This window comes from Chrysoperla carnea, chromosome 1 (genome assembly GCF_905475395.1).
Source record: "Chrysoperla carnea chromosome 1, inChrCarn1.1, whole genome shotgun sequence".
Classification (NCBI taxonomy): Eukaryota; Metazoa; Arthropoda; class Insecta; order Neuroptera; family Chrysopidae; genus Chrysoperla; species Chrysoperla carnea.
Genome location: NC_058337.1, coordinates 98,405,492 through 98,549,670, shown reverse-complemented (window position 1 = coordinate 98,549,670; position 144,179 = coordinate 98,405,492). Strand labels below are relative to the sequence as shown.

General features: G+C 28.8%; 11 protein-coding genes across 16 annotated transcripts; 5 read left to right on the top strand and 6 right to left on the bottom strand.

Annotated features, from left to right (window-relative positions):
- Positions 1-2,328: 2,328 nt before the first annotated feature.
- Positions 2,329-5,978, bottom strand: LOC123305576. Its single transcript, XM_044887347.1, has 3 exons — positions 5,815-5,978; positions 4,509-4,702; positions 2,329-3,099 (listed from the first exon to the last, which is right to left on the bottom strand). Exons 1-3 carry the CDS (start codon positions 5,891-5,893, stop codon positions 2,764-2,766), a joined length of 609 nt encoding a protein of 202 aa, XP_044743282.1. The 5' UTR covers positions 5,894-5,978; the 3' UTR covers positions 2,329-2,763.
- A 34,823-nt stretch (positions 5,979-40,801) lies between these two features.
- LOC123290809 lies at positions 40,802-41,659 on the top strand. The gene is made up of 3 exons (XM_044871139.1): positions 40,802-40,948; positions 41,219-41,410; positions 41,535-41,659. Exons 1-3 carry the CDS (start codon positions 40,826-40,828, stop codon positions 41,601-41,603), a joined length of 384 nt encoding a protein of 127 aa, XP_044727074.1. The 5' UTR covers positions 40,802-40,825; the 3' UTR covers positions 41,604-41,659.
- A 44,992-nt stretch (positions 41,660-86,651) lies between these two features.
- On the top strand, positions 86,652-89,580 carry LOC123302659 (EGF domain-specific O-linked N-acetylglucosamine transferase). The gene is made up of 6 exons (XM_044885705.1): positions 86,652-87,100; positions 87,161-87,497; positions 87,811-88,094; positions 88,171-88,520; positions 88,756-88,858; positions 88,917-89,580. Exons 1-6 carry the CDS (start codon positions 86,741-86,743, stop codon positions 89,079-89,081), a joined length of 1,599 nt encoding a protein of 532 aa, XP_044741640.1. The 5' UTR covers positions 86,652-86,740; the 3' UTR covers positions 89,082-89,580.
- Positions 89,581-89,701: 121 nt separating this feature from the next.
- Positions 89,702-91,335, bottom strand: LOC123305642 (uncharacterized protein At4g17910-like). Its single transcript, XM_044887418.1, has one exon. The coding sequence runs from the start codon at positions 91,274-91,276 to the stop codon at positions 89,837-89,839; it is 1,440 nt and encodes a 479-aa protein (XP_044743353.1). The 5' UTR covers positions 91,277-91,335; the 3' UTR covers positions 89,702-89,836.
- Positions 91,336-93,810: 2,475 nt separating this feature from the next.
- Positions 93,811-95,297, bottom strand: LOC123292593 (phosphatidylinositol-glycan biosynthesis class W protein-like). Its single transcript, XM_044873310.1, has 2 exons — positions 93,874-95,297; positions 93,811-93,820 (listed from the first exon to the last, which is right to left on the bottom strand). Exons 1-2 carry the CDS (start codon positions 95,277-95,279, stop codon positions 93,811-93,813), a joined length of 1,416 nt encoding a protein of 471 aa, XP_044729245.1. The 5' UTR covers positions 95,280-95,297.
- Positions 95,298-97,541: 2,244 nt separating this feature from the next.
- Positions 97,542-103,366, top strand: LOC123304853 (TBC1 domain family member 20). Of its 2 annotated transcripts, none has more exons than XM_044886419.1 (6): positions 97,542-97,923; positions 98,267-98,386; positions 99,624-99,868; positions 100,132-100,325; positions 100,988-101,314; positions 103,098-103,366. In XM_044886419.1, exons 1-6 carry the CDS (start codon positions 97,653-97,655, stop codon positions 103,330-103,332), a joined length of 1,392 nt encoding a protein of 463 aa, XP_044742354.1. In that variant the 5' UTR covers positions 97,542-97,652; the 3' UTR covers positions 103,333-103,366. The 2 variants fall into 2 exon arrangements, with proteins under 2 accessions (XP_044742354.1, XP_044742359.1); XM_044886424.1 differs by lacking the exon at positions 103,098-103,366 and adding an exon at positions 102,714-102,846.
- A 6,207-nt stretch (positions 103,367-109,573) lies between these two features.
- On the bottom strand, positions 109,574-113,213 carry LOC123305180 (phospholipase A2 group XV-like). 2 transcript variants are annotated; one of them, XM_044886815.1, is made up of 5 exons: positions 112,695-113,213; positions 111,228-111,455; positions 110,994-111,165; positions 110,119-110,241; positions 109,574-110,057 (listed from the first exon to the last, which is right to left on the bottom strand). In XM_044886815.1, the coding sequence occupies exons 1-5, from the start codon at positions 113,149-113,151 to the stop codon at positions 109,781-109,783; spliced, it is 1,257 nt and encodes a 418-aa protein (XP_044742750.1). In that variant the 5' UTR covers positions 113,152-113,213; the 3' UTR covers positions 109,574-109,780. The 2 variants fall into 2 exon arrangements, with proteins under 2 accessions (XP_044742750.1, XP_044742751.1); XM_044886816.1 differs by having other exon boundaries at positions 109,574-110,012.
- A 3,799-nt stretch (positions 113,214-117,012) lies between these two features.
- LOC123305182 (heat shock factor-binding protein 1) lies at positions 117,013-118,292 on the top strand. 3 transcript variants are annotated; one of them, XM_044886818.1, is made up of 2 exons: positions 117,013-117,391; positions 117,478-118,292. In XM_044886818.1, exons 1-2 carry the CDS (start codon positions 117,283-117,285, stop codon positions 117,603-117,605), a joined length of 237 nt encoding a protein of 78 aa, XP_044742753.1. In that variant the 5' UTR covers positions 117,013-117,282; the 3' UTR covers positions 117,606-118,292. The 3 variants fall into 3 exon arrangements, with proteins under 3 accessions (XP_044742753.1, XP_044742754.1, XP_044742752.1); XM_044886819.1 differs by having other exon boundaries at positions 117,019-117,336; positions 117,450-118,292; XM_044886817.1 differs by having other exon boundaries at positions 117,064-117,384; positions 117,450-118,292.
- Positions 118,293-120,010: 1,718 nt separating this feature from the next.
- On the bottom strand, positions 120,011-122,341 carry LOC123305500 (protein FAM92A). 2 transcript variants are annotated; one of them, XM_044887229.1, is made up of 4 exons: positions 121,551-122,341; positions 121,253-121,477; positions 120,510-120,542; positions 120,011-120,320 (listed from the first exon to the last, which is right to left on the bottom strand). In XM_044887229.1, exons 1-4 carry the CDS (start codon positions 122,010-122,012, stop codon positions 120,045-120,047), a joined length of 996 nt encoding a protein of 331 aa, XP_044743164.1. In that variant the 5' UTR covers positions 122,013-122,341; the 3' UTR covers positions 120,011-120,044. The 2 variants fall into 2 exon arrangements, with proteins under 2 accessions (XP_044743164.1, XP_044743166.1); XM_044887231.1 differs by lacking the exon at positions 120,510-120,542.
- Positions 122,342-123,162: 821 nt separating this feature from the next.
- Positions 123,163-124,484, bottom strand: LOC123305558 (secretion-regulating guanine nucleotide exchange factor-like). Its single transcript, XM_044887313.1, has 2 exons — positions 124,347-124,484; positions 123,163-124,272 (listed from the first exon to the last, which is right to left on the bottom strand). Exons 1-2 carry the CDS (start codon positions 124,356-124,358, stop codon positions 123,187-123,189), a joined length of 1,098 nt encoding a protein of 365 aa, XP_044743248.1. The 5' UTR covers positions 124,359-124,484; the 3' UTR covers positions 123,163-123,186.
- A 50-nt stretch (positions 124,485-124,534) lies between these two features.
- LOC123304956 (cell division cycle protein 23 homolog) lies at positions 124,535-129,016 on the top strand. The gene is made up of 7 exons (XM_044886523.1): positions 124,535-125,116; positions 125,194-125,382; positions 125,445-125,624; positions 126,640-126,804; positions 127,278-127,524; positions 128,318-128,513; positions 128,826-129,016. Exons 1-7 carry the CDS (start codon positions 124,540-124,542, stop codon positions 128,994-128,996), a joined length of 1,725 nt encoding a protein of 574 aa, XP_044742458.1. The 5' UTR covers positions 124,535-124,539; the 3' UTR covers positions 128,997-129,016.
- The last annotated feature ends 15,163 nt before the right edge of the window (positions 129,017-144,179 follow it).

Genomic DNA, 144,179 nt, shown 5'->3' with positions numbered 1-144,179 from the left:
TTAACCAAACCTATCAGGTATGGTATCAAAATAAATGTAATTAAGGAAGGACTACAAAAATATATACAAGTTATAGTTTAAATTGAATTAGGAATAATAAATTGGTTTCAAAAATAAAAAACTCGCCTGTGATAAGTAAAATCTGAAAAGAAAGAATCAAGTTCAGTAGTTTACATAGCAACTTTTAACAGTCAGGACCCATGAATATCTAGATGGGTCCAAATCTTCATAATAATGGTCCCCGACTGTTTAAGCCACTATGTAAACTACTGAACTAGTTTCTTTCTTGAACTTGGTTTTTCTTTTCAGATTTTATTTTCCAGTCGGATTTTTTATTTTTTATTTTGATTTTTTTTATTTTAGACTTTTTAGACATGCCAACATACATTTAATTCGCAATGAATTCAAATGCTGCTGGGAAGTTTTGCTGAACCTAGCGGGAACACCCTATATATTAATGGAATAAACTCATCAAAATCATTCATGTAATGTCAGACATGACAAAGCCTAATTTAGCTAAATTCCAGCTTTCAGTTGAATCAGGGCGACGTACTTAATTTTTTTACTTTGTCACTTTATCGCTTAGCATTGACATTATATTGTTTTTTAAATAAAAGCCCATCACGCTACCGATAAATCCAACGACTCCATGTATGTTGAAATCCATTAGTTCGTTTTGAGAGGAAACATGTACAAACATATGGTGAAAACCACACAACTCTCTTTTTAGTTTCACGTGTTGCCAAATAAAAATACCATGAAATAATGTAGAAAAAGTTCCGAGCAAGTCCTTAATCAATCCTCTTTTTCGCCTAAGATTTCGTAACTCTATTCATTGGCAGTGGGGGATACAATAAAAATTATTTTGTGTTTTAAATCAAATAAAGTACATACCTTGTATAAATTTCTAAAAATAGTCTAAATTTTGTTTCCAAAAGTTAAACAGTTTTTAAAAATAATCACAATAATTGAACCGAATTCCCAATTTAGAATTAATTTTTATTTATTGCGTGTGTACCAAATTATGATTTGCATGTCCTAAACAATTTTGGAAGTTAGATAATCGGTAAGTATATTTTTAAGGCTAAATCATTTAAATCATTTAAATAAATATAAACGAATGTAAAATAAATAAAGAATATAGTATTTGTTCTTTGTTTCGTAATTATAAACAAAACATTAATATTAGTTGGAAAGTTCGTCAAGCATATACAAAATTTATGCTCGAATAGTTTTGCGACTTATTTAAAAATACAGGTAATTCCCAAAAGAAAAATTCAGTCTTCCTCCGAAAGTCACAAAAAAATTCACAAAAGTAGGGTAGCACAATAGTAGTAGTATCCTTAATCCTTAAACCTTACCCGAGCAAACCCGAAAATGGACATGTGATTAAAGTGAAGTAACATAAATTAATTGTAAATATTTAACCAAAATTTCACCGAATACGAATTCGTTATCAGCAAATCAAAAATAAAAAGGCGACGCGGGAAATTGTAAAAATCCGAAATTTTTTTATTCGAAAATAAAAATTAAAACCATTTAAAATTCAAATTTGTATTCAAGGAGTAGTTCAACTTCCTATAAGTTTTTTCCTGCATAAAAGCATTAATTTAAGGTGCTGTTAAATATAATTAAAACGATTGAGGGGTTTCCTCGCGAAAGGAAAGATTTTGGGAAATTTGTGCACTAGTTCCTGATTAATGAATAACGGGCCTGATAGAAATGGTTACATCTTAAAATGAGTCTGGTGACAAAATTCAGCAATCATTGTTGTAATTCACTTGACTTATATATATTTCTGATAGACAAAAAACTTCGACGAACAAAATTCGACTGGATTTAAAAGATTTCTTACATTCCAATTTCCTTCACTCGAGTTTTCTAATGAAATGAATATTTTATACAAGATAATGTATAGTAATAAAAAAGGTGTGGGCATGTCACTTTACACCCCTGCATGGGTATGCTTAACGCTCGCTTAACGATTAACCCCATTATCGAGTATATATTTTAAATATAAATCAAGCTAATAGCATTACGAACAGGACACTATCGAATGAAATTAAAGAGTAAAAGGAAGCAAATGTTACGAATGTCGCAATATGAAAATCAATAAGTAAGCAGAAATAGTTAGATATTCTTATCATATCTGAATCTTCAAAAATATAAACTGTAGTTGAATGTCTACGCTTTAAATACGCAATAGAAGAGAATCCTTTATTCGATGAAGCCGCCCATGTGTTTATTTTGTTATCGGAATAAATACGATAATTTTTTTTTTATTAATGTTTTATTTTTTACTGTTAAACTACATTTTTTTAAAAATATTTGTACAATTTTTTTGTTTCTTTTGGTTTGTGTCAAATGAAGCATCTACAAACTATAACAAAACCAATTTGAAAATTTTATTTTAGAGGTCATAAATAAAACTATTCGAAAGACAAAAAAAATTCGGATCATAAAATATCAATGAAGGAAAAGGTCACCAGACCGAAACAAGACAGCTTACCTTAAATGTCTCGCGTGTTTTCACAGAAAAATTTATATTTCTGAAATATTTATATAGTTATATGGAAAAACTAGTAAGTGTACGAATGCCATTGTACAGTGACAAGAGGCCAAAAGGTAATATAAGTATTTAATTTACAAATATAAGAAAATTAAATTATTTTCCTGTGAATTTTAAGCGGAACATTTTAAGTAACATGTCTTTTAGGAGCATTCAATAGAACCATTAATATAACTATATTTATTGGTTTTTTCTTAGTCAGTAATTTGTTCTGTTAATACATCAACAATTTCCTTGCAGGTTTTATTATCATTTTTCTTTTTATCAGCTGGACAACCCGATAATACTTCAACACTAATACAGGTAATGAAATCCATTAACATTGGATTACATTTTAAATCGCTGTACTGTTTTAAAACTTTTTCTTTATGCATTTTAGCTATTTCAACACATTTCTTAAAAGATTTCTTTGACGTTTCAATTACGTACGCATTCTCCATATCATCGTCATCAATCATTTCAAAGTATGCCTTTTCATCAATTTCACCATTGTCATTTAATAATTGACTATAATCGCATTCCATTAGACACTGAAAAAAATTTGTTTAATAACAATTGAGAAAATCTAATCATTTTGTCTCTTCGCCTTCCAAAAAATTCAAACGAGCTGTGATATACAGGGTGCACAGTTTGGTCTATTATGGCTAATAGCTCGTTTTGAAGTTCAACCAATGAAAAAATGACTTTAACAAAACTTTAACAGAATTTGATGGGGGACATGATTCATGGGAGATCATGTTCTGACATCATATTGGAACTACTTTTCCGCTTTAATAATCAATTTAGATCCTAAATAGTAAGAGATAGAATAATATTTTAAGTTAGACAGTTGATCCTCATTAAAAAATAAAAAATTTTTTTCGTTAGCTTTCGAAAATCGAAATCGAAATCGATTTATTCGAAAATAGTAAGCATTTGGAGAAAATTCGACTTAAAACTAAGTCATTATACATTTAATCGAAAGAAAATAAACTAGCGTTAGAAAAATTTTTTAGACAAAAGTTATCAAGGAGAAAAGGTCATTAGTTAATCAAGTGAATGTTAAGTCCAGGTAAATTTTCAAGAGCATTTGAAGATTCAATGACCTTGAAAATAGACTTTCAGATCATGGACAAAAGCGAATATTTTCTATTGCTTTTGATAATTTTTGTCTAAACATTTGCCTAGGGCTAGCGTATTTTCTATCCATGAATTGCTATAATGGCATAATTTTAAGAAGCATTTACCCTGTTTTTTTTTTAGGATTAACTTTTTGATTTTAGTTTTATTTAGGATTAACTTTTTAAGTTATATTCAACCCGGAGAAGTAGGTCCAATCTGATATTAGAACATAATGTCATCAATCTAACTCTGCAACTCTTGTTTATTTTTTTATTGTTTAGCTACAAAACGACCTATAAGCCGTAATAGATTAAAATGGTCCTACCTGTATGTTCATATATTTTACTCCCAACATTGAGCGCATACAAAGCTTTTGAAAGCCGTATGTCGGAGAATGTAGGGTGAAAGAAACAGAAAAATGCATGTTTCCGAATCGTCTGATATTAGGGAATTATTATTAGAAAGATAAGTCATGTACAAAGTGTCAGATTTTTTTATTGGGCGAGGACAAGTTTTTTCAATTTACTGAGTACGACTTATATAAAATTAACGAAAGTATACAAGCAGGCCCGAAAGTCAATAATTTTTGCTTGTAAAGGACTTTTTTTAAATATTTTTAACAGGGTAGACATGATAAAAAAAATCAGAAAATTCATAATCCGAAAATAAGACAAATTCCAACCACATAGGTATACCATTTGAAAAATAAAAGTTATTTATGTTTTAAATTGAGCGTGAGTTGCTCGCTCATGTGCTGACGAGTTAAGTAGCAAAAGCTTGTACTTATTTCATAAGCTTTAAAAATGGGCCCGTAAAAATGTTTTGCTATAAATCTTACATATAATTGCTTCACATCCAAATCTTCTTGATCGTTACTATCACCAAGTACTTTTTGTATACATTCTTCGTCTTCTCCACTTTGATCTTCAGCATCCATATCAATTCCACAACACATGGTCGAGGATTCACGTTTAAATCGCCCTCCAACATCAACGTATGTTAAACCAACATAATTTTTACGTGCAAAGGAGCCTGTAAAAATTTTAAAATACAATAATTGATTTTATAAAATTCATTGATTAGTTTCTAATATCTAAAGTAGGTACCAATTTGATTGGGATATGCATCGGAAAAATCCATGTAAGATGGCTGCGTCAAGAATTTAGTGTCTGTCCCGAAACACCCCCGATTCCTATCAAAGTGGAAATATAAACTTTCAAAATTTAAATATTCTCTGATAGGTTTTCGAGATGCTACTTGAATTCTACGTGCTATAGCCAAGTCTCCTCCTGATTTAGTCTACGAGATTCAGATTTGCTGTGGAATTGGAGATAGAATGCTTTGACTGATATTAAAATCTCATGCAGCCGTTTCATATTGATTTTTTTTATGAACACTTATTTTTTATTACATATCGTTATTCATTAATGAATCTTTTTAAAATTTAAACTCTAGAATTTGATCTATAGAACATAATTGATGATACTCAAAATTATTGAACAAATGTGTGCCAAAAAAAAATCATCTTTATGTACTTAGTTAAACATACATGACCTTCGCGTAGTTAATTTTATGTTTAATACCTCAAAACTATCGAGAATAATTGGGTTCGTACAACTTTGAATTTTACCCTAACTTTCCCAAAAGTCTGACTATAAATAATTTTTACTTTTCGGAAGCTTTCTGATTTCTCTCGTATTCAATTTCTATCGAAATACATCATATAAATTGTAAATCGTAGTAAGCACAAACCAAACCAATTCCCTTTTAAGAACAATTTTTTTTTTTTAAATCGTTGATAATTAAAGAAATTTGTTGATAAATGCTAAACATTAAATCTTATAATTACCGAACTGCCTCATTTAGGGAGCCTATGATCTAAAAATTATTTTAATATAAAGTTTTTCATAAATTATATTTCATCTGTCTTTTAAAATCTTTAGATGTCAAATTTTAAATTTTGTTCCCTATATTTGTAGTTGTTGTCTCGAGCATGCAACCATTTTATATTCACAAAAAATTTTGAGGAAATTTTTGATTAAAAAAAATTTTGAACCATCATTGAACCATCACAATTTATTTTTTTCATACCTTGCGCTTGAAAATTAGAATAATGAACAAACAAGATTTTAATCTATACTTACTGAGCGTATTAAATGAAAGCCCATTATTGGAAGACACAAACACTGATAAGCAAAATAAAAAAATTGATAAATTATACATGTTTTTTTACACTTGCACGAACGAAGTCACAACATAAACTAAATTAAAATATAATTAAATTATCCAAATATTTGCTTAAATATATAGATAGATTTATTCAGTAAATGAATTAGTTTCGGATTAAAACATGGAAAATATTATTAAATTTTAATAAATAATAAAAATAGGAAATGTATAATTGTATTGTTAATAGTTATAGTGTCATATATTATACAATGGTCTTTTTTTTTACATTTCTAATTAAGTATATATCTGTTTGTATACATATATAGGAATTTCAATGCATGATATTGTATGAATCTATCTAACATTCCCCTCCAACCTTCTGGTTAATGATATAATTATATATTTTTGAAGGTTATAAAATAACAATTTTTATTTAAAAAAAATTTGCATTTAATTTTAATTTTTAGTTAAATAATCGCATATAACTTTATGGATCTTCTCTGCATTTCATTTCATGGATGAACACTGAATATATTTAGTGTTATAATTTACTTCCATTATCGTAATTTCGTAAATTAAATGTGAGATATTATTACACAATATATTGTAATGAAAAATTAATCCAAAATTGATATTACGTATTTTAGTAAGTATATCTAAAATATGTACTATTTTAAGTTTTTATTCCGTTAAGAAATGGTCGCATCCCAGAGAATAAATATGCCAGGGACAGTGTTATGAGAAAAAACGAGTGTGCTTAAGACCACACGAATGAAGTAAAACTTCTTTAGCTCCATCTTTTGGTGTAAACACATATTACAACTAGAAATCTTATAATTATTCTTTGTAAGATTATTGAGTATAAAACAAAAATTTTTTTTTATAATACATGAGCTGATTCCGAAAGCTTGTCTCCGGTATCGCTGTCCAATGTTCTGCCACTATGCTACTGGGTCTCTGTGTAAATGTATAATATTTTATATACTTATAGTATGAAATGAACGGTGTAATGTTCTTGAAACGTAAATCTTTCTCTTTCTTTCTTCACTAACTCATATGTCCCTCTCAACTTGATCACGCATAACTCCAATCTGATGTCAAAGGATGGTGTCACCAATCAAACTCTGCAACTTTTTTCTAATTTTTTTTTATTGATTAAATACAAAACGAGCTTTTAGCCATATAGGATTAAAATGGTCCACCCTGTATTTATAACTTCTACATGTTCTCATAATATCATTGATATGAGTCTTGAAGAAATGATTTCTTTCTTTATGTAATAATATTGCCTATATTAAAAAATGAGGGCCTCAAAAATATAGGCAATATTATCACATATATGTTGAAATCGTTGCGAGAAAACTCAAATTAATGCTATAGCTAAACATACAGAATTGATATATCGACCTGTGGCGGTTAATTAAGTTCCATATTCAACGCTTACTCTTGTATACATAATTTTATATAACACCTGTCCCATTGTAAAATAAAAATAGGCCCTGTATGTACTTCCTCATTGGTATGGAAATACACCGTTTGATTAATTGTATCTTTTTGAATTATGCAGAATAGTTAAATAAATCAAAAGAACCTTGAATAAATTATTAAATGAATATTGACCGTTAATTTGGCAAAAATAATCTAATTTTTCGCTTTGCGTGGTGTATATATCCTTTGCAGCCAGAGCAATAAGTTTTCTATCAGTAAATTATTGATTGATATTAATAAATAAATTATTTTGAGAAACATGATTATAAGTCCTTAATATTTTTAACCAATAAATTTCAAATGCTGCCATCAAAAATAAGTATATTTCGGAAATATGCTCATAATATTAATCAAAGAAAAAATTAGTAAAAGGACATTATCGTCTTCAGAGGTATATTCAAAATGTTCTAGCATCTTTGAAAAATCTAACGACTGTTACAAGTAAATTTTTGTCCTTTTTGGAATTTCATCTAGATAAATAAAAGACCGAAGGCATTACTGTATCTAATATAACCATATCAGGAATTTAGAATAAACCGATATAATTTGCTCAGGTGAGGTCTGTTATACTGGATGCTTGGTGGCGGAAGAAAGTCGTCGATAGTGACTTTCATAATCGGGTAAACTTTTTCCATATTTATAACAGTTAATTTACAAGTATCCATCAATTCTAAAAGCTGCCTCCCTTTCCGTATTCTAGTTTCTTCTTGGTGCAAAGTCTTTGGAACTTTATTAATCGGAAAAAAGTTGGATTAACTAATATTAACTAAATATACCATATATAGTATTTTCGGTACATCTGAAAAATACTTTATGCTATAGTTTGAAATCGATCGAATAGTTTGTTTGCCTGCTATTTACTGAAAACATTCGAGGGCACACAATAGGTGCAGCGTATACATTTAAAAAATATTATTTTCACATTTGAGTTTTTAAATTTGGTTTTCAGGGTGAAAGATATAATTGCCTATCAGAGAGTTAAAACAATTGAAGGTTTTGGTAAATGTTTATAGGAACTGCGATGTTTTAAAATGTGATATTTTTATGCCTGAACACTCTGAAAGTAATTTAGATTAAAACTTTAGTGAGTCATAATTGTGACCAAATCAAATTTTAAAAAATAAAAAAAAAGCTATAATATGAATATTAAAAGTGAAGATAACAACTAACAGAGGTAATTGTTTAAATACACCTCACATACATGAGTATTAAAGCTCAAACTATTTCAAATACTGCTACACGGATAATAATATAATATGTAATACTGTGAAAATTACCAGTCTGAGAAAAAGTTCTATTCTTCCAACGTATATTATTTCTGAGACATTTATTCAACTAAATTTGAAGTTAGATGGGAGCATCAAGGCGGAGATTTTAATGATGATTTATCTTTTTTTCTGTAAGTACAGAGAGATAAATTTTATTTTTAAATAAAGGGCTCCTAAAAACTATCTTAGGATCCCAATAGTAAATGATTTAATTTATTAATATTTCATTAATTTAAAGAATATTTAAATAATGTATACTGGTCACACTTTATTGTTTTTACGGATGTAAAATAATATACGATCACCTATATACATAATATTCAAAATTAATATTTAAATTTTGTTTCATTTATGAATTAGATAATAATGTACCTTAGTTTTTACAATATTTTTTATATATTAATTGATTTTGAATATAAAAAATCTTTACAAATTTACAAGTATAAACAATTCAGAGAAAAACTAACCCACCAAAAACATTCCTTAAAAACCAGCCAAGTCTCAATGGAGCTGCTTGTTTATCTCTAAAAAGTAATGAAATTTAGACAAAGTCGTGCCAGGTCTAAGGTTCCTTAATGCGATTTCTTTATTATTATAGTTAATGTTGTGTGGCTAGTTTTTTACAGAAAGTTTTTGGTGGGATTTCACTTCTTTTTGTAGAAACGTGGGCATATTGATTTTTTTTCAGGGTAACCAGGTACTCCAGATCTTCGATTATCCTAGTTTTTATAGTTTTTCCTTTATGTGGTCATTAAACCCTAACTCTGTACCAAATTTCAGCTCTCTGAGCTTATGAGAAGTACTAGTTCTATTCTGATGATCGTGAGTGAGTGAGTTAGTGTCATAAATGCGAAACTTTGCTTTCGCTTAACGTGGGAGCTAAATGACCTACAGACTTGCAATTTTGGATTTTAAGTATGTGATTATAGTTTACTGGATGACGAGATTTCTGCGTTCTGGTCTTGTCCAGAGAGTCTCAAATGGAGGCCTGAAAATGCGATGAAATGGTTCCATTAAAGAATGGTACAACAGTGTTTGCTTCGCAAACAGTGTTTCCTTCGCGCTCGACTTGGCGGGAGCACTGCCGTGCCCCCAATTAAATATAAGATTTTTTGTACAGTATTTTTTAAATATTAATTAAGCCATTCAGTTCAGGCTTCCATAGGTGTAGATTACTTAGTTGCTAAATGAAATAATTTAATTTATTTTTTCGCTAGACTTTCTACCAACATACATTATTCATAAACGAAACTGAGTTATTTAACTAAAATAATTATAATTATTATTATTAGGTACTTTCTCATATACATAAGGTATGTATCACGAATGTTTTTACGCGATGAAACGTACAAAATGTCCAATCATACGTCCTTCTGTCGGTCAGGGGGATGTATATCATGGACCTACTTTTTCTTGAAAGTTTTCTTAGAAAAATTGAAACACATCGAAAATAAGCAAATTTTTTAACAATAATAATTGGTATAAATATTGTAATTACGAAATAAATATTTGTGACTAAACTGTAACAATATTAAATTTATACCTACTTGTAAATTGTTGTATAGGTAATATAAAATTTTATACATCGTGATCGAAATATTAATTTTAATTTATATAAAAAGTAGTTTGTTTGTATACCGTATGGTTTTGCTTCAATTAAATATCTGACGTGGACTTCACATAACTTCCTTGTAGGATTATATAAACAAACAAAATTTATTATAAATCCAAATCGTTATACGTAGATAGAAAATTGTTTACACTGTTACATACACGGAAGTATAAAAGGAGAGATACACAACTAGACAATATGCTTTTGAATGCTATGCATGTATAAGCACGGTAGTGGGGGCACAAATTTTATTAAAAAAATATATTTTCAATTTTGATGATAAATTATGTTATAACTTGACGATATAAGACGAAAAGTAAAAGTAAAATTTTTCGATATCTGGCGTAATTTTCAAATTATGCAAAATTTTGTTTAATTATTCAGCTTTCGATATTTCGAAAACCAAAGCACATATCGAAAAATTTTATTATTATTATTAAAATTCATCATCGAAGTTGAAAATAAGTAATAAAATAATTTCAACCCTAAATCTACCCTGCTCTTACATCCCTTATATGGACGGAGACACTTGGTTTTTTTCTTTTCTATGCCATTGCTTATGTTTACTTTCTATTAAAAAGTTTTTTTTTAATTTGTTTTCATTCATTCCAAGTAAAAATGATCAAAAACTTTCAAAATATGTCGTTTTTGGAGATTCCTCTTATCCAATGTATTTTATATCGATTTTCAATTACTTTTTTCTTAAAAATTTGCACGGATACCTATGCTGAAATTTTAACCGTATATTCTGAGTAAAAGTCTGCCCATAAAAAAATTTTGATCCTTTAAATCAAACATTGTTGTCATGCTCATATAAAGTTGTTGCTTAATGAGCTATCGAAAATTTTTGAGTATTCATACGGGGGTACAAATGTCAAGCTCGACAATAGATTCAAAGTTGGTCCACATTGAACCAGGTTTTAGTTAGCCCATTAGTTTAAGGATATCTAATGAGAGCTGGTTTTGCTAACTAGCCTGCGTCCAAGCCTTGATGGAGGCTAATTAATCAAGTTTTGGTTTACCAATTCTTGTCTAAAACCTTATCAAGGCGATGAGTTACATTGATCGAGGTATTATTTTTATTTCAAATTAATTTGTAAAAGTTTCAGTTATACGTACTTCCAAACATAAATCCAAAAAGCAATACTTTGAATTGAATTTGTGACAAATCTATAGAAAATGTTTTCAAGAAAAGTTTTGATTTCTGGATTCGGAAACCTGGTCATTGAAACAGACCCCATTGACCACAAAACCGTAAAAAATAAGGAATATTAAGAAGTAAAAATGTGAACAACAATAATAAGTAATAATAATAAATAAGGTGGATAAACAAAGTAAAAAATTCATTGAGTTGAAAAAATTGCATTCGTGTCTAGAACTCGAATAGCCTAATTGGTAGGGCGCTTGACATGAATCCAAGAAGTCCGGGTTCGAGTCCTGGTTCGAGTGTATTTTTTTCAATTCTCTTTAATTAATATTAAGAAGCTTTCTGAAAAATAATAATACTTTTTGTTACCAGGTTCATACAAAAATGAAAATATATCTTAATAATAAGGTCCGTGCTGTAATATTAAGGTAACGTAAATATGAATATTACATAAAATATCACGGACGTTGGTTGCTTGTTTATGTTTATTGATAAAATGATAACAATAATATTATTATAGCTATAGGTAGGTACTGAATATTAGTTATTAGGAAGACTAAACGAGCAAATACGATTATTCAGATCAAAACTGTCTGACAGAATCACTGCCATGAATGGCCTACGTATTCGATGCGCTTAAAACCGAATTCAGTACCACTAGCGGAAATATTTTTAATTTCTATATTGTTTCATCGTATTATTAATTTTTATTTTCACACAATGTTTGTATCATTAATTAGTTTATTATTAAATATTGCCTGTATTTTTAAATTATGATGTATACCGGTTGTACAATTTACATCTTTGCATAGTACATCTCTCTCCCACGAATATGAGAGAGGACGTATGTATACATTAAGAAATCCATACAAAAAAGATACGCGTTCAGTTGCACACAGCACACACATCAGCAGTAGAACCATCGTACAGGTTACAGGGAATTGAAGGTACAACACTTGCAAGAAACATATAACACCTCTTTCTTATACGCATTGCTTAACGCATGTACTGTGTCATACTCGGGGGAAATGCCTATGCCAAGATGTAAACTAAGCAAAGTGTATATTTATAAATATCAGTAATATTATTGCCATGTAACATTATGAAACTTGGTCAATTGGATCTCTACGCAACTTTGGGTGTCTACAATTGGGCATAGGTTTGATCACTATAACATATGGACCAAATAAGTTTGTTAATTTTACAATAAAAAATAATGTCCTCTATTGGGGTCATACGCAATCCAGACAATCATGGTGCTAATTCTTTATAAACGTGATTCATCAATATAACAGATACCCTGGAAATTTACACCCTTCTCTTAGTCTACAATAGGTTATGCCAAAACAAGCATTTTAGTTTAAAAAACATGTGTTTGGGAACGGCCCCCTTCGGAGCTTCAAAGCTTAAAATTTTGAGCATTTGAGTTCGAATATTCGATTTTTTAAGTAAATTTCATAGCCTACGAAACTTTTCACTGGGTGAGACATGTTTTTTTGTGAAAATTCCTGGCAGGTTGATGGTTAATGATAAGACAATACTTATATTTTCCCTGGGCTTGATTGGAAAACCCGATGTTTTTGAAATAATGGAACTTAGGATCGGTAAAAAATCTTCTAGCTGGGTGTTAGTTATAGTGTACGAGTTGAACGATTTTGTATTCTAAGTTTTTTATATAAAAATAGATATAGCTCCTTTACTATTAGGAGAAGAAGATAAAATTGTGTGTTTTATATTGTTGTAAGTTAACAAAAGACACAAAACAATGGTTTTATTTTCAACAGTGATATCCCATATATTAAACTCCACTACATTGATGAATAATAAAGTTTAAATAAACGATAAAAAAGAGAAAACAGTTGTTGCATGTGTGTTGTTGCCCTAAACAACAAAAACATTTTTGTGTTCCACTTATTAAAACTATCGTTAATCCTTTAACAGATAAATCAATTTACAGTGAAAACTATAACTAATATTTAAAAAATAACAATCATTGCGCTTTTAATGATTATTTATAACAATTCCGAGAATAAATATTACTTACAATAATCTTAAAAATGAGAACACACAATAATTGAGTCTTATTTTGAGGCCAGCAAAAATAGTATAGACTAGAGGCGCTATGACTATTATCTTCGTTTATGCTACCAAAATAAATTTTTGTTTTATAAATAAAATTTTGATTATATTGTATTTTATTTTGTTATCATTCAAAATGATACTCAGTAAAATAAAAATTAAATCGGTCGAAGAATTTTCGATATCGACAAAATCGGGGCTGATATGGCAAATATATTTTTATTCTATTAAATATTGTTACTCCAGTTACACCACTATGTAAATTATTTATTTTTTCAAATATCATCTGTTGTTAACTTATTTGAGGGGCACTAATGTGTTAAATTTCTACCTTTCGGTGGCTAAAGCAGTTTTAATATAATGTGCGTTTTTAAGTTAGGTTATTTTATTCTATAGTTTTAAACTAATGAACTTACTGTGCTTAGTTATAACCATCTATATGTCCAGGTTGGCATTTTTAACTTGTATGAAAGAAATTTGCCTAAATTCTCAATGATTTCATGTTTCAACAAAAAAAACTTCTTCACATTCTACAAATTTTCTTAAAATACAACAGTTCTCACATAAGAAATCAATGAAAGTATCAGTTATTTTTTGTTCAGATCACAAAGAATATGCAATAAAAAATTGTTTTTCAAATAAAAGCTATGTTTTTTCCATTACAAAATAGAATAACCTACAAAAAATATAGAGTTCCATTGGAAAAAAAATTAATTGGCCTCCATTTCATCTAGAACCTATCCACCTAAAAAAAAGGGAATAGTCATTTTGGACTGCCGATAGAAGTGAGTGCCGATGAAAGAAACTTGTGAATTGTATAAATACATATATATACACATTATAGAATACACATTAATATATTATTTATATGTGCTTCCACCATTTATTTCATGGGTTTTAATTTTTTGGTGCGGAAACCTCAAAAACATTTTAGGTTTTTTTATTTTTTAAGTTCTATTATAAAAACGCGATGACGGTGACGGTGACGACGACGCAAGTTCCATGATTTTTGTTCAGCCAAAAAGTGTTCAACCTGTCAACGAAGTTTTCACTTCAATAAATCTGCATTTGAAATTGATCGAGACTTTCAAATGATCAAACTTTTGTTGAAAGCAGTATCTTTTTTTTCCCAAATTTTCTAAAAAAGCACCCTGTATAATACTCCTACTATATGACCAGCCGAGAGAGAGGCACATGGTAATCGAATGTGAATGCCATTCGAGTATAGTACTATGAACTCAGTACTGAAGACATAAATATCCAAGGGCGTTGCGCAAAGCGGGCGAGTAGCAGCAAGTAATATATTTATAAATATTAGTTTATTAATCATTTCCACACTAATTAGTGGATTATTTCGCATATGTTTTACAACAGATGAAAGCATATAAGGTAATTTAAAAAAAAAAAAAGGTATATTTTGGCTAAAAACTTTGAAGCATGTTTTTTATTAGCTTCTGAATACCATATTTAGTCATTATCTGATATTCCAAGCTTCAAATGAGATTTTTATTCGATGTTACTAAAACACTGAACTAGTCTTGGTTTCCAAAGGCTCAACAATTTCCATCCAAACTTCAACCAATATTAACCTGATTGTCATTTCCTGTATAGGAAATAGACATCTTAGAAATTCTCAGGTAGGGATCTCAAGACAGTGAATTCATTTGCGTCGGTATGGCAGCTTTTGGATATTTCATTTCATTTTTAACTTTACAATAGTTACTATAAAAGGTTACAGTTACCAACAAAATACTTGCAATAAACTGGTATTGCCTTGCAATGCTATTGTAATATTCCGAGGAAAATATACTGTCAACTTTGATATCACAATACTATCACAATTCTCGCAATTTTACAAACAAAATTTCAAAATGTTATAAATGTTGATTTGGAATATCGTGTGCTCTATAATATACTCGAACGTATAGCACCTACCCTGGAAAATTAAACCTACTCTACTCACAAAAATAATTTTTAAAAACATATCATAATTATTTCGTAATATGACAAGATCATTATAAAAATTTGATTTGTGAAAATTTAAAAGTTCATAAGTAAAGGTAAAAATGAAATATTATTATATGATTTTAATTCTAAATATATTTACTTTTTTGGTAAGAAAATATTTCTAACATTTCTAGCAATTATTCAAAACCATTTTATTGATATGTTATTAAACTAAATTCAATTTAATCAGACTTCGTTAAGATATCTGCAAAAAAATGCACTGAAAACTAAAAAAGGATTTTAAAATATTTAAATCCCAAATAGACTTAAACGTACCTTTAACTAGCCCTTGGCTAAAAAAATTTTAGTTTCCCCTAACACATTTAAGCAAGACAAGATCATACTATATTACGTCCTTTTAACCAACAGTCGGGTAATGTAACGATACAGTGAATTGATTGAATTTTAATCCTCATTATTGCCTAATAAAATTGCGCCAGCGGAGACTTCACAATTTACTGCTGTCTATGATACGTGCCCAGAAGCTAGTTAATTCAAGTCCGTCATGACTCGAAGTCGAAAATTAATACACCTCACACTTTTGTAACTTGGTAACTTCGTAACCTATTAATACTGTATGACTGTATTGTCATCCTAATGATATTGACATGATTTCAACTGGCAGGTATTCATCATAATTTCTTTTGATGAGTACTAAAGTAAAATCGACTGTGATCGGTTAAAACGCAGAACGCAGTTGATAAAGGGTGGAACTTTTGCTCAAGGGATGGGTCTTGTATGGCGGGCAATGCAGCCGCCATAAATGTATTTGCACCTGCAGAAATTTGGAGGAAGTTAGGTTTAGAATTGTTGTGTCGAAACTTTGGACTCAACAATCCAGGAAGCAATAGCTGACGAGAAGCTGCGACCTTTTGTTAAGCGCCTTCATCTGCTTAATCTGCTTACCGCTTGCGAAAAATCAGTTCATAAATAGAGGGCTTTTGTATCGCCATTTGAATTGACTTTATGTATTTTGTGCCTCATACCTTTAGACCAATTAACCTTCCATTAATTATTCAATTCTCCTACTCATCTAGAACAAATATTTCCAACAAATTTTTTAAGATTTAACATTCTATCCAGTTTTGTAATGCTGAGTATGTATCCAAAAAGAAACATGTTTTGTTGAATCGGTTGGAGTTGATGAAAAATACCTTAAATAAAATTAGGAAAAATGATGTAATTTGTGATGTAAGTGATCCTCTGCTTGATTCTAAATGCGATTCTGATGAAGAAGATAACACAGAAGAATCAGAAGAAAAGTCGATTCAAAGCAATAAAGATCAAAAAAAAGAAACAAATGAAGATGTTGATTATGCAGGTGAAGAAGGTGGTGAATATGGTGAAGAAGCTGAAGATGATGAAGGTAATTATGAGGAATTAGAAGATGGAGGCGAAATCGATGATGATCAAGGCAACGATGAAGACAATGATGGCGAAATCAATTTAGAAGGTATCAAGAAGGTGCCTGATATAAGCGACGCACAGCTGGAGAATGAATTACAAAACAAATCACCTGATAAGTTGGTCCCTGAAGGATATGAAAGTGTATCATTTGTAAGTATAATTATATGTATTTAGTTGAGAAGATAAGACTTTTGAGGTGCGAATTTAAAAGTACATCTCCGATTTTTACGGGACCGAGCATAAACTTAACGTATGAGAATGTATAAAAGTCAGAAAATATGGTCTTTAAATTTAGGCGCGAGCGTGCTTACAAGTTCAAAATAACCAATAGTGCTGAAAAATCATGAAAATAGGAAACTTATGTATGTATTTTAACAGGAAACTTATGGATGTATTAAAATAAGAAATTTAAGGATGTGCACTTATTTTTTGAACTATTCTAAGCGTTTTTGTTCTTTAATATTTTTTATTAATTGTTAAATTGATATTGACAGAATTAACTATATTGTTGACAATTTTAAACGCTTTTTTTTTTTAAATGATTTAACTGAATAAAACAGGAATTAAAAAATTAATCAAATAAATTAATCAGTTACAGAGTATTTTTGACTTTTTGAAGACAATTCTGGGGTGGTTTGCATCAATTTTCAATTATACAGAGGAGAAAAAAGGAAGATCTTCATACATTCAATAAAAAATATGTTTAAATAAGTTTTCTAAAAGTTAAAGTTTTAGAAATAGATTTTTATAAATATATTTGTTTAAAAAATTGTACATTTACCAGCATATTAGCAAACAAAAGTTTAGTTAAATTACTAATTTCAATTTACTATTTATTTTTGGTAATTTTAATGTTCTACTTCTTTATTTTAAAACAATTAAATTTGCATAGGTACCAACTTTAAGTAATAACAAGTATAGTAATATATTTTCTATTATTATAAAATATAGTTACTCGCGCAAGCAATGTTTAAGTTTCCAACTGATGAATTTTACAAAAGTAGCATGAATTCACTTTCATAAAAACTAAAAAATGATCCAAAATGGAAACCAATTTTAATTATGTCGCTCATAATGAAGTTAGGTAGCTTCAGTGCCCCATAGGAGACCAAATTTTACAATTGGAACTTCGTGTCCATGGATATTTTTCTTTAGGGTAGAAAAGCCAATTTCCATGAGTTATTTATGAAATCCTTTTCAAGTATTTTAAGCTATAGAATCTTCAAAAAAAAAAATTTTGTGAAGAAATTTTTCTAAAAGTTATGTTAAAATAATAAATATTTTGTAAAAAGTCCGAATGTAAACTCATAAAAACAATTTACGTGAATTTGAAAACGAATGTTTTGAAAATAATTCTTCAATACCTAGTTTTAGCGAGTGTTGTATTCGCTGTATTGTTGTTTTAGAATTAATAAAAATAATATAGAATCTAGAAGAAAAAATATTTTCATGTCACTTTGAGATAATTTTAGTTTATTTCAGTTTTTAATTACCCAAATATAATATACTCAAAAAGTCATATAGAAATTTATTTCAATTATTTCGCAATTGTTTTCGTTTTGCAAAAAATACATTTTTTGTTTTTATAACAATATTAAATTTTGAAAGTTCATTAAATTTAGTATAAAAATGAAACAGCTTTATGTGATTTTAATTATTATTATTATTCATATTTTTGGGGTAAGAAATGTTACAAGATAAAAAAATTCAACAAAGTTTTTTTTTTCTTTTCGCTTCCTAGTAAGTGATCCACATTATGATCGTTTTTAAAATATAAAAAAAATCCCATTTGTTTTGAAAATGCTTTTACTCACTTAATACACTTTTTTCGTAAGTTAATTGAAAATGAGTGCTCGGGAATAATAGGTAACTCGTCCCTTCTATTTTTCAATGACAGGTTTTTCAGGTGTGCAATGCTGATTATGTATCTAATCGTTTGGACTTGAAAAAGATTTTTGTAAACCAGACTACCTTAAATAAAAAAACAAAGAGGGGTGCTACGGGCAGTGCTTACCTTTGTAAACTTCTCAGCGATAAGGAGTGTGAGAATTTAGGTAAAGATGTAGCGAAATCAGAGGACAAGTCGCAAAGTACTAAAGAATCAGGAGATGTCAATGATGGTTCTTACGATTGTAATCCTCTTACCGATGAGCAGTGTGGAAATTCAAGTGAAGATGTAGGAGAATCAGGAGGCACAAAGTCGCAAAGTACTAAAGAATTAGGAGGGGAAGAAGATTCAAAGAAGAAGGTTCATGACGAAGAAGGCTTCGACAGTATCGGTATACATAAAATAGAACAAATACCTGACTTTAACTCTGCTATGGTTAGGGGAATGCTTGATGAGGATGGTATTCCTACATCGTTGATTCCAAAAAATTTGAAAGAATCTGGATTTGTAAGTATTACAGAATGTTTCATTTTAGTCTATAATTCTATCATCGCTACTGTTTTGTCTTGGAACGCATAAATCAACAAATTCCCCGAAACAAACATTATTTCGAATAAAGTACCAGACTTTACAAGAAATTAGTACTAGTTCTGAACAACTCTAAGATTTATTGTCATTATGAACAAAAGTATGTCTACCCTCGAGTATAAATTTTTTTCAAAGGAAATATTCAGTTTGATTAATATTATTTATTTTAATTTTTCTTTTAACTTTTATAGTTAATTTATCGCTTAATTAATATTATTTATTTTAATTTTTCTTTTAACTTTTATAGTTAATTACTAGTTTCTTATATTAAGAATGTAATCAGACTTTAGAAAATCAATGAAATATTTACTTCGATTCAAATATTTAAAATACTATAAATTTCCATCATTTATGAATGAACGTTGCCTATATTTAATAATACAGCGTTTAAAAATTCTAATAAAACGTAAATTGATTAGTTTCAGACTATTTTCGACTTTCTAAGCACAATCATAAGGTGGTTCGTATCTATTTTTGATTACACAGAAAAGATAAAAAAATCCAGTTCTTTATATATAGAATAAATTATGTTTTTAAAAAAATGCTCTAGATTATCGAGGGTTCATGCCGGAGGAGGTATCTGCCAAAAGGAGGTATTTTTAAATTGTACATGTTAAACACCCATATATTTAATAAAACTTTAAAGACTTTTTTTTATTGCATTAGATGTTTGGTATTCAGATTTCATCAAACTTCTGTCTAATAGGTGTCAGGCAGGCAAAAAAAATGCATTGTCCAAATTTCTAGGCATAGACAACCAAAGTTTTTTGTGACTCAAAGTATACATTATAATACAGGATAACTCGATACAAAAATGAAGCAGGTTATACTAGGACTTATTTACAACAAATTTTACCAACTGAACTAGGGGGCTAGAATGTACGATGTTCGAGTTAGCGCAATTTCAAACTTTTATAGGTTTACTATATGAGAATTGAAAACGCTACACTTATATACCAGGAAATTATTTTTTCACCGCCTCATTTGGGAATATAAACTAATAACAACAATTTGAGTTTTCACAGGAGAAAAACCACTTTTTTTGATATTTTTAAGCTTTACTCATTTCTACAGCTCCTTGAGTTGAAACCAGTTCCAAATTTGTTTGTTATTTTAATTTAGTTTAGGTTACAGAAGTGCCTTTTCAAGAGTCAAATTTGCAATTCTCCTTTTTGCAATTTCTTTATGTAATGATTTAATTTGTGCAAAAACCTGAAAATACAAAAATTTTAATAAAAAAGCATCTAATAAAAAGAAGTGTTGGATCTCTGCTGCTCATTTTTTTTCCCGACTGTCAAGGAGTGGTTATGTTTTTCTCGCTTATCTTGTTTGTATATATGTATGTATGTATGTATGTATGTATGTTTTTTTTTAAAGGGGGGAAATGCGTTTACGCATTCTACAAGCTTAGATGTTTCGCTTGGATATGTCGGACTCGAACATTGACTGATGACTTGTCGATGCTAATACCGATTAAAACCTTCCCTTTTCTCTAGCATCTGATCTCCACGGAAACCGCCGTTAAGCATTACTTCGCAGAGGGAGGAATTAGCTGTCGCTCTTCCTTCTTGTGGCTAAGGTGTTATTTTATCTCCCTTCTAGTTCCTGTCTTTCGCTCTCCTTCTTTCAATGGAACGCAGCTCTGTAAGGACTTCTGTGGCAAAAGTGCTTGTGGCGTTCCAGGTAGCATTGCTTCTACTATCGTCTCTGGTTGGATTCTCTGGTTCAGGATCCTCTCTAACTCATCACGCAGTGGATTGAAACGAGGATACACAAAGAAAACGTGCTCCGCATCTTCAGTGACTCTTGGACAGGACGGGCACTCAGGAGAATCATCGTGCTTGAAGCGGTGAAGGTACTCCCGGAAACATCCGTGTCCTGATAACATCTGCGTTAGATAATAGTTGACCTCGCCGTAACTCCGGTTCAGCCAAGCGTCAATCCTTGATATAAGGCGGTGCGTCCATCTGCCCTTCACTGCAGCGTCCCACTGGAGCTGCCATCGACTTATGCTCTTCTGCCGCTCTTCTATTCTAAGCTCCTCCGCGCTCAGTGTGGCTGACCTCTTTCGATAGTAAAGGTTCCGTCTTTCCTCAGCTAGGACTCTGCGAGGCAGAGTTCCGGAAATGACACACACTGCTCCTTCTGATATTGTGCGAAAGGCGCTGGCTACTTTTAAGGCACTCAGACGGTATACTGGTCCAGCCTTTCTCCACGATCCTCGAGTCTCTAGTGCATCAGCCCAAATGGATATTCCGTATATATTTTACCTGCTGTATCCAACATGCAAAGTGGACGGTAAGATGACGGTTCTTCCGGGGGTTTTTTCCCTTTGGGAAGAAGTACTAGACGTTGTCGTTTCCACTTCCGCGGGAAAGTTCCTTCCTTGAGGCATGCGTTGTAAGCGTCTAAGAATAATGTATGTATGTATGTATATATGTATGTATGTTTTTATGCATGTATTATGTATGTACGCATATAAGTTATATGTTTCAATTTAATTAGGAATAATAAAGTGGTTTGAATATAGTATAAAAATAGATTTTAATGAGCCCCGACTGTCAAAATCGCTATCTATAGACTACTGGCTTGTTTCTTTTCATATTTCATTTAACGCAGTCGGGTTTTTAATTTTCGATTATTTTTTTTATTTAAGTTATTGTTTATTAGTTAAATTATGAGAATTATAATATGATTCGTTGAAAATCGACAATTTTATTTTAATTTATTCTTAACTTCTGAAATAGTCTTTATAAAAATTTAATCAGCATTAAAATTTGTACAATAATAAAAATGAAACATCTTTCTGTGGTTTCATTTTTCATAGTTTTCATTTTTATGGTAAGAAAATGTTTCCAAATTTTTGTATATGTTTTTTTTTTTAATCTTCTCAATAATTGTTATTCACCCTATATGTATTGCACTTGAGTGGAACAGAATCTGCACAACTTACAGACACCATTTTGTCACAAATACGGGAGTATTTCTATGATTGTGAAATTTTTGTGACAAATAGCTTGGCTTTTAATTAATAAAAATTTAAAACAAAATAGAAAAAAAGCTAATATCACACAAAAAAAGTTCGAAAAGAGAGTATAAAAGTTATTCCATTTGATTTGAAAAAAGTGTCATTCTTTCTATTTTTTAACAGGGACATTATATGGGTAATGCTCGAGCAAGTAAAAAACAAACAGGTTCGAATAAGTTATGGTTGAGGAATATGACTTATGATTCTGGAATTACACCTTTACCGTCACTGCGTCTCATAAATAGGCACAAAAAACATACTAGAGAATTAGCCAAAATTGCAGATATTTATACCAGTGGTGTTGATTCTTTGCCTGATGTGAGAGAATCAAAGAGACGCGAAACAACAGCAAAAAAAGAAAGACTAGCAGAAGGAAAATTAACGAAAGAACAAAAGGCATTAAAGATGATGATGAATGATATGGACGATTTACACGTTGCAAGCCAAAAAGTCGCTAAAAGCGGTGGTATTTTTGCAAAACAACAGTGAGAATTTTATATTAACATTAGATGCATAGCTTTGATTAGTTACGAGTAATGGTTGGCTTTGATTTGACGATTAATGGCTTAAAAGGACTATTATTTAGCATAGAAGACAAAATAATATTGTAAATCACCAAGCTGCCGTTCCCTTCATTGCCAGCATAGGCCACTTGACTCTACTGTTCCGAAAGTGAAAAATACAATAGCTTGGAAACCGCACCTTTTCCTTTCCCGGTTTTTTGTTGATTAAATTTTTTACAAATAAGTCATACTATCAAAGATTGCACCCATTTAACAAACTAATTCTATTTATAATAGTATTTCGACTTTGCAGGAATGAAGATAAAGAAGACAAAGAAGGTGGACAAAAAGTGAAGGAAAAAGGACCGGTAAATATATTCGTTTTATTTAAAAGATCAGAGGTATTTTCTATATTAAGTATTTGCCTTTCGCGTTTAAAAGTCAGACTTTCAGCCACTATGTTATTAATTTTGTGATGATGTAGAACCGATATATTTAGCGTTTTAAAGTAGGTAAACCCCCCTCCATCCTTACCATTACGGATAATCTCACATTGATGTTTTTTTTTAATATTTGTCAAAAACTGGTACAATCCTTTCTACAATCAGTTCAAAATTGAGACAGATGCTACATCTTTGGCACTCTTTTGAGACTAAACTGGGAACAGCAATACGAAATAGAGATTAAAAGATTAATATCTGGAAAATGGCCTCTCTGCTATATATATGTCCTATAAGAGAATATTTTCCACATCGACTCAAGAGCTTATTTACTACCCGGCAGAAAGTTAGGGTTTATGGATTTTTTTACGTTCCATATTCTTGAATATAATATTTTAAGGAGGAATAGATACACTAACAAAACTCTAATTTTATAAACATACTCATAAATACATTAATAAATTTAGATCCAGACATTTTTCAAATTTTTGGAGAATACATTCCTCGGATGGCTACAGTCAATTTGGTCCTTTTTCGCGTCTTTTATGTCAAAGAAAAAACTGAAAGCAAAAGGTTTAGAAGAGGAACAATAGTATAATAGAGAAAAATAGAGAAAGAAACTTAGTTAGTGTCTATGGAAATCTAGAGAACAAAGCGGAATTATTTTCGGTGATATGTTATTATAAAGTAGAAAATTTTCAACTTAACGGCTGGTCATATATAAAATTTATTATAAATACTTAAATTAGTATTGTATTTCAAAAGTAATTAAATAATTTATTATTATTAATATACAATATTTCTTATTTTTACTTTCATACGGAGTGACCAAAAATGGTTGTGTTTTCAAATATCACTAAAATACGAGGGCATGTAATACTGTATCAAAAATTTACTAAAATTCCGGTCTTTGTCTATATGTACACTTCGCGATACCCGTCATTTTCTAATCCTATCCAATTAGCAAGTTGCGATTCAAAATAAGTGTTTGCGCACTTGATGGAATTTTCATTTAATGAAAATTTTTAACATTCAAGCTTAACTTTGATGTTGAAAACCAGAAAAAAAGTCGTTGAAGGGTAGATCTATAAATAGATTTTCCGTTTATAGTGGGTGATAATACATTTTTATAAATTACTTTACGATTTTCGTTTTAATTTACAATGACGATCAACTGCTTTATCAATTTGAACAGACACAACTAACTGCATTATGGAACACTCAATATAGCGTCTATCCAATTTTAAACTCAACAGAAATATCTACTAATATATTGCCTAACGCCTGTTACTTAGTTTATAAATGTTTATACAAATATTCTGTACTATAAAAAATTATAGTGAAATCTTATCAGATTTTGAAATTAATTGGAAAATTTGTTGACCATGAAACATTTTTGTGTAATTTTATTTTTCACCATATGTCTTTTAAAGGTAAGAAAATGAGATAATAAATAATACGAATAAGAAGGAAATTAAGTACTATTCGTATTCAAGTTCCTAGTTTACCATATCAAGATTGTAAAAATTGCAAAAGATTCTATCTAAGTTGAGATTTCTAAATCCAATATCTCAATCAATTTCGTTTCATTAATATTAAATTATCATCATTATAATTGATAGTCTACGAATGGAATTGTATTGTCTTAATTTATATAAACTACTTACTTGACACTCTACGAATTTTCTTTGATTTGTATATTCACCGCTATTTTACTACTTATTTTTGGGTTTTTAAGTTAATTGATTCGACTATTTTATGTTACCATTAGATAGCATTGGCACATCACACTAAGCCAAGCCACCATGCACAAAGTTTATCTATGAAATACGCCAATTCCAAACTAAAAAGCCACTCACCATCAATCCACAGGCAAAAGATCAAGAAACAAAATAAACCAAATGGACACATGCCAAAGACACAAAAGAAACAAAGGCTAAAGAAACAAACGGTAAAAAAAACAAAGAAGTGGTTTGAAAAAAGTGACGGAGTTTTACAAATATTTAATTTTGTAAGTAATATTTAATTCTTAATGCTTTAGTTATATCTATTTTTGACCTATCTTTCAAGGTCAAGTTCATGCTTTAAATTTGTTGAAAAATATACCATGTGTATGAGACAATGCGGTCAATATTTCAAGAGCTAATAGGGTAGAGCATTTTTTGAAAATAAAGAAGTTATGGATCTCAGATCTTTGAGAAACTTTTTAGATTATTACCGAATATGTTCTGTTTTCGAAAGATATGTTTAGTGTTATTATTAGAAACATCTTTGTAATACAGTGCTTTGCTCTATCTCTAACTGTTTCTCATTAAACCAACAGCTTTTGTTCGAAACATATTTTCGGAAACTAATGTCTGGCCACAAACACGAAACGATGTGCAAAGTTTCTGATTCAGGTAGCTCCAAATAGAGACGTTTTCGAACAATAATAAGCTTCGCTTTTCATTTTTACATTTAGTTTGCCGACGTTTGGAGCAGTTAGTTTGCCGACCTCCTCTCAGAATGGTACTAAAAAACAGACAATTTTTTTGCCAGCATTTTCTACTGAACTTACTATTATTAATTTTTAATCGATTAAATCTAATAGACTTAAGGCATAAATTGAATCGAAATTTTTGTTACCTTAGCTAAATTGAAATAGTAATTTCAGTTAAATGTACAATCATTATTCAATATTTCATTGTGTAATATAATTTTTAATTTATGATTTTAGTTTAACGAAGCAGGAGTTTTTCTTAAACGTCTCCAAGACACAATTGTTCACAACCCAAACAGCAAGTATTGAAAAACCGCAACAAGATGAAATGATAATTATGATTGCCAATCAATTCCTTATAACCAAATATTTTTGTAACGTACGTAAAAAGTGAGGACTAAGGGAGCGGTTACTTTTCTGTATAATTTCAAATGTTCAGAAACAGAGATCTTTTGTGTCCGCTCCCATAATCCTGAGTGCTTTACACACACTTCAAGGAACATAGCTAAAACGATATTACAAGTACCAATCTATCAACGTTATTCTGAACGATTAAAATAAATCACAAAAAAATATTATTTGATTGTTTTCATTATTTACCTAGCTTTACAGGTGGAAAGATATTAGAAAGTTATCGAAGAAGGAAATTCTGCCTGGATATAAGGAATGTTTTTACATATCTACTCAACGCCTTGAAACAAAATTTTAACCGGTTATCGTATTTCTGTTTTAATTCCCTAGCAGTCGCATAGCAAAATAATTTTCCCGATAATGATGTTTATAAGAAAAATAGGAAAAAAAGAAAGAAACGATTAGACTTTTTTTTTAGTTTTTTGGTTTTTAAACTTTTTGGCTCACGTTATGTGAAAAAAGATATGTTGTCATTATTTGTAAAGTTCGTCGTTGTCAAATTAAATAATGGAACAACCGTTTTTAAACCTGAAAAACAATACTTAAAAATGAACTTTTTCAGTTTGGTAAAATTGGTAGATAATCTTTGAAAATATTTTAACAAATGCCTAAAGAATAATTACAGCACAAGCAAATCGCTGAAAATTTGGTTATAAGTTTTTGAAAGGATATAAAATAACATGTTAAAGTTATTGTAACGTAGAGGCTTTTGAAAATTAACAAATGGCTGATATAAGCTACTTCTTAAGATAAGCATTGTTTTCATGGTAAGTATTCTACTAGCTGGCATGTCAGCCAGTTTTTGTAGATAACTAAAAAGCAATCATTCAATCATCAATCACATATAATTATAAAGCACACAAAAAAAAGAGATTCGGTTGAAGTTCGCTCCTGTAAAACTTAATAGCTTTAAAAGTATGACTCATTGAATGTCGTATTTTATTTAAAATCGAATAATTCAACGAAAAAGACGATCACGTTCGCATTTATGCTAACGCAGACATGCGGAAAACAATAATATAAGCTTACAGAACATGTAGCAAAACAAAAGAGCGACCGCTTAAGCTTTGTGTGGCTGCATAAAAGTTAACGCAATGACAAAGGCCTTATTCAACAGAAATAGGCGGTCGCACAAAAATGATTGGGTGCTCTTTTATTTTGCGTAGCTGAATTATTATTTTGCACACAAGTGCGGTTGCATAAAACCAAATGCACTACTGTAAATCATGATTAATCTAATTGATACATTCTTAATCTAACATTTTTAATCTTACTGATACCTTCTTATACCGTTTTGTTTTAAGTTCATATTAAAACAAGTGAAAACAAACAATTGACTGATTTAATTGTTGAAATACCACGTATAGACAGTGTTGATTAAGTAATCGTTGGTTTTTTACGTCATGTTAGTAAAAAAGATAGCCACTCTTAGATAGCCACACATGCATAACTGATATTCCCATATAACACGTGATATTTAAGAAAAAAATGTTTCAACAAAAGTTGTTAATTTTTTTATATGAAACATTTTTTGCATTTAAACTTGTATTCTATCTCTAAAGATTTACAAGATGGGTCCGACGGACCCAAGATCCAATTGACCTATGACCTATGTTGCTCATTTACTAACTCGACCTCACTTTTTGCGTTCTAAGCACGCTATAAAAATTTCAGATTGATATATCTTTTCGTTTTCGAGCTATCGTGGTAACGGGCGAACAGACGGACAACCGAAAATGGATTAATTAAGTGATTTTATGAACACCTATAGCAAAATTTTGTTTGTACTTTCAATTTTAAAAGCCTTACAAAATTGGTACTAAACTTAGTATACCTTGATATATTTAATATATACATGGTATAAAAATGCATATCGAAAAACATAAACGTAGACCTTCTTTAAAAAAAAGAACAATTTTCAAGGTAATTTTTAAATTAAATTCTTTCATTTGTGATAAGTTCCGGAAAATTCTCTTGAATTAAAGATTTTCCGGGATCAAATTTACAAAAAAAAAAATTACTTAAATACAAAAAGGAATTTTTTTCTAATTATAGAAATAATCCTCAAAACAAAATAATAAGAAAAAAATCTTTGATAGATTTTAATTCAAATCTATTTATTATCTTTTTGTATACTTTTGGGCAAAGAAAATGGGACCATTAATCCGTCAAGATGATCAAAGATTTGCTCACGCGTTTTAAAAATGTTTCAAATATTTGTTAATCATAGCCTCTACATATTTTTATATAAAGTTATTTTTTTAACTCACTAGCATAAAAATAAAGAAATAAATAAATAATTAAATGCATTTCTTAAAATATTATTTGATATTTATTTTGATAAAAACAAGTGTAAACAAACAATTGACTGAGTTAATTGTTGAAATACCATGCATAGACAGTTGCTAATTGCGTTTACATTTTACCCAGAATTGCTTTAATCTAAGATCCCACTTTCCCAAATGAAAGCTTACCCTGATAAAAAATAGAAAGAGTATTAAGTCTGTTTGAGTCTTGAATCACTTTTGTAAGATACTTGAACTATGTGAGGCGTGCCATTGAATTACACAAGAAAAATTTAATTAAGATAAAAATCAAAGTATCAAAATATTTGGAATAAATAAGAAAGATATCTAGGACATATCGACAAAGAAACTGAATTTGAAAGAAAACAAATAAAAAAAGAGTCTAGTAATCAGATTAAAGTAATTATCTTGTAATAAAATTAAAAAATTGTTTAACTGTTGAAAACAATACGTATTACACCGCCAGTATGCCTCTGCCCCGTAGAACAGTCATGCACAATGCCAACGGTGGTCGATCGACGTGCTATGAGTGAAAGTAAATAATTTTGGTGTTGATGCCGGCTCAGCTCGACTCGGCTCCTATTTATAAATTCATGATATTCATAATTACATATTTTGTTTCAAGTATTAAATAATGCCCTTAATTTATTACATGTACTGCAACTCTGCAAGTCATTTTATTTAATATCAAGTATTTTATAACGCAATTTTACTGTAATTACCTGTGAATGACATCGGTAAAGATCGATTTAACACGATCTTAAGAATTCAGTGCAAATTTTAAATAAAAAAATAATAAAAAGTTTAAAGCTTGTTTCTTTCTTGACAATCGAAGATACAAATAAGGTTTTTTATTTCGCATTTTATACTATTTTACGCATATAGGGACTGATTAATCTAGTTGGGAAAAATGTTCTGGGAACATGAATTCTGGATATACAGGGTAGAACATTTTAATCTATTATGGCTAAAATAGTTCGTTCAGATTGAATCTAGTTTTTGGGGTTGCTTTATTAATCAATTTTAATCCTAAAATGTAAGAGATAGCATAACACATTAAATTAGGAAATTGCTTGAAAATATTCTTTCGAAAATTGTAAGATTTCGGAGGAAATACGACGAAATACGAAAAATATATCATTGTTGCATTGAATCGAAAGAATAAAAAACGCAAGATACAGAAAAATGCTTAAGCAAAAGTTGTCCAAATGTTAAAATAATAAAATAATATTTGCAACTAATTTAACAGCACTTAGAATCGATATCCTAAGCCAATATTTATTTTCTAGTGATCAATTAATAAATTATTAATTTATAAAGAAATAAAAAGCACAAATTTTATTACAAATTTTATATTTTCCGGCATTGAAACTTTATGATACCTTCAAATATAATTTATATGAAACAAAATATTGAATCACGAAAACCATTGAATCTTGTTGAGTTGGATAAATGTTGTTTTGGATGACTTATTTACAAGAAACATAAAACAAATACTCACGTGTGCTGTTAAGTCTGTTGTTTGTTTAAATGTTTGTTGATATTATTTATATTCGATGGATATACTTGAAATTTTGGCAGATCGTTGCATTTTTAGCCAAGATTGTCATTTGTAACCCAAAATTCTCACTGTAAAAAAAAATCATTATAAAAGAAATTTGTATCCGTTTCCACACTACCATTGAGGTAGGATACATCAGCGCGTTTTTTTTTGCGTGGTATCCCCTATAGGCCTAATCCACGATATTTTCCTTCTATTTAAGTGCATCCGGTTACATTTAAACAGAAGAAAAAGATAAATAATCATCCAATTTGTCGTGACCGGAACATGACAAATTGGATAACATTATCGCAATTCCTAAAAAAAAAAAATTCACAATCCCCAAATAGCCTAAATTTGACATCACTTAATATAATTACAGGACAGGTATTCCTAAAATATAAGAAAGAGATAAAAGAACATAAATATCCCTGGAAAAAAATTCAATTATTTCAAAACGAAAAGGGATAAATAAAAATTGCTTAATTTACAATAATCTTTATGCATAAATATTTCTGAAGGTCCATTTGAATTAACCATATCAACCTAGTTATAAGTAGACTTACCCCAGAATGAAACCAATCCAAAATATCACAGGCTATAACACAGGCGAAAAATCCATGTAATCAAGATCATTTTTTCCGTACATTATCTGTCTAGATATACCTAACTCACTTTAAGTGATGACTGCGCTTTTTTGCATGTCCCGTCTCACCGTCATCATGAGTTGATACAATCCCCTATCGAGGCGCTTGGCTTATAGACAGACATAACGAGAAAAAATTGATTTTTGACTACACAATTTCTCATAGTGTTATAACACATGCAACAAATCGAACGAGTTTTTCCTGAGAAACATCATACTAACCTTAGTTAGTCAACGTCGCTTCTCAGGATATAGGGCAGACCGATTTTACAAATTTAAATTAATGAACTGATATTTAGAGTAAAATAAATTGAAAAAAACAAAAATATCTCTGGGCATAAAAGTTAAAAATTGCTTAATTTGCAATAATATTTATGCATAAACAATTAAAGAAAGTTCTAGGATAGGATATGATAAAAAAAGATAATTCTAGGATAGGATATGAATTTTACAAGTCACAAACACAGAATATACAAATGACAATGTCGGAGATGAAAAAGCATAAATATCTCTGGAAAAAAATTCAATTATTTTAAAAAGAAAAGGAATAAATAAAAATTGCTTAATTTACAATAACCTTTATGCATAAATATTTCTGAAGGTCCATTTGAATTAACCCTATCAACCTAGTTATAAGTAGACTTACCCCAGAATAAAACCAATCCAAAATATCACAGGCTATAACACAGGCGAAAAATCCATGTAATCAAGATCATTTTTTCCGTACATTATCTGTCTAGATATACCTAACTCACTTTAAGCGATGACTGCGCTTTTTTGCATGTCCCGTCTCACCGTCATCATGAGTTGATACAATCCCCTATCGAGGCGCTTGGCTTATAGGCAGACATAACGAGAAAAAATTGATTTTTGACTACACAATTTCTCATAGTGTTATAACACATGCAACAAATCGAACGAGTTTTTCCTGAGAAACATCATACTAACCTTAGTTAGTCAACGTCGCTTCTCAGAATTTAGGGCAGACCGAATTTACAAATTTAAAATAATATATTTAAAAAAGAAAATAAAAAAAATTAAAAATGAAAAATTAGGCAATTTTTCAACCCAGTTATAAGTAGACTTACCCCAGAATGAAACCAATCCAATATATCACAGGCTATAACACAGGCGAAAAATCCATGTAATCAAGATCATTTTTTCCGTACATTATCTGTCTAGATATACCTAACTCACTTTAAGTGATGACTGCGCTTTTTTGCATGTCCCGTCTCACCGTCATCATGAGTTGATACAATCCCCTATCGAGGCGCTTGGCTTATAGACAGACATAACGAGAAAAAATTGATTTTTGACTACACAATTTCTCATAGTGTTATAACACATGCAACAAATCGAACGAGTTTTTCCTGAGAAACATCATACTAACCTTAGTTAGTCAACGTCGCTTCTCAGAATTTAGGGCAGACCGAATTTACAAATTTAAAATAATATATTTAAAAAAGAAAATAAAAAAAATTAAAAATGAAAAATTAGGCAATTTTTCAACCCAGTTATAAGTAGACTTACCCCAGAATGAAACCAATCCAATATATCACAGGCTATAACACAGGCGAAAAATCCATGTAATCAAGATCATTTTTTCCGTACATTATCTGTCTAGATATACCTAACTCACTTTAAGTGATGACTGCGCTTTTTTGCATGTCCCGTCTCACCGTCATCATGAGTTGATACAATCCCCTATCGAGGCGCTTGGCTTATAGACAGACATAACGAGAAAAAATTGATTTTTGACTACACAATTTCTCATAGTGTTATAACACATGCAACAAATCGAACGAGTTTTTCCTGAGAAACATCATACTAACCTTAGTTAGTCAACGTCGCTTCTCAGGATATAGGGCAGACCGATTTTACAAATTTAAATTAATGAACTGATATTTAGAGTAAAATAAATTGAAAAAAACAAAAATATCTCTGGGCATAAAAGTTAAAAATTGCTTAATTTGCAATAATATTTATGCATAAACAATTAAAGATGGCTTCATTTAATCTTAATTTACCTTTATTAACATAAACTTACTTAGAAACAAACCCGAAAATGAAATTTAAGATTTGGAATTCAAATGAAGGGAATAGATAAATGTCAAATAAATAAGCTATTCATAGTGAATAGTAAAACACACACTCAAATTAATTATATTACTAAGAATAAATTATCACATGAGATTTAGAAAATAAAAATAAAAATTTTACTTACCTGGATTTTGAACTCCATACCTGTGTAAGAGGAGTAGGACTCGCTATACTCTCTGCCACACGACTTGATGCTTGTTACAATTTAAACGGCCATAATCGGTGGTAAAACTGGACCAACCTAATGAATAAATATATTTTAGTGATAAATAATTAAAATAATTAAAAATAATTTTATTATTAGTGTATGTACAAATATCAGCCAATATTCTGTTTTTTAGATTTTCAAAATATATTATTTCCAAATAATTGAAGGGCGTACATGCGTCAACGATAATAGTAGACAATAAAAAACAATATGGTAATGCGATAGTTTAAATGATTTTCTATGATTTAAGACAAGAAAAATATCCTGTTATCGAATTATTTTCATTGAATTTTAAGTTTAAAAAATTGACTAAAAGTAAGATTTAATATGGGACTAAATGGAAAATATAAATACGATATTTTTCTAAAATTATATCGATACCAATACTTTTTTTTTACAAGCTTTTACCAGGTAATAATTATTTAAACTTTTAATAGAATTTCAAAAAAATTTCTATTAATTTAAAATTCTTTAAAATTTACATACTGTTTCCCTATGAACGCACGTAGCAAAACAGGTTCACGCATGTACGTGAACTTAAATAACATTTCATTCGATCAGAGTTTAAAAAAAAATTGATTATATACCTACAAAAAATGAACTGGCTGATATTTGTACCAAAGGTTTATCAAATCAAAAATTTCACAAACTTGCTAAGTCCATAGGAATATGTTTTGTTTGAATTGAGCGGAGTGTTGAAATCAATTGAATACAAATTTAGTTTTATTTATTATTTTGATAGAATTTTTTTCGATATTTAGTAACGGAGTTGTTGATTAAAACAATAATATTAAAACATTTCATTAATATTATGAATGTAGTGATTGTAGAGTTATTTAGTTATTCATTTAAGGACGTACATTCATGAGACTTGTAAGTAGACAAATAAAAATAATTATGATAATAAAAAAGTTTAAATGATTTAAGAAAGAAAAAATATACAATTATATAAATTAATCGAAACGTAATAAATTTTAAATTCAAAAAGTGACAAAAATTAATCTTTAACATAGGTTTAAATGGAAAATATAAATCGATATTTCTCAAAAATTATATCGATAACTATACTTGAAACTTTTATCAGTTAGTAATTATTAAAAATTTTAATAAAATTTCAAAAAAAATTTCAAAATTATTTCAAATTTAAATACTGTTTCCATATAAAAAAGTACATAGCAAAACAGGTTGATGAATGAACGTCTTTAAATAAAAATTATAATTATTAATATTAAAACTGTGTGTTTATTAGTAAACTCTACATCTAAAATAACACTAACGTCAAAAAATTTTATCGAACCATAGTACATATTCATTTTGTTATATTTATTATAAATAAATTTTGTATAAATGAGATTGAATCTCTTGGGAATAAACGCAAGCTCGAAAAATTTTGAAATCAAATAAAAATACTTGTAGTCAATCACTAATAATAAAACAACTAATTCTAGAATGTGATTTCAATTGGAAAAAATAAACAAATGATTCAAACATAATTTTTTTTAATTAATATTAAAAGTTTTGTGTAAAAAAGTATTTGGACAAAATGTGAAACAAATTAAATATAATATAGAATTTTACAATGTACAAAAAAAGAATTAGAAAAATGTAAATTAAAACAAAAACTTACTCAGAAACAAATTCGAAAATTAAATTTGACGTTTGGAAGTCAAATGAAGGTGAAACACAAAGCACAAATGTAACCAACTGTCCACTATGAACGATGAAACACTACTGACCTAATGAATAATTTTGATTGACCACACCCGAAAAAAGCGCGGAAATTTAACACGCATTTAAATTAATGAAATTAATTTGAATAAATCAGAACATGAAATGTAGAGAAAAAATTTAAAATTTTTATTTGCCCGAGCTTTGAACCATAGATCTTCGATCTACGAGTCGCACCCGCTTAACACCGAGCTGCGACACCTCTTATATGATGAAACAATATCAAGAGACATTATCGGTGATAAAGCTGTACAAACCTAATGAAAAACTTTGAGTGACTAAAACACCTGTGGGATTGTTACACAAACTTAAATTAATAACGTAGGGAAAAAAAATTTTTTTTACCTTGGTGGGTTTCGAACCCACGATCTTAGTACTAAGAGTCGGACTCGCTCACCACATCGCCATATGAGCCGACATATATACATACAATTTAAACAGCCAATATCAGTGAGAAAATTATATTAACCTAATGAATAAATAAATTTAACTTATTCCAAAATAAATGCGTATTCAAATTAATTTAATTGATTTGCAAAAAATCATATTAATAAATTCATTAAAAAAAAAAAATTAAAGTTTATACTTATCCGAGATTTGAGTGAGAAAACCGAATAAGTATAAACCGAAAACACATGCTTCTAAACCGAAACACATTAAGTCATTCGGATACAGTGTAGTAATAACTATTCATAGACCCTATTTATTAAGAATTTTTGGCTTCTATTATAAAATGTTCAATTACAAATATCAGGTTTTTCCTCGGTTTTTTTACTACATTTATGTTGTAGTTAATCTCTTATACGAAAAGTTTTTTTTACAGATTTCACATGATTAATGCTTTTTTTTCCACTGTAAATGATTAACATAATGATTATCATTAAAATTTTTCGATATGTGGAGTAATTTTTAAAATATCGATAATTGAAAATTTTGTTTAATTATTTAGCTTTCGATATTTCGATAACCAAGACAAATAACGAAAAATTTCGTATTTTCATGATCAAAGTTGAAAATAAAGAACAAATAATTTCAACCACGAATCTCAACTTGATATTACTATGAGCCATTTTAGGAACCGGACTCTCTTAGGTCAAGGAAAATCCCAAATCGTTAGAAATATTTTCTAAATCGATATTAATGTATTATTTATGTATTTTTATTTATTCATATTCCAAAGTATTTTTCTTATTTTAAATACACAGTTCGTTAAAAACTTTTCCTTCATTCAATTTTTTTTTCTTGATACAATTAGAAAGAAAACCAATTATTTGTGCACTTCATTAAAAGGGATGACTTTCTCCAGATTACGTACCTACACTAAGATCAAAGTAATCAAAAACAATATAAAAGAAAAAAACTCAATTTTCAATTACTGTTATTAAAATTATTATGAACAAAGAAATATAATCACAGTTTGAATTTGATTTTATAAATTTTATAAATTCTATTTCTAACGGTTTACAAGATGAGTCCTACGGACCTAAGACCCAATTGACCAATGTTAATATTTTTAAGCGTTACAAACTTGGGACTAAACTTGGTATATTTCATATACATGTTATAAAAGGTTTTTTGTTTTTTACTTGCAACCATTTTACTTGATGTTGATGATTTTATAATAAAAAAAAGAGTGTGTGTACTTATGTACACGCGTTAGAAGTTATACTTCTTTCATTCAAAATTAATTATTCATATGAATACTATATTACACAACCATCGACTTGAACTGGCTCAGGGATATAAGTACTATGTAGTGTATAGTATGAACACTCAGTACTGTAACTATATTCAGTGTTGAAAATATATTTTTTTATTATTTCAATTCTGTGGCTAACTTCATCATGTCGTTCGTGCGCGCGCAGCTCACAAATTCACTCTCATCCAAACGCGCCAAAAGAAGTATAACTTCAAAAAAACAAGTGAAAACAAACACTGAGTTAATTATATTAATACATACTATAAAATGTGCACCTAATTAACGCCCTCGTGGGTAAACAGTGATGTTTACAAAAAAATGTTTCAAACAAAAGTTTTTTATTTTTTTATAAGGAACATTTTTTACTTAAACTTTTGTTCTATCTCTAACGGTTTACAAGATGGGTTCTACGGACCCAAGGCCCAATTGACCCATGATGCTCATTTACGAGCTTGACCTCACTTTTTACGTCCTGAGTACGCTGTAAAAATTTCAGCTCGATATTTTTTTTCTTTTTTGAGTTATCGTGTCCACAGACGGACGGACGGACGGACGGACAACCGGAAATGGATTAATTAGGTGATTCTATGAACACCTATACCAAAATTTTTTTCCTAGCATCATTATTTTTAAGCGTTACAAACTTGGGACGAAACTTAATATACTATGTATATTTCATATGTACATGGTATAAATATATAGACCCCTCATTCGATCACCCGTTATTTGAGTATTTGCAATAAATAATAATTTAAGTAATTAGCGCGATTTAGATGTAAATAAAAGTTAATTAAAAACTCCTATATTTCAACTATAATTAAATAAATATATGTATACAGGTTGTATAAGAACAGAAGTCCATAACTTTACGAATGTATTTTTGATATATTTCCTACTTGGTTAGATTACTTTTTTCCCTTTCTTTATCCATTATAGTAAACTTTTTCTAAAGACTCTATTAGGGACCATCCTAAATAGGGGTATTCAATTAAAAATCAAATACAGTCATTCTGGTTAAATTGAATACCAACAGCTATTGTGATATTTTGCGGTAAATGAAATTTATATTAAAAGTAAATAGATTACATGAAATTCCTGATATTTAGGCAACAATAGCAGTGATCCAACGGTATTGAGTTTCGGGTAACATTAAACCGTCGTTTTTTTCACCTTAAAGCCCATTTTATCTCATTTTTTACAATGTTGATACATTTTAGAATAAATAACTGATTGGCCGACATATCAATAGTAAAAAAATACTTTCTTGAATAACGACTACATATAATAAAACGATTTATTCTAAAAATTTCACGTTTCTATCTTTAACTGTAACGCCTGGGCAGGTATTCTATGTCGGGACGTTATTATTTATATATGTTTACCTAAGGCTTTTACTATATTTTTGTCTGTTTATGAATTTGAAAAAAGTTAAAAGTGTTTGTCAATGAATGGTCTAATGCAACCCAGAATGGCTCTACTATCAATCGGTTAATTTATTATGGAAATTATTTATTTCATAATTATAAAAACTTAAGTTGATTATCAAATTTTAAACAAATTAGACCTGATTGTTGATTTTGAACATGAAGTATTTTCGTGTAATTTTATTTCTCCTCATTTTTCTTTTAAAGGTAAGAAAATATTTCTTAAAAAAAGTTCTTAACAAATGTTCAAATGGTGACAACTCTCTAAAACGCTTTGTTTTGTCTCACTCATGATACAAGTTTGTAATGCTTTGACATATTGATGCCACAAACAAAATTTTATTAGATACGGTTTTTCATAAAACCACCTAATAAGTCCATTCACGTTTTCCCGTTTGTCTCTTTTCGTTTTGAATTATCCTCCTCACGGATAGCTAGACAGCCAGATAGTTTTGCTTCAAGTTTTTGCTCGTTTAATTTCATACTAGCTCCATGAGATAATATTAAGGAAGTGAAAGCCTTCTAACGTTCAATGAATGTCATGTTCGCTGGACAATTTCAACTTTAATGAAAACAAAGACTACCGTAATGTATCCTTCACTTCCCCTGCCCTCGCTTGTCTTCCCTATTGTTCACAATTTCATGGGTTTTCATTTTTTGGTGTGAACCCTAACGTATTAGAAAATAAAATAAAATGACGGATTTTCAGACAAACCCTCTTAGTCGGTGTAGGGATAGAAGAGTTAAAATACTTAACAACTTTTTTCATACTTACCAAATATACAAAAAAAAAAAAACCATTTTATTTGGTCGAGCCGTTTCTGAAAAGTGCGACCACAAAGACCGTTACCCAAGATTTTTATATATTAAAAGATTGTCTTAAGGTAGTACCAGCATGAAATCACTTTTCGACAGATTTGGCCGAATTTTTTTTCTCGGGTTTATAATAGCTTTATTTATGAATTCCTAAAATTTCATAATTTTTGACCGTTTAGATCGCGAGATATTTAAAGACAAAGTTCGCGATTTTGAGGGTCATGTCCCATTTAAAGCATGTAAAATGTCCGGTCTCTCCAACTATTTTTTATGATATTATTATATATTGAAGAAAAAGTAGAAAAAAATGTTTAGGGGAGCGGAGGGTAATGCCGTACACCTAACTTTAAACGTGTATTTCTTCGAACCTACTTAATAGAATACAATGCTTTATGTATCAAGCCATCATAAATTTAGTCTAGTTTTATATAAATAATCCATAATTGACAGTGTCCAATATGACAGTGTCAAAATCAAATTATTCTATAAAGTTATTTGTACGGAATTACCCGAGACTTGCGTCTAATTCCGTACATAATTTTAAGAACCTAAAAAGCCTGAAAAAAGGTATTTTTTCTCAAATAAAAAAAATAATTTTAATTAACTGTGGGTAATCTTTTATTTATTCACAAAATACACAGATATAATCGTCCACAGAATGCCCATTTGTCACATGACACACATCTGTACCATAATTCTATATCCTTACCAAATTCATTACATATTACACACAATTAATGACTCCTCATATTTCTGATTCTAAATTTACTGCTTCTACTGGTGAAATAAGTTCATGTGATATCTCTGATTCTGCATTTTCTGCTGCTTCTGGAGAAATAATTTCATGCAATGCTTCATTGCGGGTAATACCGTACAGTGTACGGAAATTCCCGAAACCGAATTCAAATTTCAAGAATGAGTATTTACCTAAAAAAAAATTCAATAAAGGGATTCTTTGATCAAAATCTTATTATAAAGATATTAATAGTCGAAATATAATAATTTCATTATAAAATTTAATAAAAATAGGTACTTACACTTATTTTTTGATGTTTAAAAGTTGTAAAAACGAGCGCCAAATCACATAACATCTATTTATACCAAAATTATTACCCTTAATAGCACAGTAACTTAAGAGGCTACACTAACACTACTGCGCTAATGATTGACACCAAGCAAACGCACGCAGCGCAATTCCTTCAGGATAAACAGTGATGTACGGAATTAGCCGCTGTACGGTATTAGCCTCCGCTCCCCTACACAATAAAATTCTAAAAAAAAAATTTAGAAATTAATTTTCACTTTCGAGATATTAATTTTGACGTAAATTGATCGAAATTGGGGCGTTGGCATAATTATTTCCCATTTTAAACGGTCAAAATTTCTGAAACTTTGGGAATTAATAGTAAGCATTATTAAATTCTTAAATTTAATTTTTCGTTAAATTCTGTCGAAAAAAAAATTGTACCATTGCTTTAACATAGAAACTGCAAATACCATGCTGGAAATACCTTAAATGAAAATTTGGTCTTTTTAAGTGAACTTTTTGTGAAGTAAACCGTCTTGCAGTAAGTAATTCATCTAATTCCGTCAATACTATATTAGTGTCAAAGTTTCCAAAATTTTATGTGCGTTGCAAACTTTAAGAATTTCTTAGAACGAGCGTATTCAATTCATTTAACCTTTTTTCGATTATTTGTTTTTTATAAATGGAACGGGAGGGCAAATGATGTCTCATTAAAAAGAAATTTTAGTAGTTTTTGGTTACATTAATGACAAAAACATACCCCCTCCACGAACCCCCCACACACGCATGCGTGTTTTTGTGATGAATACCTAATGTCTAAATTAAAAGTTCAATTTTATAACAGGACTATCAGTTGATTAATGCACTCTACGCAAATAATAAAAATATAAATTGGAGTAGCTTTAAGTTGAGAAATGTGACTTATAGCCCTGGATTTAAACTTTTACGCTCACCGCATTCTAAAGATAAATTTGAAAAAAATACTCTAAAATTTATAAAAATTCCAAATAATTATATCAGTGATGTCAATAATTGGCCTAATGCAGGGGAATCAAATGTAAATGACTTAAAAGTTGAGGAAAAAAAGGACGAAGGTCGAAAAAAAAGAGAAGAAACTGAGCAGGATAAGCAAAGATTGAAAAAAATTATGGATGAATTTAATAATATGAAGGTTGTGGATTTAAATTATGTTCGAAATTTGGAAAAATCAGCTTTTGGAAAAGAAGCAAAACGAGAAGGAAAAAAAAGGAAATCAAAAAAAGATGGAACCGTACGTATATATTAGGTTTGAACTACTACCAAAGCTGGAGCCGGAAGTCATTAAAAATTGCTCTTAACGTTCATAATACATCAAATAACATTGTTTAAATATAGTTAAATTTCATAAAAATAGCGTTCAAGTATCTTCTCTTAAGGTTAATATGAGCAAAGAAAAAAAAAGTTTTATAAGAAGCATGCACTGTCTGCCAGGTCAAAATTAGCCGCATAGTTCTTTAGACAAAATCTCTAATTTTATTCAACAATTTTTATGTTCTTTTAGATATTGGAAGGTCATGTTGGATTCAAGCGTGGACATTTAGCTTCGAAACACTTAAAATCTAAACTCAAACATGGCCCACAACGAGTACACAAGCCAAAGCAAAGACAAAACAAACAAGAGGACCAAAACAAAAAACCAAAGAAACAGATGTGGTTTGAAACCAGGGCTGGAGCACTAAAAGGAGCCAAGTTTGTAAGTAATTACTGTGATTTTTTTAAATTAGATTTTTTTAAACGATAATTTTTACGGTAACTTTAACGAAGTTTTTTATAATCTTTAAAAATACAATGAAATTTCATAAAATTTATGATTTCAGTTTACAGAAGCAGGAAAATTTCTGACAATTCTCCAAAACGCACTTCTTTCCTCCACCAAGTACAGCTAGTAGCAACTTCAATTTTGAAACAACAAGAATACGATCATTTTTGTAATTTTAAAATAAGAGCTTATAGCTACATAAAATAAATAAAAACTTGATACATAAAATAAATAAATAAAAGATTATTGCAAAATTTCAATATCAATACAAAAGCAATAGCTACATTTATAGACAAAGAATTTTTTCCATAAAAAGCAAGTAGTTTATAAGCTTTTTTCTAAAATACATCGACTTTTTTTATAGGATTTCCAATAAAAAAGTTTAACTTAATATATTTATTGTATGTCCTGTAGGAATAACAAAATTCATAACAAAACGTGCAGAAATATTAATTTAAATAATAATAAATAATACTTTTTTATCACTGTTTATTCACTTTCGTCTCATTCTTTATACTGTACTTAATTTCTAGTATTTGAATCCTTAAAAGGTATAAATATAATATTTTTGCATATTCAAATATAAAAGACGATACATCTATTACTTATCTATTCGGCGTGTGTACATACAAAGTATAAACAAACGAATCTTAAATACACTTGAAATGGAGATGCACTTGACAGATACCACCAAAGTTGTAAAGATTGCGGTAAAAACACTCAAAAAAAAAATCTTATTTTATATGATGACAACTTTCTAAGCAAAACATCAAAACGGCTTAATCATTATTCTCGGCGACAAAAACATATTTTTTATTAATATTTTAAAAAAAAAAACTTTGCTCTTAAAATATATTTTCTAGCTAATGTAAGTAGGTATATACAGTGTGTCGCACTTAAGATGAAGACACCCCCATATTTTTGTTATTTAGAGGAATACCACTTAACCGTAATCTGAACTTTAAGCCTAGCCTTCCACTAATTAACAAAAAGGGCCGATTCTTAATATTTTGTTAAGCATTAGACAAATTAAAAAGAAAAAGTCGTTCAGAATTTTTTTTTATATCCATTATCCATATACCGATTTTTATGACAAATTTCGCATTTTTAATTTTTTTATTATATTGATCTGCAGTCCTAGAATCAAAATTATTATTATTATAAGTTTTAAGTTTTTTTTAGTTTTTAATGTTTAGTTTTTATTTTATGAGTTATGTTAACTGGTATATGGGTATACAAATATAATCTTAAAAACTTTTTCTAATGATTTTTTCGATATCCCTAACGCGAAGCAAAATATTAAGAATTGTCCCTATTTGTATATTTTTATAGTATACATCACCCTGTATGATTGGGCAAACATTCAAATCGCGGCGGTAAATAACGAAAATATGGGGATGTCTAAATCTTAAGTGCGGCACATTGTATAATAATAGAGACGAAATTCTACTTATTTACACACTTTCCGAAAATTAAATTAGTATGTTCTATACGTATAATATCCCGAAAAAAAATGGTGAAAACCGCACACAGGCAGGCAGGCACGGATAGCAACTTTCTTTTATACTATACATGTTTAATAGAAGAAATACTCAGATTCGATTTTTAAGAAAGCCTTTACCTTTTGTTTACCTATCGTCCTGTATTCAATGTGTCTCACGGTATTCACTTTAAGTGTAACACTCAAGAGTAGCGAAAAATTTAAATAAATTATTTTGTCCAATATTTACTACTCTATATTTCCAGCAGCACGCAAACACTACGAATTAAAAGAGAGGGAGTAAAAGGAATTTTCTACAAACAAATGGATTTGACTGAAATTTACTTGTTTTTTTTGTTTTGTATTCTACCCTCTGCGATTTTGTTTTAGTTTATTAATTCTGGGATCTATATTCAATTTCGTTCGGCAACTGATTTTTTCAAATGTTTATACCTATATTATTTTGTTATGCGAAATATACTGATTAATTACTCTTAATCGGGAACACATAAGTACTATACACCTATATAGAGGCTGTCTGGCTCTTATATCATGTTCCTTGGCCACATTTTTCGGTTCGTCGAAAATTTCAGGAATATAAAATACATTATATATAAATTTGAAACATTTCAGTGGCTTAAGTTTAGTAACATCAATATTGAAGTTAAATGATAAGTTAAATAATGTAAGTGTATACTTAAGTTATTATTATATGAAATCACTTAAAATATTTATGTAACAGTTAACAGTGCAGCGTGTCCTTAATGACTTCATGTCAACATGCTTTATTCTTAATCACATTCAGTTGTATTGGAAGTAACTTAACTCATACATCTTACACCCAAGTAGGTATGTTAATAAAAAAATACTTTTACTACAGTTATCATTAATTTGTTTAATATTTTATTACTATATACTTTAGTATCTTTTTAGGTGACACGTGGATCTTTGTTAACGAATGGTTTAGTTTAATTACTATTGAATATTGTATTTATATAATGCATGTTGTTCATGTACAATCAAAAAATATGAATAGTATTATTATCAAAAATAATTACTCCAGTTGTTGACAATGGTTATTAGCAGAGATTAAGAACATTTCCTATGTTTTATGACACGTATAATCAATTTTTAATGGTTCCGAAAATACTTGTTTCGATCAACCCAAAAATTCATATATGTATTTAAATGTTAGTAAGGTCAAAAGTTCCTAAATTAAAAAAAAAACACATTTTTTTCTTTTTAATTCTAAGCAGTACAAACCCTTTACCTCCTTCACACTTCGAACCTCCTTTACCTACTTCACAATCGAGGTAGAGCATGAAGAGCAAAAGCTGTTGCTGTAGCAGTGAGATACTCGTGAAATAATACGAGAGTGTGGTGGCAAATAATTCAATCCGTCTACCTTTGGCAAGTATACTCGGCGATCATACCCCGCGAGAGTATGGATTGGTTATTTTCCCTTTTCCTCGTCTCCTCTCCTCCAACGAGAGAATGAAAAATATATTTGTGGTGTCTCGCTTGTCCTCGCCTTGCCTTGTCTAACTTGACTAAAAAGACCTTTTTTTACCAGAGTCAAAGACAACACGAGACATCCTCGCGAGTACAGTGGAGTATTAACTCCGCATTCCCGAGATTACCTGTATGTTTCTGTTCAAAAGTTGTGTTATAACGCACAGAGAACTACTGCAACAGCTGTTGCCACTTCGATGTCAGTTATAGTAATGAGATACTCGTTAATTAAGACGAGAGTGTGGTGGTGAGTACTTCAATTCGGGAACCTTTGGCGAGTATACTCGTCGATCATACTCCGCAAGAGTGTGGATTGAGCATTTTCCCGTTTTTTGAGTCAAAATATCATGAATTTTCGTGATTTTTGATAATATCAAATTTCATCCCCCTCCCCTCCTCCATCCCTATTGTTTTGTGGGAAAATAATTAATTTTCATAATTTATTAGGCATTACGTCCAAAGCTCCCCCCAATTGTAGAGAGTTGAAAATTTATGTGGAAAATGAGTTAATGTTAAGATAGTAAATACCTCTAAGTAGTGTCGAGTCTCCGATTCCCCATTCAAACACTATTATGCAAATATTTCATGTGTTTAAAAACAATAAATTCAAAACTCACTTCAACAAATGTTCTCAATTGAGATGGAAACACGACCTCAGTGATGTAACTCAGTTGTTCACGAGATTGTATTATTATTGCAATGGAATTTTTGTTACAACCATATTTTCACTTTAAGAAAAAAACTTAACTTTCAAAAGTGTTAAAATTAAAAAAAATTATGATGAAAAAAGTATCAGACATAAAGAAATTTTAGAGGTCAAAATCATGATACCAAATCAACCTAACATGGTCATAATTGATTACAAATGTTACTTCGATAAGTGTATAAAATTCAATTCGGTTACAAACCAAATATAAAACAATTTTAAAATGAATCATTAATCAAATTTTTATATAAAAACGCTGGAAATACCTTGCACAAGAGTTTGTTATTATATTCACTTTACTTACCATTCACTGTAGTTTAATTATCCAAATCAGGACGATTGTTTTCAAAAAGATCAACTTATGGCATTCAATATGCAACGACAAATGTCTGAACTGACAGAAGCTTTATCTTGATGACCCTAAATATAGCACTCCATAATCAAACTTTGATATGTTTTGATTTATTGAATTTTGATGACAAATATCGAGTTGACGATAAAAACAAAACAAATCTGATTTTTGTATACAGTCAAACCTGGATAACCGAGAACTCAAGGGAGCACAATCTCATTCTCACTTATAGAGGTTTCTCACTAATGCAGGTACATGGGTAGCGTTTCTCTCTTATAGAGGAACGCAGCAATAATAAGTCATAGCAAGTACGAATATAGTAAATTGTAGCTATAGTTCCTCCTAAATAATATAAATAAATAAAGCTCGACTGTCGCTTATAGAGATATAGATATGTAGGTAGAAGTCTCACTTACGGAGGTCCATCAGGGAAAAACGGCTCTCTCTTACAGAGGTTTCTGTTTCTCGCTAATAGAGGTTTTGGGAGCTTAAAACGACGGGTCTGGCTATTACTCTCACTTATAGTTTTCTCACTTGTCCAGTTCTCACTTACTCAGGTTTGACTGTATTTCATATAGAATTTATCCTCAGTTCCTCACTTGATATTTTTTAGTATTTTAATCATTAATCATTAATCACCATATTTAAGTAATTTAACAACACAAAAGTCGTTTAGAAATATTGATGCTATCTATGAACAAAATTTTGGTAAAGGTGTTCATAAAATCATCTAACTAGCCCATTTTCGTTCGTCTATCATCACGATAAATCAAAAAAGAAAATAGTTATCGAGCTGGAATTTTTATAACGTGCTCAAGACATAAAAAGTAAGTTTTTGAAATGAAATTTGAATAGTAGGTCCTTTTTGTACGATTAGTATTCTAGTTAATTTCAAATAAACTGAGCATTTGAAGAAAATTTTCCGTAATTCCACCATTCCAATAAAATCAACATCATTTTCTAGAAGAAATTGATAACCAAACTTAATAGTTGCTACCACATATTCATGTGTTATTCATAATGATTTTTTTTTCAAGTGTGAAAGACTAGTTGTGCGAATAAGATAAAGTACTTACGATGTCCAAGAAAGATTAACAGAACACATAATTTATTTTTATAATTACGTTTTAAGACGTTCATTTGTTTTTAACAAATAATATTGCAGTTTTTATCATCATAAATATTTTTGATGATAAATTTTAAAATAAATATTATTTAATTTTATTGGTATTTTACGCTATTAAAAACATGATTGAATAAACACAATTAAAAATTTTTGTCAACAGCAAAGTTGTAAAAATCAAATTTGTAAGATAATTGCGAGATATATCATTTTGAGTGAAGCAACTTGCTGTTTTATTACACACACAATCAATCGCGTGTTACAAATCAATGAAAAAGATGTCAAAATTGCATGAATTAGGCTTCGAATTGCTTCCGTATCCACCGTATTCTCCAGATCTAGCCCCCAGCGACTCTTAATTGTTCTCAGAGAATGCCCAATGAAAAGAGATTTTGCGCCGATGAAGAGGTAATTGTCGAAACTGAACCCTATTTTGAAGCCAGAGAAATTGTATGATCGCTATAATCGCTTTATCCCTCTCAAAGCCAAATATGTTGAACAATAAAATCGAATTTTACCAAAAAATGTGTTTTACTATGTAAGCCTACGAACTTTTCAGCTCCAACTGTTATACATTTTCGATTTTAATAGCTGGTTTTTGTTTTTGAATTAATGTAATTCAAACGATCTCAATATATCATGTTTCAAGGACCTCTGATCAAATTTTTCTGTTTTAGAGGTAAGATATAATTAGTTATCCTGAAAAATTTTGATTGGAAGTTAACGAAAAAACTTCATGCTTTCTTTTATAGTTGACATACACTCAGATTTTGTAAAGGCAAACAACTTTTGCTTAAAAATGCTCTCCTTCCTTTCGTATGTAGTATGTTGAAACTCATCTAATCAAATTAAGGCGAAGATAATTTATATTATGGAATGTCTAAGAATTAAAGTCGTTGATACGGGATTACTCATGTTTTTCATAGGAACTAAATTTGTTCAAAATAATTTAAAATATTTAATTTTCTAATTTAATATAATAGTGTTTTATCTTTAATTCTTCCATGGTTACTTACGTTCGTATGGTTCGAGTGGAAGTATGGAATAAATGGAGATTTAATAGAATCATTTTTGTGACGTAACTAAATAAAAAGTATATAACGATTATATAAATAAACTGAATTTATAAAAATATAAAAAAAGAGTTGGTTTTTATGTATTTTAAAGACAGATACACTAAACCTTAGTATAGCCAGTGGTAATACCAGTAGCCATTGACCAGACTTTAATGATCGTTATCAAAACATTATTAATCGCTTTGTAATGCGACTACATTATTTATGGTGAGTACACTTTTAGGAACACAAAATCAAAACATGAATACAATAAAAAATTATTTATTTTGCTTTTACAATGTATAAAAGATCTACCTGAAGATGGTTAAAAAGCATTAATTTCGTTTTTAATTTATTAATTCTTTTATTTATTAAATGTCTATTTAAAAAGAGTTACAAATCTGAAAATTAATTAACCCGTATGGAAAGATTATAAAGATTTTAGAAACAAAATATAACCTTCTCTTTTATAAACCATATCTTTTTTCAACTGCCATACCATCAAGTTCCCTAATCTGGGTGACAAAAACACTTTTTAAGCTACAAGTGTATCAGAATAATAAATGCAGTTGCATACCTGTGACGTTAGGTTGGGTTATATTGGTTATATTTTCCACTGAAAATTTCATTCATAAACGAAGTGCCTTTTGGTATTACGGACATTCCGGAACAACCTTTTATGTAGTCATTTCATTTGTTTAAAAATATAAAAAGTCAAAAATAGCATTTCAATATAAAATATTAAAAAAGAAGCATTTAGTGACGGAGCACTACTGCTCACGAGTTATTTTTTATTGAATTTTTTAAATAAAATTCAAAAATCGATTAGGTACATATTTTGAAATATATATATTTTGTGAAATATTTATTATTCATAATAAATGCAGCTTCAGAATACATGATTTGTTTTTCCCATTTGATTTTTTACATCATATACACACTCGATCAAAATAGTTGAATAAACAAATAAATACAGTTTGATCGCTTCAAAAGTATCGACCCTTAATGACTCTTAACCTGATGTGATTATTGTTTTGAGTGAAAACACGTCGATTTAGGTATGGACGGAAAAGTTAAAAAATGGTACCTCGAAAATTTTAGGTTTCATTCCTTCATCTCCACCCTCTCCAACTTTAAAATTAAACATAGCACTTCCTGCTTTGTAATGCCTCATTTGAAAGGGCATAAAATTCTATCTTTAACCATGATATAAAAAAATAAAATCGATCGATTAGTTCTTAAAATAGACTACCCAGAAGATTAATTACATATCCTCCATCTTCTGTGTAGTCTATCTTGAGAACCAATTGATCGATTTCATTTTGTTATCTTGGTTAAAGAGAAAACTTTACGCCCTTTCAAATAAGGTATCACAAAGTAGGAAATGTCATTTGAAGTTGGGGTGACTAGGAGCGAAGGGGTGAAACTTTAAATTTTGTAGGCGCTATTTTTTAACTTTCCCCTTGTTATCTTAATCGTTATTAAGGGTGGATCTTTTGAAATGATCACACTGTATAAAGTGCACAAAGTAAGGCTGGAAATTTGAGACTCCCAAAAAGCACTTCTTTGTAACTAACTCTACCTATAAACAGATTTTGAACCTCGTAGCTCAATGTTAAGAGGGTCAAGAGATAAGTAAAGCTTTAAAAACGTCGAAAAAGTGCTTTATTCTGGAAATTGCTGAAATCAATCGCCACTTTTATATCATCCTACGGTTGAAACACTGTAAAAAACAGAACTGATAACAGGTGTTTCAAATTGTGCGTAATATGATGAATAACTTGGGCATTTGATAGGAGAGATAATTTGAATGGACATCATCTTACTGTATGCAAGATATGAGAGGAATTTATTTATGTCTCATATTTGGAAAAAATAATGGATTTTTGTTTTCAAAATCGCACGCTTCTCTGCCGCACTTTTTAAACGCATAAGTATCAATAAAAGAAAATTACTGCACAAAATATTGGAGATATATTCAATTTTTTTTTAATTCGAATGTACGTTAAATACGTACAATCGATATTTTATAAAATCATATTCTGTTTTTTTATTAATATTTGTAACATGTAGTAAGCTTTACTGTATACATGAACTAGGTTGTTACACAGTATGAAAACGGCCGATTCACAAAAAGTTATATCTACAATTTCTTGTTCACGACTTTTCGAAGACAATATTTATATTTTTTGTCTATTATGATATTTATGACAAGACAATTTGTTTTTATGAAAATTGCTACTGTTTTCTAAATAACTTAAATCTTGCAATAATTTTTTCGTTCGTTTTGTATTTTTTTTTTTTTTTTTTTTTTCTTTGTATATTGCCTTAAATTTGATATTTTTAAGAATTCCAAGGAATATTGTATTTAAAAATTAATAATAATATATTTTGTAAAATTAATTACTGCTTTAATAAAAGTATACCTAACAAAAGTTTTTTACTTTGATTGATATCCAGCCACTTATAATTAAAAATCACAACCAATGATCTTTTATGTCCCATGTACGCGAAATTTTGAAAATCTATTAAGTTAACTTTTTTTAACTTTCAAATTTTCGGGTAGTGATAATTTTGTCAAAGTTATCATGAGGTTAATTTTTTATTTACTTTTTTTTTTAAATATCAAAGTTGCAACAAACTGAGACACCAATATTTTTGTAATACAGTTGTATATATCATTGCATTCTAATCCCCATTTTGAAAACTTTTTACTGGCATAACTAAATGAAAAAATGAGAAAAACCATTCGGTATCTGAAAAATGAAAGATTTCTTTAATTTCCCGTTTCCCATTTAAAATTTTCATGTGGTCTAACTTCAATTTGTTTGTTCAAACAATCAAACTCTAAAGGAAGAATAAAAATAAACAAAAAAAAAGTTCTAAATGACGCTTAGCAAATAATGCAAATAGAATATTAAAAAAAAGAATCATTTATCAACAGTCATGAACAGGAGGAAAGAACTAGTAACTTCTGGCAAAGGTGCATAGTTTGAAAGTATTGATACAATACTTCATAAATCAATCATTTTATTGATATTTAAACCTGATAGTTGCACGGCCATATAAACACTTTTTAATCTTCAAGCGTAATATATTTTCATTGAGTAACATTTCTTATCAGGAAATCGATTTTCGATATTCATACTTTATATTTTTTTAAATTTTTCTTTTTTTGTAATGCTTTTGAAACTATTGATCTAGCAATGTACAATATACTGAATATGAACTACCATTTTAATAGCATAAACACTAAAAATGCTACCATAAACTCTAAATTAACTGTTGGTGGTATGAAAAAATGATTCAAACAAAAGATAAAACATTCCCTTATAAAAATGTTATTTATTTTATTGACATTTTTTCTGGGTCTGTCGTCGTTCAGAAATTGTATGTGCATTTATTATATTAAAATGATAATTTTTATTAAAAAATCCTATTCAAACAATCTTTATAAGTATGGGACACACAATCTTTATAAGCGCATTCTGTATTGTACGCTACTACAAAATACATTTTTTGGGATGTTAAAAAGACGAAAGGAATGAGCAACATAAGCCGAAAAATATGCTTATTTTACTACTGCTGTTTGGATCCTAACACTCTGGTTGTATACTAAGTATTATGCTAAACTATAATTTGTGTGTCATTTAAAAAGTTTCTATAAGATGAAACAGTTTTCTTTAGTATAAAATGGACTAATTCACATGATTTTTATGCAATTCTTTTTTATTTTTGTTGCATTTTTTAAGTTTTTTATTGAATAGAAAAATATCTGACATTGTAGCTCAGGAGCACATGTAAATATTAAACACCACATGAGGTCTATAATACCACATAAGTATATATAAATAAATATATAACGGATTTAAAATAATATTCAATGTACGTGATAACATATGAATATGTAGCAAATTTTTATTTTTTAAACAAGTGAAAACAAACAATTGACTGAGTTAATTGTTGAAATACCATGTATAGGCAGTGTTGATAACTCTGTCACATTTCACATACATACATATCTGACATATTTAACTGATATTCTCATATAATGCGCAAGTGTTGATGCGCACTTGTTTGTTCTTTTGACGTCACGTAAATAACAAAAGATACTCACTTTGATATTAATACATACTATAAAATTTGTACCTAATTAATGCCCTCGTGGGTAAACAGTGATGTTTACAAAAAAATGTTTCAAACAAAAGTTGTTTATTTTTTTGTAAGGAATATTTTTTACATTTAAACTTTTATTCTATGTCTAACGGTTTACAAGATGGGTACTACGGACCCATGACCCAATTGACCCATGTTGCTCATTTACGAACTTGACCTCACTTTTTACGTCCTAAACACGCTGTAAAAATTTCAGCTTGATATCTCTTTTCGTTTTTGAGTAATCGTGACCACAGACGGACGGACGGACGGCCGGACAGCCGGACGGACGGACAACCGGAAATGGATTAATTAGGTGATTTTATGAACACCTATACCAATTTTTTTTTTTGTAGCATCAATATTTTTAGGCGTTACAAACTTGGGACTGAACTTATAATACTATGTATATTTCATATATACATGGTATAATAAATTAGTACAATGAAATTTTTATATATTATTATAAGGGGCCATAGAAGGTCAAAATAATATTATGTAATAATTATATTTAAAATATTTTTAAAATCACATTTCATTGTGTCAACCTGTTCAATTTAAATACTAAAAAAAATATAACTGTACTTTTGTATTCCCATGTACAATATTTTTGGCCCAAAGTAGGGACACTATCCATGAAAAACGTAGAGTATGTGACAGTTGAAACAATTTTTCGAAAATTTTTGCAATGTTTCGTTGTCAATAATAATAAACTCTCCAAGTTATATATAGTTTTGTGCTGGAATATTCGTATAAAAATGATTTAATTTTGCACTTAATTCTATAGTTTAAGTTTAGTCTGTTTTACTCCCATTCGGATTTCTCTTTTCTGAACTTGATTATCGCGAGAAAATGAGATAAATCGCGAAAAAATTGGATAATATTTGGATTTGATAGAGCAAAATTAAACTTTTTGGATTCTGGTGACGTCATAAAGTAAAAAAATTCTATTTTTTTGGTAACACATGCAAATTTGATTTGATCTCATTTGAATTTTTTTTGAAATCCACTAATTTTGAGTCATTCTTTTTAGCTGTGATGTCAATTTTTCGCTAGCTATCATATATGTGCTTAATTCCGGAACCAAGACTCCAAATTCTTGAAGGCACTTGGAGCTAGGTTAATCTGGATCACAAATTTGAAAAATATTGCCCAAATTTAGTAGGATACACACTTGGTTTATCAAAATTGAATAAAATTTCGATATGATAGAGCAGAATTAAATTTTTTGGATTCTGATGACGTTTGATCCTATCTTATTGGAATTTTTTTTGAAACCCACTAATTTTGGGCCATTCTTTTCAGCTGTGATGTCAATTTTTCGCTAGCTATCACTTATGTGCTAAATTCCGGGACCGGGACTCCACATTCTTGAAACTACTTAGAGTAAGGTGTATTTTGATCACAAATTTGAAAAGTTTGTCTCAAATTTAGTATATTTAAATACTTGTTTTACAGAGAATATATTAATAATAATTACAATTTCAATGCAATTTTGTTTGTATTACTTTGTATTATTTCCATTTTCGAGGTTAATCAGTTCCTTATGCGAAATACTCCAGTATTATTTAGGTTAAATACTATTAGTTTACGAATTTTCGTCAAAATCATTAGATCCGTTTTCGATATGTATAAGGCGCAACCTAAATACTTACCACCGGCGCTATGTACCCTCGTTACGGCCCTGATCACTTTCATTACTTTTGCAAGGTTTATGAATATGAAATTACCAAAATTTCTACCTAATAAATATATAATTATAATTTTTTATAACTCTAGGTTTTGCGGATCGTACCTATGACGTCACATTTAACTAGGAGCGATGCATAGACAAAAACTGTGTTCACTTTCAAGTTTTGAGGCAAGTCGTTCCATAAATATCAACTCTTTAGAATTTATTCGTTACAAAATTATTCCTTATAAGCTATAAGCAAACAATCTGGGTTTGCACAAATGATCGTTACTCGTACCTGGAAAGGATGTCTAATAAATTTGGGTCCCTATAGGACGCGTTACATGCATTTATCAAATAAAAGGTAGAAATAGATAATATGCCAAGTGCCATTCCTTGCTTGAAGCTTGAACTACTAACCTGTAACTTTGATTAAGGTTACAATAAGCATTTGAATAATCTAGGCCTTGAAAATATTATTAATATTTTTACATAACATTACAATCAAATACTTAAAATAAATGTAAACATAACAGTTACTTAACAAAAAAAATAAATAAAATAAAAGCGGGCGGAGCACTTAAAAAATTTTAATACATATACTTTTTATTGTATCAATAATATATATCCGTCGCAAGAGCATTCAGTCTCGTCTCGTACTCATTCAATCATTTACACTCAGATAAGAATAAAAATTTTTATAATATTAATAATGAACAAGTCAACGTACGACATACTACAACAAAAATATTATAAATTTGCATTTTAAAATCTGAATTTATTGGGTTGGTTCAATTTTATACCAGGTATTTAAAAATTTATTGAAATTGTCTGTTACTTAAATTGTCAGTAAACGAAGCTTAAAAAGGCTGCTACTGAAAGTGGGATATTTTGATATTTTATGTAAAAACATAATCGGTTTTGCTGAAAAAATAAGATAAAATTATAAATCTTCGTCGGTCAGTGAACATTATTAAGATTGCATGAAGTGAGCACCTTTGCCGCCTTGTTTTTCTTGTTAATTATTTTGCGCTGAATATGAAAGTAAACTCCTGTCGACCTGCCAGCGAAATATTCCTGAAAGAGAAATAATCGATCATGTAACTGTAGGAAATGAATTATTTGATCAAGAAATAGGCTCTTCGTAAGTTGATTTTTGTGCGAGTCGGTGGAAAATTTGTTTGTCTGAGTGTACTCAACTAAATAATATACATGCAAACTTGATCTTTTTCGATTTACGCCAATTGTTTTTCGATTTTCGTCGAAAACTTGTTATAGACATGTTTATATTTTTAACGTTTCTAATTATTTTTCCTCGCGACAATTTTTACCAAACCCCATTGTTTTCATATCTATAAGCGTTTAAAAAAAAAAAAAAAAAAGCACAAATTTTTTCCGGAAATTCGTTATTGACGAAAATAAATATTATTTTGTGGTTCTGGTCAAAAATTTGATGTAAAAACTATATGACATTTAATTTTGGACAATTCTTAACACTTTTTGACTCTTTTGACTAATCTCACCGTTTTCGATACATAAGACCTTAAAAAGGGAGAGACTGAATAGTTCAATGGAAAACGCACATAACGTATTTTCATTCGAACAAATAGAAAGAAACGAAAAAATTATACAGAAGTCGGGACTCGTATTGGGGTTATCTAGATATATGGTCTGGGACTTAACTGACTCCGTCACTCTTGTTCTATGTTGAAGTTAGAGTGCTCATATTTGGTCGGTTATTGTTCCAATTATTGACAAATTTGCCCTATTTTATTACACTTTTTGTAAAACTATCTACGTTTAACAACAATTGCATTTTACAAACAATTAAATAACAATAACTATAATGTTTTACGCACGACTTTTTATTATTGTGTTTTTTACGATATAGTTACTTTTTTTGCAAAAAAAAAAAAAAATAAATAAATAAATTTATAAATTTGAACCCGTTACACGCTTAAATTTTTTTTTTACTTAATTAGAGTGTATATTTAAAATAGAAATACAATCACACTTTTGTCAAAACTTTTATAACAATTTCTTCCAAATCCATATAATCAACGAGTTTCCTCATTTATTTTAGCGTCTGCATTCACACCCGCAATCTGCAATAAAATGTGCAACTTTAGTGAATGTCGATGTGCTTTGTTTTGTTGAAATTTTTGATTTTAAATAAATCAAAATGTAAAAATCATACACACATGTTTTAATTATATTTCTCAATATTATTGTATGAGTTAATTGTAATTTTCTGAAATTATCTCAAAGTTTATTTAGACGGAGGTCTATAATTTTTTCCCCTGTCTCGAATAAAATAACTTCCATAATTTTCGGCAAAATTGGAACAAAAGGTAAGAATTTTTATATCGCATGGTATTTATTATAAATAAATGTTTCAATATACACACATATAACTAACTAACTGTGAACTTAAAAATCTTTATAATGGATTTGTGATGTTAAAAAGGAATGTTCCATTAAAATGTAATAGAAAATCATGTAGAAGTTATTATTTTTACGTTATTCAGATTAAGTAGTTAGGTTACTGAAAACAAATATAATTTTTTTGATGTTCAAATTGTATTTAATGCATTCATGTAGAAAATATAACTACAGAAAAATCTCACTAATGGGGCACTATTAAAAACCAGAGGGTGCTGGATTAATGGAATATTCGGATTATTGGATTGTTTAGAAAAATTTATAATAAATATCATCACTGCCAAAAAAATAATTTTTTTTTGCAATTTAAAAAAAAAAATTCGATTGCCGGAGAGTGCCGGACTAATTGAACGTGTCGGTTCAAGTGGAAAGTGCCGGATTAGTGAGATTCTCTTTGGAATTTTATGTGTAATTTTCTTTCGGCCATTCTTGAACGTTCTTGAACTTTCTATTATGTCCGGAAATTTACATCACATATCGGTAAACTTTTCTTTCCAGAAAGTTGAACTGTTATAAAATATTCTATTTTTCTGAAACATGGAAAAACTTAAAAGTTACTTACATTTTCGACCTGCAGATTTTCGTCGAATTTAAAATGCTTCTAAGGTGGCCTTCGAATTATAAAAGTAAATGCAAACCAAATTGTTCACTTATTATTTTAGTATTTTTGTTTCGAAATTAATTGTTGTCATCATTTATCTCGAAATCGAAAAGTATAAGGCTATAGGCTCTTGCCTTAAATTTGTTTTCAATATTAATGATATTAAAGATGATGAGAATAGTGCAACAATATACACAGTGTCTCATTTAAGATGAAGACACCTCTGATTTTCGTTATTTATAGGAATATCGATTTGAAACGAAATCTGAACTTTAAACTCAGCCATACAAACTGACATGGATTAAAGATTACGTGGTTTTGTCAGTTTGCTGGCTTGAAATACTAATATCGTATGTATGAGACTTGAGTGGTATAAATAATAATTTAAATTTTGCTCATGCAATTTCCAATTACCTATTTGTCGCTCGGAAAAAAGTTCGTCAAAAGAATACTCAGTTATCGAGCATAATCAAGGGAAAATAACATATTTAGAATTTAAAACACAATATAAACAGGTTATATACAATACTATCCATATATATAATTCTCATTATATAAATCTCAATTAACCCAAATTAAAAGAGTAGGCATTTAGTAAGGAAATGATTATAAACCACCTGTGCAAAATCTTAAAATAGCTGTTTTAATAATAATAATAATAATAATTGAAAATAAAATGTAAAAAAATATATAAAATTTATTCATAAAATAGTTAAAAACACACTTGTATGTAATTGTATTAGTAAAGAAAGATATTATTATTATGTTCACAATAAAATGGAATAAATAATAAATACATGCATATACTACACTCGTTCTTAAACTTTTACCCACATATGAATTATACCGTGTGTCAAACACCGATTTTTGTGTTTGCAAACAAATTTATCTAAATACAAGCTTGATACCCACATAAATTCATTGAGTATTTCAAAAAAGAAGGCCATGAATGGTTTGACACTTAGTATTATAAATTTTTACAGAAATCATTAATTTATGGTTTAAAATGATGATCAAAAATGGAGTAGTAAAATGTTAGTTACGAAATTTTTTTTAAATATATCTTTATAAATTATAGCTCATGTGTTATTCTGTTGTATGAGCCATATTGTTGTACAGTTTCAATAGAGGTGATCAAACACAATTTTCTTTTTAATACATGAGGTGTTTTGTTTTTCCTAATAAAATATAATTTTATTTAAAAGATATTTTATTAGGAAAAATATATAGTCTACAGTACAGAGAGGAGCTGTTGTTTCGTGAATAACACAAATCTTCGTGAGTGCCTTCATTTCAGTGTAATATACAACGTTTACATTTACGAAAACTTTGAAATTGGGACATTTTCAATGTGAAAGACCGAAAACATACTAAACGACCTATTGAAAAAATATGAACAACCATTAGCTTTATTCTTGAATGCAAGATAAATGAATACAATAAGAGAGAATAATAGTGGCCTACAAAAATATTGGATCATTTGGCGTGACCTCTACCCACCATCATGTCAGAAAAACGAGGGTATAAAAATTTATCAACAACCGGCTAATTTTTACAGAAATGTTTCATAAATATTAGTAAAATTTAATGCTCATACTGACCTACAAAATTCATGAGCTTTTTTCTCAGACCTACGCCTTAAACATGTCAGTTTAAGGACTATATGTTTTATTATGAACACTTGTAGACAAGCCCGTGAGCACGGAAGGGGTTTTGGGGGTCAAAACTCCTCCCATTGAGAATTTCTCCTCATAAATTTCTATTAACAATATAGTCTTGTAATCGCACCAATTTATGAAACGCATTTCCACTGACTATTCAGATATCCATGCATATTTTCAAGTCGGTATATTCTTTGACTTTCGTCTTTGAGTCAACTACTTCAAATAGAAAATCTGAATCTTGGCCACGATATCGAACTGCAGACGCTGCGAAACAGACTTTGATTGAAAGAATAGGAGACGCTGGAGAAGAGATCAGAAAAATTTTCAAAATCTTTAGCGATATCGAATTACGAAAGCCAAGGCTCGCGCCATAACAGGCTCGACGCTTAAGTATATAGACTGATTCAGTTGAAGGTAATGGATCGCTTTGAATTCATCGCAATATTTCATCAATTTTTTTTTTTTTTTTGTCTTTTTCTCAAATAAATGAAAAATTTTGATGAAGACTCTTGCCCTCAACTTTTTCAACTATTCCCGTGATGAGTCGACGAAGTTAAATTTTGACGAAATCGCATTTCCGGACGAGACATTGAAAATTCACTCGAAGTCGGTATTTTCAATAAATATGCGTTTCTAAATGTCTACCAAATGAATCTCGTTCTGAAGTTCTCGTTTTAACTGTGACAACAGCGACTATTGAACGCTGCTTTTCATCTTTTCGTCCTCTCGAAACATACCTTAGACCGGCAATGTCTGAATATCGACAAAATGATTTAACCTCGATCAAAATACATCGCAGTGTGGAGATCAATGCGCACAGGGTTTTGGGAACAAAATTTTCAGTGAACCTCGCAGAATTAACTTGCAAAATTAAAAATAGTTCCTGAATGTCTCATTTTGACCTAATTAAAAGAGTTTCTTGTTTTATTGACTTTATGACTAAACATGATGAACAAAAATTTGAACCAAAGTATATGCTCTGTAAAAGTTAAGCGTCTAGAAATAATTTTTATAAATTTTAATTATCTCCCTGTATTCGCCTACAAGACATAAAATACAGTAAATATGAATGTAGTTGTAGATATAGTTAGTTACAATAATAATATGTATATAATTGTATTAATAAGAGTACAATAATTGTTTATTGTTTATAAACAATACGGAAATTATAAAATAAATCGTTTTTGTATACTTTAATACCATTATCATTATTTTATTTAGTATTAGTCACAATTTGTAGACTGAAAATGTACATTTTTTCTTCATTAAATTAATAAAAGTACTCAAAGTGAAATTTTAACTTTCGAAAAATTTAATATTTTTAAAAATATACAATTTATACAATATATACTACACATGGAGTTTTTAATTTTGAACTCTTTATGTTTTACAATCGAGAGCAATCACAAGCTATGGTTGACATGACCTTTAATTAGGGCATATTATCCGAGGCCAAATCAATAGATTTTGTAATTTTATTTATTTTTTTCTAATATTTAATTTATTTTTTCTAATATTTAATTTATTATTTTCAAAAATACTTAATTATTTTGTAAAATTATTTATTTTAAAATTAGGCATTAAACAAATTATTTAATTTAAAATTATTGTTTATTATAGATATCAATTGAGAAAATTTGCATTGTTTGTGTCTTAGACGTAATTTAGCTTATAGTTCAGGAGCTGGCACATTGACTGGTAAAATCGGTGTTTTTGAGATATTGGGTCTTGGGCTACTGAAAAGGATGAAATTAAAATATTTTGGTATAACTTATAGTGCAATAAATAAGCCGGAAAATACCATCAAATGTGAAAAAGTGGTGGAACAGCTCCGATTTCAAAAATTTTTTGTGTACGTGTTTCTTAGACCTTTAGGAACATTCAGCCGCACTAACCTTGGCATTACAAAAAAAAAACCGAGAAAATTAGGATAGTTTTCCCATCCCCAAAGAACTTCAAGTAGTAACAGTGAAAACAAATCAATATTTCACCTCGAAAATCGTCTCCCGAGGTTTTTTTTGTCGCTGCTCATCAATTCAATGTTAAAAAGCAACCGAATACGGTTGCAACCTCATTAAAACTACGCCTGGAATTGATAGACAAAAACTTTATTAAATTCAAAATTTTACCTCAGAAATCGTCTCTTGTGGAGCTCTTAGGCTCGCTGTCCACAAATTAAAAGTCAAAAAGCAATTGCGGATTGATTTCAACCCCATTAAAACTACGCTAATTTTCTCAGTTTTTTGTAATGCCAAGGTTAATGCGGCTGAATGTTCCTAGAGATCCTAGGAACAAGTACGCAAAAAATTTTTTTAATCGGAGCTGTTCCACCACTTTTCCACATTTTCCGGCTTATTAAATTTACTATTTTTAGCTGAGTGGGTTAGAGTTTTAACATAAAAATTTATGTCACTTTTCTTACTGTTATGTCTAAAAGATTTTATATATAACCAGCCAGTTATCAAATCAATATAGGATCGAATATAGGATTAGTTAAAAGATCGTCGACAATGAACATACATCGGTATCTCGGTATATACTTCAGATGTTTTATCGAAGCAAACATTTAACAAGCTGTTCGTAGAGTCTGGTGCGACCCTTGAGGTCCACACAAATAACTTCCAAGCATAATACAAAGTTTTAAAAAATTTAAAAAAATAAAATTCAACCGACTCTAAACGACTTGACCGAATGTTATGAAATTCTTTTCAGGTCTAATTGCCGTTAATTCGCTTCGATCGGTACCTCAACGAAATCGATAACAATTTTACGCGAGATATCGACACACACACATACTTCTTCTCGAAATTGGTGTTCCTGCTTTGTCCTAACCATGAAACGTAAAGATATGTGGAAAATTTCGATTACGAAAATCGGACTCATTACAATAACTTCCTATAGTGGGAAGTTAAAAAAACAAAGTTCATTTTTATAAAGCACATAGTTGAAATTAAGTAGTTCGATCTTTTAATTCTGATTTAAAATAACTTATATTCAAAAATATAAATTCAAATCAATTAAATTGAACTATTAGGCTCGAAAACTCACTTTAAAGTTCAAAAAGTTGCCCTAGATAAATCAACTCAAGTATAGGTGTATACATTTTTACTGATTATAATAATTTTAAATAAATATCAGCGAAATATCACTGATAGATTCATCACGAGATCTCGAAAGTATACCCGATTGTTGAAATACATAACAGTTACTCATTTTACGGTATTGACGAAATTTTTAGAAATTTAACTATTGAGGTGGTGAAAAAGGGGATGATAGTTCTTATAGGCTATTGATTATTTCTAAAAAAACAGGGCTATAAAGACCTGCGCCGTTCAATTGAATTAAGGAACTGCAGTTTATTTTTTATTTTATAATTTAATTAAAATGAAACTTAAAAAATCATTTTTCTCATTGAAAAACCATATAAAAGGAATCATAAGACATTCTTCAAAAACATCACAAATATTTCTGATTTTTAAATAATCCACCCACTTATAGTAATTGTCAAATTCCATTCAATAAACAGAACAAAACGAAACGACTTTTTGTGAATTATTAAATTTTTTTTTATTTTATTAACAAGTTTATAAATAGATCAACACAGATTCATTGTGAAGGTGTAAAAATTATTTTTTATTCATTCAAACCAAAATATATTTTTAAGAAATGATTTATTAAATATTTTGGTATAAAAAAGTATTGCACGTTTTGTTAAGTTTATTGTTATTTTTTTTTAATATTTGATTTATGTCTGTAGCCAATACAAGAGTACTTAAATATTAACAAAAGCAAAAAAATTTGTGTCAAAATTTTTTAAATCCATATTCATGTGTCATTAAATGCTATAAATTTTATTAAATAAATAAATATGCACATAAGTATAAATATTATTTATGTTTTTTTACAAAGACGAATTACTTACGAATTACGAGAGACGAAAATTTGGACCAATTTTTAGAAAACATATGGCTTATAGATGGTTCTTGCAGAAAAAAATCTCACTTACCTCAATGGTGGTGTCAAAAAAATTGTAAATCAGCTTCATAATAAAAAGAATATTTTTCTTAATTTTCCCAAATTTTTCTCTTCAATGGATATTTTATAGATTTCATAGATTTAACAGTTTTTTATGTTTGCCGATATCTCACGTATTTGGTCTGAAAATATCGACCGAAATAAAATATCCATAAACCTTTTGCCAAAAAAAAAAACATAAAATTGTATATATCAGCTCCGACGCACGACTTAAATGTTGTTTAGTGTGGTGTATCCGTCAGTTTATTTTCCGTTTTAAATAATAGATGCTTTGTCGACTGCACACAAGTAACTAACACATGCACTACTAAAAAGTGAAAGGCACGCGCGATAGGTTATGTACCTAAAACGTAACGAGGTTATTCGTTCACTAGATTTTACTCCTCACATTTTTTCCATTCTGAGGGCTTTATCTATAAGAAAATCGATTCTTGAGGAGTAAACTTCAAAAAAATATAGATTTACAAATTTTTCATATCTCCATGATATTCAATATTGCCTATAATTAATGTAAACACCTAAGGGGGAGGGGGTGAGCATCTTTTTTATGTTAAACCTCCATAAATTTCTCCTATAATTATATAAGTGGACTTGTTTTACTAGAAAATCTTTATAAGAGAAAAAGAATCTGCGTTCCCTTGTACTTTCGGTTATCCAGATTCGACTACACAGACTTTTATTTAATAAAGAATATTCTAATACAAATTTTCAACATTTCTCTACGTTTGATACTCTCTGGCCTGTAAAAAATACGATTAAATTCTAGAAGATTTATTGTTTTAAGAAGTATTGCCATGGTAGAAACTTTCAGAATCTCAAGAAATATAAACTTTAAAATAATTAATCTAAGAAAATATACAAAATATAAAAACGTAACTACTACGAACATTAATAATTTATTTTTTGTTCTGGTTTACCAATCGAAATAAATTTGTGTGTGATGTTTATACCGCTTTTTTTTGTGGATAGATCTAAAGATTTCAATTTAATAGCACTGATTTGTTACCATAAAACAATGCGAAAATGTATAAACATATTATTTCCACGTGCTTTCATTTCCTGTGACTAATTTTACATGTTAACAACACACAATTATTAAATGAACAGTATGTAATTTAAATGAACACAAAATCATAAACCAACGCCTTAAAATACAGTAGGCAAGTTAGAATTAAAAATATCTTAGAGAAACATATTGTTTAAGTTGCACTTACCCATATACAGTATAAGTCATTTAAAAAATATATCCAATTAAAAATAGCATTATTAACAATCAGTCTTCAGTCTATCTGCATTCTGATACAAGTGAAATTTACAAAATTCAAAAAACCCTCGACAAACTTTTCGAATACGGAACCCTAAACTCGCACTTGAAACATAAGCAAGAACACTCTGCAGTAAAATACCTATCAAACGAAACAAAAAAATCAAAATGGGTTCATTAATTTAGGCGTTACGATTCCACAGACGGACAGACAGACAGACACACACACACACACACACACACATAGCAGCCAAACTTATAACACTCCTTTTTACTATTACTATTCAGTAAATAAAAATATTTGCCTAGAAACTACAGAATGATTCAAGGTACCTACACTTGACTCTAAGTATTAAATCTTTGTAAACATATTTCCAAAAATATTACGCAGCCAGACCGAAAAGTATATTTTAAAAATCTTACAATGACATTTAAGTATTAATAAAGAGATTATTACGACCCTAGACTGGAAAGTTGGGATTCCTAGGGTGGGATTTCTGACCGTGAGTTGCATACCATTTTTCTTTATACCTAACCGAAAGAACGATCTAACAATCGTTTAAATAACGATTGAAAGTCTGTTTACAAATTATTTTAAACTCCATACTAATTTTACTGGATGGTGTTCTTGAAAATATGTTATGGGCTGTAAAGTTATAAAATTTATTTTTTTAATTTTCAAATTTAAATTCTCGCTTGCAGTATGTTGTGACTACTTTATTTAAATGTAAATAATTAGTGTTTACATCTGTAGAAGTCTTTAATGTAGTTTAAAAAAGTATTAAATAGTTAACAAGATAATTCATTTACTATTTCAAATTGTTTTCTTAAAAATAAATGTAAAAAAATAAAATTTTTAGCCCCAATGTGAGTTATTAAGAATTTTTTAAATATCGACCTTATAATTGTTTCTATACTACGATATTACAAAAATAACAACCCAAAAAATGCTTTTCCTGGTGTCAAATCCGATCGGAAAGGCCGTATTTTCGGCTAGGGTGGTAGCTAAATGATTAACATTTTATATGACATGCACTATATTAAATATCAAATAATAACATTATGATTGTGTATTTGTGGCGCTTAATGAACACAAAACACAATACAATTACTTGTCTTGTACCCACCTTACTTAACTTCACCTTTCTGAATATCATATACACTTGACTGACGTTCAACAAAAACAATATCATTTTTATTAATAAATGTGAACATATATTATTATAATAATTTATACATATAAATGATTCGCTGTCAACCATGAAAAAAATAATTAGCGTAACAATGGTATACCATACATCTCATCAAATTTTATTGTTTATTATTTCAGTGAAAAGATATTTAAAATCGATCAAGTGTGAGTCGAAGAAGTTTCCAGCATGATACTACTCTGTTAGAAGGTTCAAGTTTAAAATGAATTATTTTCACCGTCAGTTTAAAATGTTAAAATATCTAATATTTATAGTCTAAGCTATACCTATATACATCTTATTAATTAAAGCAACTGGATAACCTAGCTATGCTCGTTATTTTTATTTTTTTGATAAATCGTGATTTTTCGAGATTAAAGTTTCCGAGATAAAACGAAGTTTCTAAAAATGAAACATAGCTAGATCGATTTTTCGCCTCCGAAACCCCCTGCAAACTAAATTTCATGAATTTGATGAAATGATGGTTTTTTAAAAATGAAACCTAGCTAGATCTATTTTCCGCCCCAAAAATCCCTGCGTACTAAATTTCATGCAAATCATTGGAGCCGTTTCCTATATTCAAGTCAGCTGCGGTATATTTTACTGAAGGGCAAGTTAGCGGGTCAAATTATTCCAGTTTGTTGATTTCCGGGAAAGGATTTCTGTGAGATAATTGAAAAAAGAATTTAGAAGGTTTGAACAAAAATTTTGAAATTTTTATATTTTTGCAATCTGCGAAAGTTTGACCAGATTGGAGCAGCGTATGTGAATACGGGTCGGATACATGATGATTTTTCAAACGTTCATCCAACGGGTAGAACCCCGCAAAGGATACTTTTCAATAAGGATGAAGGATTGAAGGATTACCTGCAAAGCAAAATCGCTGATTATGTAATATACTGTTAAAGGTTTTCGTATTAGAAAATTTAATTTCTTATAGAAATAGTTTATTGTAATGTTATTATTATAATTTTTTTTTTTTTTTTATTTATTTATTTATTTTATTTTATTTTATTTTTTTTTTTTTTTTGTAACGTTTTTAACATTCGTGGATATGACCTGCCCTGGAAAAAAAGTATTTTTCCCGTCATTAGACTTTTTTTAAATAAAAAATTTTTGACGACTCACGAATAGAGTAGCTAAGAAATAATTTGTATTTGTAATAAAGCTTACAGTGGTTGGTAACATAAAATGACATAAAATCATTTATCAAAGTTAATGAAAGTACCTAATAATACTAATACAACACATAAAATAGAAAATCTATAAATATATAGGAGACTTTCTATAGATCTATATAGATAGATAGTCACTCATCACGATATCTCTGGAACCTAGAGACTTGAAATTTGGCAGGAATATTCCTTTTGCCAAGTAGAGCTCAGCTAAGAACGGATTTTACGAAATTCCACGCACAAGGGGGGTTGCGGGGGTGTTCATGAATAAAAAATTCATATTTTTAAATTATGGCTTTTAATAGTTCAAAACTTGGTCAGAATGTTTTAAATTACATTTAGAAATTTTTTTAACCTTCGGAGGGTAGAAAGGTGTAGCGAGAAAGTGGGAAGGAAATATCGAATATTTACAAATATACCTAAGTGGGGTATCAAATAAAAGAGCATGACGTGTACATTACAAAAATGTTATCCAACGCGAGGAAATGTGGAGGGAGGGGTGCAAGTGGGGATGTTGCCCAGCAAAGCGGGTATATTTTACGCCACGCAAAGCGGGCGGGTAACAGCTAGTATACAATAAATTGCTAGATGAACTTTTAATGAATAGGTAAACAACTGGAAATCAAGTAATTATTAAAGTAAACTATAAATTTCTAAAGTTTAAAATTAAAATTATAAATTGTATTATTAAAATTGAAAGCGTAAGTGTTAATCATGGATGAGATAGAAGGCTTTTTTAAGGATTTATTTTCGAAGTCTACTCGTTTAATACGCAACTTCTTATTTTTTTTTGCTTACGTAATAAAATTTATTGTTTATTCTATTGTTAGGTGTTTTAATATATTTGTTGTGTATTTGGGTCTTACTCTTTTTGAAAATAAATAATAGAAAAAATAATAAAAAATAGAAGAGTGTCAGCCGCTTCGCTGAGCAATTTCAACTTTAAAATTCCCCCTTTTGTTCTAAATTTGATACTTTTAATTATTTGGTGCGAAACTCTAATTTTTTTAAGAAAAATACAGGTCAAGTTACTCGCTGATAATGTAACTTTTTTTTTGAACAAATTTTTTAAATAGGTCCAGTTGTTTTTTATTTTATCCATTAAACAACAAAAAACAACAAATCTAATACTTCCTCTTTACAATATTAGTGTAGATTAATCATTAAGTCAAGATTTGATCCCAAAACATTTCAATTGCTTACTAAGAAAGGAAAAATGCTTAATAATAGCTTATAAGTTGTGTAATTATTTGGAGTGTTTTAACTACTTAAAAAAATTATATAGTAACTGCTGAGAATCAACCTTTCGTAAACACGTTGCGCGTTTTAACTTTAAATCTTTAAGTATAGTTTGTAGAAGATTTATATTAAATTTAATATTTATGTATGTATTTATTTCTTATATTTATAAATCGAAAGATATCAAATCAAATAGTGAATTTCGTATACTTTTGTCTGGGCAACCGATTCGAAAGCAAAATGTATCTATCTATTTCTACTGAAAATTTCCTTTTTAAATCATCAACAAATAAAATATTACTTTATATTTTATTTAATATATAAATTTTTTTTAAATATAATGTACGGTAATACTTTATTGTAAATGTCATCATCATATTGAAATTATTATAATTTATTTTCAAAATTAAAATTCATGATTCAATCAATAATATGGATATAATACAAAAAATAAACAAGTCGTTGTGTATATGATAATTAGAGGCTATATCAATAACTTTCTGGGGAGGTCAAGGTAAAATTTATAAGATTGCAAACTCTAAAAAAAATACAAATTCGCGAAGGCAAAAAATGGAGCGGAATCTCGAAATTCGATCCATTGGGAGGGCCAGACTTACGAATGGGCATTTGGTTAAACTTATTTTGTATCTCACATCAAATATTTTCTTTGTTATGCGCTTATTTCACTGGAAATCAAGGATAAAATTCAAATAGAAATCTAGTTAAATTTTCAAATCAATTAAATCCTTTTTTTTTCAGGATTTTTCCTAAATTCTTTCACGCAGGAATAGTAAGAACAAAATTTGTAAAAAATTGATATTGATCAGAAAACAAGAAGGAAATATCTGCCAATTCAATATCTAACTGTAGGAATAATGAGAAGAAACTTTACAATATTATTAGAAGGAATTCATCTAAAAATTGCGGATGTACCCATTTTCAATTACTTTTATTCTTAGCAATATTATTTGTTGAGGTAGTACCAGCATGGTATTTGCAGTTTCTATGTTAAAGCAATGGTACAATTTTTTTTTCGACAGAATTGAACGAAAAATTAAATTTAAGAATTTAATAATGCTTACTATTAATTCCCAAAGTTTCAGAAATTTTGACCGTTTAAAATGGGAAATAATTATGCCAACGTCCCAATTTCGATCAATTTACGTCAAAATTAATATCTCGAAAGTGAAAATTAATTTCTAAATTTTTTTTTTAGAATTGTATTGTATAAACATTTTTTTCTACTTTTTCTTCAATATATAATAATATCATAAAAATTGTTGGAGAGACCGGAATTTTACATGCTTTAAATGGGACATGACCCTCAAAATCGCGAACTTTGTCTTTAAATATCTCGCGATCTAAACGGTCAAAAATTATGAAATTTTAGGAATTCATAAATAAAGCTATTATAAACCCGAGAAAAAAAATTCGGCCAAATCTGTCGAAAAGTGATTTCATGCTGGTACTACCTTAATAAAATACTAAAAAATAGTTAAACCTTATTTATTTGTGTCACTCAATCTACTCGGTAGCATCGATTGGACTCGGTAGCTCGAGTGCAAACGAACTCGAGTCAAATTACTTTTTTTTGAATACGAGTTTGATATATTCACTCGAATAACTCGAGTAAAAACCAATAACTTGCTATCAAAAAGTTACTGAATACATACACATATTCGTACTTATATACAAGAAATATTTGTATATGATTGATCGATAATGTTTTGAAATTGTATTTATACATATTAGACTCAATGATCTAAAACGGTCACTCAATCAAATAAAAACGATCACAATGGTTTTGGGTATTTAAACTATAAAATATTATGAGCCGACAGTAAACTGTGGTATTTAACATCTCTATATAGCATGTTAATAATTATAATAACGCGCATTTGTCTTATACAAAGGCTCGTGATCGCATCGATTGCATTTATTTTTTACCACCGTTAAACTTAAATTTTTCGGAAAAATACCGGCCCAAATTTTACCACACAATAATTCAATCCGGTTTGCTAAATTTAAGAAATAAAAAATGTGGCACCAATTATAAATTTTGATTGGTGATAGAGCAAAATTACATTTTTTGCTAGCTATCACTTATGTGTTTAATTTCAGGACCAGGACTCCACATTCTTGAAATATTTTAGAGCTAGGTTAATTTTGACGACATATTTGAAAAGTATGATCCAAATTTAGTAGGATTACATACTTGGTTTATCAAAATTGAATAAAATTTGAATACGATAGAGCAAAATTACATTTTTTGGTTTCTGATGACGTCATAAAGTTAAAAATTCGATTTTTTTAAATAACACAATTATAGTATCATTTGGGAGAGTAATGAGTTCCTTAAAAATATGTTTTGCTCGGAAACGAAGAGAGATCATTACTTTAATTTGATACTCTGATTATTTGAATAAATTAAAAGATACAATTATGGCCTTGCCCAACCTTGACTTTACTCTTATATCAGTGTACGAATTTTCATCAAAATAGTCAGAGCCGATCCTGATATGTATAAGGCACAATCTAAATACTTGCCACCGGCGCTATGTACCCCCGTTACGAATCTGCCAACTATACTTCGATAACTCAAGCAATATTTCCAATTTGTAGCCAAAATACTCTAATTAAAAAATAAAAAATCTTTGTTTTAAGATTTGAGGTACAATATTTCGAACACGGCTCAATGCATGATCAAGTCAAGGTGACGTAAAGAATGAGATATATTCACTAATTCGTTTAGTAGTTTTCAATATATAATTGCAGTTTTTAATTCACTAAAAATGGTTAGAGTAAACATACTTTTTAATCTGCTACATGAGTTTAGGGTTCCTTAGGTACTCTAGTAAACGAATCAGTCAACATACGAAATTCTTTACTTCACCTCGACTTGATCATATTGCTACTTTTAGCCCGGCACTACACTTTTCTGTTTTTGACCATTTTGTCCGGAAGGTATTCAAAATTGAGGATTGATTTTACTTTAATAATAATATAATATTATATATTAATATAATATGTGTGTCTGTATATTGAAAACATTAGAGATAAAAGTTATTCAGTGTTTGTAAATATTACAACGCTACTTACATATACGTATATACAGTGTGTCCAATTAAGTCGGCACTATATAGAAAATACTTTTTTATTATTTGGTTTATGAAAAAAGTTATTCTTGATAAAAAGTCCTGCATCACCCAAAACGTAATATAAAATTACCAGATATCAATTTTTTGTATTATAATTAGACAGAGATATCGGACATAGTATTTGACGTCATATAAACGTTTGCTATAAGAACTCCATGTTAAATTCTGTTTTGCTAGAAAGGGATACAAACAAATTTTTAATATCTTGATTGTTTTTACAGTTATTTGAAAAATAATTTTTCTCTGCTTTTGTTAATTGAATGAGCTTTTATTAAAGCAATAAAATAAAATTCATGAATATTCTCTATTAGTTTTAAGATACACCGACTCCAAAAATAACAATAATATTAACTACATTATATTATCGTTATTTTTTTAATCTCCCGTCAATTTCCGAAGCTCTACGTAATTTATTTTTGTACGGCATTTATGTAATATTCTCTATTAGTTTTAAGATACACCGACTCCAAAAATAACAATAATATTAACTACATTATATTATCGTTATTTTTTTACGTTTTAGGACATATTAATTCGTTTTGAAAAAGTTTTTCTTTTGAAGTCGATTTTCTTTTTGTTAAAAGTTTTTTTTTGTATTATTTGGGACCTCAATATATGGTGGATTACACTTGAAACAAGCACACTGTATATACGAATAATAATAGATTGATATCATGAAAACTGGCATCTTTTGAACATTATAACTGTTTTAAAATCGAATCACACACAAAAGCAACTTCACAATTCATTTTAACAATAGATGTTTATCAAATTAAATTATTAATATAATTTAAAATGTATTTTACTACTGATAAAAAATATAGAAGTTTAACATTATATCAGCGATTCGAGCAATGTTCCAATATCTAACTATATACGTAAGTTGTTCGTATGTTTGATATGTTTAAAATGTTAAAAATATATATATATATATATATACACAATCAAAGCTTCTGGTTTTTTTAAAATAAAATTTGATATATAGGTATTAGAAGAATTCCGTTCTTTAAGAGGTGAAACCTGAAATAGAATTCTTTATACTTCGATCACACGAACCTCAAAGATTGCGTACGTTTCCAAAGTTCTAGAAATACAATACTACCTATAATGAAATAAAAGCTAAAATCTATAACGGGACTACACAAAAGCTGAGAAGCATAAAATACATATAGTGGAAATAAAAATCTTGGTTAGATTTCAATGGCTTTGGATTAAACATTTTCGTAGTCTGAGGCGTAGAAAACACGCAGAGTATGAAGGAATATATCGTACTAATTATGGAAAGCCGGTTTGTATATAGAAATAGAAGGGATATGTTGATTATATCTGTTTACTGATCGATCCTAATATATCACAAACACAATATAATGTCGGTAATAGACTGTCCATACTAAAACTTTTCGTATGAAATGACCCAAACATGGTTTAAGCACCATGGAGGTAGTTTTGCGCAATACAGGTGAGTGCAGGTGAGCATATAAATATCACACCCCTTGGTGTCTCACCCCGCACCAGTAAATAAGTACGGTATTGATGCATCCTAACTTTGCATAAGTATTCGAAGCGAATTACATAAATACCGTACAGAAATTAATCAGGTAAGTTCGGTACCTGAAGTTAAAGAAAATTTTTAATCTCCCGTCAATTTTCGAAGCTCTACGTGATTTATTTTTGTACGGCATTTATGTAATTCGCTTCGAATACTTATACAGCTTTAGTATCCAGCAGCGCCGTACATATTTGCTGGTCTAGGGATGAGATACCAAAGGATGACATTCATATTCTCACCTGTACTCACAGTATAAGTTTTCATAAGTTTTCAAAGCCTACACGTGGACAAACTTGCATACGTTCAGGAGGGTCAAATCTATCCAAACATAAGGCTTTCAAAAAATTCGACGGTTATTTGAAAACTCCTTGCTGCTCCTTTAATGCTCGCCAAATCGATAAATATATGGCTATTGCTATGGGCCAAATAGGCCAATTATTAGAATCCATTTCTGAGGTGATTTTTGAAATTTTTAAACTTTGAAAATGTTAAATAAAATGTGCAGAAACGTATACTCGTGGGTTTTCCGGGTCGCTGATCACTATTTCGATACACTCCTCCCTCTGGGGGTAATGCATCGCGCTCGTCCAAAATTACAATATTCTGAAAATATTCAACAAATTGAACCAAAAAAATATACTCGGGGTTTTTTGGGGTTACTGATCACGATTCCGTAGATGTGTCCTCCTATTGTAATTTAGCCCCCGTTGGCCCAACACAGCAATATTATGTAAATATGCAAGAAAATAGACATAGATCGAGTACAAAAAAAATCTTCATTTTACACTTTTTTTGTCTAAACTAGTTGTATACAGTATAGATCTAAAAAAAGCCTACACTATTAAAAATTTGAGGTCTTTATTTCTGTATTACTAGACATACGAACAATATCGTATTGGTTATGTGCGACTAAAACAGCCTACTGTTTCTATTTTGAATTTTACAGAAGTTGTTTTGATTATTACTGATATAATTTATCAAAGTAATTTTTATTGAACTTTTCATCAAGATTAAAAACTATAAACGAATGATTATTTTATTATCTACACGAATACGATGTTACTGATAAAAACAATCTGGTTTGAAATGGATCATGGTATCTGTAGATATACATTTAAAAAAATATATGGGTGTGAAACTCTCTCAAGACCTGTGTGTACAAACTATAATCCAAACACAATTTGTTACTAAACTTTAACAAAGTCTCCAGGATTTTTCACAAAATTGGTTATGAAATGCATCCACAATCGGTACTCGGGAGTATTTCACGATTTTGTTGATCACGAATATTATGTCTAAAACGTTTTGGTAAACAGAATATTTGTGAAAATCCCCCAAGTATCCATTTTAGATGCATTCCGTGAAAAATTCTTCAAATAATATATCTTGGTCCCCAGATATACCTAAGAGTTTTTTATACATCATTTTCGTGGTCAGCGACCTCAAAAACTTCTTGAATAACAAAATTTGGCCGATTATTTACCAAGTACTAAATTTTTACACTTACGAAAATGCACCATGGCAATGCCAAATAAATTTTCATGGATTTTATAGAATCAAAATAGATCACAAAGTCTATAATTGACTTCCTTAATCCATTACAGAAGACGTCAGCAAATAAAATTTAAGACGTAAGCAAAGTAACCAATCAGTGGCAAGTTTTTCACTCTCCTACTGTCAATAACTATTAAATTACAAATAGTTTGTAATTTAAGCTTGTTATTTTAGCCCCCTCTTTCTCATGACATTCCACGACTCTTAGCCGTACCCAACCCGCCTTCCTTTTACTTTATATTCTAAGAAATTTCGATGAAATGATGTAGCTTGCAAGTGAATTTCACGTGACGAAACTCTCTTTCAACCTCTAAATCTTTTACTAGACCCTCTTCCTTCAATACTTTTGTGAAACCCTTCCTAACCAGTCCCCCTTTATTAAAATATTTTTACATCTTTCATCCCAGTCTAAGTGGTCTCACAATATTACTACTTTTGAAAGATTGTAATAACTTCACGTCTCTACTAATACATAGAGGTGAAAATGTACAGATTAAATCACAATAAGTATTGTTAAAAATTTCACCTGATGATGTAGGTATGTTATATATTTTATTTATATACAAAACTAACGGATATTATCAACAAACATTATATTATATTATATTATAGATTTATAGAAATTATTATTAAATCTAAGCTATGTATCAGTCAGTCACATAATACAATTATCGTGACCTTCATAAATATAAATAACTAATTTTATAAATCAATTTTACTTCTCAACTTCAACTTTAGATTTCAATCTTCTCAACTGGGTTAGTTTATATTCTTATAATAGATAAAATAAATGTATAAAAGCAAATTCTAGATAGATACAAATTTCGTAGTCAATTGAGATCTACGACTGCACTAGCCTCCCAAGCTAAAAGCTGGTTGAAAAAAAATCAAACTGCACCAAACACGAATATAAAGTCAATTACCACTTTCAGGAGCTCATATTCGCACATGAGCTAATCTGTTTTTTATCATTTCAACAATTACAATACGGTAGATTACCCATAAAAATGGAAAAGTAGACTTAATTTCGTAATAAAATTTGAAAGTTAAATTAAAATTGATTGAAAACCCAAATTAAAAGCATTCAAAGATTGTTGCCCGTCTCTTTCAGGCAAAGCAGAGTTTTATATGTAATCTCTATGGGCGAGTTATTATAAGTCAAAGCCACCATTGTTATAAGTTTATTGCTTGCCATAAACTTTATTGTGTGTCTCTTTATGCAAGCAACGCTCATAGAGGAGGAAGCGAGACGGGTATACGACTCTTCTACCTATCTCAGTTTCTCTAATAGTAATAAGATAGGTAGCAAAAAAATGTTGTTTCTCTGTCTTACTCGTATTATTGGTTGATATTGGTTAGGGTATCACTGTCTCACTCGTATGTTAGTTACAGAAGTCTGAGTGGCTTCACTAAGCCACGTTTGCCCATGCATGCTCTATGGTGATCCCGTTAAATTCCGTCACTAATGTGTATCTTCCTCTTTGTTTAATTGGGAGTTTTAACCGTTCATATTTTGCCCACTTCTAAAGTTTAAAAAAAACCAACTTCAGGAAAAAAATTGGTGTCCTGCACCAAAAAATTAAAAGCCTTGAAATTGTGAACAAAACGAGGAAGGGGATAATTAAGGACAAAGGAAGTGAACGCGGTAGCCTTTGTTTCTAAAGTTGAAATTACCCACAGAAGCGGGTGGGTAACTGTGTGAGACTATAATAAAGCGTTTCCTATTTTTTATCACAGTATCACCTTTTTATACCGCCTTTGCCTTGACCACTCCTCAAGTCCCCTTGACTTAAAACTAACAAAAGAAAAGAACTATACGTATATCCATCGTTCAAAACACAAAAATACTATAAAATATTAAGGTTTGCTTTTTAATGATGTTATTTTCTTTAAATCCTTATTCAGAATATTAACAGCCAAATCGATCCAATCGTTCTAATAATTTCTAATAATTAAGATAATTTTATCACATTCACAAATAAGAACATTTGTAAACGGATGTATATTTAATAATTTTATCATTCATAAAGATCATACCAATAAATATTAATAAATATGTTTTATTAGTTATTATTTATTTATATTTTTCAAAATAATAATTAGAGTAATTTGCATTCGATGGATCTTCATATAAAATCGTCGTCAATTATTTTTTATGATGTTTTTGTAATAAATTATGAAGTTCAATTTTTTAACAATGCCTCAAAGTAATTTTCTATTATTATTTTATATTTTTTAAATATATTTACGCCAAGAGCATATCGATACACAGTTAAAGTAAATACTTGTTCTTAGTAATTAAAAATTAGTTTTGAAATTAAGGAATTAGTGAAGTCGAGCATTTAAAAAGTACAATTTGATTTTGAGATAGGTATACTAGATTTAATTGATGTTCAATTTTCAAAGGTATTACCTAAACGCGATTATAAAATACTCTGAAATTAATTCAAACCCTTTTCTCCTTATTTGGTCATGAAAAGTAAATGGGATATATAAATAATAAATAATATAAAATATAATAATGGAGTTGAACCTCCGGTTTTCAGACATACGCCTTATCACAGAGGCCACCCACATCATTATTTGTTAATCTTTATTTATTAAATCACATTCATTTTTACAATTACATTTATGATGTGGGTGGAATCGGTTACTTCGTTCATATCCAAGCGATGACAATTTGATCAATTCCACAGACCCCATTAATTATAATTGTTCACACTGCCGCTGCCTGGATTCGAACCCGCAACCTAAGTCTAAGTTGCCAAACGGTCAAAGACTAACGCCTTAGACCGCTCGGCCATTTAGGACCTAAATGGCCCTTAAAAAAATTGCCCCTTGCCCGTTAAAAAATTGCAAAAAATCGAGTCTTTTTTTATCTCCAATTTCGATAAAACTCAGTATATAAGGAAATTTGGCCCCAAAAATCACAAAAATCGGGTGCATTTGATAATAAATGGGATAAAACTGCCATTTTTAAAAACCCAAAAAATTTCTAAATTAACTGCACTTGACCAAATCTATGGCATCGGCTAATCCTCATGTTTAAAAAAAATTGAAAATGATCTACCCCGAGCCCTCCACCAAGCTGCTGAAGTGGGCATATGTTGTGATATTTCAGGCTCTTTATTAAATTTCCATTGTACATGCGAAAATCGAGCTAAGGTCTTTGATTTTATTATATATGATGATATTTACAAAAAAATGAGGATAATTTATTTAGACCGTGAAAAGGTGCTTTGTTAAATGATGGTTAAATTATTAGGCCGTGAAAAGGTGCTTCGTGAGTGGCCTGCCAAATTTATTATGCCAAACGGCGAGTCTGCCAAACGGCGAGTCTGCCAAACTTCTATTTACGACGAAGTGCTGCGTTTCCAAATGAGCATGATAGCGTCATATTTAAGCTATCAGTCTGAAAAGACGAGAATTTTTCGGACACTATGACCACTTGATAACATTAATGATAAGATTAGAGAGGAAAAATGCTTTTAAAGATTAAGAAAATGTCTTGATTGTCAGTTGTCTTTCCTGACGTAATCCAGGTAGGTAAGTAAACAAATTTTATGTCACACACAAATAAAAACTATTAGCAACTAGAGATTAAAGAGTGCTAATTTATGATAGGTTTATATTTTCCCAGAAAAGAAAGAAGTGGTGCCATTATCAAGTTCCTGCCTCGGTTGTAAAAAAACGTAGATCCGGGGTTGAGTACTGCAAAACTATGACAATAATTATAAGATTCCATAAATCAGAGTATGTATTATAGTGTACATAAACTATAAATAACCCAATTTTATTGAATGTCAAATTGTCAAAATAAAATATTCAATACAATATGATTAGCAGCGTTCTATAAACAGAATTAACAATAACCATATGAAATTTTGACCATTTACTATGTCGTCGCGTTCACCTGAATGTGTCAACATATTTTCATTTCTAGATTTGTTACATTTGATAAATTATTTTTTCCGTTATCTGATCAAAAATATGAGTTTAAAAAATGATTATTAATTTTATCAACAAATATTTTGTCCATTGAAATTAAAAAGTAAATCGTATGAACCAACTTTCTTATATATATGAACACCACAAATTTTTCAATTTTTTTTATAAAAAACGCTTCTTCGTTTATTTAAATCAAATTAACTTGAATATTTTTACCAGTATCGTTTTTTTGCCGTTGATGTCCTAATTTAAAAATAAGTGAAAACAAACAATGGACTGAATTAATTGTTGAAATACTATGTATAGACAGGTACTGTTGATTACTCTGTCACATTACACATGCAAGCATGTCACACATATATAACTGATATATCCATTAAATACATACTATACAATTTGCGCATAATTTGCGCTCTCACGGGTAAACAGTGATGTTTACGAAAAAATGTTCCAAACAAAAGTTGTTTATTTTTTTATATAAATTTTGTTCTATCTCTAACAGTTTACAAGACCCAATTGACCTATGTTGCTCATTTACGAACTCAACCTCATTTTACGTCCTCGGCACGCTATAAAAATTTCAGCTTGAAATCTCTTCTCGTTTTGAAGTAATCGTAATTACAGACACGGACAGACGACAGACAGACAGAGAACCGGAAATGGAATAATTAGGTGATTTCATGAACATCTATACCAAAATTTTGTTCATAGCATCAATATTTCTAAGCGTTACAAACTTGGGACTAAACTTAGTATACCTTGATAAATTTCATATACATGGTATAACAAATAATGCAGTTTAAGAGCTATGGCCGTATAAACAATTAATTTGTTTATAAAAAATTTCCCACACTCTGAGCAATGAGCAAGTTAAAAATTTGAATTCAACGAATCAAAATACACTCCTTGCTCGGTGGGACCAGTCAATGCATACAAAACCCACTCAGCGCCTACTCTGAAAAACTTAGGGCTCAAAATCGAAATTTCTTTTACTAAATTAACTAAAGTGGCTACACTGATCGTTTATATACTGTCAAAAGATATTCATAAGCTGATATAGGTTTTATTTGTTTTAAATATTACATTTTATTATTATACTTTGATATATTATTAATTTTTTTGAATACAATACGTAATTTATTTATGATTAATAATTTGTTAATATTTTTATTATAATAACAATAATAATTGTACTCACTCAAGATTGAAAAAGAAGCTTTATGGTTGGTGATACGTCTTTACAATTACCTATTACGTAACGTAACATGCAATTTCTTTGAAATGATTTTTTTTTTAAATATTAATTTTAAGTCTATATAGAACACACCCAATATAAAATTAATTAAAGTATTTATAACATCGTGAGAAAAATTATTCAGTTCAGTTTATTTGATAAATTTATTTCGATTTTAGGTAGCATTGTTTTAGAAATTATAAGGGTTACGATTTTATCAAAAATATTGTATAATTTCTTTTATAACATAAAAGCTGATGGCCGCGACTTCATGACGAAGTTTCAAGTCTTTGTGTCTTATGAGGCAGAAAGGATTGTCCATGTACGCCCTTGACGTCTACCTTATACACTCTGCCTTATGTACTATTCTGTTTATAGGTCCCAGTCTTGTAGACTAGGTAGAGGCAAGGGTAGGCAATGCCCACACTAGAAAATCGACAGTATTGAAAAACATACAGTATTCATTCCTTTATTCATAGGAAGCTTCAGGAAGATTTATTAAAGGTATGAAAAACGCAAGTAAAAATTTCTATATACAGTGCAACCTCGATATAACAAATCTGAAGGGAACCAGTAAATATTCGTTATATCAAGTAATTCATTAAACTGAGGTTTGTAATACTGAGGTTAAGTTGGTCTAAAATTCGTTATAAAGAGGAAAAAAGTGTCGGAACCTCTCGCGACATGAATTACATACTATGGAGTATACTAACTGTCATATATTGGTGGGACTTTATACGTTATATAAAGGTTTTGAATTGACGAATTTCGTTATTTAGAGGTATTTAAATTTTTTATTATAGTTGAAAATTCGTTATAAAGAGACTGTTCGCAAAAAATATTCGAAATGTAGAGGTATATTTTATATTGACTCTTATGGACAATTCAAGGGGATTGCGAAAAATTTGTTAAATCGAGGAATTCGTTATATTGAGGTTCGTTATATTAAGGTTGCACTGTATACTGTAGGTACTTACATGGCCCAAAAATTAGGTCTCTAAACTAAAACACAATGTCTAGCTAAAATATTTGGCCGATATATTTTTAAAATTTAAACAAGAACTTCCCGTAATCCCTTTTTAGTAAAATTAGGGACTATTAAATAATTTTCAAAATGCAGCAGAGCTAGAAAATTTAATACATAACGCAAAAATATTTTATACAGTGGAAGCTATCTGAAAAAGAGCGTCGCATTTGTTTATTTACAGGTAGATCTTTAATCAAGATGCATTAGACTCTTCATAAACATTTTTCTCTTTAGTTTGTATATTTATTTGAACCATTCTCCTTTAATTTAAATAGCCTATACAACATCCAAGAAATCATAAATGTTGAAACTAACTGAATTGAACCCCTGCGTGTATGACTGCTATGCACTTGCCGTAATAATTCCGTAACACGTTTGACGCTAAAATTTGTATTATTAATACTCTATAAAGAATGTGTCCATCAAAACTTTCGTCTAATTTACAGAAACCGAGTAAAACACGATTGAAGAGTTGCGTGTGTTTCTAATCTTGTTTAAGTGATATTTGTTTGTTTGTATTGGATCGATACTTTACGAAAATCCATTTTAAATGTAAAGTAAAAATCCAATTTTTAAATTTTTCGAAACAATCGACGCTAATAAATAACTTTTATGAAAAATTCAAAAATTGTTTTTTATTTTACAATTTATTAGATCATTATAGGTATAGTTACAAATACGCTTTTATCAATTTTTCAATAGACGATGTTGTTTATATGCATTTATAATAAATTTCAAAAGAATATAAAATACAAAAAATTTGATAATCTTTTTTTTTAGTTTTTCTTTTCAGAAAATTGAATAAATCCACATTATATACTCCGTACGTATCTACATACTTCGTACGTGTGTACCTACGTAGTATGACTAACTTTGTACGTATTTTATTCAAACCTTGCACCTATTTACGGAATTTATACGTATTTAACACAGCCAACCTATTACGTACTTTGCCCATCCATTCTAAAATCCACTCCATTCAAAAATTACTATCGTTAAAATTATAAACATTTACAAAATACCAACCATGCACGTTTGAGTGAAAAAAAAATCGACGTTTTTGCAATCAAATTACGAGCTACATTCAAACTATACATTTGTCATAAAATCGGATACATTATGACGAGCTTTGACCTCAACCGGTATCTAATAAAAACTCGAACCGCCTATAAAACACGCAACGACTACTATCAGAATTTAATGAATAGTTTTCTACCCAAACTAGTCTCTTTTTAGAATTTAACCGGCGATTATCCATACCAGGGAATGGCCGTGTATAGTATAAACATTCTATACCCCCTCCTTTCCATACTATTTATATCTAAATATCATGTTTATCGTGATTTTTAAGGCTTTGCACACCTATATTTCAAAATTTTCATAGTAAAAATATTGAAAAATTTAAGCAAAAATCACCTGATATATTAATAATAATAAAACTTATTTTTATAAAATACTAGCTGACCCGGCGAACTTTGTTCCGCCTTAATGGCAATAAATAAGCTTTTTTTTTTTTAATTTGAAAAAATACAAAAAAAAATACATTAATCATTCATAATTATTTCTGTATTTTAGTACATAGGTTGCTCTTCATTTAAGTACCTTGTGATACACGACATTTTTTGTTTTATTATCAGGCGCAAAAACAAACAACGCAGATTGTCTTCCGACCCGTGAACATGCCACGTATAATTGACCATGGGAAAAACATGAATGTTCTAGATTTAAACCACAAACTTTTAAGGATTGGCCAATAAGTTCATCATAGATGGCACCACCGCCGAAATAAATGTTAGTTTAATATGTTTACCATAGATGGCACCACCATCGAAATTAATGTTAGTTCAATAAATTTACCATAGATGGCGCCACCATTGAAATAATGTTAGTTCAATATGTTTACTATAGATGGCACCACCACCGAAACCCAACCCAGTTATCAAGTCCCACGGGAATGCTGTCGAACGGGATAAAATATCCTATGTCCTTCTCCTGGCTCTAAACTACCTCCCTGCCAATTTTCAGCTAAATCGGTTCAGCCGCTCTTTAGTTATAAGTAGTGTAACTAACACGACTTTGTTTTATATATATAGATTGATAATCACACAGGTGCACAAATTACGCTTAAATATTATTATTATTTTGTTTATAGATACAATAATTAAATTTAATTAATATTTATCAAATAATAGTATAGTTTCATAAATATAATAGTAAAATTAATTAAATAAATAGATAAATATAAAGAAATCGATACGTTTGCAAAATAAATGTAACTATTATTCACCTGAATCAAAATCTATTGTTCTATATTTAGAAAATATACATCAAATGATAATCAAGTAGAGAAAAAATAATTTCAGACAAAAGTTATTTGTTTTTGGACAAAGAATAAAATTCTTTATAAAAATATATTATGAATATTTATTTGCAAGCTAAAAATTTAAATCCTTCTTTAATGTTACGTCAAGTTAATAAAGAAAAACAGTCACTCTTCTACACAAAGTAATAAGAGAACCTTTCTCCTCACATCCTCAGTGTTTTAGTAATAGACAAACACATACATATATATACAAACATGTATACTTGATACAATACAATATATGCATACATACTGTATTTGTTCTAAACCTATTTTGCGCCGTCACGGTTAAACAGTGACGTTTAAGAAAAAATGTTTTGAACAAAAGTTGTTTATTTTTTCATAAGGAACATTTTTTGTACTCAAACTTTTATGCTATCTCTAACGGTTCACAAGATAAATCCTACGGGCCCAAGACCCAATTAACCTATGTTGCTTATTTACGAACACAACCTCGATGGATAGACGGATATCCGGAAATGGATTCTTTAGATGATTTTATGCATACCTACACCAAAAATTTCTTAAACCCTGTATTTTCAATAATAAAAAAAATTTATTTTTATAAAATACTAGCTTGGTACCCATCCGCTTCGTTGGGCATAAAAATAAATACTGATAAAGACCACCGTGTTATAGCCTACACCTCACTGGCTCTCTTTTTATTTAATGTAAAATATGGCAGCGCACGCCGTGTAAGGATAAGGATTTTTTCGGGTCATTTTTCAACACCTTGGGTTACAATATTGGACTTTTAGTAAGGATACTTAATTTTTTGAAAATATAATATAGCCTATAGCCTTCCTCGATAAATGTACTATCCAACCTTGAAAGAATTTTTCAAATCGGACCAGCGGTTCCTAAGATTAGCTCGTTCAAACAAACAAACAAGCAAACTCTTCAGCTTTATAATTAGTATAGGTAAAGAATAATCACACAGGTGTAAAAATGACGTTGAAATATTATTATTATTTTCTTTATAGATAAAATAATTAAATACTTGATTATAATTTGATGTTTACTTTGTTTAGCTTTTACTTTGTTTTGAGTAAAATCTATATACGTCTTATTATTTTTACATGTGTTTTATTATACATACGCATGAAAATTCAATTATTTTTTTGTATAAGACATTATTAAATTTTCTAATCTACCTTTAGTTATACAGTGTGTCCCAAAAGTCCTTAGTCATCCTTCACTGCAATCTTTCTTCTAAAATAAGAATACATAGAAAAGTTGTTCGTGTCAAAGGTATACACCTCAGATTTTGCCTTGATCTTCAAGGTCAGTTTATCATCTACTCATTTTCGTTACAAGTAAGATATAGAAGATCACTTTAAATTACAATGTTGTTTCTTATGACAACACGAATACTTTTATTTTAAAACATTTTTTCCAGATATATGAATAGGTTAAAAACATCACAGTCTTTCGATTAAACAAATCATATTTAACTCTCAAGTCTCAATACTATTTTTTTTTAATTTGAGCATAGTTTGCCAACTAAGACTTAACCAGCAAATCGCAAAATAATCAACAAAAAAATCAAATTTTATTCAAAGCTTTTCCTTATAAAATAGCCTTAAAAGAAATACAAGAGCATGAACTGCATCATCTGACAGGCCTTTTCTGATTTTAGTGACAATGTTTCCCGATAACGAGAAAACAGGTTCATTCTCCATCGATGTTGGCTTAATTGTAACTACAGCTTTGTACATTTTTTCAAGAGTAGGCGTTCGTTGCCCAGTCGACTCAAATAATGGAAATTATTATTCAATTTCTAGTTATGTTAGTCTGACTAGTTTCGTAGGTAGTAGTTTCAACTGTCTGAATGACTTTTTTAGTTGAAGTTCAAATAATTCATTCTCGAGTTTCAGGTCCTCTTCATTATCTTGGCTTACGGTGTCGGAAACTGCAATTAAACTATAATTTTGCTTCGAAATAATATTTTTTCTATGTGATATATGCGTGTTTTTTTTAGTTACCAAGCGCACGGAATCGATTACTCGAGTTCTCGAATTATTGATTTTTTTCCCGTCTCGGCTTAAGATAAATTTATCGAGAATTCTCGAGCAGAAGACCTAGTGCATAAAAGTAAAATCAGTTTCTTGCATTATTTATTTACTCAACAAATAATTGAAATATATAAATATTATTATTATTATCTACCGTAAATTATCATTAATAATTTATTAATATAAGAGTCTCTTAAAGGTCTAATTTCAATCTTAATTGGTATTATATAACTTGAAAATAACACTCCAAATATTTGATAATATGAACAAGATATTTGATTTAAATGGAAGACCACCCATTAGAAGTATTAATTTAATAAATTTTTTAACTTTACTAATTAATCGTGACTTTATTTTTAGAGTTTCTTTTTTATCTGGGTACATAATTACTTCATTTTATGTTACATATTTTTTTCGATTGTTTTATATCTGTTACCGTATTATTGTAAGAATCGTTAGTTTATAGTAAATCTAATCAGATTGTAAACCGTCGATAGATTGCGAACGAACTATAAGATTTACAATCTAACGAGTTGTTTTAGTAGGATTATAAACCAACAATGTCTAACTATCAAGTACACAATTTAACGATTTTAAGCCGTTAGTTTATAACATATCGTCCAATCACTGCTTAGTACCTAGGTATATTGTTATAGTGTGTCACAGTGTTTGAGTCAATCGAGACGTAATCAAAATTAATAGTTTGATTCTATATACAGTTACGAAATATGCCGCAGATGCGAAAAATTTATTAAAATAAAAAGACCCAATTAACATATTGTTTTATCACAATCTATAGTTAGTTTACAATCTTCCTAGATTTATTATAAACTAACGATTTCTTCCTAGATTGTTTATAAACTAACGATTCTTCAATAATCCGGTGACATATCTACAACATAATCGTGTTAATAGTACCTACAGCCCATAGCAGCATACTAGCGTATCACTTACGTGCTTAATTCCGGGACTAGGCCTCCACATTCTTGAAACCTAATAGAGCTAGGTTAATCTTGATCATAAATTTGAAAAATATGGCCTAAATTTAGTAGGATTACATACTTGGTTTATCAAAATTGGATAAAATTTGGATGTGATAGAGCAAAATTAAATTTTTTTGATTTTGATGACGTCATAAACCCAACCCAACCCAACCCAACAGTTAAAAAATATATAATTTCGGTATATAAATTCGATTTTTTTGGTAACACAAGCAAATTTGATCGGATCTTATTGGAATTTTTTTGAAACCCACTAATTTTGGGTCATTATTTTCAGCTGTGATGTCAGTTTTTCGCTAGTTATCACTTATGTGCTTAATTCCGGGACCAGACCTCCACATTCTTGAAATCTAATAGAGCTACGTTATTTTTGGTCATAAATTTGAAAAATATGGCCTAAATTTAGTAGGATTACATACTTGGTTTATCCAAATTGGATAAAATTTCGATGTAATAGAGCAATATTAAATATTTTGAATTTTGATGACTTCATCAAGTTCAAAAATTCGATGTTTTTAATAACACAGGCAATTTTGATCCGATCTTATTGGAATTTTTTTTGAAACCCACTAATTTTGGGTCATTCTTTTCAGCTGTGATGTCAGTTTTTTTATGTTTACCCTTGAGGGCGCCAATTAGGCGGAAATTTTATAATATATACTATACTTGATTATCAGTTATGTATGTGTCACATGTTTGTATGTGTAATGTGATAAAGAAATCAACACTGACTATGCATGGTATTTCAACAATTAACTCAGTCAATTGTTTGTTTTCACTTGTTAAGTTTATCTTATTTATCATCTCAAAAATTAGCCACATTTCAAAATGGTACTTATAGTGCCCTCATGTGATACCTCATCTACACTACTTATAGATTAACACATAGCATTTTGATAGATTTCTGAATTACCATCATAGATCTCAAAGTGCCCTCTATGGAACAATTTTTTTTTAACATTTAAAAAAAAAAAAGGTTCGTTTCGTTGTTGACAATTATTTTATATTTGGCTCATTGGCTGTCGCTCTCAGGAACAATTATTTACCAGAAAAACTGATTATTATAAGTTTTAACATTTTTTTTGAAAACTTTCCATTTTTATGAATTATTTTTTGATACTCTAATGCTTCTGCAAAGACAAATTTATTCATTTCAAGAAAATTAATAAATAATAGAAAATTCAAATTCGCAAGGACAAATCACTTAATTAACTTTCACCTAAAAGAATCTAATAAATATCCCGTTACAGGTATATCAAAATATCAAAGAATGACCAAATTACTTATTCTTTTAAAATAAATTACTTTTGCAGCATTATGAATGGTATAAGCTTTATAGGTATGATTTTATCCCGACTTGATACCACTTTATACTAATATTTTACTCCTGGTTGTTTTTAAATCAAAAAATTAATAAATGTTTAATTTATGTAAACCTCCCACACTTCTAATAATTCTCTAATAAATAAACTTTCAAGGCAATAAATGATCTCAGAATGAATTCCGTAGAAGTTTTGCAACTTTTTTAAAATCAGTAATAAAGCAGGCCATACGTTAATAAGTTCGTTAAAACGATTATAATTTATTTAATTAAAACTTAATATTTAAATTAATTTTAATCAAATAATGTTATTAAACCATAACTAAAGTGTGATTTTAAACTTAACCTATTATATAATTATAACCTAAAATTATTCATCTAATAATGTTTATTACATAATAATCAAATACATTTTAATGACGTAATCATAATGAACATGAACAAATTTTTTATAATTTGTGTATTAATTTTTTTGAATAAATTATCAGTCGCTGACGAAAATGATTATACACAAATAAATATACCAGATGAACATTTGCCTTTATATTTTAATCAGTTCCCAAAAATAGCAGAAAAATGTGAAGAAGATCCACATTGTCCATATAAACATCATTTAAATAGTAATAAATGTTGGGGATATGAAAATAATTGTAACTTATCGACACAGTACTCAATACCCCACTGTCCAGGAGATCATCAAGGATGGGTAAAAACTAAGGAAGATCAAATCAAAACTTTTTATACACAGGGAGACTTTGGATACGTTAAACAATACGCAGATAGTATGATGGTAACTAAGACATATAAACAATTTTCTAAATATCTAAAATTTTACAATTTCATTTTACAGATTATGTGCGAACCACTTTTTCCAGACGACAGTTCATTAGAATGCAGCGAACATTTAAGTTTTTGTCGAGGGCGAAATTTAATGATTAACTTCACAAAGCTTTGGAAACGTAACGAACTTGTACGATATAAAATGGATGTACTTGGAGACGGTGATATTGGAGGGTTTTGTACATTACACAAAGAACGTCTCATGAAACAAGCTGATCATATTAGTCCCTTACAAAGTTGGGGTCCAGAGTTCAGATATTTCAAAAAATTACCAAGGAAACCAATTATTGAAGGAGATTGTGATTTAATTGTTGAAAAACCAACTTTTATCATGAAAATAGATGCCAGTATGTTATCATTTAAGCTTAATTTTTTTACAATATTATTATGGCATCAATCATACGGGAGACGGCAGAATTTTAGGACTAAAATTTTTGATCTGATTCCCTGTTGTGCTTATGTTTATTATGACTGGATTATTTTATTATTCGCAATAGGAATGAAAATCTATTGTCGAATAATAGCATATTTTGGAACCAGTAAAATAATAGATTATTTTATGATTAATTTTCTCTTTATCATCAAACAAAATATCAGAAATAATGTCAGCAAATTTTATAAACTATTCTATATTTTATCATTATAATTTTTATTTTTTAGCTTTAAATATGTACCACCATTTTTGTGATTTCTTTAATTTGTATGCATCATTACATTTGAATTCAACATATCCAGAAATGTTTTCAACGGACGTACAAATATTAATTTGGGAAACCTATAAATACGAATCATCTTTCAAAGATACTTTTAAAGCTTTCACTAAACATCCAATTTGGGATTTATACACCTTCCGTAATAAAAAAGCAAATACCGTTTGCTTTAGAAATGTTATTTTCCCATTATTACCTCGAATGATATTCGGTTTATTTTATAATACACCATTGGTAATTAAATCAGTTACATAACAACAGTTGCATACTAAAAAAAAACTAAACCCAATTTTTATGTTTTTTTTTTTAGATTTCGGGATGTGAGAAAAGTGGCTTATTCCATGCTTTCTCCAAACACATATTACATCGTTTACAGATACCATTGCAAAAACGTTCAAATTCAAAAATTCGTGTCACATTATTGTCACGTGATTCAAGATTTCGAAACATATTAAATGAAAATGAATTAATTGCTGCATTAAAGAAAAATAAAAATTATGATGTAAAACGAGTAAAATATTCAGGAACTCAAAATAAATATATTCGAGATTTTCGGCAACAATTAAATCATACTCGTAACTCAGATATTTTTATTGGAATGCATGGAGCTGGATTAACACATTTATTATTTTTACCCGATTGGGCTGTTGTTTTCGAATTGTAAGTTTTATATTTTAGATTTGTTTACTAAAGGAAAAGATTTGGCAGAAATGAAAAGTTAAATATGAAAAGATTTGGCAGAAATTGAATGCAAAACTATATCTATACAAAAAAAAGTCGGACACGTTTTACTTCATTTTTATTCTAAACTAAATAACTCCATAAATGCATATATCCTATATCCTTTAAATAAATGCTGCCTCACAAAATTTTAATTTAATTTGCTTTTATTTAGATATAATTGTGAAGATCCTAACTGTTACTTGGACTTAGCAAGATTACGAGGTATCAAGTACATAACTTGGGAAAATAAAACTGTTTTACATCAACAAGATGAAGTATGTAATAAATTTAGCGATAAAACATACGATTCTAATTTGCTTCAACTTTTTTTAGGGTCAGCATCCAGATGGTGGTCCCCATGCAAAATTCACAAACTATTCTTTTAATGTTAAAGAATTTGTGCGTCTGGTAGACAAGGCTGCCAAACATGTAAAAGAACATCCCAAATGGCAGGAATTTATTCAAAATATCAATAATACAAACCATGATGAATTATAACAATAATTTTTATTTTAGAATAAATTATAACGAATTATTAAACGAATTTACGTATTTAATAAAATTTTTACAATTTGAAAATACTAACAAAATAAATGATACTGAATTTGACTTTGGAATGTCTAAAGTAACAACAATAATACAATTTTATTAAAACGATATTAACTTTTGTTCACATTAATATACATTCTTTAACAATTGTTGATGAGCTTGTTGATGGAGAATCAAAACATATGTAAAAGTAGACAAATCGATTTAATCAACAGGTGAAAGCTTGGCAGAGAGAATGCATCACAATGAAATATTAATTATGTAAAAAAGTGTTTTAATAAATTTTCCTCAAGACGGTATAAAAATGTGAACATAAGCTTAAACAAATTGTGAATAGAATTTAAATGATATCAGAAAAATGGTTATTTTTTATAAAATGGACAATTTTGCGAGTTTTCGCTAACCACAGATCTGACCAATTGTAATATTTAAGACTAGATTTTTACAATTTTTGTACGTTATAAAATTACATGAATTAATTTTTTAAGAACATTTTCATGATTTTTGTTAATACATATTTTATAATTTTTTATAATAAATTATTAAAACATTTTCATAAGGAGTTTATTTTTCTTCCCCCAAAAGCGAGAAAAATTGTAAGGCATTTTAAGTTTTGTGCAATAACAGTATTAGAAGGATCTTTTAAAGAGGAAAAATTAAATAATAGAATTATTTCCCTGGCTACTCCCCCAAAATTTGTTTTTTTACCAAAATTTTAGTTTAATATTCTGAACATACACAGCACTCAGAGCTGCACAAATTATAAAACTATAAATAAAAAGTATCAAAATACTATTAAATGGATCAATTTTCAAAGTTTGTATAGTTAAATTGATTAAGCCTGTTAATACATTTGCTAATAGAAAGAATGTTAATCCATTGAAATTTACCGCTTCTAATATGATTGACGTTAACTCAGTTGATTTACCAATCCGAATGGAATTTTTTTCAAAATACGTCTTTAAACTGACAAATATTATCATCAAAATTAACTCAACTACTAAGAAAAATGCGTGCATTGAAACAAAAATAAAAAGAATCCAAAAGATGTACCCAGAATTAGCTAAACGCCTTGATACCCCAAAATTCTTTTCACAAAAAAAAGTCAAAATTAATGTAATCACAGAAATGATAATCAATTTATATAATAACCGAACGTTATCTTTAAAAGAAATTGTTTCTTTTAAGTTCATAAAATTGGATACTTGAATAGCCAAAAAATAGATTGCAACATAGCCTAGTGATGAAACTATTCCTTCGCGATTTGCAGTTAAAAACGTACTCCGTTTAATATCAGATAGAACCCATTCTTGTAGCCCAACTTGCAGTAAATACTCTTGAAGCAGTATCAAAAAAATAGTTGTAGGTAAAGAATATCTAGCGGGAATTAAATATAAGATAATTGTACTCAACATTTTTGTAACTGCAAGTGTAATAAAAAAATTCCAATGGACACCATATTCAGAGACATGTAGTTGATAATCTAATTCATTTGTCAACACAAATCGGACGGAACCAAGAATAAATAATGGTGTACAACTGATAAACGATTTAAATAAAACATTAAAAAATCCATTGAAATGATCTTTTAATGTGTGGGAAGCAACAACCCCGTTTGAACATACATAAAGTCCTACGCCAACATCCATTAGTCCAAAACCAAAAGTTTCAGTTTTTGCAAAGCGTCTTGGAAATATTTGAAAATCAACGGCTAGTATGCAAATAGCAGTTAAAACATTGATTGTAGATCGTGCATTTGTTATAAAATGCCGATGTTTATTTTCAAATTTGATTTTACTAAAATCAGTATGTTGAATAAATTGTAAAAAATATATTAAGATACATGTAGATATACAAAGTAAACTTAGAAAAACATATTTTATATAATCAGATAAGACCGTTAACCACAACAGATTTGGTAACACAATCACACAAAATTCTATTAAAAACTGCGACAATTTGGATATTTGTAAGTGTACTAAAGGTGTTATTATATGAATTACACTAAGGCAAATAAAAATATTTAAAAAACTTGGTACAATTAAAAAGTATGTTTCCAAAGCAGTTGTTCCATTCAAATTTTGCATATACGCTTCATGAATTTTTCGATAATTTGATGTAGTTGTATCATCAATTGATTCCATTTTTAGTTTAACAAACTTGAATTATAAAAATAATTATTACGAGACAAAAACGTATTTAAATATTTCGGTACCAAAATTTCCTATTCATTATTTATAATAGAATTGAAACACGGTCTCCAAAAAATATAACTTGCGGGATCAAATTTATAACAAGCGAAAATAACAAAATCTATTCGTGCTATGTCACTTTTTTATTTGATATTGTAAATTTTTCACTAGGTGGAGCTTTTATATTTGGAAATTATTTAAGCCGCCCACTCACGCTGGCATGTGCCTTAACAGACCCACCGGTTGCGAAAAAACTAAGAAAAACCGGAACTAAAATAACTCAGCGAAGCAACAATATAATTCCAATGCCTCTTTTAATGCTCGGCTCTTATTTAGTTTGATAACATATGAAGAGTACATGGAAATAACAACTGTGTTCATATTTCTATGTTTTTTGAGTTTGTAGTTCAGTTAGTAGAATACTAACATAAAGAAGCTTTTGCCATAACAAGTGTATTCACGAAAAAATAGGCCTATATTACAGAATCGAAAGGCTATGCTGAAGCGTTAAACGACGCGGACATTTTTGTCGCGACATGGCATTTTGCTTCTTGTTAGTTTTTCCATCTGTTTTGCAATATGCATTCCTTGCACATAAATTGCTCATAAAGGCTCATTTTCATACACACCTTCAGATTAACGTGTGCAAGTTCACCGTACCATGAATGGACGGCTTTATTGTTATCTGATTGTTATATACTGAATCGAAATTTATTGTCGTTTCATTAAGACTAATTAATAATTTTTGTTTGATTATGAATGGAATACTTAAATGTGAGTCAGATATTAAAAATATGTAAAAAACGATTAATCCCTTCGAATCAGATGCTCCTATTGTAAAATTTTTCAAATATTTGTATTTCGTATATATTCGGTACATACCCAGATAAAATTGATACTAAATATTCTTCAGCTGATCGCTTTATATTTGTTACTGCTTTAACAATAGTTAAAATATTTACTAGGACAGAGTGGCGATCGAATTGATAACTTGAAATTCCCTGACTTTTCCATATTGTTAACAAAATTTCCCTAACAGTTTTTAAGGCATCATAATTTGAAATTTTCTATTCGAAAAATACAAAAATTTCACTTTGCCTCGTATTCTGATACAAAACATTCACTAAGGTAAATTGACCTCAGGCCAAGGTTTGTCGGATTTCCTGTTTTTTGGCTCATCCTACCATTTTACCTCTTTTTTTTGATAAATCTACTGCTTTTATAGAATTTTTTTAATATTTTTAAAACAATTAAATTTTGTTTTCAATTTGTATCATTAAAATTTTTAAATTCCGCGTCTATTTCATTTCGAAGTCTGCAAAATATAAATATTGACTCAATATAGTAGGGGCAAAACAGAAGCCCCGCAGATATAATCTATCTTTTTTGAAGAAATTATCGATACAAGAGTTGCATAATGTTTGGAGATTTTGTTTCCTATTTCGGCTCTTGTATCGGATAACCATTATTATGAAGCGGTGTTTTTGTAGTTTATGAAATTTTTAATTTCAAATTCGAATCTACTTCTTTTTTACTGAACTGAACGCTTTAAGACCGAAATTATCGGACAACCCTGACTAAAACAGAATATTTTGAAGATAAAAATGATGCAGAATATGTACTACATTCCAAAATATGGATGAGAAATCAGGTCTTCAAAATTCAATTCTTTAGTCTGAACATTTTTTATCATTTTCTATAACATATACCAAAATTCGCTGACTATTCCCGACCTTTTGCAGAATTTCAAAATTTCTTGACATTTCCAGGTTTTCTAAGTCGATTGCCATCCTGTGCAAATGGACGCACAACTAAACGTGTTCTATCATCAGATACAACTTTAGAGTAACTATTCGCTTGTTTTTACATTAAAACTTTTTTTTTACGTACTTATAACGGGTACATCCAAGTCACTTCTGAAAGCTTTTTACTATATAAAATTACATGATTTTTTGTTTCACGTTCTTTTATTAATGCCAGTATGCTACCTAAAAATTTTTGATATTTAATTATTGTTTATTCAACATTGTTAACATTGATGTCAATATTGAGCAGCATGCTGGTATTAATAAAGGAATTATTTTTGACTATAAATTAATAACATATTCCTTTAAAAAGATAGTCACTCTTCCCCCAAAAATTTAAAGCGAGAGAAAATGTGAAGCACCAAAGAATTTTTGTGAAAATTTTTAAAAATCAATTCTGGTTTTCACATTCATGCGTTAACAATCTTTAGAACCATATAGTTAAAAAAAATCACAAGTTTAAAATATTAGGCAATACGTTAATTAATATACATTAACGAAAAAGAAATCCACGAAGTCTTTTAAATAGGAAAAATTAATTGTGAGATAATAAATTCAGACCAGTATACTGCCAAGTACAGCAAGGCGTCAACTGATAAGATAATAAGACGCCAAATCATGGTACCTAACCATAATATTGGATCGGATTAAGAACTTATATGTTATATAACAGACTTTTCCTTACGTAATTCTAAAAAAAAATTGTTTTTTTACCAAAACTTCAGTTTAATGTTTTGAATATACGCAGCACTCATAGCTGCACAAATTGTAAGTATATAAATACAAAGTATCAAAAAACTATTAAGTGGACCAACGGTCAAAGTTTGTATAGTTAAATTGACTAAGCCTGTTAATACATTTGCTAATAGGAAGAATGTTAATCCATTGAAATTTACCGCTTCTAATATGATGGACGTTAACTCAGTTGATTTACCAACCCGAATAGAATATTTTTCAAAATATGGCTTTAAACTTATAAATATTATCATCAAACATAACTCAACCGCCAAAAAAAATGTGAGCATTGTAACTCCAATAAATAGAATCCATAAGATATACCCAGAATTAGCTAAACGCCTTGATACCCCAAAATTCTTTTCACAAAAAAAAGTCAATATTAATGTAATAACAGAAATGATAATCAACTTATATAATAACCGAACGTTATCTTTAAAAGAAATTGTTTCTTTTAAGTTCATAAAATTGGATACTTGAATAGCCAAAAAATAGATTGCAACATAGCCTAGTGATGAAACTATTCCTTCGCGATTTGCAGTTAAAAACGTACTCCGTTTAATATCAGATAGAACCCATTCTTGTAGCCCAACTTGCAGTAAATACTCTTGAAGCAGTATCAAAAAAATAGTTGTAGGTAAAGAATATCTAGCGGGAATTAAATATAAGATAATTGTACTCAACATTTTTGTAACTGCAAGTGTAATAAAAAAATTCCAATGGACACCATATTCAGAGACATGTAGTTGATAATCTAATTCATTTGTCAACACAAATCGGACGGAACCAAGAATAAATAATGGTGTACAACTGATAAACGATTTAAATAAAACATTAAAAAATCCATTGAAATGATCTTTTAATGTGTGGGAAGCAACAACCCCGTTTGAACATACATAAAGTCCTACGCCAACATCCATTAGTCCAAAACCAAAAGTTTCAGTTTTTGCAAAGCGTCTTGGAAATATTTGAAAATCAACGGCTAGTATGCAAATAGCAGTTAAAACATTGATTGTAGATCGTGCATTTGTTATAAAATGCCGATGTTTATTTTCAAATTTGATTTTACTAAAATCAGTATGTTGAATAAATTGTAAAAAATATATTAAGATACATGTAGATATACAAAGTAAACTTAGAAAAACATATTTTATATAATCAGATAAGACCGTTAACCACAACAGATTTGGTAACACAATCACACAAAATTCTATTAAAAACTGCGACAATTTTGATATTTGTAAGTCTATTAAAGGTGTTATGATATGAATTACACTAAGGCAAATAAAAATATTTAAAAAACTTGGTACAATTAAAAAGTATGTTTCCAAAGCAGTTGTTCCATTCAAATTTTGCATATACGCTTCATGAATTTCTCGATAATTTGATGTAGTTGTATCACCAATTGATTCCATTTTTCAGTTATTTTATTGATAATAAATTTAGGTTATGTACAATTAAAAAAATTTAGTTTTGTAGCGATAATATCTTACATTTAAAAACAGAAACTCCCAGTTTATTAATTTATAACGCACTCATTATAAATCCATATCCATATTCATAGTTTGAATTCCAATTTCAAAAGTATTTCTAGTTTTTCGGTTTACTTGTTCAAACATACAACATGCGCATAACACTCTACGTGCAAATCTATTCAATCTTTTTTTAATTGTTCGATGTTGAAATTTCTCACAAGGTGGAGTTTTTATCTTTTGAAAGTCTTTATTGTTGTTATCTAATTGTAAATTGTTATCTGATTCAAAATTTATTGTCGTACGATTTTGACTAAATAAAGCACCAGGGCGTGGTGATAATTTTTGTTTCATCATGTAAGGAATATTTAAACGAGATTCGTACTTTCCTGAAATGAGTAATGAATTATGAATCTCTTCAAATTGAGTATTAGATGTTTCTAATGTTGAACTTTCCAAAGTTCTTCTTTTCGTATATATTGGGTCCCAAGATGATATTGGTACTAAATATTCACCAGCTTCCTTCTTTATGTTCGTATCAGAATTAACAAATGTTACCAAATTTACTAGAGATGGACTCTCAGCTAAATGTGTACCATCACCAGGCACAGCTTTATCATGAATACTTTCCCATTTATTATTTGTTTGTTTTTTTAATTTTGTGCGTTGTTTTCTATCACGTATTATAGTCACATCTGAATCACTTCGTGGTAAAGAATTGAATTCGATTTGTGGAACGCATTGTTGTTGCAACTTTAGTAAACTTTCCAAATCGTTCATTAAACTTTTAGTTTTTGATTCATTATATAATGATTCGTTTGAATCAGACCAATCATCATAATCATCGAAAAAGTTATCGTCATTGTGTGTTAGAATATTGATTTTATCGATACTGTATAAGCCGGAAGCTTTTGCTTCGTCTATGATGGAATCAATTTCTTTATGTTCAACTACTTCTAACGTCATTTTTATGGAATTTCTTACTTGAAAATTTTTCCAATTATTTTTATATAGCCTACTTTAAATTATTAAATAGTTCTACCAAGATTTAATTAATAATTTAAAGTAGGCTATATAAAGAAAAATTAGTTAGAAGGATAGCAGTATCAAATTTTTAAAAGTGCCATTTATGTATTTGTGCTATTTATGTATTTGATACTACTGGCAGTAGCTCGGAAAAATAGGGTGTAAGGAGGGTCAAAATTCCACGGGCCCCCAACCGGGAAAGATTCCCGAACCGAGGAGGCCGTGAGCACAAAAGTATCCTAATACAAGTTAATCAGTATCAAGTCGGTATGCATTAACCACGCGATTGATATACACAGGTGCTTCGGTTTAGCCATGCTTTTAATGGGATCGAGTTATCACGGGTCTGCGTGATTTTAGCCCTTACGTTAGTCATGTGATTTAAGTATGATTGTTTTTGAATTTTATTCACGGGGTTAACGCGAAACAAAAAGATCGGAAATCCGTACCTAGGATGCATTTCATTTTTGGCATAAAAAGGTGTACACTTTAAAAAAAAAGCTAGGTCATGCATTTCCCGATTTCACTTTTTTTGAAATCTTTTGATTGATTTTTATTTGCTTTTGTTGTTGACGCTCAATTATTGTCATTTTGATATAACATTGTTATCCAAAGCCAATAAACGTAATAAATGAAGTAGCATATATTTTTGGTGCACATAGGTGCAGTCAATGCACCACCATATAGTTTTTCTATGTGCATCACGATACTACGAACACATAAAAAAAACTTTTAACAAAAAGAAAACCGGCTTCAAAAGAAAAACAGCTTTCAAATAAATAAAGAATCATCGAAATCGGTTGACGTGATATTGAGTTATTCGTCCTCTTGTCGTGCATACTTAATGCAAATTTAAGACTTTTATGGTTTTCTCATGGATGCCGTTGTCAGAACTAGACCAAAATGAAATGGGACCACACGGGAAGCCCCAGCTTTCAAATAGATAAAGAATCATCAAAATGGGTTCACCCAGTCAAAAGTTCTGAGGTAACAAACATAAAAAAATAAACAATACTATACAGTCGAATTGAGAACCTCCTTTTTTGGTTTGAAGTCGGTTAAAAAAGTAAAGTACAAAAAAAACGTAGAGATTACCAAAAAATTTGAAGTTGAACAAAGAATTACCAACCTAAAAATAATAAAAATGTGATTTGACAAATAAACTTGAAATAACAAAAATACATACACATATGTTATGAGAAATCAAGCTGTCACCTGATTTATCATTTCTTATGACATGAAAAATTTATTTCAATTTAAATTCAGCGTACAAAGAAATAAAATTATAAAATGGACAGCGATGAATTACGATGTCGAAAAGCTTCAGTTTCACCAGAGACAAGTTTAACTGAAAGTGAATATTCATTATTAGATGATGCTAGATCTACTAAAGATACTTTTAATGGAAATTTAGATTATAATAACACCAAAAATGGTACAGATATTGAAGTCAGTGATAATGAATCGAAAACAGTGTTAAAGAATTCGTCATCACCAAGTTTGTATTCATCTGCTGATGATGAAAATTCAAATGAACCTGCTGAATTAAATTTTAGGAAAGGTATTTTAATTTGTTTGTCATAAAATCAACCAACCAACTTAATTAATTCGCTTATCTGTTGATACTGTATAAAATGTTGCACTGTTTTGGCTTCCTAAAATCGTTTGTAAAATAATTTAATTGAAATTTTTTGCCATTCTGAAGTTCTATTCAATAATTTTGACCAATTTTTCCTAAACAGCAAATTTAGTTATGAATGTAATTAAATTATTATTGTCTTTCTAAGACTTTTAATACTTAGGTACTTATATTTTATGAATTTAATATTTCTTTTGTTTTACAAATGAATCATTTCTTATCCAAAATAAGTATTTTTATAAAATTTTTGAAACATAATTTATAGGCCCTGAAAATATAAATGAAAAACGAAAACGTGAAGAAATTCAAAATGCATTACTCGATACCAATTACGGATTGGAGAATTGGAGAAATTTAGCGAAATCCGAATATGGTTTGATTGATGGTGAGTAATAAAAGGATGTCTGACACAGATATTTTATTTTTTTTTTATATTTGATAATAATTTTGCATTGTAAAAAATAGACACAGTGAAAATTGAGGATTGAAGTTATGAGTTTGAAAAATATGCAATAGGGAATATTCATGAAATTTAAATTTGGTTAAAATATTTTTCTTCCGTAACTTTAATGACTGGGCATTTCAACTAAACCATTATTTTAGTAATTAATATATTTTTAATTACTTAATTAATTAATAAAAGTACAAATTCAGTAAGGGAATTTAAAAATTTCCAAAACGGAAATTCAAATTTATATACGGACGTGACATCAAAGTACGGGCTTGTCAAATTTGTTGACATACTGTATGATATTAATTACTTACATTTTATATGGTATTTCATTAAATTATACTATTCTACGGCTTTTTATTAGAAAGCTTAATAATAGCGAGTGTAAATTCTGTGTTGTAAATTCATGTTTTTAAAGTGTAAATTATACATTGAACTGTCACCAATTGACAGATCACGTACTTATACGTCATCGACAGAGAGCGCCAACAAACTGCGTTTAAATATCTCAAAATTATAATGTATTTTAAATATTTTTTTACACTTAAATACAACATTTTTAAGCAGTATTTATATTTTTTACTATGTTATAACGGTGTAAACAATGAATTAAAAATATAAAAAAAATACATGAATATTCCTTATTCTGTTTCAAATTCCTTCTTTAATTAATTTATTTACGTACTTACATATATAAAAAATGTGTCAAGTAACATTATTTTGTTATAACTCTAAATATATTATAATATATTTATATACCTTGCAATAACTATAATTTACAAATTGTTCGATCTCGAATCACGCTACTTCATACAGAGAACGTAGATTACGAAATCGAAAAAAAAATCTATCCGCCGAACGGCGTACACCGCACTACAAGCAAGTTTTCTGAGCTTTTCTCAGAAACTATCAGATCTACAAAAATGAAGGTTGGTATGTAGCTTGGAATTGTTGGTCTATAGTACCTAGTTATATCAACCACATCTGATAATGATAAGAGAGTAAACAAAAAAATTCCATTTATCAGGAAAAAAAAAATAATTAAAATCGATTAAAATGGCCAATCTTTTATACATCGTAAGAAAATTAAAAAGGTTGGTGCCTTTTGAGACCCCATTAAGAAAATTAAATGAGATTCATAAATTTTCATTCAAAAATTTTTCTTGAACAGATGATTTTCGAAAAGAAATATGGCCAAAATTATTAGAAATTAAATGGGATCCAACAGAAATACCGCCTAGTTTAGAAGAATTATCTGTTCATAGTGAATATAATCAAGTAATACTTGATGTAAATCGATCGTTAAAACGATTTCCACCGGGGATCCCCTATGAACAACGAGTGGCCTTACAAGATCAACTAACTGTATTAATACTTAGAGTTATTATGAAGTATCCAGATCTAAGATATTATCAAGTAAGTGATTATTTTAAGACTTTATCGGGCGCAATGCATCTATTAGATTTTTTCTATTCTATTAGATTAGACCATAAACATAACCGCTTTTATGAAAGGGAAGATACATGAAAACGTAAGTGTCTCAATCTAGTTTAAGAAAAAGTAACTTGAGAATTACACACCGATAATGTGTGAGATCTTGAGATGAATTGCGCCCGTTGAGGGATAAGAATACCCTTTTAAAATTGTTGAGTAACTAGACAAATCTGTGCATTTTTTAGGGATACCACGATGTTGCTATCACATTTTTATTAGTAGTAGGTGAAGTCATTGCTTTTAGAATAATGGAACGACTTAGTGCTGATCATTTACGTGAATGTATGGAACCAACTATGGAAAAAACATCTTATAGACTTAATTTTATATATCCAATTATTGAAAGGGAACATCACACCCTTTATGAATATTTGGAAAGGTAATATTGTATACAATTTATTTTTTCAGATTTGTTTCAATACTTCCAATACTCAATTTTCAATTCTTCCCGATTAATCATCGTTAGTTTATTTTACTTGAAGCAGGTTAAATTCAATGACTAATTCTATGTCTAATTAATTAATGGCGTTAATAAATTAATTTAAGGCGTATGCTTATATGAATTTTTTTGTTTATTTTACGCTAGCAAGAGCGTGTAATTCTGTAAAGTCCTATGTATTCAGGATGTTTCAAAAATCAGAGACCCCCCTAATAGCGCGTGTACAATGCTTTTTTTTTATTTATAATGAATTTTTCCATAGAATGCCGGTTTTTTATACAATGCCCTGATTTTTGTTAAGCCCCGATTATCGTGAAAAAGGGTGGAATCAAATTATTTTTATATCAGATGGGTCATTGGGTTGATGTAATTATTTTTTTACATTTCCTCTAATCTAAAACTTTTTTGTTTCAACCCTTTTTTTTTTTACCAAAATCTGGTTTTTAAATAATTGAAACACAGGATATATATAAGTTCACAAAGATATACTCAACATAGTAAATTTAATCGTGAAAATGATTGTTCCACTGTGCTTTCACCTCCCTCTATGTATTAAATTGATAATATTTTTGTGTCATAAAATGAATGTTATTTTTTTTTAGATCATCAGTGGGAACAATGTTTGCTTTGCCATGGTATTTAACATGGTTTGGTCATTCATTGAATCATTATAAAGATGTGGTCCGATTGTATGATTATTTCTTAGCATCGCCACCATTATCACCATTATATGTGTCAGCTGCTTTAGTAATTGAACGTGCTGATGATATATTTAAAAGTGATTGTGATATGGCTAGTGTACATTGTTTGTTGAACGCAATCCCGGATAATTTACCATTTGAAAAGATATTAGAGAACGCAACGGCATATTACAAACTATATCCACCTGAAGAAATTGAAAAAGATGTACAAAGGCGTATTCAAAATGAGTATGTTATTAATTTTTTGTTTACTTTTGTTAAAATTAACATTTACCACTGAGGAAATTCTTTACCCAAGAGATTTATTGCTTTAAATATTAATTAGTTACCTGCAGGTTATAATGAGCATCAAAACTGCATGTGAGGATAAGCAATGCTGATCAATCCCTTCAATTTATCCTAACCTATTCGCTGCGCTAAGAACCTCTAGATAACACTGTTTTGGTATTATAATTATTTTCGAAGATAATTTAGATATTTATTGCTCAAATTTTCTAGATCAATTTTCGTATTATATAAATATGTATTTTTCATAAATACGTATTTCAACTGCCATGTACTCATCATCAGTATGAATTAATTAATCTTTTAACACAAGGGTATATCATACAAAATCAATTTACAATCTTGATACGTTCGCAATGGCTGTCTGTAGAGAACTAAATTGTTATTACCACAGCATCTATTACGACACATTTTCATTGTCGCTTCCATGGAAACCATATTCTATTTTTGTTTTTCGCACAGCCACCTTAGATATAAGATAATGATCATCGGCATTGAAAAAAATTTTTTAGTTTTTAGTTTTTTAGTTTTTTTAAACAATCCATTACAACGATATGTTTTTATTTTTTTAAATGAAAATATACATCCTTTCAAAGAAAATGGGACGCAACGATTCAAAAAAATTATTATTTTACAATCAGCTTAAAAAAGGGATGATTTTTTCCAAAAATGTTGTGAATATCTCAAAAACTATTCAACTTTTTTGAAAAAATAATTTCTACTTGTTTATAAAAAAAAATAAACGTATACTCAAAATTTCATATTTTTTTGAATTTTTTTTTTTTTTAAAAAAAACGAAGAAATTAGTTTTTTACATTTTACTCGTTAAATTTGAGGTTAGGTCAAAAAATGAATCGTACAAATGCTATAGATTTTTTAATTATCTACAACTTTCTTATTTGACTTTTTTCTCTAAAATCAATACTATAGCCACAAATGGCAAAAAACACTGTTCATTCCTTTCAACCCCTTCAGGCTAAATTCACCTGTTTTAATTATTTTTCTCGAGTTATATATGTATATACCTTTTGCTACACGAAAAAATGGGCCGATCTTGCAACGAATTTTTTTCTTAATAAAATATAATTTAATTTATCTAATATAATAAAAGTCATACAAAGAAAAATTATTTGATAATATCGCGTGTTTTAGCTTAATCTTTAAATTACTAACAACTTTTGCATTTCACTATTTTGCTTGTACGTTTTTCAAAATAAAATTGAAATTATAAATTATAAGCTTTAATAATGCATTTACAAATTTGTATAATAACTTTTATTTTAAGTGATGTGTGTTAAGTTTTATTGAACAAACAAATGACAATTTTTAATTACTTTAATAGGGGTAATAATACCGCAGTGCCCACAGTTGTTGAAATGGATGATTTGGGAAGTTTTGTAGTCGTTTCGTTCATCAACAATTCGTATACGATCATAAGCTCGAACTAGTAGTTATTAATTTATTGTTGTTTCCTCATTTATAATCTTATGTTTGTTTATATTTATTAAAAGAAATTGTATAATTTGTTCAATAAAATAATTCTCGTTTTATTTTGACTTTTTATTTTTATTTTATTTCAAAATTTCAGAATCTTTTAATAATTATACTCAATTTTAAAATTTGAATTAAAATGGAAAATGATTCAACGTTTAAAGAACTACTAAATAAAATTTAATCTCGAATTATTTTTATTAACTAAAAATAGATGTTTTCTCTTATTTTATAGAATGGAAGCACGAAAACGTGATGAAGATTTGGCAAGGCGACGTCGATTACAACGAATACAACCCCAACATCCAAATCGTATATTCCTACGTCAATTTGAACGTTTCATTCCAATATGGGTACCTAGAAATCGTGCTGTACGATATCGTGTTTTCATTGCAACAGCAACTCTATCTATTGCGTTTTTAGCATATTTACGAAGTAATGATTCATATTTGTGGTTCTTTAATAGATAGTAACTACTATTTTTGTTAACGATTGAAATGTTTTAAGGTCTTTAATTTAAAGTTTAATTTTATTTTTAAACTTTAATTGTGTAATGTGTTCAAGGTTTATATATACATTACAAGATTATCTTTTACAATATATTATTATATTTATAGTTCCAATCTTACTTCAAAAACAAATTGCATATTAATAATAAGGTATTTTCATATCCTATTTTTTTTTTTAAATAGAATTTCTTGTCTATCAATCATGTATTCAATTGAAGGAAAAAAAATTGGAAATTTAATACACAAAATTGTTTTCTTTTGTTCATAAAAAACTATTTATATTTGTTTAAAATTCGAATAAGGACAAGATAATTATGTTAAGAACATCTAGTTTTAATTTTAGATGGACTAGTTATCTTAAATACTTTCTGATCGTTTTGAAAATTTTCGAAAAAATTCATATTATTTTCAAAAATGTAAAAAAATTAAAGTATTTATAAACTTAACAAAATGGTCCACAAATTTAAAAATTAACGCTTTTTTATCAAATGCTCATTCGCGAAACAATTAAAAAAACTTCCATCATGAATAAATTCGATTTTAGAGTAAATAAAAGTATCATCTCATTGTCTGCTTTTTCAAAGCGAGAATTTCAAGCAATTTGATAGTAAAAATTTATTTTAGGATACTTAATATAATAAGTAACATTTAAATAATGTAAATAAACCTTGATTTGTGATTGTGTTATTTTTTTACCTCTCTATTTTATTCATTTAAATTATGTTCTTGTTAATTTTTATTCATAAATGTAGGAAACTTGCATTTAATCAGTTTGACAAAGGAGATAATTATTGAAATTAAATCATAATTATTTTGAAATAACCCCATGAATAATTTAAGAACATTGTTCGAAAATTTATTTATTTTGTAAATTATGTTTGTAAAAATTTAATAATGTGATATTTTGAACATAAATGTAGAAAGTGTTCTATTTTAAATGATGTACTAGTCTTCGTTTCTAAATTAAAACTAAAACATTAGTCAAATTAATGGCAACTTCAATTTTTAGCCATATTTTTCCCAAAAATATAGACTTATGCACTGTACATAAACATTCAATTCGAATAATTTACACTGGAAATTTGCTTTAATTGTATACTTAATGGTACGCTGATAAAAAAATTAATAAAAATATACCTTTAATGAAAATTAAATATTATTCATGTAAATTAAAAGGTATGAGCATTTGTAGCCTAACTAATATGAAAATAATTAATGAAATTTTATTTTGTAATTTGATAGACTTAAATATTTTTGAAACGAAAATCACTGTGATACAAGTAAATCGAATGCATTAATTAAAAATACACTTCTCCTTTTTATGAATAAATAGAAATATTTGAATGCAAGTTTCCCGTTATGCGAAAAATGTTTTCTAGCATGTAAGATAAAATTATTATTTTTTATAATATTTAATTTATATGTATAAAAAACTCCTTTTTGTATTAATTATTATTCGTTGTGTAACTGAATTTTTGGAATTCAAGTCACAAAGATGACAATTATGTTTTAAAACTATCTTTTTATAAAAAAAGTAATATATTTGTTACCTATATTTAAGATATTTTATATAAAAAATTCTACCCGTGTTTGTTATGATACACTAAAAAAATATGAGATGTTAAATATATTGAGCGATTCTCTTCTGATACCACATTTACACGCTAGTTCTTAAGCCGCAGTTGTTGATTCGATCTAAGACATCCTATATTTTCTTAAACCGGTGTAACTCGATCGATGTAGTTACAATCGCTTAAGAGATCGTAAACACGTAATCTTAACACCAGCGTTATTAAGCAGATTTTATTTCATTTTAATTCATCGCGTATAAACGTGATTTTATTCGAATCATAATCATTTTAAATAAGTTTTTTAATCAAGGTTTCTTAAACCGATGTAGCTATGTAACTAACTAACTTACACTCGCTTAAGAAATCACATGCATGAAATCTTACACCAGTGTTACTAAGCCTTAAACGATTCTACCCCATCTTATGAGACAGCGTGTAAACGTGGTCATATTATATTACTTATACTCTTATAATCTTGATTATATTTTTTATGAAGTAAAGACCTAAAATGACTGTTGTATCATCATTTTATTTGGCGAATTTAGAAAAAGGTCTATTCGAATTGTAATGAATAAAGAACTTTTGCCTAAATGGCACGCCGTTAGAAGAAACATTCCCACCTATAAATTAAAAGAAATGAATATTGTTTTTTGTCTGCAGTCACAAATTTGGATAATTGATAAATAGTAAATCGAAATCATTGCTGTTTTATACTCCATAGTATAGAATAATATTTCTTTCTGAATTCTACAGTGTCTAAATATCATTGGATCCAATGAAACGAGTTGATTTCTTGCGAAAATGTAAGAATATTGTTGCCTGGAAAAGAGGTATTAGTTTCTATTCCACCTACTGGTAGGCCCCAACTATAACTCAAATCATAAACGAGTTCTGATTGGTTTGCTTAAATGCTTTTATGTATTTTTTCCTTACTTTTTTTATATAGATTTTTGGAAACAAAAATTGGCAATAGTAAAAAAAGTCCTACATTCAAACAAGGAATCGAATAGATCCTCTTTTCGTTTGGTTCGGTGATTTGGACACATCCTGTACATTAAAAATCGGTCAGTGTTATTTAACATCTTAAGAGAAAATCAGCATTCGAACAATTGGAATTTAATATGTGATTAGTTTGTTTAATCTAAGAAGAATGGTAATACTACTTGAAACAAAAAAGGCTATAAATTTTTCCAATAATTTTATGATACTTTAAATTGTGATCACTTGAGTATTCATCATTCATTAAAAAAGTAAATTATGTCCGATTGCAAATTGTTTAACTTTATGGGAAATATAATATAAAAAACACAAATTTGTATTAGAAATTAATTTTCCAATTTTCAGGACTGCCGCTATATTACATTTTTTTCAAAAGGATAAAAATATTTTCCATAATTTTTTTTTTTTTAATTACGAATATCGCAAAGTGGTGTGAATTTCCCTAATTTTGTTAACTTTTTGGTTGGAGCTTTCGATTGTGGTTTTCCAGAAGTAAGTATAATATATTTATTTGACTTGGAATACCTACCAATTTTAACTAAACAACAGTATTTAATAGGAGATAATTTGCCGTTTACTGAAGTTCATTTATTTATACACGGAGTGGTAAAATTGAAGTTCAGTTGAAGAATGTAGTTTAAAAACTGCGTTGTTTATTCATGCTTTTGAAAAATATTCGATTGGTGCAAGACAAAATATAGTGATGTTTTGGGGAAATATTTATAATTCTACAATATTCATTATTCGTTGTGTGCAGAATTTAGCGCCACGCGTAGGAATATTTATAATTCTTATATCATTTCAATTATGTAATAATATTGCCTACATTTTTTAATACTTTTATTATTAATATATTTTTATTATTTATTAATCAATATTATGACATAAATTATGAAATCATTGTGTGAAGACTCAAATTGGTACTATAGTAGAATCTCAATAATTGGAAATAATAATAATTTATCTCGAATAAATAATAAAAGTTTTTCATATGATGCCGACTTAATTGGACACACCGTCAAGAAATAAACAATATTGTGCATATTTCTTAAAAAACTTTTTTTCGATAATGTGAAATTCATCGTTAAATCATAAATTGGACTTCACTCTGAGCAAATTGCATGCTGATAACGATGGCAGCCGCCATTGTACTGCCATTTGTGTTATCGACTGGTGAAAAATATCAAAAAATGCTCCTTCCTCTGTTTATTTCTATATTCAAAGTACGCAATTCAGAAATATGTTAAATTGAATGCGCCTGTATAGACACAGTCTTGAAAATTAGATTATTGTAAGCGAAAGCTAATTAAATTCCTAATTATTTAAATATTCAAGGATCTCATTTTCAATTATTCGATTATAAATTTTATGTATACAAGTATTTCTTATTATTACATGTAAAAAGAAACTATTCCTTTTCGAAACATTTGATTAAACGTCTGATGCCAAGAGATACTTAATTATTCATTACCATTTGTTACTTTACTATGAGTTACTATTTACTATTAGTTCACTAATAATTTTTTTTAAAATTATTATTATGTTTTAAAGAAATGCCTTATATATATTTGTTATGTAATGAATTACACTGTAAAAAAATATAGCTTATTTAGAAATATAATATTTTGATTTAGAATAATTCTTTCAAATCTTTTACAAATCATCTTAATAAAATATCGTTTTTATACCCACTAGAGCTTTATTTACGTGGGTAAGATTATTTTCCGCTTTTATGACAGTGCCAAATAGATGAAATGTCCTCAAATATTTTTACGGTAATATAGTTACATGAATATATGAAATATATCAAGGTATACTAAGTTTTTAGTCCCAAGTTTGTAACGCTTAAAATATTGATTGCTACAATAAAATTTTGGTATAGATGTTTTTTTACATATAATCCATTTCCGGTTGTCCGTCTGAATGTCTGTCAGCCGCCCATCTGTGGACACGATAACTCAAAAACGAAAAGAATCAAGATTAATTTATACAGCGTGTCAGGTTCATAAATAAGCAACTTAGGTGAATTGGGTCTTGGATCCGTAGGAACCATCTTATAAACCGTTAAAGATAGAATAAAAGTTTAAGAAATGTTCCTTATTAAAAAATTCAAAAACTTTTGTTTGAAACATTTTTTCGTAAACTTCACTATTAACCTGTGAGGGTGCAAATTAGATAGGAAACATAATTAAATATACAGTGACATTATATTTGACCTGATGTGATTATGAAAAATGGTACCTAGAGAATTTTAATTATTACTCTTTCACCCCCACCCATCCCATCTTTGAAATTTCAAATGGAACTTTCCTTTGTGACATTTCATTTAAAAAGGCATCAAGTTATCTATTTAACCATGATAAAAAATTAAATCGATCGGTTGGTTCTCAAACTTGATTACACAGAAGAAAAAGGGTCTAGATTCAATTATCCTCTGAGTAGTCTATTTTGAGAACCAATGGATCGATTTCTTTTTTTTATCATGGTTAAAGAGAGAATTTTATGCACTTTCAAATGAGGTATCACAAACTAGGAAGTGCCATTTGAAATTTCAAAGTTGGGGTGGGTGGTGGTGAAGGAATGATACCTAAAATTTTCTAATTACCATTTTTGAACTTTCCCGTCGTTACTTAAATCGGCGTTACTTGTTACCTTCACTTATAATTTGCTTATCTTGTCTACAATAAAAGAAAAATATTATCTTCTTAAAAAACCACTTAATTAAAAAATATAATTTAATTTTTTATTGTACAAACAATTTTTGTGGATAAAATACAAAAAAAAAAATATAATTAATATTTAATATAATAATTAATTTGAGCTACTTATTCAAAATGATATCGATATAAATTATTAAAAATTAAAAATTTTAATTTTGTCAAATATTTAAATACACCTATCACATTACTGGGGAGAAATTATTTTGTAAACTTTTGATAAAATGGTAGTGATATGATTTAGATAATTATTTATGTACTTATTAATAATGTTTAATACTTAGGCATAATTAGTTACAGCTGAATTATGATTTAATAATCGTGGACTAGGTCAAATGATTTTTTTTAATCTCAAATATTTGAAACAATAATCTACATTTTGATAATTAATTATTTTATGTACAGACAGCTAGCTACAAACATAAATGATTGGGCATTTATCACATTGAATAAATATTGTAATAATAAATATAATGACCTTTTTAAAATTTTTATAAAAAATATTTATCATTCATTAATTTTACAATTTTATAGAATGTCTGTCAATAATGTTTACTTAAAAGAGCATATTATTCTAGAACTATCCTTTCAAATTAAATTAATAAAAATCAATTAAGAGGGTAGGGGGGCCCTCTTACTTTTATGACATTAAATATTAGATAATATAACTATAACTATTGTTGTATAGTTCTAAATTAGCTTATTAATCTAAAACAAATTAGTTTAACATTGTAAAACATTGAAAAAAGCTTTTATTTCAGTTTAAGTGAAACAATTTTAGCTCAAGAAACTAAATTTTCTCATATAAGTAACTAATAATGTTACTTAGAATTCACAGATTTTTGAGAGAGCTGAAAGTATTAAGAGACTTGATAAACATTTTAAATCCAATATAATCACTATTGTAATTAATAATGCTGTCTATAAATGTTTTTAAGTCTGTATAAGTTTTTAATTTATAGCTGCCAAGCAATGTTATGCCCAATCATTAGAGAAACATGCACACAATTTATTCAGGAAAATAATATCTTGTCAAACTTAAAATTAATATCATGATTCAGTCTAGTAAATTCTTTAAAGATTTGAAAGAGAGATCGGTCTAATTAAACAAAATGACTAATTTTATGAATATCCGATTTTAGTTACCAACTGCGTAATATACGACAAGACATTTGGATTACTTAATATAAGCATATGTTCAGCGTTAGGAAACTTTTGAGAATAAACTCGTTGACTTTGTTTATCTTTCCAAAATTTACATGCTTCCAATGATCGCAAATTTACCGTGCCATCACCATCTCCATTAATTAATGTCGGTGATCCATCTAGTACTGTAGATTTTTTATAATTCAGCCTAAAAAATTTAGACAATACTTGTTTTTTTGGTTTGTATACAAGTCTAAAAAAGTTAACGTAAGTTTTACGTTTGAATGAAACGTAATTTGTCTTATTTAATTTACCTTTCAACGGTTGGTAAGTTTGAACCATATAAACAGTGAACTTCTACACCTGGTGCAGCAAAGTTTAAGGTATAATTTTGGGTGTCTTTTCTCATTTCCCAACCTACTGGATATTGTAAATCTCTGGAAATGAATTAAAAAATTTAACATTTAAATAAAATTGTTCTTTATACATCGTTATCCAGTCCTTAGAAAGGATGTTCACGTACGCAACTCATATCAATTGTTAAAATTCTTTCCAACAAAAATTATAACCTGTACTAATCTCAAATTACAGAGACAAGAACATATTATTTTAATGCAATTTAATTAATTAGTTCTAAGTTATAATTTCCTGTAATATATACAGGTTGCCTATAAATTTATGTCCATAACTTTACAAATAAACTCTTGGCATCGTAAAATTAAGAAATTTCACATGGATATGGGTCCGGAAACACAAAATTTGGGTATCATTTCAGAATTGTGCTGAATTTGTTGGGTTTTTGAAACATAACAAAACCGAGCAAAAAATGCTGGTATTTTAATGGAAATTATATTTTTTGTCATATATTGTTTTTGCTCTGCGAAGTAGGCGGGTAACTGTTTGCATATTAATAAAAATTAATGGAATTCAATAAATATTTACTGGTGTAGAGAGACTAAATAATTCACTGATATGAAAATAGTTGATTTATCCACACAGCTTAGTAGAGTTTAACCAAATAGTGATTGATTTCAAAAAACTTTTGTTATTCAAGGTTATTATGTTTGAATAACTTCATTATTCAACGAAACAAATGAATGAAAATTATCGAGCTAAGATAGAATTATTGTGAAGAAATTCAAAAATTGATATGAGTGGCGTTTAGCTCGAATTTCATGGACTTTCATACTTGAAAAATTCTTCATAATCATTAACTGTATAATTTTTTGTTTCAGTTTGCACTAAAACTTCGTTCTCTTTCCAAAATAGACTAGATGGAAGTAACCATGATAAACTTGGTGATGTAATTTGTTCCTCTCGCAAAATTTTCTGCCGAAGCATAAATGCACCTAAATCATCACCTAAAAAAATTTTTTTACTTTTAATTAATTGTACTTAAAATGTACGAAAAAAAACTATTTACCAATTGCAAATACTTTAATAGCTTTCACAGATCCACCCCAAGCACCAGCTAAAGTGACAAACGTTTTAATATATTTATCTTTCCACGCTTGTTCTTGGGAGTGTAGGAATATTAAAAATAATGGTGCTCCCATTGAATGTGCAATAATAATCACTGATTGTTTATTATTTAATATATAAGTTTCTTCAATCAAACTTTTTAATTGTTTGAAATAATCTCCCAATTCATCTAAAAATATATTAAAAAATGTTTTATATCTTAATTTCATCTATCTTATAAAGGATTTTTCATTTAAAATAATAGAAATTTAAAAAGCCGGACAAATCGGAATGGACTTACACACCCCCATGCGCGTTTATAAGTGAGACTCAGCGCCTGCCAGATATACACGAAAATTATGTTTATATTCCCTGTACTTTAGGTAAGAACGTTGGGTGTTAAAAACCTTCATTGACGATGTCATAAGCATTATAATAATCGCGTGTGAGGGTGTGTTAGACCCTTCCAATATGCCGGGCATTTCAAATATTGTTATACATTTTTTGTCTAAGTACTATGTAAAAATTTTAGCTTTAACGCATGCGCAGGCTTTTAATCTATTAATAAGAAAGGTGGGAAAACCCAGACTGGCAACATGTGTCAATATCTACATAACAAAAATTCTCGAAAAGAGTAAGAAGTAATATAGTTTATTATTTAACAGAAAATTTTTATTGAACATATCTTTTACTAATAAAAATAATACTTGATTGCAAATTTTTAAATCGAAATTCCAAATTTTATGCTCTGTTTGTTCCAAGTACTACTGGGGAAATTATTTTTATGTGCGACAACCAATGAGTTGAAAAAGAACTACAATAACAGGATTATATTTTATCTATGATAACAGGCTTAAACTGGATTTCAGTAAGCGTAGAATGGAGACCGTTATCTTGATCATTTTTGGAATACAAAATTATCTCGTTACCTCAATCTTATTATTTTCATTTTTAAAGCCATTGTTGACCCAATATTGAGGAATAAGATTTTATTTGTAGAATATATCACTTGTTCAGACTATCTTAAACTAATTCTTACCCAGATATCGAACTCAAAATTTTAGAATATTATTGAGATAAAAGATGTTTAAAATGAAATGAACCAAATTTACTCATTCTCGAATATTTCTTCAAAAATACTAAACGATATTACAAAGGTTGTTTACCATAAAAATATTGATAAATTTAACTACTGGAAAATTGTATTTGATATTACGAATAACCAATATTTTGGTTTTTTTTAAACAAACGTATTTTTCCGAATATTCTAGAATTTTTGACTAAAAATATTATACATATGTATGAACAAAAGACCACATGTTATCTTAATATATTCTACGCGTATAAAGATAAAGAATATTGTAAAATATGAAACACGGGATATCGTAATCTCCCCTATAATATTTTTAAAATTTAATTAATAACTTACTAGGTCCTTTTCGAAAATCATAAGGAGCTCCACGAAGTGAAACGTTTCGTACATATCCATGATCTTGAACTAAAATATTACCAATATCCTTAAAATAAGCACCTGCTGACGCATGACTTGGATCTATCCATTCGACAACTTCAGAACTGCCGAAACCAGGTATTCGTATATCAACACCTGGTGAATTTTTTGTGGTTCTGGTAGTATTATCATATGTTAATTTTAAATTATCAATAAAACAATCTATCACAATCGGTACCAATAGTTCAATATTCAACCATATATTAGCATAATCACTCGTTTTTTCACATATGTAATGTACCACCGAGGTCTTATTTAATTTTGCTTCCACTTGACTACCTCCATCACCTGGTACAAATATAATTGGATGTAAATTTTCACTAATGGTAAATGTAAAAACTGAGAAACTTATTAAAAATACGAAAATGGTATTCATTTTATACGCCACGTTTTAATACATAAATTTTCTACTCGCGTATGGACAATAGTTAGTTTTAATTAAATTTTTTTTTGTTAAAATCTATCCCATCTATTTATATAGCATTTATATACAAATCTCAGCTGATCTTTTGTTTTTGTATATCAAGCATGCGTATTTTAAAAATAAATATTTGAACCTTGAAAAGACAACTGAAAACAAACAATTGATTGAGTTAATTGTTGAAATACCATGTATAGACAGTGTTGATTACTCTATCACATCACACATATACCTACCTATACATGTCACACATACATAACTGATAATTCCATATTAATACATACTATAAGATTTGCATCTAATGTGTGACCTCGTGAGCAAATAGTGATGTTTAAAAATGTTTAAAACAAAAGTTGTTTATTTTTTGACAAGGAACATTTTTTATAATTAACCTTTTGTTCTATCTCTAACGGTTTACAAGATGGGTCCTACGGACCCAAGACGCAATTGACCTATATTGCTCATTTACGAACTCGACCTCACTTTTTACGTCCTGAGTACGCTATAAAAATTTCAGCTTGGTATCTTTTTTCGTTTTTGAGGTATCGTGTTGACAGGCAGACGGACAGACAACCGGAAATGGACTAATTAGATTATTCTATGAACACCTATACCAAAATTTTGTTCGTAGCATCAATATTTTTAAGCGTTACAAACTTGGGACTAAACTTAATATACTATGTATATTTCAAATATACATGGTATAAAAAACATCATATATCTATATTCGTTTGATAGTATACAAATAATTGATTTCAAATTATTGTTACAGTTGTTTTTTTTCAAAAAAGAAAGATAATACTTTGAACAAAACAAAATTTATTGTTTTTGAATTCATGTAATATATTCACCCATGTAGGAGCATTTATTATTTAACAGAAAAAAATTGTTACACATAAATGCTACCATACATTATTGCATTCGATCTATTATGTGAATATGCTAAATGCTAAGCTGTTTTCAGATTGACTATATTTTCTTATTTTTTTAATATTTTTGATTATTTACCTTAAAAATATGGTGATGACGCTCTTGAAACAGCAAAATAAATTTTATTTACGTCATATTTTGACCTTAAAAATTGTTATAATAACAAATATCTGGTTTGAAAAACATTTTAGTATAGGTACCTATACCTAACTATAACGTAATAAAAACTGCAGAAAATAATTATAAATATGAGAAGAATAATAAAACTTTTAAAAGTAAATAAATTCTTGTTAGCTGAAAAACCTGTTTTATTATGGATCGAATATATATGGTGGGAGAAAAAACATCAAAATAAAGAGATTTTTCTTTGTTATTTCGGTATTTATTTTTCCATTGAGATCGAGTCATGGAAAACAAAGAAAAACGAGAGATTTCGTGGCACCCGGTAGGAACTATGCTCCTTTCGTACAAATAACTGTATTAGTAATTCATTATGAATATTTTTTTTTTGTGGTACGCTACCTTGCAGGTTTAGTGAATTAGTTTCTTTTAATTGCTTTTTTTTTCTCTCTCGGTTCTCTTTTCTTGCACGATACTGTTTGCATATCTGTGCATTGATAATTCTGAAAATTTAAAGTATTAATTTAAGAAGTCAAATACTTGTTTTATTGTTTTAAGAATTAAATATTATAGCTAATTATATATGAATAATTATAAACAAAAACTTGAAATACTTTTGAAAGTCGCAAAAGCTATAATCCAAATTTTTCTTTTAAAGTCAAGGAAAATTTATTAAGATTGAAATTAAAAGTTATTATTTATGTGGTCTAATCAATCGTTGTATTCTAGGATATGGCGCGTCAAAAACTTCATGAACTGTAACTCACTGCCGCGTAGTAAATAAGCTCCTGATTATAACGTACGAATGTATAGAAAAAAACAACATTAAGCATGCATAGCGATTTTGTCAATGTAGTTAGTGCACGCCCACTAGCAAACGAATCACGTTTACCCCTTTTTGAGGAGAGGGGAAAACATGTCTACCAGTATTGTGCGGTCGTTATGGAAGTTATTTGGCAAGCGACAGAAGTTTTTACAGAAGTTTAGGATCTACTTTTTTCGGTTTATTTCAACCCTGGTTTATAAAAAGGGCCCACCTTTATCCCCAATTTCTACACCCCTCTGTATCTAGAAAATGGCCGTTATATATGTATGGCCATATATATGTCCTATGAGAGAAAATGCTCCACATCAACCCAGGAGCTTATTCACCACGCGACAGAACGTTAGGTTTCATGGAATTTTTGACGCGTCATATCCTAGAATTTTGTTTTAATTAGAAATTTATTTTTAGCATGAACTTTTACTTTCATTAATATTAGCAGAAAAAGAAAAATCGGAAATTCAAAATAATTAATTTATATCAAATTAAGTTATGTGTTCTAATAATTATTTTTCTAAAAATTATTATTCAACCATTTATTCCACTTGTGACCAACTCGGGATCAACTGAATAAGCGTTTAATAAGTTAAGTATTTTTAACTTGGGATGCTTGGTATTTTTGGTTCATATGGCTAACAGTAATTATCAATTGATTACATGATTAATGGCTGACCAATTACTCACACCTGGCGATCAATTACTAAAATTTATTGACCAATTGTGACCCTTTCCTAACCAATTGAAATCACGATGGCCTTGAAAAACTCCTAAAAGAAATGGCAGTATTGCTGACCAATTAGTCATAATTACTGACTAATTGTGATCAATTGGGATGACTTTCAAACCCCAGATATCGCAACTTGGGTTGATAAAAAAATAGTGCTCGACTTTAAAATTTTAAGCTTATAATAGAAATGGAAGTATTTCTGACCAAATGACACTTAGATGTGTGACCAATACAGAGACACTTAAATGTGGGAGGTATCAAATTATACAATAATATATATACGGGGGGGATGCAATTGTCTATTAGTATTAGTGCATACACTGCAGACACATAATGTCTTAGGATAACACAATCAAGGCTGCTTTATCAAAATTGTTTTGTTTTGCTATGACAGTGTTATCTATTACACAATTTAATGTCCCCCGTATCTATATTATTGTATAATTTGATACCTCCTACATCTAAGTGTCTCTGTATTGGTGAAATAATTTGATAAATATGTATTATTTTTTTGTTTTCTTTATAAATAACGACAACAAAATTTTTTTTTAGTATTCGCTACCCAATTAAATCATATTATTTAATACAATAAATTATTGTTTTATGATAGTCCCCTCTATATTCCAAAGGGACAGCTACTAATTTAATAAGTTTGATAAGTCTGTGAATTCACAAATCCTTCTATTTTTCCCACACCCACATCTCCCGAATGAGGCCTCAGATCGAAATTTGGTAAAGAGCTGTTTTATTTGTCTTGATAAGCTTAATTTACTGGTATATTTTCTGATATCAATAACAGAACATCCTGTATAACATTCTAGCACATTTCTAGAAATGCTAAAAAGGTGCTATTTTGGCATTCGACGTGAAATTTTACAAACAATAGGAAAGGCCCTTCCATTACCCATTTCTAATCATGCTGGTAAATTACTTCAACATAACGAAGTAGTATTTTAAACTTTAATCCCCCCTCCTCCCCCGAAAAAATGGGAAAAACACCCCTAGTAATACCTTTTCTACATTATGAGATCTAAAATTCACCTCATGTAATAGCAACAGTTTTATTTACCATCATTCTTTACTCTTTGCGCTACAAATGTAATGCTAAACCACTTTCCTTTCATTTAGGACAATTGTAAACATTTAGGTTATAAATAATAAAAATATACTATAAATAACTAAATCAATATTTGGAAGAAGAGTTAATTTGTTATGATAGTAAGCACATTTTTTTAGAATATATTATGCAACTCAGTACCAGTCACACACGAATATTTGTAATGAGAATTTTCGATCAAACAATTTTCGAGATTGGTGGTACATGTATGTCGTTCACTCGCTCTTAATAATATAGTAGACGCACGCCACTGGTTATTGTAACATTATTGAAACTTCATACAAATTAGTTGTCAGAAGTTTATTAGTAGAATTTATATTTTTTGTATACTAACCTAACGAAAATATAATTTAATTTAATTTTAAAATAATGGCTGATGTTAAACCAACTGAAATAAATAACGAAGATGTACAAAACTATACTGTGAGTAGTACTAATGATCCAAAAAATATGCAAGAACTTACACAATACGTAAGTGGTAACAAAGGTTTTGAGTTTATTCACTTTATTTTTGAGTAATCTTAAAAAATTTTTAGGTCCAAACATTATTACAAACAATGCAAGATAAATTTCAAACAATGTCGGATCAAATTATAAATCGAATTGATGAGATGGGTAACCGGATTGATGATTTAGAGAAGAACATTGCGGATTTGATGACACAAGCGGGTGTAGAAGGTCCTGATAAGTAAAAAAATGAATGATTAAGTGATTGCAATAAATTTTCTTTATTTATATTCGTTTCATTCCCAAGTATTCGTTGTTTTTAATTTTTGTTAAATTCAAACATCATTATTATAATTCGAAAAATATCTTGAAAAAAGGGACAGGAAATTAACTCAAAATGCCCAAAAGTGTAAATAATTTTTAATAAGAAATTCTCAAATCATAAAAATATCACTAATTCAGTGCAAAAATAACCTTTTAAACAAGGCAGACCGTAAAAAATATTCTAAATTATCTCGCAAGAACCGTTAAAAAAAATCCGTAATTTTCGTTATATAGGTATAACCAACTAATCAAGTTTATATTAAGGAATGTAAAAGGATCTATAGAATTGTCATGGCAAAATCACAGGTTATAATATTTCAATTTAACGAACCATTTATTTCTTCAAACTATTACTTTAGAATATTCTATACAGTATTTTCTTATTAAAACATTGTTTTTGTTTTTGAGTAAGTTTTCGAGTACTAATTCACTTATTTACGCCAAAATAAATACTATTCGAATACTATTATTAATACTTATACGAAATAAGGCCATATATATGATCTAATTTTAAATATGTATTACTATTATGTCGTAAAAACATTCATAACTCATTAATTTTCATCAAATTAATTGTAACTTACAAGAATAAAAGAGTTTTTATTATATTTTGTTCATTATTATTTGTATATTAATTTTTAATTATTGTATGGATTTTGTCTCCCACAGTTTTTATTTATCAAGTTTTAAAACCTTCTTTTTCTATGTATCAAGTTGATCACATCTGATAATTATGATTATTATATGTTAGTCATACATTAGACTAGCCTGACTTATCGATTAAAAATAGAAATTTTAATATTTCATTTCATCTAGCATTCAAAATAATAAGTTTGCATTTGCTCAGCAAGGTTGGCAGAAAATTTTCATTTAATCCTTCTCATCTCTGCAAAAAAATTAAAGAAAAATTCTGAAATGTCGCCTAATCATCAGAAAAATATTTTTCTGGTTAAATTACCTCTAGTTTACCTATATCTAAAAGTTACCTACCTACGTTTTAAGCACTAAATAAAAAGAAAAAAAAGTTTTTTGGGTTTGTAAGCTCTCACAAAATACTTTGAATACTTTATAGTTGCATATTTTGTCAGTACAAAGAATCATCAACGTATTATTGAGGGCTTAAAAACCCAAAACACCCCTTTTGGTATTTGTTATGCTCGTTTAAAGCTCATAAATAACGCGTAAATCGTCCAAAAGTAGTCTTATTGTTAGTGTTATATGTGATTTCACAAAGCACAAGTATAGTATACCCTGAATTTCAGACTATATTTACGTATCCGCCTTCATCTGCATATTCACATGTTTTAAAATTCATGATTTGAACTAAAAACCATTTATCGTTTTTTGTCTGTAAGACCAATATGTTTAATAGGGCTTTTCATTTTAAAATCACGACTCACATCTGTTTCGCACTAAATGATTTATAACCAATGTGATAAAATGCATAACAAATATTATCTTCTATCTTAGTCCTACTTATTGCTGTCAGTACGAAAAATTAAACTCTGCACTTGCGCATGTGACATGATGAAAAGGTCTATTATAAATGATTATGTTCGAACCATAGACATATAAGAATAGACTGAAGAAGTGGGCGTGATCTGCCCAAACTCGTTAAAAAGAGAACGATGCTCTGACGTACGTTTTGTTTTTTTTAGTTGCGTTTGCGCATTAACAGTCTTGGACAAGTGCTTACTGTAAGTGGACAAGTGCGCCAGTAAGTCACGCCCCAAAAAAGAGAAAAACGGACGTCAGAGCATAGTTCTCTTTTTACCGAATCTGGAATCCTACTTACACGATCGTCCGTTACTAGCGTGGTCTATTCTTAGATGTCTATGGTTCGAACACTTTGGAATTTCTCGGGGAATAATAATAAAAAGAAATTTAGATCTTTACGTAGTAGGTAGTTTTATATTTTTGTAATTCCAAAATTGCTGCGTTTAACTAGGGCCTTGATGTTACAGTTTTAATATCGATTTTAACGCTAAGATGTCAGCGCCAAAAGTAAAAAAATGTAAACCATACAACTCAGCTGATTTTTCATTGAATGAAAAGGCAAAAGGTATATATACTTACTTTAGTATAAATTTAAATATGCCGTACTCTTTTATATGTGTATGATAAATATATATCTATGGATGTTACAAACTATAGTTCTTTTTTGTATCGCTAGTTACAGTCTTTCTTAGTATTAAAATCCAATAATTAAATCCAAATTTTTAAGTTAAAAATTAAGTAAGTTCAGTTCAGTCGACTTACTTTGAACCATATTACATGTTAGAGAGCATTGTAAAGGCTTTTACTCTAGAAAAAAAACAGCACACACTTCAAAAATAAAGCTGTTTATTTTACTAAAAATTTTATATAATTCTTCGTGGTGCTGGAACTGGTATAGACGTAGAATCATTTGTTGTTGTAAAACTGTCTTCATTCGTGTCATCAACACTTACTTTAAACGAGTCCATAGATTCCATGCTTTTTGAAACCGGTTTATTATTTTTGATTGTCGGTTGTTTCAAATTATTGTGCTCCAATTCTAGTGCCGGTAATGATAGTGAATGTTTGCCGAATGACATACGCCTCACTGTTTCGAAACGTGATATTCTTTCTGGCATACGTATTATTGTACGAAATTCCTACACAAAAGTATTATATTATTAATAAAAAGTTAATGGAGAACCTTGAATGTTAATTGTTATGTAACCTACTCAAAAAAATGTTATTGTAATCATTTGTTATCAAACAATGTAGGTATGTATAATACGATTGATATTATGTGCTGCTGAAATAATGCATATAAGTGCAATTAAAAATTATGAAATTACCGAATGTAATTCTTTTCGCCATGTTTGAAAGTCCTATATAGAATAAAAATTAAAAATATAAATTTACATATTTTATAAGTTCCAGTTATTTTTAATTATGGACGAGTAAAATCAATTCCTGTTGTCGAGCAATGGTGTATATAATAAGAGTTTGTTTTAACACGTTACAAACAAGTCAAGATCTAACTAGATCTAACATAAATAATTATTTAAATACTCTGTATATGCTTCGCTTTCGATGTTTGAACTACTTAAAAAATTACTATAATTTTTAAATCACACAAAACACATAGATATGTAATTCATATGATATCTAATTTTCACATGAAGTGTAAAAGGAAACAAAGTTAAGATTTGTATTGTTCGCTAAGATTAGAAATGTTCGCTAAGTATTCCTTAGTATCCCCATCTCTGTGTCCCTGAATATCCATATAGTATAATATTTTTCATGAGTTCGTGAAAAGATGGTTTAAAACGGCTCCCCTTTCAATTCTCCAAAAATGATTATATCGTAACAGGAATAAAATTCAATCACTCGAGACGATTACGAAGTACTACATCAATTTTCATTTCCCTAAGTATTATTGTTTTTAGAAAAATACCCCCATATGTTTTTTTTTTGAAATGTACATGTTTTGAAACGAATTTTTACATATAAATTTTTTTGCTCATAAGAATTAAAGCTTCTGTAGAATCTTTTGCAGGGTTTTTGAATTACCTAAATATCATAAAATATTTCTTACCTCAACGTCAGCTTGTTCATCAATATTATCAATACTTTGATAAGCTTTTGTGAAAAGTTCAATAGATTTGGCATGATATGCTAGTTCAATGGTAATAAAGTCTAATAAAATCGTTTTTAAATTTCGTAATTTTTGTCTCTCAAATTCATCAGTTTGATCTTCCAGCGCTTTTATTGTCCTCGAAACTTCTGCTGATGCTTTAACTAGTTCAGTTTCAGCTTGATTCTGTAATAATTCATTGGCGCAATTATTATATAGTAAGCAAATGTTGAAATTTTACCATATAACAACCACTTACAATTTGTTGTCGATTTCGAGGATTGCGTTCACGAATTTTATCCAATTGCTTTTTTCTATTAATTTCTTTTTCACGCAATACAAAAGTATGCTTAACTTCGTCTTTAGCATGTTTACAAATCACTTCATACTGCGATAATTCAGCAACAACCTTATTGTCTAATTTTTGGACTCGAGCATCTTTAAAATCACCCAACGATAATAATATTGTAGAAAAATTAGTTAACGCTTCACGTAACGTTTTATTAACACTTTCCGAATTAGAATACGTTTGAATTACTGTTGCTAATTCATCAGTTTTGTCCCGGATTCGAGCTGCTTTGCGTATGTACGCGGCAAAAGCTGTGCAAAGTTCAGCAAAATATTTTTCTACATTTGTTATGCGTTCTTGTATAAATTTTGCCTGTTGTTCGCTAAAATTATTTGACATTTTTAATGAAATTACACTTCGAAATGAATCCATTCGTATAATAAAATGTAAGGTACTGTTTTCTAACTTCCCCCTTCATGTTACTTTGTTTACCTTCGTTACTATGGTAACTTTCTTTTGATATAGTTTAGATTGTACAACCCAAGGTACAACCTTTCTGTCCACAACGAATAGTTAAAGCAATGTCACATAGGTGTAAACCTAGGGGGAGACAACCGGATGGCTCGTGATATTTGGGGTCTTGAAACGACTCACAATTACCTCTTAGTAGAGCCCAAGTTGACTTGTGGCATATACAAAATTCCTTGTGAATGTTGTAAATTTTACGTTTACATTATCAAAGAACTTTTTATTCATTTAATCTATCAAGAACATTTGTCCAATTTCTTTAATGGAATTAGTACAACTTGGATAGCTTTTTTTTTTTAGAAGTCAGTATATTTCATCTCCAATAATTTAAATAAAAATATTTTTAATTTTATGCATACATTTTACTTAAAATAATAAATTAATCTTTACAATGATAAGAATTTTTGTTTTTAAAATTTTGTATTTTTTTCTTATAAATCAGTTTTAACTGTTTTGCTTTCACTGTTACTCAATCAAAATTTTGGTAGCATTCAAGTTATGTGTCTTCACGCAAATTAGACATTTGTATATTTAAATTCTAAAACGAGCAGTTATCCAACGTAAAGTTGTAGGTGTTTAGCACCTGGAAAATTATATATATTTATTCATATATGTATTTTTGCTGATTTTTTAGAATTTTGACTGATTATATACCTTAAATATCGATTACCAAAATGAAATTATGAAAATAAAATAATATAACTCCGTAGTTCAAGTATTCTTTTAACCTCTCAAACTTGCTCACATTTTTAGGGAAATATAAGTTGAAAGGTTTAAAAAACCTTTTTGAAGGCTTTTCTGGAATTTTGTGGCTAAAATAATGCTTAAACTACATATTTGTATCGTTTTCTCTTCATAATTTCATTTTTGTATGAGATATTAATTATTATGAGATATTTTTGTAGAACTAATAATTATGGATCTATAATTTGCATGGGATATCGGCAGCATCAAAGAACTTAGTTCAATTTCCTTGATAATGTTAGCATCCTTTAAAGTATGCTATCAGTCTAAATTTAATACAGATCTGTGAGTAGTGATAAGCAAAATAACATTCAAATTTAAAAAAATATTTTTCTTATTTACTTATTGCAAAACTTTGACCAGTCCCACACCCAATACAATAAATTGTTTTGTTTGATACATTTGAATCAATAATTGTAGGTTCAAAAATATTATTTAAACAGCCATTTCCACAATTTCCATGTTCATTCCACCCCCAACTATACAGTTTATTTGATGCAACCGCTAAATTGTGTTCAGCTCCAATCGAAAAACGTTCCACGTCGTTCAATTGTATTTTTTCTGGCAACCAACTATTATTTTCATCACATCTTCTGCCTAATTGTCCATAATTATTTCTTCCCCATGACCATAAATGACCACTTGCTGTTAAAATTACATTATGGGTCCATCCACAAAACAGTTTTATAGGGTCATTTAATTTTGGAATTGTTAATTTTATAGGTTTTTTACTTTTAGACATCAATTTAGGACTAAAACCTAATTGACCCCATTTATTATCACCCCAAACAAAAATTTCGCCTCTAAAATTTAAAGCAACAGTATGTTTTTGCCCACAAGCTACCGTTTTTATGTTTTCTAAATTTGGAATGTCTGTAAAACACTCAACGTTCAAAGAATTACCAATTGCATCGACTAAGCCTAATTGTCCATGAGTATTACTTCCACATATTTTTAGTTTATTATCCAGAGTAATAACAGCCGTGTGTCGTAAACCACAAGCAACAAACTTAACTGAAATATCATTAACAAGGATTGGTTCAGCTATAAATGGATACTTATCTTTCGGTAATCCTAACTGATTAAAAGAATTCGACCCCCAAACAAACAATTTTGAATATTTACTTATTCCAACAGAAAAGTCCCATCCACATGCAATTTGACTAAAAATAATATTTTCACAACTAGCAATTTGTTTAAAAGTATATAAAATTTCGTTCGGGTCTTTCGCATTTATATTTATTTTTCCGCACATATAAATTTTTCCCAGTGAATCTAAAACTAAACTATGAGTGGCCCCTCCGTTAATTTGAATTACCCGCTCTGGCACTAGGGATAATTTTTCTTCAGATATTTTTGTTGGTGTATTATATTGTTCATTACAAATTCCCTGACCCAGTTGACTAGATGAATTTGCGCCCTTAAAATAAAAATAATTTCAATCGAATTAATATGTTTCAATAATATATATCAAAAAATTAATGATAAAATTACCCATGAATACATTTTTTTATTTGAATACTATTAACAATACTTTTAAATGATGAGATAAAACTTAACTCTAATTATTTAAAAAAATATACAAACTTTTTGACATTTGTAGACTGACTGTATAGTTGGTATGCCTGACTGTCATAATTTGAAAATTGATGTTTGACGGAAATTTTGATTTTATAAAATCTTCAAGATGATGGAATCAACAATTCAATTTGATTATAAGACTGTAAAGTGTGATTTATATACAGGCATTGAAGAATGTTCACAAAGAGGTTTAATAAATGCTACAAAATGGCTCTCAGATATTTTATTATCATTATCTGATATAAAATTAAGTCCGGAGGAAATACCGAAAACTGATTATAATTGTGGGGATGAATTAGATATTTATTATGTTGCTAAAAGTTATTTTGATGCAAAGGAATTCGATCGTTGTGCTTATGTCACAAAATCATGTATGGAACCAAAAACAAGATTTTTACATTATTATGCTAAGTATTTGGGAAATGAAAAGAAACGTGTGGAAAGTATGACAGAAATATCCACACCACCAGATCCGACAAAGAATGAAGTCTTAAAGGAAATTAATAGTGGCCTAAAAAAATTATACAGCACCAATACAATGGACGGTTTTGAACTTTATTTATATGGAATTGTATTAAAAAAATTAGATTTACAAAATCTAGCTTTAGATGTCTTGATGGAGGCCGTCCATTTAGCACCAATGAATTGGTCTGCTTGGATTGAATTATCTCTTATAGTTTCTGGTAAATTTTTAAGATTTTACTACGTTTAATATCTTTAAGTAATTGTTTTTTTTATTTTTTTTTATTTATTTATATAGATAAAGACAAATTAATGTCTTTACAACTACCAGATCACTGGATTCGACATTTCTTTTTTGCACATGCATATTTGGATTTGCTTTATAATGATGAGGCCTTAGATTTGTTTTGGGAATTACAGACAAATGGCTTTGAAAAAAGTAATTATATTATGGCACAAACTGCTATTGCTTATCATAATCGTCGAGGTAATTTATTTTAAGTTTTTTTATTTTTTCGCTATTCAAAATTTTATAATTTTTTATTTTAGAGATAGATAGAGCGATTGAAATGTTTAAAAATTTACAAAAATCAGATCCTTATCGGTTAGATCATTTAGATACGTTTTCTAACTTACTTTATGTAAAAGAGATGAAAACTGATTTAGCAAATCTAGCTCATCATGCTGTTAAAATCGATAAATACAGGGTGGAAACATGTTGTGTTGTAGGTAAGTGTAAAATATTTATTCAAGGGTAATTATTTGTTATGAAAATTATTCATTTTATTAACTTATTGATGCTGATTGTTTTAATACCATAATACTGAATAAAAGTACAAAATTTTACCTTTATGCATAATAAAATATACAAGACATAGGAAAATGGAAATTTTCTATACTCCAGTGCCGCTTTTATATTTATCGAAATTTATAAAACTTAACCCCTTCATCCCTTTTTGGCACAACCCTTGTACCTAAAATATTATAATTCTTAAAAGTAACGTGCGTGTCATATTCATGTATTTTTTGATTTAGTGATTAGTAACCATATTAATTCTAGCCTCATATTAAATCACATACCCTCTCCCTTCCAAGGTAATGCTTTTCTCGATCACAAATCTTAAAGAATTTTGTACATTAAAAGTATTGAAAACTTACACTAATTTAATTCTAAAAGTACATTAAAGGGCGATAAGTTCATAAAAAGGGCGATGGGAAGCGGAGCCAAATACTAAAACTATGATTGAATACTTCATTTAAGGAAAATTGATTTGTTCTGAGAAATTCGTCTTTGATGGGTTACATAAATTTGTAAATAAAGTAAAAAATAAACATAAAATTAAAGATTTAGCTACAATTTGAGAAATAACACCCTGTATGGAACCAAAAACAAGATTTTTACATTATTATGCTAAGTATTTAGGAAACGCCTTAGCCTTAGCTTAAATCAGGATATAAGATAGGGATGGAAACAATGAAATTACTTTTAATACAGTTTCATTATTTGATGTCGATAATGGAAAAGAAACATAAGAAAAGCTAAAGATACTTATCAAAATTCATTGGACGTAAACGGATTCCTTATTAAATGATTCTTGAATACTTTGGCGCGCTAAAACATTAAACGAACCCCAAGATATTTTAACACAATGTACAAATGAAGGCTAAAAAACGATGTATTAAATATTTGGGTTTACATTTTGTTAAATTATGAGTGATTATAAATATTTAATCAATGTTTCAGGAAATTATTATAGTTTACGTGGAGATCATCAGAAAGCAGTAGTGTATTTTCAACGAGCGTTAAAATTAAACCCATATTATTTGTCTGCATGGACGTTAATGGGTCACGAATTTATGGAAATGAAAAATACAAATGCGGCAATTCATAGTTATCGGCAAGCAATTGGTATGATCATTCACTGAATTACTTACTAGCCAGGATAAGAAAAAATTAACGATAAATTTTAAATAAGATCCAAGTTTGTTGTCCATTCCGATCTAAACTACCTATATCGTAGATTAGTATAATAATGTGTCAAAAATTTCATAATTTAAACACGAAATGGAAATATTGGTTGATAATATTCATTCTTTTACTTTATTCTGAATTCATATTTAATTTGCGGATTATAAAAATTTAATAGTTATTTCTAGGAACGAACGTTTTACAATGATTTATGGCCCTCCATCTTGAGTAAATGTAAAGCTACGCGATTTTTAAACCTTTTTCATACAATAATTTATAATAAAATATGTATTCCGCCATCGCTTAAGCTCAAGATCTTATTATAATTTTATTTCGACTGGCGTTATATTTGCTTTGTTGTTTGAATAATTCATAGCTAAAATAAAATCATTTAATATTAATGTATTTTTTAGAGGTAAATCGACGTGATTACAGAGCTTGGTATGGATTAGGGCAAACTTATGAGCTATTGAAAATGTACTCATATTGTGTTTATTATTATAAACAAGCCCAACAATTACGACCGTATGATAGTCGAATGTTAATAGCTCTAGGTGAAACCTATGAAAAAGTAGACAAAATTGACAATGCTTTAAAATGTTTTTATAAAGCTTGTAATGTTGGTGATATTGAAGGAATTGCTTTAATTAAATTAGCTAAGTAAGTATTTTTTTAAAATGACGAAATCAAGTTTTTTCTTTTTAAAATTGCTTGAGTTTCGATTCTAAAATACCTACAGTTTCAAAAATAGACCTTATTAACAGTTAAGTATTCATTACACTTTTACTCTCAAAATTAGCAAATTAAAAAAAAAAAAACTATTAAACTGGTGTATATTTTCCCTTGTTATCGATTTTCGTAAATTTTGAAACAAGAAATTTTGTTTGTAGGATTGTAGAAAATAATAAAACAATGAAGTCTTTAGTTTGAAGACTTCAATATCATATCACGAAAATTATCGAAGAGCTACGTGCTATCATTCATTATTTAAAGGAAATTTTTATTGCTTAGATATATTTAAAACTGAAAATAAACCCTGATTAAAAATTTTCAAATACAAATTCTAAATTTTACGTTTGTTCTAAAATTCTGCAAACTTTTATAACCAGCGTTTATTTTCAGTTTTGAACAGATTTGTTTCTTGGGATGGCAATTGCAAGAATGAGTTGGCTTAATTGGTTACCTTTTTCTATTAGTTTCAAGTATATTTTAAATGAGGTGTTGAATTACCCACTGTAGTACAAGGGATTGATAAAAATTTCATTTTGATTAATATTCGCCATTCTCAAAATCACAAATGATAGTTAACTAAGCTCTATTTCGTTAATGGCACATATATTATTCATTAGATCCAATAACTACAAAAGAAATTTCTTCTTAGAATTTTATTCACTCTGCTATTCTAATTCATCTCATCATGTGTTATAGAACAGTACATAAATTTTTATTTTAGATTATATGAAAGATTAGGTGAAGAAGACAATGCAGCTGCAGCATATACGAAGTATTGTATGGATGATACAAGAACTGCAGTTAGTGAACAATCAGAATTATATCATGCTTATAAAATGTTAGCAAATTATCATCTACGAAGAGGTCAATTGGATGATGCAAATAATTATGCATACAAGTGTTTAGAACACTCAGAGGTAAAGCTTTTGCAAAGATACAATGGATTTAATTAAATGACGAATTAATTATACTCCGAAAAAAATCTGAGTGTATTATTTAAAAAAAAAATCTTGTTATACCATGTAAACTAAATATTGACAAATATCTTGTCTAGTAATCTTAATTAAAGAGAATTGAAAAAATCTCTCCGATAGTATAAAAAATATAAGTTGATAAACGATTGCATTCAGCCTCAATTAAAAATGAATTCCTTAATTGTAAACAAACAAGCATTAAACAAATTCTCAAAATCGGAACTGTTCTTGAGTAATTTTAATTTTCTTTTTAAGACTAAAGAAGAGGGTAAAGCGTTATTAAAAGCAATAGCAGCGAAACGAGGTCATGCTGATTGTCCAGTTCACCCATCAGTTACTATAGATGAAACTACAACAGAAAATATAAATTTTACAACGAGGAGAGCACCTTTATCTCCCAGGAGTAGTAATTCACCAACTTTTTAATTTATTATTTTATTTTTATATCTACGATTGTCATAAAAAATATTAAAAATATGAATAAAAAGTTAAAAACTAATGTTAAACAATTTTTTTTTCTCGTTGAAATAATTAGAATTTCTAAAACATGTACTAGTATTATTTTAGAAAATATTACATCTTTAATTTATTGTATCAGCCCTCTTCAGTTTGGAGGTTTGTATGAAGGAGAAGAGCCTAGAATACATCGACATCATTTCGGTAAGACTGAAGGCCTGAGTAGACTGTGGTAACGTGAGACAAAATAGAAATTAAAGTAAAATCTTAATTTTATAAATCAGTAAATTTTCCTTTGCGTCCTTTAATTATAGAGAAATCAAAGCCTGAAAGAAAAAATTTTGTAATTATTGCCTGTAGAGCAATTAAGATTACATTATTTAGATGGCAAGAATTACTTTTCTTTCATAAAAAATGTCATTCTAATTGAACCGAGAGTCGAAAACTCAAAAAATTAGTCTAAAATATTATTATGCAGAAGAAAAGCATTTTTTATGGGTATAAGGGCTAAAAAGGATCAGAAATCACTCAATCCATTCATCGCAACCCAAAAAACTATGCTAAAATACAATAAATCAAACGTGTGGAGGACAATAAGACCCTTGGGTCGGTTTGAAAACTTACGAAATACTACAAAATAATCACCTTAATAACATAAATGAAAATCACGCCTAATAAATAAAAATCATGCGTTTTCCTTATTAATGAGTATTTATTCTTATTTTTGTTATTCTCGACAAATCTTTTGCGGATATTGAAAACTTCTATTTTTCATTTTTTCAAAATTTTTTTCAAAAGAAATCTATAGGTTAATTTTATTTAATATTATTAAAGTAGTTTTGTTATGTGTTTTAAATATTTTTAATTTTCAACAATCAGTTTTTGACAAATAAAAATTTTATCAACATGACTTAAATTTATCAATCGAATTTATTTTTGAAATAAAATGAAATTCCTGAATGCAAAAAAATCGGCACCAATTTTGAACTCATTTGTTTAGATTTTGAAACAAAAGAGTAAATAATAAATAAGTACAAATAACAGAATTTATTGATAAAGAAATATTATTAATTGAATGAAAGAGTAGTTTATTATTGCTTAGTCAAGTTAAGAATACAATAAAGTGGAAATTATTTTTATACTACATTAAGATAATGGAAAATTGGGTGAGTATATTTCAAAATTGTCAAAAAAGTAAAGAAAAAATCATTATACTTATTTATTGTTTTAGTGGATTGAACAAAATAGAGCTTTTTCTCCTTTATCCAATGTGGCTCCCACGAACAATATTGGTGTGCCGAATACTGTTAATTATTCAAGAACTTGGAAGCTAAACACCCAAAATCAACCAAATTTTCATGGTTCTATGATTTATGATACACCTAATACACTTCCAAATGGATTGCGTACAGCAACCGTTGACACATTTATTGAAAGTTTTACTCAATTAACGGAATCAATTTCAACAAATGATTTATATAATCATGCTTCATCTAACAGTAATTACCCATGTATGGATAACTCTTCAATACATTTGACGAATTATCGTGCTATAACTCAGTATTATAATTCGCGACGATTTGATTTAAATACTAATATATCTTCTCCACTTGTTACGAATCGATATGTAAATCAAGCTGCTCCATTTTTAAATCAACGGTTTCGTTATTTAATGCCACCACATACTACAATTACGAATCATTCAACAAGTCAACCAACAACAACCACCGCAAATTTTTATCCTGATTGGAAAAATTACCAAAATCAATCAGTTAATTTATCAAATTTTCAAACAAAAATGGAAGATGTTGAACGGCCACAATCAGTACAATGGAACAGTTCATCAGATACCTATAAAAGCTTAAATTCATCTTCTTCTGAATCTGATTTATCATTTACAACCGCTGAAGATTTATCTGATTGCGATAAAAATGTTGAAAAAGATGACGAAAAACGAAAAAAAGATAATGCTCGTAAAGTTCAAGAATACATGGATCAATACCATGTTTATACGAATCCATTCTGTTGCGAATTCTGTCCAATATTAGATACAGTAACTTCGAAACGTGCCTTAGAACTGCATTATCAGCTCTTGTTGTTAAAAAAATCACCAGCAAATCCGAATGAATTAACCAATGGTATAAAAATGATTCTATCTAGGCCAATAAATAAAGAGTGGAATAATCTAAGTGACTTGGATGGATTAACAGCATTTTATTTAGATGACCATAAACGTAAAATGAAAGAATTGTTTCCAAGCATCGATTTTGATAACAACAAAAATAATTGTGTGATTCGTGGTTGTAATTGTCGTAAATATGCAATGACATACCTTGCAGCACAAGAACGTCTTGCGACAAATTTTGTACCGTCATCAGGAACACATAATTTCAATGATGTTTTAAAAACTAATTATCAAATTGAAAAAGGTCAACATGAATCAACATCGTCGTCATCATGTATGACAGAAGAAAATGCACGGAGACGTATGGCTGAACTTCTTTGGTTAGATCCATTAAATAATAAATGGTACATGGAATTATTAAACGGAATTTGGGCAAGAGAACGTTCACGTATGCCATACACACACAATTTTGGTAATGTTACAAGAAATGCAGCTGGAGGTGATGCTGAAAACCTGTCATATACTTGTGATCAAATTTCACAATTACAGGAAATATTACTACTTAGAGCGCAAATGAAATCAAGAAATAGAATGTAGGAGATTTAGTATTTATCATTCTTTATAAATTAATGTAATGTAGGTGTCCCGTAAGTACCGCACGCTTTTGTTGAATCGGGTAGAAAATAAAATTCTAAGAAAAGTCCTTTTCCATTTTATGAACTGATGCATGGATAGTTAGCTCTATTAAATAAAATAGGCAGCCAATCAGAAGATTATTAAATAATTATTATTGTTATTAAAAAAAATGTATTAAGTATTCAGTTTGAGCAGAGTCGAGAGCTTTTAATTTATTGATATTAAAATTAATTATTCAATCCCTATATAAATATGAAAGTAAGCATGTTTGTTTGGTTGTTTGTTTGTTACGCTTTCTCGCTAAATCTAGCGAATGGTTTTTAATGAAACTGTACGGCAATATAGCTGATATATCAGAATAACACATGAACTATAATTTATAAAGATATACTAAAAAAAAATTAAAAAATTTAATTTGACATTTATCACTTTTTAAATTTTCAGAAATCTGTAAGTTATGGTTCAAAATGATGATTGTAGATGGAGCAGATGATCATCATTTTGAACCATAAATTAAAGAATACCTTAAAACTTTAAAATAGTAAATGTCAAACAAATGATGGCCAACTATTCTGATATACTCAATGAATTATGACTATTTTCCATTTAACAAAATTGAAAACTCTGTTTATCATGCGAGGGTGGAGGCTATTAAGCGGTGGTTTATACTTTGAAGCTCAGTGGAGCGGGTGGGTATCAATCTAGTACTTAATACTTTTGACTGGTTGCCTATTTTAATTATTAGCTAACTATCCATGCATCAGATCAAAAAAATGGAAGAAGACTTTTCGTCTTAGAACTTTATTTTCTACCTGAGCGACAAAAGCCTGCGGTTCTTACGAGACACTCTGTATTTCTTATTATTTTTAATTAATTTATAACTTAAAATAACTATAAATTGTTAAAACAATCTTAATTATTTCAAAATTTTGTCAAGGGTTCTAATTTATTCCAAATTTCCTTTCACGGCTTCATAAGTAATATTGAACTAGAATAGATAAAAGCACGTGAAATTAATAGCATTATTTACTTTTTTTTCGATAAAATTTGTAATAAAATTATTGTTTCAAATTACTAATTCCTTGACGGAGTTTTGAAGAAATGTTAATCAGCATTCATTCCTATATAGATAATAATAATGAATGTGTTTGACCAAAAGGCCCGACCGCCCACTTAGTTTATAAACTAAGTATACTGAGCAGACTTGATGTAGCCCTCATCCCTTTCATCGGCAATTCATTTTTTCTTAACAATGTTATTTTTTCTTTAAGATACGGAAATAACATATAATTTTAATCCTTCTTAACTTTTTTAAATAATTGGTTTCTGAGATGAGTGGATCCAGACCTCAAAAAAGGTTCTGGTCACAGCTACAGCCACCCGAAAATCGGGCAAGAGCGAGCCGGAGTATAAACTCGCTCATGATCAATGTAGTCGTAGTGAATAACGAGCACTAGTAAATTAATAACCTATTTAATAACTAAAATTGTAAAATGTAAATTGTTTGCTCACGAAAATTACAAAAATAAATAAAAATAAAAACTTGGTCGATAAAGTATGGCAACATTTTTTTTGGATGATGCTCTTTGTGATACTAACCCATAAGATAACCGGATAATTTTTACGTGAAACTATAGCTCTCAATCTACCTTTCTAAGAAATAGTAGGTTGCCAGGTCTACTTTACCGATTAAGTATGGCAACCCTTGTTTTTATCCCTCCTCCCTCCTTCATTCATGCAAACGGTCTGGTAGGTTTCTACAGCCCATTGTTTTTATGGGTTTCATTTCCGCTTTATTACAAAGTTTGAGCCGTTTACCGATGGGTCAAGTAATTTTGCGTTCCGTTCCCGGTATAAATGATGTTTAATCCGAAAAGCTAACATAGTTGGACCGTGGAGTTGGAACTGCTATGGGCTTTGTACTAAACTAGCTTTTATTTTTTACTTTATAATTATTATAATCTTTGAGCATATAAAAAAAATAAATTCTCAATTAGAAAAAGAAAGGTGAGAAGAAACGGTTTGAAAATTTCAAAAAACGAATTTAATTAAAAAATGAAAATAAATACCTATTTTATTTAAAAATATATTAATGTTTATTATCTTAATAGTTTAAAATACAATTATTTTTTTGTTATTGTAAAAAATTTTATACAAATAGAAATAATAACGAAATTTAAATAATTACATTGTGTAAATTGCACATAGTACGATTCGAATTCGAATCGATTGTCATATTTTGTCCCAAAAAAATATGTTATTTAAAAATTGAAATAATAATAATTTGTAATGGACTTTGATTTTTTTTAAAAAGACTTTAAAAAAGATTAAGAATTTTTTAATAGGTGAGTCAGGTAAACATTTTACCATCAGAAAATTGTCTCTTAAATTTTCTGATGGTAAAATGTTTAGTTGACTGTTTTCAGTGGGAAAAGAATTTATATAGTTTCAATAATTTAAAGAGAAAATTCTTCCTTCACAAACTCCTTTTGATATACATTTTGACTGAAATTCGCAATTTTGCGTTCTTTTTTCGTATCAGCTCATATAATATAATTATCTTAATCACTCTTGGTTTAACGAGTGTTGTATACGTATAAATATTTTTCATATTTTTCTAGCGACTCTGTTCCTTTATATTTTTTCATATAATCTTCTTTGACTTTTATACGTAAACGATGTAACAAATCAGATAAATTTAAATCCTCATATCTAGATGGTAATCCACTACTCGGATTATCATCGCTTGTTGTTGGTGATATCATGTTCGCCTCCGGTTTACAGCCGATATTATTATCAGGTGACCAATCATGCGGCTTTAAATAATCGGTCTCGTCAGATTTTGTCCAATCTGCATACTCCATAGCTTCATAACCATCTTCTGTAAACGGTGGTGTATCTTCATCGTTAACCATATTCGAAATATTTGGTAGATGCAATACGGATGGATATTCTTGCGTTGGAATTGGAGGTAGTGATCGTGGTGGTGAATGAGGATACATTTCATTTAATTCACTTTCTTCGTATGGAAGTAGCTGGGATGGAGTTGACTGACATTTGGGTGATAATTGATGTTTACTGTTGAAGGAATTTCTGTAACAAATACATTGTAATTTAGAAAGGTTCAAGTATTAAAACGTTCTGTAAAAGATCCTACTTTTAAATTCGGATTCAGAAAATCATTTGGAGAGTGGCTTATGAATTTGGAAGTTTTTAAAAGGCGGCGATTTATAAATTTTAGTCCCACTATATTGCTTAGTGATTTCTACTCTTAAGAATCGCCCATTAGCTAGGTTGTTCAAAATTAGTCTAAAACTCATGATTTTCATTTTCACGAACCACTTATTAATAATTAGTTCCTCTCTTAAAAGACTTAACCATTACTTTACGCCTTTTTTAAGATCTAAAATTTTCTGTGAAGAATTATTTAAAAAATTTCGCAAACTCACTTTTTTTGACATTTATGGTGATTATCCTGAACATATTGCCCTAACTGATCACAGTTTAATTGCATTAACTGCTTAAATGTAGGCTTTTTTAACTTTTTAGCTCGCTCTTCTGTTACAATATTACCATTTATCAAATATTGTGGTACCATTTTAAGCCCTCGTACTTTTACAAAATCCGGCAAACGTTTTAATCCATTCTTAAATTCTTCATAACTTTTGTCAACAAACAACCAAGTACTAATTGGTAAATTACGTAACAATTGTGGTTTTAACTCAGTTGGTATCGGCGTCGAACATCGTGGGAATGCTTCAAGTTCCTTAATTGGATTGGTGGCTGTGTATTCATCTTGAAAATCCCAGTTTGGCAGTAAATGCTGTGAAAATAAAGTTTTATATGAAATATTTGAAAAAATTTATATTTAACCACTTACAACTCTTAGAAATTATTTTGGAACTATCCGAATATCCCCTCCCCAAATGTCGGGGTGGCTAAATAGTGATTACCAGGGATTGGTAACGATTTTTAGCTTGGCGAGGTTGTTTAAAAGTGGTAATAACATATATTTTATGAAGGTTTTTTGCACTAAATTTTTATATTTCATTGAACATGTGTCTATTGTTGGACTTCCCCAATTCGAACTCTCATTTGCCATTTCTTTTCTTCTGAAAAACTAGACGGTGGATCAATTTGAAACTTTGAGAATATATTAAAAATATATTTATTTATTTATTTAATTAGTTTCAAAACTTAAAATTATTTTACGTGGTTGATCTGTTCAAACTTCTTTAAATCATCGAATTCATTAAATTTTATTAATGCTATCGACAATGTTTTATGAATTATGGGGAATATGGGGATATATTTTTGATTGTTTTTACTCTAAATGTGCAGAAATAAGTAGGTATATTCTCTAACATTTCGAACGGAACGAAATTAAATTATCACTTACTTTTTAAATTTTTATTTTCAAAATTTAAAAAAAAAATTCTCACTTAACTTTTCGATGGTAATTTATTTTTCAAACTTTAAACTTAACAATTTATAAATAATAAAGAAAACTTACATAATTTTTGCCATAAATCTGCTGATAATTCAACATACTGTCGAAGCCTTCAGCCATTTGTTGTCAGTAAATTATTCACAACAATACACAAAACACCAGAATTTTATTTTATTTAAATATGTACAAGTACTTGATAATTTAATTTCAAAATGCAATGACATATTAAAATTAAAAGTTATGATTATTCCCAGGTCAATTTTTTTGGTAAAAATTTGCATCCCCCACCTTTTATGAATAAACCATAAGGATTAACAAAATTGTAACTGATAATTTTAAATTATTGGGTAAAAGGGATTTTTACACAATAAAGTATTACGTACAGTTTTTTAATAAATTACATAAATTTTAATATATATTTTTGAACAAAAATTATTTTTTTTTAACATACAAAAATTGCTTTAATATATTATAAATAAATATGAATGAGAGATATACAAAACTTTATGAAATTTTAATTGTTATGGTAAAAAAAATTATTAATAAATTACTGAAACTGTAATTTAAAAATTTAATTACATTAATTATTATTTAATTTTTGCCGAAATTTCTTTTATTCAGTTTCCAATGAATATATAGACTAATTCTCATTCGCTCTCCAATGCCCATATAGAAAATCTTAAAATTACTAAGCCATTCAAATGATTTAGCTTTGATAATAACAAATTGTTAAAAAGTGAGTATCTTACTCTTATTATAAAAATTTAATAGAAAAATTTCCATATTTTCCAAAGTTCTTGAGGAGCTTGTAAAAAATACTCTATCAAATTTCATTTATTGAGACTGAATTAAAAAAATTAAAAATTTTCACATTTGGTGTTAAAAATTTACAAAAAAAAAATGTTAATAATTTTAAAATAAATAGAATCGAGATATATTAATAATTTTTTCCTCTCAAACATCCTTAATTTAAAAAAAAAAAAAATAATAATTAATAACTTAATACAAAATTCTTAGTCTACATCAACACTAGTTTACACTCATCCAGAAAATTTTTTCGAACAGCAAATTTCCAAATATTGTTAGCAATTTTTAAACATTAATAGCAAGGTTGGAACAAATTACTTTTCCATTTCCATAATTGCGAAAAGTAATTTAAAACAGCCATTGTTAATTTATTCACTATAAAAAAATATTAAACATAAAAAATAAATTAATAAGTAAAAAAATGTAAATAAGAATATAGAAAAACTTACATAATTTATTAGTGCCGTTACAAAAAAATTTCCATATGGTATGTTGAATTTTATTCGAATTTGAAATTTGCATATCACTACAAAATTTTCGTTCTAAATGTAATTTAAAATTTATGTAATCCACATCATCAATGTTACTAGATTGCCAAATATTACGATTAGATTGATATGGACTTGAAGTTCTTGGATACATTTTTGGATCTAAACTAATTGAGACACAAAAACAATCAATTGTAAAAGACACAAGCAGCTAGTAGGTAAATCTGAATTTCAAATCACTGACAAAAATTTTAAATTATTCGTATTTATATTTTGTACAATTTTAGCAGATAGTAATTTTGAGTTAAAATAATGTTAAACTAAAAAAAGATAGAATTTTAGAAATAAAAGTATTGTTAAAATCAGATTAAAGTATTGGATTATTAAATAAAAATATTACAGAGATGTATTTAAAAATATTAACGTCTACGTTATAGCAAATAATAGAATACCTTTATGTGAGGTCAGTTATTTCCTACTGAGCAGTAACTGAGACCCAGGCTTTTGATTTATTTTTCGGTTAAATTACCTGTGTTTCTAAATTTTGTAAATATGTCTTTTCGTATTCTGATTGAAGAGAATGACCGGAGAGTAATTTAGATATTTTAATTGACAAAGTTGGAAAAAACATAATAAGGTATAGTTTTATTTTCAATCTGCCACATTAGCGGTATAATGCTGAAATCTTGGATTAAATAATTTTCACAACTACATACCCTTATACACTTCCATGTACATAGTGATATTTGAAAATTGTCGCTATCTCGCATAATTTAGAAATTGAAACACGCATTTGTACCCTTTGACAAGATAAAATCTTAATATTTTGTTAGCCTGTGTATTATTAGAATCTAAGATTTCAGAAATTTTGACTGGCATCCATTTTCTATAAGGATTTTCTATGTGAAACGTCCTTTAACCCTTGTAGTTTCAGTTAAAAAAATTAAACTTTTTACGAAATTATGGTAAAACTGGTTAATAGTGTACACTTTTGAGTAACTTTCAGATTTTTATGCTGTAATTACGAGTTGGTTGGGTTGAGTTTGTCGACTATAGAGGAGTTGGTTGGGTTCTGAAGTATTTAGCTCTTGCGTTCAAAAATGGGACACTAGTACAGAAATTTTGTTCGGTCTATTTTCTCGGTTTATTTTTTCCTAAATCGATCACTTTTTGAGGAAGGACAGTTGGACTTGATTCATCAATCAATCTGTTTGTAAAAAGTTGTTCGTCGTGACTGTGCATATTACAAGCATCTTCTACATTTTTGCTTTTTATTGAGATTTCTTTGCGTTTGTATAATAAAACCGACCATTGTTTGTCTATCATCCTCGGAAACAACTTAAGTTGTGAATTAAGTAACTTACTGATTTAGAATTCTTAATTTCATTAAATTACGACCTATAAATGATATACAATGATCGCGGGCATCGGCTAGTTAATAATAAAAATTCAGTAGTGTTTATTACATCCATAAAGAAGCTACCAATAATAATAGTATCTTTGTTTTTTTTTTTTTTTTTTAATATTATATTTTTTTTAAATTTTAATGCTTATCAAAAATAAATTGTAATTATAACATATTATTACAAACTATTAAAAATATAAAAAACGAGATCAACTTTTTCATTTATTCGATTAAAAAAAAATATATACATCAATATACTTATTAGAGATTGAAATCAAAAATAAATTAAAACTTAATTATTATATTAAAAAATATTGAAGAATTCCTCTGTAGATGTAAAAAAAATCATCATATTCACTTCCATTATTTGGACAGAAACTTTAAGACACAATCAAGGGTTGTTACGAACCAATTAAAGTTTTGCACAAGCAAAGTGAGCAATAAGTGGCAAGATGAAAGATATACAGAATTTGAATTATAAGAAATAACCTTACGGCTCCTAATTGTAATTGCACTGTTTTTTGTGCGAAATTCTGAGTTTAAATGTTAATAGCAGTCTTGTTTTTAATAAATTAGCATAAAAAAGCTTAGTACAATAAGTGAAATTTCTTCAAATTTTATGAGCTAATTTGAACAACTTATGGAAATTAATCAATTTTTAATTCAATTATCTTCAAATAAAACTATTTTCCAAATATTCTGCGATAAAATTTTTCGATTAAATCAAAATATGAAGAATTGAACGAGTAAAAATATTAATAACTCAATATTAAAAAATCTTTTGCAAAAAAAAAGCTTTTTTTCCCTTGTTCATTTATACAGAACATGTCATAAAAAGAAATAGGAAAAAGAGAAAGGAAGGGGGAGGTATGCAGCTATGGTTGGATTAGTTTGGAACTATCCCGATAGAAAACCATAGGTAGGGTAGCCGGCACCTAATACTAAAGATCAAATGCCTCTCGAGTATCACTCATAGTGTGATTCGATTTAAGATGTGTAATAAAAATGGCATTTAGATGAATTACACAAAAATTAACTTTTGTTCACGCTTTTTCCCTGCAGGCGGTAATTAACTATAATTTTTATAACATAATACAGCTCTTATCAACATGCAATTTAAAAATGTTTCAGTCTCATAATCAATGGGGCATTAAAATGCATAGCTCTAAACACGTGCAGGTGTTTATATCTCGTGAATTTTTCATTTGACGAGAAAAGTCAGAGAAGAAGTATTTGTTCAGAGAATTTCTTATAGTCTTACAAGCCGTTTCATCAAATTAAAATATCAACGAACGGCTGTGGCGTAATGATTCACTGTGCATTAAAGAAATTTACATCCTGTCTGTTACAGAGCTTACCAATTTCACTGTTATTACTTCTGGGGCCAAAATGACTCTCAATACTCGACGCGAAGTTCAAAGACTAAGACCCACAGAGTATTAATATCTGCGATTTGATGAATGTTCTATAAAAAGAAATTGATTACGGAAGTAAGGCATTACTTCAATATAATACACAATACAATTTCTAGATAGTTTCAATATTACATGATTAGCTTTGTATAAGACTGATACATACACAAAAACCTTCTTTTTTGAGTAGATCTCTTGAGATAGTCTTGATATAATTATTTAAATATTAATAGGTGAGCATGAGTTGGCAATCCTACAATTTTTTAAACATAATACACTTGTCTATAGATATAACAACGAAATACATTACCGACAGTAGCTTAATTAGATTTGAAAATGTTGTTGATTAGAAGAATCTGAATATCGTGATTTAGTTATGAGTATGATTTACGATGTACAAATTCTTAGGTGTTCAATTATAAAATTCATTCATTTGGAAATTTTTATTTTTAATAAGCTGCAAATACTCGCTTTGCTGAGTTTTCTGTTTTCTCTATGTTAGGTTAGGCTAGGTTAGGTTAGAATGGCAGTCCTGGAGTGGAACACATTTAGACCATAGGATCCGTTGCGATACCGAAAAATCGCTCGATGTCGTTTTATGAATATCTCTCTATGTAGTTTTATTAATTTAAGAGACAATCCCAAGGACAAATCCACCATATGCTATCCTTTAACTCACTTGCTCCCGGATAGCCCACCTCCTAAATACCAAGTTTACTTCCATCCCTTGGCTATCGGCCACCGTGCTTGCACTAGAGGTACATTATAGTCTTTAATCTTCGCGCAAGGTCAAGCAATTAGTTGACAAAGTTTTAAGTCAATCAGACAGATTTTAAAAATTAGAAATATTTATTTTTAAAATTTTAATAAAAACATAAAAATAAAAATTACGAAAACTGCTTCATGCCTTTATGGTCCACGAAAAAGGGATTCTTTTACCTACAGGTATCATTTTATACAACTCTCCCTTAAATACTGAACATTCCAATACTTCCATTGACCGTATAACGCCTCATTTCGTTCAGCGGGAATATAATATTGAATCTTTGTCACATGAAAGATGATTTTAGAGCCCCGAGTGGTGATTTAACAGCTAGTTTAAAAGTGTATCAAAATATATATCACACTGTACAACAACACTTTACTTATTTGTCTTGTTGTATTGCAGAATTCTAAATACGTCTCTGTACTATTTAATATGCAAAAATTTATACATTTTATTTGACTACCTGATAATATTCTAAAATTATTGAGCGGCTTATTTGCACTAAATATTTTAGTATATTCAAAATTGTCTCCAACTGTGATTCATATGCATCATAAAAATTTTATCTTTTGGAAATAAATAGAAAGAACATTATTATTATTTTGAAATGAAATCTAACTAAATAATATTTATTTTATTACAAATACTTATGTCATTTTATTTTGATTGGTGGCATACGAATGATGAATAATTCGAAGTGGATATGACCTTTAGAGACCACATCAATAATTATATAAGTGGATAAATTATTGTTTTGGTAATTCAATATTGATTATCATAATCATTTAGATTTTACTTAAGTGTAATAATAGTACAGTTAAAGATGTTACAAATGAAGGAAAATGAATGACATGTTTTTTTTAGGTGTCAAATATCATTAGCAACGCATAAGTTAGTGTCGCAAATATTTCTATTTATTAATAAACAATAAATTGTTAATTCAATGGAACGGTTAATGTTAAAATTGACTTACAAAATTAATAAATAGGCAACTTGAATTACGTGTACGTTATACATATATAATAGTTTTCGATTATTTGACAAATTATTTGAAATTTACGTCATACAAGTTGCCTAATTACTATTTTTTTAAGCGAATCTTAAGATTGATCGTTTCATTGAATTAAAAATATATTGTTTAATAACAAATAGAAACATTTACGCCACTAACTCATGCGTTACTCATGATATTTGACACCTAAGAATCATATTCTATAAAGTTTTAGCAAAATGCGAGGAAATCATTTTCCTTTATCAGCCGATTCTTGTAACATCTTTTACTGTACTATTACAATGGAGATATTCAAAATTTTAAATATCTTTGCTAGTATACGTATAATAGGAGAGTCCATGTGTTAAATGCGGATTTACTTGAGCGTTGTGAAAACCTATTGGATTTTGAAGATTAGAACTTCGAAAGAAAAAATAAAGTTATAGAATGTATACCCTCTCACCAGTGGGAGGAGTGCCTTATCCTAGAACTAATTCCTTCATAATAAAAAATTTCGACCGCATGACAAACTTAAAAGTTGCTCTCGAGAGCCATACAATTTCGGCTTATATTTTATTGGTCATATTTTTTGTAAATGTGCTCTAGTATAAATCTGAAGGTCGCTATCGAATCACCAAACACCCTGTATAACAAACGCTGGTTTTAGTTTAAAAATTACAAGTTGATGAAGTCTTCATCAACATAATTTCTATTGTTATAGCCATTGTACGTTTCTTTTTATTTATTTATTTTTTATATAAATAATAATATAATAGAATTAATATGGTTTAATTTATATTATAATATTACTGAATAATAATAATAATAACACAAAGTATTGTTTTTCTTTGTTGTTGTTGTTGGTTACTTCTATGATGTTAAGGGAGTTTTATGGGTTGGTATTTTTAAAAATAATATATTTTTTTAAAGTTGTGAGCTATTAGAATATTTACTAAAAGTATTTCTAGCATGAAAGCACTTGCCAACAGATTTGGGCTATTTTTTTTCAAAGACTAAGAATAATATAAACTGTGAGATCACGAAGTTGAAAAATTTTTGATCGTTTAGATTGTGAGATAATCAGCTTCATAGTTCAGGATTTCGAGAGTCAACTCAATGTTCTTTCAGCTACTCTCTCTCTCTCTCTCTCTCTCTCTCGACAGAATTGAACAAAAAGGTAGAAGAGTTAAAAAAATTTTTAGAAATTTAGAAATAAATAGCACCACGTCGTTTTGTTTTTGAGATATTAATTTTGACATAAATTGATCAAAATTGGGAACATAGGCATTAATTATTTCGTGTTTTAAACGGTCTGTGAAAAAAAATTCGTTAAATTCAGTCGAAAAGTAATTTTTACCATAGTTTTAGCATAAGAACTGCAAATACCATTGAAAATATTTGGAAATATCTTAAAATAAACTATTCACTATTCCTGCGTACAGTGTGGGCCATTTTAATCTGTACACTGTAAATATCTCGTTTTGTAGTTAACCAATCAAAAAATAGCTTACACACAAGTTTGAATTTGATGGAGGATATCATGTTCTGACATCAGATTGAACCTAGTTCTCCAGGCTGCTTTAATAATCAATTTAAATCCTAACAGGTAGGTAAGAGATAGAATAACAAAAAATTGCTGTGAAACAGTCACCAAATTAGCGAAAAGTAATATTTTTCAGGAGAATACTAACAAATAGCTAATTCATACTGATGGTGACTACATTGTAGTCGAAATTCACATTTATAATAAAAAAAATTGATCTAAGAATAGGAACGAATTTGAAACCCTCCCTCGATTATGGGATTTAAAGTTTGAAGAGATGAATATTATTTTTGGGATCTGTATATTTAGATAACATGCGAGTCAAAATAGATCAAGGGATGCTTCAAGTAGATTTTGATTTTATAATGAGAAAATACCCGAAATGCATGCCTCTCTAGAATACTCCCTTAACGTAAAGAATTATAAGAGTAGATATTATAATATGGAACATGTATGGCGTCAGTCATTGAGGAGGATGAACAAGATTTTGTTTTCACCACACGTGGCTAATTAGAACATGATGACTTTGC

What these genes read in the sequence shown, in the direction of transcription:
- LOC123305642 (XM_044887418.1), bottom strand. Translation starts at nt 91,276, where the DNA reads ATGGAATCAATTGATGATACAACTACATCAAATTATCGAAAAATTCAT.
- LOC123290809 (XM_044871139.1), top strand. Translation starts at nt 40,826, where the DNA reads ATGGATGAATTTAATAATATGAAGGTTGTGGATTTAAATTATGTTCGA. An exon ending in AATCAAAAAAAGATGGAACC is followed by an intron (nt 40,949 to 41,218) that starts GTACGTATATAT and finishes ATGTTCTTTTAG; the next exon opens with ATATTGGAAGGTCATGTTGG. An exon ending in CACTAAAAGGAGCCAAGTTT is followed by an intron (nt 41,411 to 41,534) that starts GTAAGTAATTAC and finishes TTATGATTTCAG; the next exon opens with TTTACAGAAGCAGGAAAATT.
- LOC123305500 (XM_044887229.1), bottom strand. Translation starts at nt 122,012, where the DNA reads ATGGATTCATTTCGAAGTGTAATTTCATTAAAAATGTCAAATAATTTT. An exon ending in CTCGAAATCGACAACAAATT is followed by an intron (nt 121,478 to 121,550) that starts GTAAGTGGTTGT and finishes GAATTATTACAG; the next exon opens with AATCAAGCTGAAACTGAACT. An exon ending in GGCGAAAAGAATTACATTCG is followed by an intron (nt 120,321 to 120,509) that starts GTAATTTCATAA and finishes ACTTTTGTGTAG; the next exon opens with GAATTTCGTACAATAATACG.
- LOC123304956 (XM_044886523.1), top strand. Translation starts at nt 124,540, where the DNA reads ATGATGGAATCAACAATTCAATTTGATTATAAGACTGTAAAGTGTGAT. An exon ending in ATTATCTCTTATAGTTTCTG is followed by an intron (nt 125,117 to 125,193) that starts GTAAATTTTTAA and finishes TTATTTATATAG; the next exon opens with ATAAAGACAAATTAATGTCT. An exon ending in GCTTTAATTAAATTAGCTAA is followed by an intron (nt 127,525 to 128,317) that starts GTAAGTATTTTT and finishes TTTTTATTTTAG; the next exon opens with ATTATATGAAAGATTAGGTG.
- LOC123305180 (XM_044886815.1), bottom strand. Translation starts at nt 113,151, where the DNA reads ATGAATACCATTTTCGTATTTTTAATAAGTTTCTCAGTTTTTACATTT. An exon ending in TATTAAAGTATTTGCAATTG is followed by an intron (nt 111,166 to 111,227) that starts GTAAATAGTTTT and finishes AAATTTTTTTAG; the next exon opens with GTGATGATTTAGGTGCATTT. An exon ending in AACTTACCAACCGTTGAAAG is followed by an intron (nt 110,058 to 110,118) that starts GTAAATTAAATA and finishes TAACTTTTTTAG; the next exon opens with ACTTGTATACAAACCAAAAA.
- LOC123304853 (XM_044886419.1), top strand. Translation starts at nt 97,653, where the DNA reads ATGGACAGCGATGAATTACGATGTCGAAAAGCTTCAGTTTCACCAGAG. An exon ending in CTTTATGAATATTTGGAAAG is followed by an intron (nt 100,326 to 100,987) that starts GTAATATTGTAT and finishes ATTTTTTTTTAG; the next exon opens with ATCATCAGTGGGAACAATGT. An exon ending in CAAAGGCGTATTCAAAATGA is followed by an intron (nt 101,315 to 103,097) that starts GTATGTTATTAA and finishes CTTATTTTATAG; the next exon opens with AATGGAAGCACGAAAACGTG.
- LOC123292593 (XM_044873310.1), bottom strand. Translation starts at nt 95,279, where the DNA reads ATGGAATCAATTGGTGATACAACTACATCAAATTATCGAGAAATTCAT.
- LOC123302659 (XM_044885705.1), top strand. Translation starts at nt 86,741, where the DNA reads ATGAACATGAACAAATTTTTTATAATTTGTGTATTAATTTTTTTGAAT. An exon ending in TATTTTATAATACACCATTG is followed by an intron (nt 88,095 to 88,170) that starts GTAATTAAATCA and finishes TTTTTTTTTTAG; the next exon opens with ATTTCGGGATGTGAGAAAAG. An exon ending in TTTTACATCAACAAGATGAA is followed by an intron (nt 88,859 to 88,916) that starts GTATGTAATAAA and finishes AACTTTTTTTAG; the next exon opens with GGTCAGCATCCAGATGGTGG.
- LOC123305576 (XM_044887347.1), bottom strand. Translation starts at nt 5,893, where the DNA reads ATGTATAATTTATCAATTTTTTTATTTTGCTTATCAGTGTTTGTGTCT. An exon ending in GCTTTCATTTAATACGCTCA is followed by an intron (nt 4,703 to 5,814) that starts GTAAGTATAGAT and finishes AAATTTTTACAG; the next exon opens with GCTCCTTTGCACGTAAAAAT. An exon ending in TGGATGTGAAGCAATTATAT is followed by an intron (nt 3,100 to 4,508) that starts GTAAGATTTATA and finishes AATTTTTTTCAG; the next exon opens with TGTCTAATGGAATGCGATTA.
- LOC123305182 (XM_044886817.1), top strand. Translation starts at nt 117,283, where the DNA reads ATGGCTGATGTTAAACCAACTGAAATAAATAACGAAGATGTACAAAAC. An exon ending in TGCAAGAACTTACACAATAC is followed by an intron (nt 117,385 to 117,449) that starts GTAAGTGGTAAC and finishes AAAAATTTTTAG; the next exon opens with GTCCAAACATTATTACAAAC.